This window comes from Martes martes (assembly GCF_963455335.1).
Source record: "Martes martes genome assembly, chromosome: 14".
Classification (NCBI taxonomy): Eukaryota; Metazoa; Chordata; class Mammalia; order Carnivora; family Mustelidae; genus Martes; species Martes martes.
Genome location: NC_137902.1, coordinates 27,618,671 through 27,761,115, shown reverse-complemented (window position 1 = coordinate 27,761,115; position 142,445 = coordinate 27,618,671). Strand labels below are relative to the sequence as shown.

General features: G+C 46.3%; 4 protein-coding genes across 5 annotated transcripts in view; 2 read left to right on the top strand and 2 right to left on the bottom strand.

Annotated features, from left to right (window-relative positions):
- Window positions 1–12,069, top strand: part of WNT8B (Wnt family member 8B) — a gene marked incomplete at both ends in the record, with an annotated part of 23,253 nt that extends 11,184 nt beyond the window's left edge. Inside the window, 5 exons of the mRNA XM_080823256.1 lie at window positions 8,140–8,173; window positions 9,298–9,436; window positions 10,298–10,423; window positions 11,174–11,316; window positions 11,524–12,069. Of these exons, the coding sequence (XP_080679382.1) occupies window positions 8,140–8,173; window positions 9,298–9,436; window positions 10,298–10,423; window positions 11,174–11,316; window positions 11,524–12,069 (988 nt within the window). The remainder of the gene's footprint in view (window positions 1–8,139; window positions 8,174–9,297; window positions 9,437–10,297; window positions 10,424–11,173; window positions 11,317–11,523) is intronic.
- Window positions 12,070–15,946: 3,877 nt separating this feature from the next.
- SEC31B (SEC31 homolog B, COPII coat complex component) lies at window positions 15,947–45,893 on the bottom strand. Its single transcript, XM_080823255.1, has 26 exons — window positions 45,837–45,893; window positions 43,219–43,305; window positions 42,738–42,861; window positions 36,065–36,260; window positions 35,756–35,851; window positions 34,685–34,825; window positions 34,211–34,353; window positions 33,259–33,358; window positions 33,012–33,155; window positions 32,334–32,468; window positions 28,589–28,819; window positions 26,480–26,554; window positions 26,124–26,222; window positions 25,670–25,769; window positions 24,990–25,168; window positions 24,600–24,726; window positions 24,084–24,229; window positions 23,186–23,359; window positions 22,523–22,684; window positions 19,722–19,899; window positions 18,984–19,298; window positions 18,690–18,748; window positions 18,245–18,391; window positions 17,831–17,950; window positions 17,294–17,365; window positions 15,947–17,060 (listed from the first exon to the last, which is right to left on the bottom strand). Exons 2-26 carry the CDS (start codon window positions 43,295–43,297, stop codon window positions 16,881–16,883), a joined length of 3,522 nt encoding a protein of 1,173 aa, XP_080679381.1. The 5' UTR covers window positions 43,298–43,305; window positions 45,837–45,893; the 3' UTR covers window positions 15,947–16,880.
- Window positions 45,894–48,920: 3,027 nt separating this feature from the next.
- NDUFB8 (NADH:ubiquinone oxidoreductase subunit B8) lies at window positions 48,921–53,624 on the bottom strand. Its single transcript, XM_080822321.1, has 5 exons — window positions 53,414–53,624; window positions 53,024–53,150; window positions 51,653–51,752; window positions 51,072–51,227; window positions 48,921–49,107 (listed from the first exon to the last, which is right to left on the bottom strand). The coding sequence occupies exons 1-5, from the start codon at window positions 53,496–53,498 to the stop codon at window positions 49,015–49,017; spliced, it is 561 nt and encodes a 186-aa protein (XP_080678447.1). The 5' UTR covers window positions 53,499–53,624; the 3' UTR covers window positions 48,921–49,014.
- A 2,656-nt stretch (window positions 53,625–56,280) lies between these two features.
- Window positions 56,281–127,271, top strand: HIF1AN (hypoxia inducible factor 1 subunit alpha inhibitor). Of its 2 annotated transcripts, XR_013967939.1 has the most exons (11): window positions 56,281–56,488; window positions 56,772–57,022; window positions 60,201–60,349; window positions 62,262–62,407; window positions 63,225–63,331; window positions 63,753–63,816; window positions 64,052–64,162; window positions 64,991–65,170; window positions 124,063–124,167; window positions 125,744–125,843; window positions 126,624–127,271. XR_013967939.1 is itself a non-coding variant. In XM_080823254.1 (8 exons), exons 1-8 carry the CDS (start codon window positions 56,306–56,308, stop codon window positions 65,033–65,035), a joined length of 1,056 nt encoding a protein of 351 aa, XP_080679380.1. In that variant the 5' UTR covers window positions 56,281–56,305; the 3' UTR covers window positions 65,036–66,855. The 2 variants fall into 2 exon arrangements, 1 of the variants encoding a protein (XP_080679380.1); XM_080823254.1 differs by lacking the exons at window positions 124,063–124,167; window positions 125,744–125,843; window positions 126,624–127,271 and having other exon boundaries at window positions 64,991–66,855.
- The last annotated feature ends 15,174 nt before the right edge of the window (window positions 127,272–142,445 follow it).

Below are 142,445 nucleotides of genomic sequence, written 5' to 3'. Positions count from 1 at the left end.
TTGACAGTAGAGGAGCTAGGCAGAGGGCAGGGAAAATGGGACAAGAGGGCATGATTTAGCTAACCAGCCTAGATGGGGGCAAGTGACAGCAGAGGGTATGGTGAAACATTATTGTGAGAGCTGAGAAGGAATGATGGAAAGAGAGAAAAAGAGAGAGAGAGAAATTACTACTCTCCCAAATTCTTACTGTTGGTAAATTAACTTGGGAGAAGGATGAGATGGCATCAGAAGCTTGTAGGAAAAAGTACAAACCAAAGACTGAGTTAGAGTCACTGATGACAGTGGATTGATGACAAGAATGTGGTCTAAGAACATAAAATCATAGCTATGGCATTGAAGACTTCCATGAATGGAGGTAGTCAGCAAGGTTCCTAGAGGACAGATGACCCTTAGATAAACACTCAGAATCCTTGTGGGCACATTCCAACCTCCCCCCCCAAATAGTTTATTCCTGGTATGACAAAGATAAACATAAACAAGTCAGTTATAATTGCTAGGGGGGAAAAACTACAGTACCAAGAAAAACCACAGGGAAGGAGAGAAATCCCCATGATTTTAATGCTCAGTGCAGCCAGAGACCCCTTAAGGCAGTGACCAGAGAGAGCTGTGAGAGCTACCAAAACCAGAAGGCACTCCATCCAGAAACAAAACAAGACAATGTCCATCAATTTGTGACTGTTACAGTTGGAGCAGCAATTGTCTAGAAGACTGAAGCAATAATTTAAACTTTCCAAGCCCTCAAATTATTACTTAGGTATTAGAGGCCTGTTCTCCCTCTGGACCAGTGTTTCTCGAAGTGGACTCTGAGGATCATCTTAGGAATGTGGTATACACAGATTCCTACCATCTATTCCCCCCATTACCACCACTCAGCAGCAGTCTCGGGAACTGGGACCCAAGAATCTTCATGTTTAATAAACTCCCCAGAGGATTCTTATGGACTCTACCAGCTAATCCGTGTGGATTAATTTTCAAATGCCTACACTGAAGTCTATTCTCCAAATCTCTGGCATTCCAGGTCATGTACGTACGTGCGTATGTATGTACGTAATATTTAATTTTTCTATATTTATATTTTTTATACTTCATATATTTAAATTATAAATGTATTTTTTAAAGATTTATTTACTTATTTGGCAGAGCGGGAAAGAGAGAGCACAAGCAGGGGGAGCGGCAGGCGGACGGGGAGGAAGAAGCAGGCTCCCCACAGAGTAGGGTGCCCGACATGGGGCTCAATCCACGTTAGCTGAAGACAGATGCTTAATTGACTGAGCCACCCAGGCACCCCTATCAACTTATTTTTATATAAATGACATTTTACAGATTTACAGAAGTTTGCAAAGAACTGTACCGGAAAGTCCTATGTACCCTTTCCCCAGCCTTCCCCCAGTGTTAAGATCTTATAACCATAGTATCTCTTGCATAAAGCTTACTCAGACTTCTCAGTTTTACATACAACACTGAAGTTTACACTCCATTACCCTAGACTGGAACCCTTCAAACCAAACAAAACAAAGCAAAAAGCCAAAGCAAGACTAATACCAGCAGCCGGGAGGTAGAAGACTGCAGTCCCCCCTAGGGCTGGCACCATGGCCATCCAACAGTTAAGGGGAATGGGTGGAGTGTGGCTGTTGCTCACACCCTTCACTGCTGGGACTCACAGGAAGGCCAGGAGCAGATCTGGGGGGATGCTCTCACCAAAGCCACCTTCTTTGGGCATCTGGGGAAAGGGGCAGGGCTAGCTTCAGACAGAGTCTCATTGAAGAATTATCCTGCTTATTGGGCAGGAGAGCCCCATCTATTTGCTTTTAAGCCAATGGACACTGCCAGCTCCCAGCATAATAAAGAGTCTCACCTAAATCAGAAACTGCACCGGTGCTTATTCTTGAGGGAGTCGTCCTAGGGATGAAGGAGGTCCAGGGTGGGTGAATCAGTAATAGCCAGTGTGCCAAGGCCAAGGATATGGCTCCTGGGCAGACAAAGGCACTTTGAGCAGGAGGTCACTGAAAGCTGAGCCCAGGAAAGGTCTCAACAGAACACAAGAGAAACTCTAGTTGATACTTCTCTTCAGCGCCCATTTCTTTGTGAGGATGGCACCTTTTGAAGGTGCTCCAGGCTGGGCCCACCACTTGGATTGTGGGTATATGGGCAGGTCAGGAGAATTGGCAGGGCTGATGGCTCCAGAAATTTATCTAAATGAGTGGCTATGGAGTCCTCCCAGGATAGCATGGGATAGGGATAGCAGGACAGGGAATCAGGAAGATCCCAGCTATGAAGCCAGTCACTGGAACATGTTAGCAAGCCCCTCAGCTTCAGTCCAATGAAGAAGGCTGGTGGGTGATGAGGAGGCCATGTTACAGGCCAAACCTTAAGAATTACTTTACTGAAACCCTCTAAGACCGTGTACACAAATGGCAGTTTTGATACCTAAGTGGAAAAGCAAAGCTCTAAAATGGATTAAAAGACATCTGTCCCTGTATTTTAAAAAAAAATTATAGTTCCTCTAAGAGAAGTTTCAGGTTCACAGAGAACTTGAACAGAAAGTACAGAGTTCCTGTAAATACTCCCTTTTCCCCCTGCACAGTTTCCCCCACTATTAACATCCCAAATTAGTGTGGTACATTGCTACTTTTTTTATGTATCGAACTCAGTCGAAGCAAAAACAGACCGCCCTACAATGTGCCCAGGGAATATGGTGGTGCCCAGAAAAAGCAGAGGCCAGGCCTGGCAGATACGGGTGCCTGGCGGACATACACACAGAGGGAGGGTTGGAGCAATGGAAGAATGGAAAAGCAGCAGAGACAATGTGACAGTTAACTGCGCTTGTTTATCAGTGTGTGCAAAACATCACTAAGACCTTCAGGAAGTAGTAATCAAGAACTTTTTGGGGATCAGGAGTCCTGAATTAGCAGGTGGGAATATGAGCAAGAGAAACACAGGTTGCGGAAAAGCATAGCAGCGAAGGAATACACACTCCGGGATCACACTGACTAGGTTCCCATCCTGGCTTTACCACTTACCCAGCTGTGGGATGCTGGCTAACCGCTGCATGCTTCAGTTTCTGGTTCTGTAAAATGGAAGACGTTATAGTTTCTACCTTATACAATGGTTGTGACAATGATACGAGCTGAAAACCTGCAAAGAAAGTATTTTCTGTGCACAGGATAAACATTCAGTATATAGCATAGTACCTACCCCACAGGGTTGCCATGGAAATTAAAAATGATGATACAGGTGAAGCACTGCTTTAGAAGAGACGCACTCCATAAGTGTCAGCTATTATTGTGTGATGGAAGTTAAATTTTAAATGGCATCAGTATGTATACTGGAAGACTGTCAAAAGAAGAAACAATTACAACCTTTTTATTTGGCAACATAAAAACAAACCTAACTGCAGTTATTTATGTAAATCACTTACCACTTATGTCTAATTACTATGAAGCACAATAACAATTATACATAACATCAAGTGTGTCAGATTGACTTTGCTAAAACTTTTGATTATAACATCAACCTCTGTGTACATATGCTTATGTTAACTGTCTGTTGCTCTTATGGTGTGATCATCTGCTAATGTGGCATGGTCGTCTGCTCTCAATGTTAGAAAATTAGTGGGAGCACTGGCTTGCCAGACTTCCTTGTCCATATCCTCCCCCGGATCTTTCCCAGTGATCCTATTATCCTACATTTTTCTGTTCATTCTGATGATCCTTCCATCCTTTTTTCAAAACCCTTTAATTCAATCCATTTTTAAAGAGCACTTACTCTGTTCAAGGTACTATATAGGAGTTGGGGGGGATACAAGGATAACTAAGGCAACCCCTACTTACAGTCAAATATTAGGGAATAAAAGGAAATTTTTTTTAAAGATTTATTTATTTATTTATTTGACACAGAGAGAGATCACAAATAGGCAGAGAGGCAGGCAGAGAGAGAGGGGGAAGCAGGCTCCCCGCTGAGCAGAGAGCCTGATGCGGGGCTTGATCCCAGGACCCTGAGATCATGACCTGAGCCGAAGGCAGAGGCTTTAACCCACTGAGCCACCCAGGCGCCCCAATAAAAGGAAATCTTAATATGAGGCAGAAGAAAGTTGCTATGAATCTTCAGGAAATGCCGGTTGTGGCTTTTGAACTAGATATTAAGAGTAAGTAAAATTTTTATATGGAATTGATTATTCTGGACATTTTGTATAAAGAGAATCATACAATTTATGAAGCAGAGAAGGGTGGGGGAGTTGCAATTTTAAATAGGATGACCAAGAAAAGCTTTAGGGAGAATGACACACAGAATTTAAAGGCTGAATGCAGGTGAAGGAACAAACTATGTGGAGGTCTGAGTAAAAAGCATTCTGGGCAGAAAGAACAGACAATGTGATGGCCCAGAGGCTGGAGACTGCCTGGTGTGCTGGAGGAACACCAAGGAGACCAGTGTGGAGTTAATGGGGGCCAGACTGCACAGGATTTTATAAATCCTGTGCTTTCTGCTCTATGTGAAAGAGGAAATCAGGGCGCCTGGGTGGCTCAGTGGGTTAAGCCTCTGCCTTCGACTCAGGTCATGATCTCAGGGTCCTGGGATCGAGCCCCACATTGGGCTCTCTGCTCTGCAAGGAGCCTGCTTCCCCCCCCACCCCACTCTCTCTGCCTACTTGTGATCTTTGTCTGTCAAATAAATAAATAAAATCTTTTTTTTTTTAAAGAATAGATTAAAAAAAAGAAAGAGGAAATCATTGGAGGACTTTGAAAAGAAAGTAGCAAAATTTGATTTACATTTTATTTTTCTAAAGATTTATTTATTTATTTATTTATTTATTTATTTACTTGAGAGGAGGGTGGAGGGAGGGAGAGAAAGAATCTTCAAGCAGACTCCCCCTGAATGTGGAGCCTGACATGGAGCTCAGTCTCATTCCACATGAGATCATGACCGGAGTCAAAACCAAGAACTGGATGTTCAACTGACTGAGGTACCCAGGTGCCCCTGATCTATATTTTCAAGGGACTGATCTTTAAATAGACCAATCATTTTGAGAATAAAATGTGGGAGAATAAGGGTGGAAACAAGGAGCTCAGTCAGGAGGCTTTAACAATAATCCAGGCAATGGAGCTCCTGGCTGGCTCAACTGATAGAGCATGTGACTCTTGGTCCCAGGGGTTGTGAGTTCAAGCCCCACATTGGGTGTAGAGATTGCTTAAAAGAAAAACCATAAAAACAAAACAATCATCCAGGCAGGAGACAATGATAGCTTGGACCCAGGGACAGCAGTGAAGGTGTTGAGAACTGATTAGAGTCTGGATATAATTTGAACCAGAGTTGGCAGGATTTGATGGCAGAATGAATATGGGAAATGAGAGAAAGAAAGGAGCCAAAGATGATTCCAAGATTTTTGTCTGACAACTAGAGGCGGAAGTGTCCTTTACTCCAGTGGGTAAGACTACAGAAGGAGCAGTTTTGGGATGGTGGCAGCAAAGATCAGGAGTTAAGTTTTGGATGGATTAAGTTTGAGATGCCCATTAAACATTGAAGTGGAATATGCGAGTCTGGAGTTCAAGAAAAGGTCTGAGAATTGTTAGGAGGGTAAGGCACAAACCTTCTGAATGACACTCCATCTGGGTGGTATCTTCAGCAACAGTCCATATGGGGAATGGGAAGCTTGTACTTCGTCTAGGAGCATGGTGATTATACCATGTTCTATAGAGCTGCCTCCACTTGGTAAACAAATTTTGTATCTTCTACTGTTTATTAGCATCTTGCCTCCAATCACATAATTGTCCCTGGGTAATACCCATACAAACACTTAAAATCCTTCCTTTTTCGCTCTCTTTCCACTTTCTAACATCACACACTAACTATGCTATCTGTAATCCATATTGTATTTTACTCCCCAATAAAATAACTTGCCATTGTCTCAATTAAGAACAAGATCCTCCTCCTTTTGTGTTCACAAGGGCACACTATCTTTTTTTAAACTGAGATATAGTCAACACGTAATATTATATTAGTTTCAAGTATACAACAGGATGATTTGCTATATGTACATATTGCAAAATGACCGTTACAGGAAGTCTAGCTAACAATCCCAAGTCTTTTCTTAATACTGGATGGTCTGGATAAGAGGAAGTCAGCCATAATGGTTCACATATGTGTGCAAATAACTCTGGTATTAACAAACATTAATTAATGGAAATGTCCACACAAAGCCTACAGTCTTGTCTCATGGCAGGTGTTCAATTAAATCTAATTGATTAATCATTTTGGCTCAACCAGCTCCTCATACAAATCTTTACATATTGTAGGATCTTGAGGAAAAAATCCTCTACTATCTCCCACCATGGCTCTCTGTGATCCCAATTTAGTATCCTCTCACAACCCAGGCTCATGGTAAAGCTTTCTCTTTCCTCCACGACTTGATTTTTGTTTTGTTGCTGTTTTCTTTCCTGATACTGTCTATCCTCTCAATGGGAACTAGCCTCTGTCTGGCCTTGTAATGTCCAAAAGTCTTTGCAAATTATGACTAACATAAAGATCACCTCTATGAGCCAGAGCAAGACTCTCTGGTGTTACCCCATTATAGCCACACCCATCCCTAATCCCTAACCCCTGACAACCACTAATCTATTCTCCAGCTCTATAACTACCTATTTCATGATTCTTGCATAAACGAAATCATGAAGTATGTAGAAATCATGAAGATAGAGCATGAGTGGAGTAAAGGAAGAGAGAGAATCCTAAGCAGGCTCCATGCCCAGTGGGGAGCCTGACACTGGGCTCTATTGCACGACCTTGAGATCCTGACCTGAGCAGAAATCGAGTCAGATGCTTAACCAACAGAGCCAATCAGATGCCCCAAAGTATGTATCCTTTTGAGATTGGCTTTGATCACTTTGTATAATGTACTTGATGTTCATCCGTGTTATTGAATGTATCAATTAGTTCATTCCTTTTACCACTGAGTAATGCTCTGTGGCATGGATGAACCACAGTTATTTTATCCACTTACTCTGGGAAAGGTATTTGAGTATCTTCCAGTTTTGGAGTATCATCCATATATATCCATGTACAAGTTCCTGAGTAAAGACAAATCTTCATTTCTCTGGGCTAAATACCCAAGAGCAGAACTGCTAAGTTGAATGGCAAGTCCATTTATTTCGGTTTTGAAAGAAATGGCCAAACTATTTTCCAGAGTCAGATTATTTATTTTTGGAATTTCATTGTGACTCAGTTCCTAGAAAGACACTCTACTACTTACTACTTTTTTTTTTTTTAAAGATTTTATTTGACAGAGAGAGAGAGAGAGAGAGAGTGAGAGTGCATGCACAAGCAGGGGGAATGGGAAGCAGAGGGACAGGGAGAAGCAGCCTCCCTGCTTAGCAGGGAGCCCAATGTGGGGCTTGATTCCAGGACGCTGGGATCGTGACCAGAGCTGAAGGCAGTCACTTAAACAACTGAGCCACCCAGGCGCCCCTATTTACCTCTTTCTGATTAGAGAACTATCCTTCTCAGAGTCCTATGGAGTCTGATGGCCTTGGATTCAATCCTGCTTCGATCACTTATTAGCTGGGTGAGATTGAACAAGATGTTTACCTTTTTTGAGTCTCAGATTCCCTATTTAAAAAATAGGAACATTAATGGCCAAGACAGTAAGAATTTAACAAGATCAACATGTAAAATACTCACAGTAGAGTGCTGGTACACAGCAGTAAGTTCATGCTCTCTCTTCCCACTCCATGGCAAAATAATAATCAAATATTACTTGCAACATTTTTGGTATTTGAAATTTTAAAAATCAAAAGAAAGCATAATGTTAGCTCTCTTTCTTTTCTTTTTTTTTTTAAGTAGCTTCCACACCCAGCATGGAGCCTAGTGCAGGGACTGAAACCACAATGCTGCGATCAGAACCTGAGCTGAGATCAAAAGTCAGATGTTTAACTGAGACACCTAGGCACCCTAGGTGTTAGCTCCTTTTGTGCCTATTCTATTAGATAAATTTATCTTTAATAGATCCCTTCTGCAAAATTTTTCCTAGGAAAAACCATTTTCATTTCTTCCTATCAATTATGTTTGCTAAGGTAATCCCTATAATGCTTGGCAACAGAAATGAGTTGGTATATCCCCATTATGCTCTGTGGTTTTTGTCTCTTCTAGGTCAGTGAACAATTTCCTGATGACGGGTCCAAAGGTAAGAAAAAATGGCCTTTGATTTATTTGGATTTCACAGATCTTAGCTTCTTGACTGAAGACTATACATGTCAATTTCTTTTCACGATATCCACATTTTTTGTTAGCTGTGTATATTACAGAAGGAAAGACGTGGCATGAAGAGGGTTAGGGATGCACCCAAAAGAACACAGCAAACTACTGTCAGGACCAAGGCAAGAACTCAGGAGAACTGATTCTGAATTTATGGCCAGAAGTTCCGGAACCACAAAAGTCAATGGCCTTTCCCGGTGTCAGGTTGCAGCCACACATCCTTCTCAGTGCAGTGGTAGGATACAGCTCTCCATCTTTAAAATGCTGACTTTGTACTCCATGATCTCTAAGGACAGTTCCACCTGCCAAATGTTCTTTTCTAAGACAGTAATGGGATGAGAACAGCCGAAAATTCATGAATTATGTAATTTGGACTCATTTTGGAGAGGCAGAATAGTATAGTGAATAAAGGCTAGCGAGGTATAGGGGCACCTGGGTGGCTCAGTTGTTAAGCGTCTGCCTTCGGGTTCAGGTCATGATCCCAGGGTCCTGGGATTGAGTCCCACATAGGCCTCCCTACTCAACAGGAAGCCTGTTTCTCCCTCTGCCCCTCCCCCTGCTTGCGTTTACTCTCCCATTGTCTCTTTGTCAAATAAATAAATAAAATCTTAAAAAAAAAAAAGGCTAGTGAGGTCATTGAATTTCATTCCTACTGTTACCATGCTAGCTGTGGGACCTTGAACAAACTGCTTTACTCCACCTTTCTGAGCCTCGGATTCCTAACCTATAAAAATAGTACTTATTTCACAAGGTTATTTGTGATGTTAAAGTGCTTACTCTGTCATTATTTTATTTTTTAAAAAAGATTTTATTTGTCAGAGAGAGAGAGAGAGCACAAGCAGGGGGAGCAGCAGGCAGAGGGAGAGGGAGAAGCAGGCTCCTCACTGAGCAAGGAGCTGAACAAGGGACTCACTTCCAGGACTGCTATACCGATTGAGCCATCCAGGCGTCCCTGTCATTATTTTAGAAGGAGAGAAGAGTGGGCAGGAAAAGAGATGTATGCCTCCCCAAGTTCAGCTGGGAGTCTGAGTTTTGACGCCTGTGTTTCTGTAGGCCTACCTGATCTATTCCAGCAGTGTTGCAGCTGGTGCCCAGAGTGGTATTGAAGAATGCAAGTATCAGTTTGCCTGGGACCGATGGAACTGCCCTGAGAGAGCCCTGCAGCTGTCTAGCCATGGTGGCCTTCGCAGTGGTAAGGAAAGCCTTGGCCACAGCTCCCTCGACCCCCTGGCCATAGGTTAGAGCCCCGCTCTTCAGGGATGGCCCCCTGCTGTTTCTACATCAGTATCCTAGTTCTCACCTGGTCTCTACTCTCAGGTGATCCTGTCTCTGGGATAGTCTCTGTCCCTTTTCCATCTCCTTCTTACAAAGCTTTTTTTTTTTTTTGCCTCTCTTCCCAACACCCTCACTGCTCAATGCACGGACCTTGCCTCACCCCTAGTCTATAACATCCTTGGCCTCCCAGTTGGCTAAGGGCTTCCTCACACTATAAAGAGCATCAGGAGGTAGTTAGGAGTATTAATTCTTCATGCCTCTTAGCGCCTTCTTTCAGCAGCTCAGCAGAGAGGTATAGGATAAGTGGGGACTAACTTGGACACCAGATTCCCAAGAAGATAAAGAGTGGCCATACCAGTCAATGAAACAGCTGCCAAGCAGAGGTTTTTTTCAGGACTAGCTGGCCCGTGCCTCTTAGACTTCAGTATTTCAGGAAGGAAAGGGCATGAGTTCTTTACAGCCTGGCCTTCAGATTCATCTCCTTCCCCAATTCTTCCTCTGACTCTTTGCCACCTAAATCCTTAAGAATCCTGTAGGTCAACAGTCATCTAGCCACCTAGTCATAATGTGTGACCTGAAAAGATGGGAGGGGAGAAGCGTAGTGCTCAGACGGAGGCTGGAGCAGACCGTGGAAGAGGGTAAGGTACATTGTAAAGGTGGGGAAACAGGTTGGAGCTGGGGACGGAGAGCACAGTGATGGCGCTCAAGGGAGACAGCATGACTGGCACTCTCTGAGTTGTAACCCCTGCTCTGACTCCCCCATTTTTGTTCCTGCCAGCTAATCGGGAGACAGCGTTTGTACACGCCATCAGTTCTGCTGGGGTCATGTACACTCTGACTAGGAACTGCAGCCTCGGCGACTTTGACAACTGCGGCTGTGATGACTCCCGCAACGGGCAGCTGGGTGAGTAGAGGTATGGGTGGTGGCCAGGGCAGGCCAGTGAAGTTCACTATGAAGAAAAGTTCGGTGGGTAGTTTGGTGGGTGAAGGACAGTGGTATTCTTCTAAATCTGGGGAAATCAGGGCCGCCCAGTTTAAGCCAAAACCCTAGAAGTGACAAACCAGGCTCAATGTAGCTTGGGGCCCTCCTTCTCCAAGTGGGGGGTTTCCTTAGTTTAAACACAACGAAGAAACACTCCCTGTGGATTCAATCCTGCTACTCTCTCAGAACAGAAGGAACATCATTCCATGTCCCCCTACTGGGGGACATGCATACCCGTTTCCTTTCTACGCTTTACCTCTGCTGTCCTCCGGAATCCTCTGACTTCCAGTTCAACTTCCAACTTGGTTGGTCCATATTATTTCTATTGTGCCCCCGCCCCCCCAAGCTGGTGCTTTCCTCTCCTTTTTCGGGCCACTGTCAATCGCTCACCAGGCACGAACACACTCTGCCCAAAGACCAGAGTCGGCGTGTAGAGGGCCAAGCCCCAGGCACCTTGTAGAGAATCCACTCCGCGAGGACTTAGGTCATGGAGCCCAGAGCAGGGAACTGGCTGAGGCTGGAAGTGGAAGCGGAAATGTGGCCTAAACAAATCTAGGCTGAAACTGATCTGGAGGGAGGATATTTGTCCAACGCCAAACCCAGTTAGAAACAGTAGCCCAGGAGCCCATGCCCGCCTGCTCAACGACCTTTCCTCCCCTTGTACCCTTCCAGGGGGCCAAGGCTGGCTGTGGGGAGGCTGCAGTGACAACGTGGGCTTCGGAGAGGCAATATCCAAGCAGTTTGTCGATGCCCTAGAGACAGGACAGGATGCTCGGGCAGCCATGAACCTGCACAACAACGAGGCTGGCCGCAAGGTGAGTCCTGCAGCCCCTCGGGTGAGGCAGCTGGCTCCACCCCCAACAGCCCTAGGTGCGCACCCCTCTTCAGTTCATTTAACAGATTGGAAAAGCGAGGGTCCAGGCCCGCCAGCTACATGGACGAGCTAGCCGCCTCGCGATCCCCAGCGGCCAACTCCCCCGCCGCTTACTCCCTGGCCAGCTCACTCCTAGCTCTCTCCCCAGGCGGTGAAGGGCACCATGAAACGCACGTGTAAGTGCCACGGAGTGTCCGGCAGCTGCACCACGCAGACCTGCTGGCTGCAGCTGCCCGAGTTCCGCGAGGTGGGTGCGCACCTGAAGGAGAAGTACCACGCGGCTCTCAAGGTGGACCTGCTGCAGGGGGCCGGCAACAGTGCCGCCGGCCGAGGCGCCATCGCCGACACCTTCCGCTCCATCTCCACGCGGGAGCTGGTGCACTTGGAGGACTCCCCCGACTACTGCCTGGAGAACAAGACTCTGGGGCTGCTGGGGACGGAAGGCCGAGAGTGCCTGCGGCGCGGGCGGGCCCTGGGCCGCTGGGAGCGCCGCAGCTGCCGCCGGCTCTGCGGGGACTGCGGGCTGGCGGTGGAGGAGCGCCGCGCCGAGACCGTGTCCAGCTGCAACTGCAAGTTCCACTGGTGCTGCGCGGTCCGCTGCGAGCAGTGCCGCCGCCGGGTCACCAAGTACTTCTGCAGCCGCGCCGCACGGCCGCGGGGGGGCGCCGCGCACAAAGCCGGGCGAAAACCCTGAGGGGCTCCTCGGCCCCCTCCTTTGCCCATCTGTCCTAGGCTTCTTTTAGAGAGACCCCAGTGATAGAGGAACCTAGGGAATGCCCCCGCCCCAGCATCCCCCTGCCCAGGGATCCCAGGAGGGAGAGACACCACCATCTCTCCAGTTTCCAACCCTTTTCCCACCCTTTCCCCAATTCTTCAGCGCTCTCCTCCAACTCTGTTCCCATCATCCTCACCCGCCGCACTTAGGTGTGAGAACTCCCAGTCCTGAGGTTTTGAGCTCCTGATCTTCCTTGGACTAGGGTGAGAACAGGCGCGTCTCCTCCCCTTCCTAGCTGCCCTAAGGCCTGGCCTGGCCTGGCCGGTGGAGCCTGCGGAAGAGCACTGCCCAGATTCACAGGGCCTGGCCTGGGAAAGCCATGCTTTTCCCTTTCTCCCATTTCCTTGCACCCCTCCCCCTATTCTTCTGCTGCCAGGTCTCCATCACAGCCACATCTTTTCTTTCTTCAGAGCTCCTTCCGTGCTCCTGATTCCCTGCTAACCGCTGGCAGACACCCCAGCAATCTCTAATGCTTTCTCTCTTGTTCCCATTCCCTAAAGAAAAACTGACAAAACTGACACCGGAAAAAGCATGTGTTTGGGGCTTGTTTCCCAAAGGCAGGGCCTGAGGATGAAGAAGTGGGAACCCTAGCAGGGTGACTTGCTGGAAACCAAGGGTGCTACTCATCCATGTGATATGGTGACTCCACCCGTCAGGCTGTGACCTAGTGACCTTCAGACAATCACCCGAGGTGCCCCAGGCATACCCACAATGTCTGGGAACTACATAAGGGCAGGCGACCAGCCACTCCCTGCCCCTGAAACTTCTCCCTGCTCTTAACTTATTCCTTCCTAACAACCGACTTTACCTCTCCTCCTTCCTCAAAGGATCCTTGTTTCTCTGAGCCAAGACTGAATGAAATAAAGCCCATTTCCCATTCAGACCCCACTCTGTACCTCTAAAAGCAGGTCATAAGGAAGGAGAAGCTGGGACCTTTCCTTTTTGCAAACCTGGATCTCAAACAGGCAGGATTCAGGGCATTGGATATTTGCCTTCAATAGGCAAACTTCCTGCGATGAAACTTTCCAGTTGGAAGCTCAGCACCTTGAACTTTAATTTATTGAAGTCCCTGTGATATGTGCCTTCTTTTCTAGGTATTGAACTTATTTGGGGGGACATTGGGGAGGGTGGGTGGAAGATAGAACTTCTAGGCCCTCTCTTCCTTCCCCCCTTGCCAGAACACTATCCTCCCTCAAGCCTCACTTTCCCAATGGCCTACGTAGTTAACGCTGGGCTGACTGAGGCTAGCCTGCCAACAATTAGTGAATCATCCACACAAATCTTCCCTCAGTACATTCACTCAGAAGCTAAGAGCTCACTGCTTGTGAGCTCACTGCTTGAGAGAAAAGCAGTACAGCAGGAACTTGCTTCTGAAAGAGGGCTCTGGAAAGGGAAGAGTCAAACCCTGACAGATTCTCTGTAGCCCACGGAGCTTCCCAGTCATCTCCCTCCTCCTAAGCTGGTCATGGGTCTGGACACGGGACAGCTCTTTAGAACTGGTCAGATGCCAGCCCATCTCATCCTACCTCCCAGAGTAGGAAAGGGCACAGAGATGTGGCTCCAAGTAGGTAACGGGCTAAGGCTTTCGAGGCCAACCCAGGAGAGTGAAAAGGCTCCTTGTGTATTTCAAATTGGGACAGTGGCCAGGTCAGACTCCAAACCCCTAGCCTCATCCCTGTACATCCTCTGGTCAACTAATACTTACTGAGGGGAGAGGCTGCCTGCCCTTCCTCATGGGGGGCACACTTCCCTTCAGGATCTCCTAGGGCTTCATTTCCAGCTCTATCAGCAAAAGCCCTTTTTTGCTCCTTCTCTCAGCTTTGATCTGGGCCTCATGAATCTCCCAACTTGTCCTTCTTCCCTAATCAAGTAGCAGCATATACTAACCTGGCTGTCCCACTTGGCAGAATTACTTGATAGTGTACAGTAAGAAAATCTGGCAAGGCCGCTAGAACATATAAAAGAACTGGGCTGTAAAGGAAAACTGCATTCTCCAAGTCTCTCAGCATAAAAGCAGGACAATCATTGTGCTTCATATTTGATAATCCCAGGCCAGTACTTGAAACCCGTCATTGCTGCCAGAAAGTTCTTTCATAGGTTGTTGTTTTGTATTGCCAAATGGATATGATTGATAAACAGATTCATCTGAGTTCTATAAAGAAAACATTATTGAGCTAACTCAGATCTTTTTGCTTTTTTTCCTCTCTTGCATTATCCACGCATTCATCTGGTCATTCAGCAAACACTGGTGAACAAATACAGTGGTGAACAAACAACACAGCGACCTTCTTGCATTCATGGAGTTTAAGTTCTCTCTTACGCTCAATCACCAGGGTTGTGTTCCCCTTTGCAAAACATGGACAAGTCCAGAACAGCTGCTTGGTAGGACACCTTGGAGGTCAACTAGTCAAACCTTTTGTTTTATAGATTAAAACCGATGCTGAAAAAGATGTCTGTCTTGTTCAGCCAACTAGTAAGTTACTGTGGGGTACATACTGGAACTCTGGTCCCTTCCCTCCTCTTGCATACCCTTTAAGGCCCATGTGTCTCCACCAGAGAGAAGCAGAGGGAGATCCTGAGAAGTGACAAGGACACGGCGTGGGGGGAAGGGGGGGGCGCAAAACACTCTCCTTCCTGTTGCTGGCCTGTGAGCCTACACACAGGCAGGGTTTTCTTTTCTTGAAAAGAATCCCAGCCTCAACTGGCCTTAGCAGCAGGTTAGGGCAAAGACAGAGCCAGGGTCGTGCTCAGCCCTGGTGGTGCTGGCGGTGGTGGGAGGGGAGGGCAGGCCAGGGCACCCGCCTATTGTGGGTCTGGATTGGATGCTTCCACTCATTCATTTCCTTTTAATTAACCCGCATTCCTGGAGGAGAAATATTTATGTTGGCTCCCATAGAGGCAATCCGCAGACTGGAAAGAAGGGGGAAGAAAGCCTGCCTTAGCAAAACAATATCTCTGAAGAGCTCAAGGAGAGAAAATAAGAGAACAAAATGCCATTAAAATAGCCTTCTACCCCCACTGGAGTCAATGAAAACTTCATTTCACATGCTAATCCCCCACTCCGCCCCTTCTCTTCTCACAACACCTTTCCCGAAAGTGTTTGGGAAAAGTCTTCGCAGTCAGTACACAGCTCCCTGCAGCTCAGACTTCTCCTTGTGTTAGTTCAGGGCCCCAAGTGGGGCTCTCGCTCCAGCAGCGGCTTTTTTCTCCCCCCCTTTAATTTAAACAAAGACTTCAGAGTTCATCAACCTCCCACTGAAATTCACAGCTGCTGAACAAACTAATCCCCTCTCCCTGCCTTTCTTCCCTTCAATGGGCTCTTGGCTTCAAAGACACTTTGGGAAAGGACTTTGCTGGGGCTCACACTGCTTCCTCAATAGAAGTTAGTGCAAGTATTATCTGAAGAGCAAGTGGCTTTACAAACAAATACTGCCTAACAATCCCTTCCTTCCAAACACACACATCTAGCCCACAGACATGATGGGATCTACAACAGGATTAGAGATAGTACCCCCGGCTTCACACCCAGCCCCTTTGTGCAGCTGAGCTCAGCCCTGAAGTGGTGTGGGGAAAACCCTAGAGCTGAACGTCAGGCACGGACAGACACACATACACACACACCAGAGTGGCCACAGATGCTGCAAGGCTTCCTCCTCGCACCCCCTCCTTTCTTCAACTCATGTGTCTTCAAGCCTCTCTCCTGCCTTACTGGGGTGCAGGGAGCAAGAACAAAGAGAATAGGAAGAGAGGTAAGGGCAAAATAGGACCCAGAGGAGACAATAATTGGGAGATGACTGAGGAAACCAAATCAAAGCAGCTTTATTACCCAGTAAGTACATCAGTGCTTCAAACGCAAAGTTCAACCATGAAAAGTGCAGCCAGAGAAGGCAGCCCTGAGACATGTGAGGGCTGAGGAGAAGGGCCTCCAACCCTTGAGGAGCAGTGCCAGAAAAGTCTTTTGTTAATATGGCTCCTGTTGCAGAATGGGGTTGATGATCACAGAATGAATGGCCGAGGGCCTTGGGCCAGGGCCCGGGCAGGTCAAATCAGGCCAGGTCCCCGCAGGCAGTGGTCCCTCTGCTCCTGTCTCACAGCTTAGGACAGCTCCCAGCAAAAGGCGGTGCGCCCCTTCTACTTTCCACCTAACCCAGCCCACCCCTATGATACTGGCAGAAGAGAAGGTCTTGTAAAACAGGCCAAAGTTCCTCCTCTTGGTTCTGTCCAGCACCCACCCCTCATGTCCATGACTTGTTCAAAAGATGAACAACAGTCAATTCTAGCCCGGTCTCTGGGGCTCAGAAATAAAAGGACCTGGAAATACGAAGTCAGAGGCAAGGAGAAGGTCAGGTCAGGCTCATAACCCACAGAAGGGGAAAACAAATCCCCACAAGATGCGTACAGCAGAGGTAGACTTGGAGGTAATGATCCCGCTCAGCCCCTCAGAGGCCACACTTCTCCCTGGGGGGAGAAGACGCCCTGCTCCGGGTCCTGTCAGAGTCCTGCATCAGGGAAAGGGAGGCTGAGAGCCTTAGGCAGATTCTAGAAGGCCAGGCACAAAGGGGTGGAAAGCAGGCGGCTAGCTTAGAGGCAAGCCCACTGCATCATATATCCGGCAGCATGGGAAGAGGGTGGGGGAAAACAAACAAAACCCATTCCAAAATTCCCCCTTTTTCTGCAGGGAGGAGTTAAGTCACAGCAGAAGTAGCTCCTGGCAAGGGAGGCTACCTGGTTTACATGTGTAGCTTCTGCGCAATGGTGAGGACGGCCTTCAGGACGAGCATAAAGCTGGAGACCTCGCTGAAACTGCTGCAGGCCACCACCTGGGCGTGCACTGCCAGGCCCTGTTCGAAGTCTCCCGCATCCACACATCGGGCTACCTCATGAAGCCCAGCCAGGACATGGGGCGAGAGCTGTGGGAGGATGGACGCTTAGGTCAGGGAGCCCAACCCAGCCCCTGCCCTGGGAGCGTGGAACAGCAAGAGAGGATTTAAGTTTTGAAGCCCAGGGCCAGGCAAGAGGTCTATGTGTGTATTTTGTGGGGAACCCAGGTCACTGAGACCTATGGAAAAGGACACTGGGGTCCCTCTGGTCGTGGCTGATAGTGGAGGGCAGGGGACAGAGGAGCACCACTAAGTGTACTTACTGTGCCCTGGCAGAGCTTATCATATAGGCATTCTAGACGTTGGGCTGCCTTATCCAGCTTCCGTTTTGTCTTCTGCAGGGAGGGAAATGGATTCTGACTCCAGCCCCTAAGACTAACACTACACAGGACTATAAAGAATCACAGTATGTCAGAGCTGGAAGGACTTCATGCTACTGCTTTCATTCCACAGGAGAGGAAATGGAGGTCCAAAGAGGGTAAGTGACTTGCATAAGCTGACACGGCCAGTGCATGGATGGCAGGTCTCCTTATTCCTAGTTTCACCCTCCCTCCAGTACCCAAGCTGCCTTGCCAAGAGGTAAGCCTCAGTGCTGCTGGGTCCTGCTTCCTAGGTGCTAGACTCAGACGAGACGAGCCCCCACTCTTGCCCCACATGGAGATATCAAGTAAGCACAAGACACAGACAGCGGCTCAGGGACCCTGACAAAAGAGTCACACAAGGAACTGATCTACAGCTCAGGAATGCTGGGAACAAGCCAGTGCTGTGAGGAGGACACTGTGGGGAAGGCTCAGACTTACTAAATCAGTGGCAGACAGGGAGCAGCGTCGTAGAAGCTTCTCAAAGCTGGTCTTCAAGGACTGATGCTCTGGAGGCAGCTCTTTCCTCTCCACCTTCTCAGGGGGCCGCTGCTGAAGTTGCTGAGGAAGGAGCAGGGAGACAGGAGAGACTGGCAAGCTGTCCTTCTCACAGCTTCCCTACAGACTAGTCCTCAGTGACTCAGTGTCACACTGCTCCCACTAATGCAAAGTTGGGGAAAGGGGTACTCCCTCTTCTCTGCAGTAAGGACATTTGGGACCTGCCCACACCGGTTCCCCGGTGCAAAATCTGCCTGCCCCTTGATGCCTGAGACCCATCTCCCATGCTCCCTGCTTTTCTATACCCAGGGAGAGTTGCAGTTTCCAAGAGGAAGGTTAATGCACTGTTCCTCTCACCTGCAGGCTGAATTCTCCTGGAGCTCCTGGGGGAGCATGGCCCATACCAAGGACAGAAGGCTGTGAGGAAAGGACCCCTCGTGGCTCAGGGGTGAGGCTCCTCACTGGAGCAGTAATCGGTGCTGGGGGCATAAATATCTCTGACAACTAGACACAGAGAAAGAAAGGCATAAGAGTCTAAGCTGAGAGACTTCCTAGGCCCTGCTTTGAGAGAGCAACAAAAGTTCTGAGCGAGCAAGGGAACAGAGTAGCAAGTAGGGAACCAGGAGATGGGGAGATTGATACATGCACGCAAGAAGGAAAGAGGAGCTGGCTGAGAGGAGAAGAATGAGTGAGGAAAGGGACAGGACAGTGTGTGTGCTGACAAGCGGATAGGCTGAATTCTGGAAGAAAGTAGAATATGGGTCATTGGTGAATGTATGAGGGGTAGGTGGCACAAACTGACCTTTTTCCTCTGGAGGTTTGCCCTGGGCACTGGGGCATTTTTCAAGGAGTCTTGAGGTCCTGCATAGCACAAAGATAGAGGTATTTAGGGGCACAGTCAGGAACCCTGGAAATTCAGGCTGAAGGCCAGCAGAATTATTTGAGCTGGAGTCGATCACACCTCCCTCTGCAGACCAGATACGCTCAGTTGACATTCTTCAACCCAACGGCCCCCAAATCACTGCTGTAAGGAAAGGTGGTAGTGGAGGGGGAAAGGGAAGGAGCCAATGACAGAAGCCCTGGAAAGAAGACTGACCTGGCTGAGCAGTCGAGGGGCCAGTGATCGGGAGGGCACTAGAGCAGGCAGCACCTGGCCCTCCTGGAGGGTGTGTCATAGAGAAGTTGACAGGAGGGGCTAGGGACCGGAAGCTTGTAGGGCTGACACCTGGGAGTCTCACAGGAAGTGGAGGGAAGAGTCGAGTCATCTCAGCCAGAGAGGTAGAGCTAGGCTGTATGGCGTCTGGGGGTACCACAGGTGGAGGTGGACCAGGAAGAGGCCATGTTCCAGGGAACCCCAAAGGGTTAGGAACTTGGGCTTTTTGCCCACTTAATTGAGGTGGCTCAAATAAAGCTGAAAAGGAACAGAAACAGGTCATTTGCCACCAAACTTCAACTTGGGAGCTTATCAGGGAAGAATAAGGCAGCAATAAAACACAAACAAACATACCTAATAATGATAATGAAAGATTAGTATCTGTGTATGGAGACCAACCATTTACAGAGTACTTTTAACTATTCCTAATTTGACCCTGAAAACAATCCTGTGGGGTTGAAATGACCAATATAATAGCTATTCTCACTTTTCAAAAGAAACAGTGGCTAAGTCTGTTGCCCATAGATACAAAGCCAGTAAATCATAGTACCGGGGATTCAGACTTCAAATTCCAAGCTCCTCTCACTATACAGTAGACATAATGCCCCCCAAACTCATACTGCCCATGCCAACTGTTATCCTCTGTGCTCTGCCCAGATAAATCTTGACTCATTCACTCACCAGGCCTTACACTAGGGGCCAAGGGCAAAGGCTGGGCTGCCTGGGGCTCAGGTGCCCTGTAGTCACTGATATTCTGTGTTTGGGAGCTTTGATAAGGGCCAGGATGGGAAGATATCAAGGGTGTCACTAGTGATGACTGAGGTGTGAAAATCCTTGGCCTTGGAGATGGAGTTGGAACCTGTGAAGAGAAAAAAGGGTCAGTACCTGGAAAAGAAAAGGGTAAGTAACTAAAAATAAAAGAACAATAAAGAATATGAAACAAAAAGCTAGTTCTTAAAATAAAAATCAATAGAAACTATGTCTCTATAAAAAGTGACAAAGAGGCATCTGGGTGGCTCAGTCTGTTAAGCGTCTGCCTTTGGGTCAGGTCATGATCCTGAAGTCCCAGGATCCCTGTGTCTGGCTCCCCGCTCGGTGGGGAGTCTGCTTCTCCTACTCCCTCTGCCCCTCCCCCTGCTTGTTCTCTCTCTCTCTCTCTCATTCACTCTTTATCTCTCAAATAAATAAGATCATAAAAAAAAAAAAAAGAAAAACAGAGTGGGAAGAATTATTCTTCCTCATGTCAAGACTTACTATATAGAGGTAGTATTCAAGACAAAGTGGTATTGTCGGAGGAAAAGACACACAGATCGACACAAAAGAATAGAGATCTGAGAAATAAATCCATACAAATATGCCCAGTTAATTTTTGATAAAGGAGCAAAATCAATTCAATGGAGGACAGACAGCCTTTTCTTTCTTTCTTTTTTTTTTTTTTAAGATTTTATTTATTTATTTGTCAGAGAGAAAGAAAGCGTGCGCACGGGTGCACAAGCAGGGAGAACAGCAGGCAGAGAGAGAAGCAGGCTGCCCTCTGAGCAAGGAGCCAGATGCGGGAACCCATTCCAGGACCCTGGGATCACAGCCTGAGCTGAAGGCTGATGTTTAACTGACTGAGCCACCCAGGCATCCCAAGACAGCTTTTTCTTTTTTCTTTTTTTTAAGATTTTATTTATTTATTTGATACAGAGAGAGACAGAGAGAGAGGGAACACAAGCAGGGGGAGTGGGAGAGGAAGAAGCAGGCTTCCTGCCAAGCAGGGAAGCCCCATGTGGGGCTCGATCCCAGGACCCTGGGATCATGACCTGAGACAAAGGCAGCCGCTTAACGACTAAGCCACCCAAGCGCCCAAGACAGCCTTTTCAATAAATGATTATGGATATCCACTGGCCAAAAAAAAAAAAAAAGGCGCTTGGCCTAAACGTCACACCATATGCAAAAATTAAATCAAAATAGAACACAGCATAACTGTAAAACATAAAACTATAAAACATTTAGAAAGAACACAGGAAAACTTTAGGGGAGTGTAGACTGGCAAAGACATAAAACGTGTGATCCATAGAAAGAAAACTATAAATTGGACCTTATAAAATTAACAATTTTTGCTTTGTGAAGGACCCTGTTTAAAAGATGAGAGGACAAATTCTTACATAGTTACACACACACACAAACATACACTCATGAGATCTGAATCTACAGATTGTACTAATATCAGTTTCTTGGTTTTAACGTTGTACTATGGTTGTGTGGGACACTGGCACGAAATGGGGTGGGGATGTGATGCATGAGACCTCCCAGTACATTTCCTTACAACTTCCTATGAATCTATAATTATTTCAAAACAGAAAGGAGAGAGGGAGAGGTGGAGAGACAGAAAGAGGGAGGGGATAGGAAAAGGAAGAGGAGGGAGGGGTAAGCAGGGGGAAAGAAGAAAAAAAATTAGGGTGAGAATTGAAGGTGGGACAGGATGAACCATCAGAGCTTCTGTCTGATACCTCTATTTACTAACTTGCTGGATTTTGTTCCCCAGTCCCTTCAGCAGGATCCTGGTATCATAAGTCAATAGCACCCTAACCATCTGGGCATTGGTTGGTACCTGGGGGGGGATCAGTCCCCCCACTTGGCAGACTCCTCTAAGCCATCACCAATTTCTGTCCATTCTGCTTATTAAGTATCTTAAATCTAACCTCATTCTCTAGCCTTAGGTCAGTCATTTTATGCCCTCATCATCTCTTGCTATTGCCTCTTAAATGCCTCCAGCCTTGCCCTTCCTAAACACACAGCTAATCATTCCCCTGCAGAAGACCATTCAATTTCAGGGTCAAGTCCAAGGTCTTCAGCACAGCATTCCAGGTCCTTCCTGCTCTATCTCCCACCTCTTACTCCAGCTTCATCTAATCTCACTCCCCTACAACAAACACCTGTTTTGCAGCCCCACTGAAATATCAGTAGTTCCTCAAGTGGGCTTTATTTACACTCCCTTCAGTGCTTTTTTACATGCTGTTCCCACTGCTTGAAACAGCCTTTACCTATTCCTTCCTTTGCCTAAATAACTTAATTTTCAATACTCAGCTCAAACATCATACTCATTCTAAAATACGTCCTAAGCTTCTCCTGCTCCCCCAAAGACTAAGTTGTTTTTTTCTGTGTGATCCCATGGTACCATATCATACCCCAATCATGGCATTTAGGAATTTTACTGTACTTATCTATTACATATCTGTCTTTCCATGAGACTATGAGCTAATGAAGGGCATGAATCATGGTTTGGCCACATTTCTGTTCTAAGAACCTAGCAGTTGTTTGACAAGCAGTTATTAGAAAAATAACTGAATCTACATTCTACAAAGTTGGGAATTTTCATCATTTTTGTTCACTAATCTATTCCAAGTGCCTAGAACGATGTTTGGTACCTGGCAGACATTGAATAAGTATTTTTGAATGAATGAGCAAATGAGTGAACAAACCAAACCAGGCCTTACCTGGTGAGAAGGCTGGAATCCCAATCTGTAAGAGGATGTTTCTTTAGAGCGGGGGGTAGCTCCCACAACAACCCGAGGGAAGGGGAAAGGAGGACACTGTTGGCCCAAGACACCAGAACCCTGGGCGTGAAAAAGACGGTCTCTCAGCTGCTGAACTGGTGGCTACAAAAGTTATAATAATGAAAAACTGTGTTAATTAAAATTAAAATGAGTAAACATCCTTTCTTATAAGCCTGGCCCCATATAGCATTCAAACTTCAGTTGACCCTCTACATTTCAGCCACCTTAGATGACTCAAAGGTCCTAAACCCTGCTGAGCCTCCCTCCTTGCTGTTCCTTCTACCTAGAATGCCCTACATCTGCAGGGAAGCTGCTTCTCTGTGAAGGTCCAGCTCAACTTTTAACCACTGGAAAGCCTTCCTTGATGACTACTCTATGCAAAACCAGCCCCTTTCCTGGAGTCTCACAGCACCTAGTATAAGCTTCTGTTACAACACTGTAAGTTACTGACATCTGATTTCCCCCAAGGGACGGTGAGCTTCCTGAGGGACTAGATCTCATTTATTGTAGAATTTCAGCATCTGCGGAGTGCCTGGAACATGGATGTGCTCAGCCAGTTTACATGACTGAAATGGCTTGCTCTCTCTCCATGGTCCCACTCACCTGAGTACAGCCCCTGGGTAGGTAGCTCATGGCAGTGGCCAGGCTGCCCTGGGCTGCCAGGAGGCTGGCATACTGAGTGACCCTGAAGGTTGTGGCAGGGCCTGAGCTCACCCCATCAGGACCCCGCAGTAGCTCCAAGCTCCTATTAAGGACCATCACCTTCTCCATCAGGTCCTACAGGAACAGGGATAAAGGCAGTCAGGTCTCTTCCAAGCACATCCTGCTCTCTCAGTATAGGCAGTTCACCCAGGGACTTCCCACTATAGGTCTGAGGGTATCTGGCCATGGCCAGGTACAAGCAGAAGGTGATGATTTGTAGAAGATGTGACAGTTAGAGAAGAGCCACTTGGTCTCACCTCCCAAGCTGTTAGCATTGCTCCAACTGAGTCCATCTGGCTCTTTGACTCTCCTACATCTCTGCCTCTTTTTTTTGCTTTCTTTACCCTTTACCCTGCTAGTACATCATCAACTTCAGGTTCTGTTACACTACCGTTTCATCTGCGGCTTTGTCTTCCTGTGAGTTTTCTCTAGTTACCTGTGGAGTATCTTTTACAACTTAAATACACATAACTTTTCATAGCAGCTGATACGCTCAGGCTCACAATTATTCAAACAGAGAATAAACTTGTAAAACCAAACCTAAAGTGGGAAAAAATTGTGAAGGTTAATGCCTAAGCAGCTCTTGCTCAGTCTCCCCTGACTGAGAAGGAGAGAGGAAGGTGCTAGCTCATCCCTGGGAAGAGGTCCCAGACACTGAAGGCCCTTTCCTACTTCCTAATAGACTGGTCACAGCCCGGGGACCCGGAAGCCTCGCCTCTGATGCCCCTGCACATCCCCATCAACAGCCTCTCCAATGAGCCTGGTGTGGAGTGACCAGGGCCCCGCACACAAAGAGTACCTGCAGAGCCAGGGGGTACGAAGCCTGGTGGCACTTTCCCCAACACTCCACCAGCAGCTCCACACTCCCTGAGCACACATAACAGAGTCTGGCTTCAGAAGTTAGTGCTCCACCACCCTCCTGCTCCATGCGAGTGCCCAGCATGTCTGCGGAGAGATGGAAAGTTCTTTAATGGCATAGCTTTCCCGTGCTTCTTCTCATTCTCCTATTTGAAAATAGGCAGAGGACCATGAGCTGTGGGACAAGTAACCACAATGGCTTTGGACAATACTGAGGCCAGTTCTGCTCTAGAGTGAAGGGCAGAGCTCTTGCACAGAGATGTAATGAGAAAAAGTAAAACAGGACAATATGTGATCACCACTGTAGTCCTAGCCTCACAGCTGACCCAGAGCTTGGCCTTGACAACATGGCCTGGCCTCCCAGAGCTCAGGCTGCTCCTCTGCCTCCTCCCTCAATTGTGTCTGTTAACTGCATGCCAGAGTCACACCACTCCGTCTGAAACCTAGGGCTACCTACCACAGAGCTCAGGGAATTTCTCTGGCCCAGAGTATGTCAGTAGTAAGGCCAGTGCCTCTTTCCAGTTCTGCAGGCTACAGGCATGCACCATATCCTCCCAATTCTTCCGTACAACACAGGCTAGCAGCTATAATGGGCAGAGAGGGAAGGAGGTCATCAGCCATCCATCCAGCACAGGCAGTCAGAGTCACACACAGGGACATGCTAAGAAAGGCCACTAGTGAGCAGGCTTCCTGTTAGACCACTGACTAGGGGTTGCAGGTGAGGGAGGGCTGGTTGGAGCGGGGAGAGGGAAAGCCTGGCAGAGCTTCTAAACACCAAGGTGTAGGCATCCACCTGACAAAGTCCAAGTAATCCCCTCCCCTCCTCTCCTGCACAGTGGGCAGTTACCGAAGAGATTCTGGTTTTCTTCTTGGCCCAGTAGCACTCCTGTGTTTGCCTTAGCAGATCTGCGCCTCCAGCCTGGGCCAGGATGATGGCATCAGCAAAGCGCTCTTCCTTCAGACACAGCTCCACAGCAGGGCGCAGTGCTCCAAGCAGGAGAGCCTGGCTCAGGAGTCCATCTGTGTCTGCAAGCGGAGGCATCCCCTCCATGTCAGCCTGCCCTCAGACCCTAGCCTCTGGTCCCCTACAGGACCCACAGTACACCCCTTCTATCTCTGTATCTCCCTTGCCCCAAATAAAACTCCCAAGTTTCATTCCTCAGCAACACAATGTAGCGCACTGTCCCTGAGTACCAGGCCCAGGACTCTAAGGACAGGGCTCGACATGAGGGAGGGCCTCACATGACAATACCAGAGGGACAACGTGTGCTTGCTCAGCAAGAACAGGGTCACAGTCTTTTAAGAAAATAGTAGGAGAGAAAATATCTTGCTAGAAGGCCTTCCACAGCAAAGACGCATACATAAAAATCCAAGGAGGGCTCTAATCAGTAACAAAACCACCCAGCACTTGTGATGGTGGGAGGGAGGCAGGAGGCAGGGGACAAAGAAGGAGATGTTCTCAAGTCCAAGAACTCTGAGCCCACCTACTCCCACACAGAGCGTTTCTCTCCCTCAGGATCAGAGTACCTTCTGTGATGGGGATCTCCCATGGAGTCATATTCTGAGGGACCAGCTCATCAAAGAAGGATGAGGAGGCAGAGGCTTCCTCTGTGATGTGTTTGGAGGTCTGTGCAAGAAAGGATGGAGGTGGCTATTTTGGAAATAAACTGAAAACAGATAGAGAGCTGGCTTAGTAGCTCTCTCTGGGAGCTTCACTATCTGGCCCGTAATGATACGCTAAAGAATAACCAGATAAGGTCTAGGAAGGGCTCTAGTCCATAGTTAAAACAGAGCTCCGCTCCCAGCCCAAAAGTTTATGTACTCTGTGTCTCACTGTGGTTCCAAGAAAAGAGGAGTCTGAAGACATCTACAGAAGCCAAGCACTTTATGAGAGCAAAACAAAGAGCCAGAGAGGGGCAGATGCCCTAAAGGCAGGTCTCCTGTGCTACCCCAGGTCCAGCTTTCTGGGCTCCCACCACACCTGGCTGCAGAAGGCCTGCTGTCTGTTACTGTGGACATCGTCTCCCTTGGATTGAGGGCTCTCACCCAGCCCCACGTCACTCTTCAAACATGTGGCGACCTGCAAGGAGAGACCTGTGAGTACCCTCCTCCCAGCACAAGGTCAAACATCTAATGTTTCCTTCCCACCTTCACACCACACTGACTGGACTCTCTAAGATCCTGATCTATTTACCTGGGAGAAGCCTACCTCCAGGAGGTAAAAAGTTTATACATGCATTAGTGAAGCCCAGAAAGAGGTCACTGAGACAGTTGCCACTGAAGGCCTTCTCTTCTTCTCTGCTTCAAGTATGTGCTTTTGATGTGAAAGCAGCTTACCTTCTTCTGAAGCTCATCTTTACTGTATCCTAATAGTTTCAGAAATTTCATTCTGGAGTCTTCCTCTAAGGTCACCTAAGGAACCACAGAACACAAAAGTCTCCATTAAATCAACGTGAATGACCCTCTCTTGCATAAGTCGAACATCTGTGCCAGTGTTACCTCTAATAGAGTTCTTCGTGCTACCAGAAGGGCCCTACTGAGGCCAACACCATCTCTCCCCTTTTTCTCCCCAGATTTGATCCTGCTGGGCTAGAGGCATGGGTGTTAACAAAACCCTCGCCCACTTCTACATGAGAACTAGATCTTCTGTTGACTTACTAGATCTATTAGCCTGGTTACCTGGTAAGAGTCAAATGTCAGCTATGTTTCCAGGCAACACTGCTTGCAATGGATAAATTGCACCTGAACTGGAACTATACAAGCTTTGCGCAGTGGCAGTATCGTAGCCAATGAGGTTTATCCGAGGCACGATTATTGCTAATTGAACTGGAACTATACAAACAATAAATAGCCTCTGTGGGCACCACGTCCCAGGCTGCCCTCATTGCAAGGACTTTTGTAACTCAACAGATCTCTTGCAGGGACTCTAGAAACATTTTTGAAGTGGGTACAAGAAACATTGGCTCTTGTGGGCATGAGGCTTCTCCGTTGGGGGCCACCTACATGCCTGCCTTGTGTGCATCTCATCTCCTTGCACCTAAGCTGTCTTCTGGGGAGGTGAGGAGGACTCTGAACTGCTGCATGGGCTGCTCCAAGAACCCCCACAGAAGAGCGCCACCTCCCACTGCCCGGCCGACAAGCTGTGGCTCCTGTCCCACATCCTTCTGGGTAGACTGATGCCAAGAGAACCTACAGAGTCTTGTGAGTCTAAAATATCCAGGTGAAAACATAGTTCATGGTGGAAGCTGCCCAGATACAATAAACCAAGTCAGCTTACCCACTCAGTGTCCCAGATACTGGGGGCCAAGCCTTCCTGAAGCCTTACCCTAATCTGGGTTAGGGAGCTGGGCCCTTCATTTGCCCTACACAGAACCATGAATTCTGACTACTCCTTTCTCACAGTCTCTCAGGGCTCCCGCCTTCTCCCATACTCATCCTTTGGAAATGTTCAACCACATTCAGCTTCAGGACCATCATGATGGACAGCTCTTGGGGAGTTTTTCGACCAGACTCCCCTCTGTCCTTAGGTACTGCTGCCTCTTTTGTTCAGAAGGATAAAGGCTCAACTCCTGATGGTGACCTCTATTCTCTTTCTCATTCCACCATTCCTGGAGCAGTAGTGTTCTGCTTACAACAAAAGCATCATTTCTTATTCTTTTCTTCCCACACCTTTTTCTAGCTTCACTCAGCAGTTGATGATCTTTCTCAAATCTTGTCTCCTTCCCAGATTCCTGGTGTCTATGTTCATGAAGTTCTACTATGTCTGAAGCACTGACCCCAAGTCTTTCTTAGATCCCCAGGGACAGGCTCTGTCCTTTTGCATTGTTCACTATGATCCCAAAGCTTTGAATAATCTTCTCACTGTCTGTCCAGTAGGTTCTCTTTCTCCCTTTAGTTCTCTCCTCCCATCTGCTCAATTCTCTTAATAGGTGGAGCACTCCTTCTGATGTCATGCACAACTTGAAATTTCATTAGCACTGGAACTTGATCCATGCCTCCAAAATAAATGGGGACTTAAGCCCTGAGTCCCATCACAATAACTTGCCTTGGGTTACCTGAAACAAGCTCAAAGCCTTCTCATGATGATGTCCCCCTTCCAGCCAATCGTCTTTCCTTCCCTTCCCTTCTCTTCTCTCTTCCCATCACCCTATCTGCCCTTTGGCATGGCATAAAAGCCTTCACCTTGGCTTTGATAAAGTATCTAGGACATCAGCAATAGAAGCAAAAAAGGCAAATATCACTTGTACCTCTCAGCTTCCTTAGCTGCAAAAGGTCTCTGAGCCACTGGTAAAAGGTGAAGAGTCTGTGTCCAGAGGGTGGTGTGGTGTAGGAAAAAGCCTGAGAGGTCAGGGCTTCTGTAATCTAGGTCACAGTGTGGTTGTCCATGTCTTAGAGTTTCCAGCTTTGGGGAAACACTTCAGAGCAGCCAACCTTCACGCTCCTTACCTTCAGGAATTGCCAGAGCATCTTTTCACTTTGCAGCGATGTTTGTTCAATCTTGTCCTCACAATAATTCAGGAGATTTCCTGATTCCAGGGCCTCCTGCAGCTTAGCTGAGCGCCTCAGGAATTCGGATTCTACGATGACTTGACTGACAAAGACTAGGCGGAGGCAAGGCTGTGGCACCTGGTGGGCAGGGGTGCTGGGGAGGCCAAAGGTAACCAGCTTCCCCCCAAACTGGTGAGAAAAAACACGGGTAAAGGTCATATATTCAGGCTAAAAATTAACACCAAGTCTACATTACAGGGAAGGCTATTTAACTGGTTGACCCTAGGATAGAAAACCAACAATAAGAACTCCTGGGGTTTGAACAGGATCAGGAAAGGAGTAGCAAATGCACCCCCATACCAAAACCACCTCTGCATTTTTAGCCCCATCAGCTTCAAACTCCAGCACATAGTTCATCTTCTCAGGTGTGCTAATAGCACTATTCTCCCAGTCACCTGGACTAAACGCCTTGGCATTATCACAATCTTTATATCCACACAGCCACAGCCACGGAACAGCAGTCTTACCTCTTCTTGTGCAGTGTTTCTCACACAGGGCCCTTCTGTCACATTCCCAGGGCTAGCACACCTCGGTTATTAGAATAGGCTGCTAGCCTCTGGGTTTTCCTCCTCCAGTCCAAGCCTCAGACCATCACCCTATACCTACAGCTGCTTAGGAATGTGTTATGGTTTCACAAGGCCACAGAAGAAAGCTTAAACTTCTCTGCCCATGGTATACAAAATCCCCCAAAGTCAGGGCCAGACTCTCTAGCCTCTGTCTCCCTGCTTATTTATGTGATCACTCCACATCCCCAAAGTGCCCAGTCCATTCCTGCTTCTGAGCCTTCACCCACAAAAACAGCCCTATCTGAGGGTCCTTCTCACCAAAACAGGCACCCTACCTAAAGCATCTGTCACCAAGCAGAGCTTAGTAAAGTCCCTTGACTCCAGCAGGTTTCCACCGCAGCCGCACATTAACACAACACCACAGCTATCCCGAGTCATCAGGCTGTACTCTGGACAATAGAGTCCAAATCTGGGAGGTGGGGGCGGGGGAGGGCCCCGGGATTAGGCATCAGTATATCTGAAAGGTCTTCAGGTTGCAGCCATGGTTGACAGCTACTGCTTACTCCCCAACCTTTCACTATTTCCCTTCCGGAGACCTCCTCCTTAATGAACTTGCCGAGTTGGAATTCTTCACTGGATTCCTACAGCACGAACCTACACTACAGATTAGCACTAAACAAAACAAACTTAACTTTTGATCTGTTAATATTTGCTAGTCTTACAAAGTGCTTATGTATATTCTTATTTGAGGTTCATGTCAATTCACTAACATAAGCTGACCAGGTATCACTATGCCTGTTTTACAGATAGTCCTGAGTTAAGCAATCTGCCCAAGGTCACCAGCTGATAAGTGACAGAGCTGTAACAAGAATGCAGGCCTCGGGCGCCTGGGTGGCTCAGTCTGTTGACGGTCTGACTTTGGATTTCAGCTCAGGTGGTGATCTCAGGATCCTGGGATCGAGCTTTGTGTTGCACTCTGCACTTGGCAGGAAGTCTGCCTGAGATTTTCTCTCTCTCCTCTCTCTGCCCGTCTCCCCCAACCCATCCATGGGCATTCTCTCTTTCAAATAAATAAATAAATAAATCTTTAAAAAAAAAAAAAAAAAAAGGAATGCAGACCTCTCTAGACAGACCCATAAATAGAGAACAAACTGGTGGTTGCCAGAGGGGTGGGGAGTAGGAGGATGGGCAAAATGGGTGAGGAAGAGTGGAAGGTAGAGGCTTCTAGTTATGGAATGTATACGCCATAGGAATGAAAGGAACAGCATAGAGAATACAGGCAACAGTACGGTAATAGCGCTGTAGGCTGACAGCTGGTAGCCACATGTGTGGTGAGCACTGCCTAATGTACAGACTTGTCAAATCGCTATGTTGTACACCTGAAACCGAATGTCACATTGTGTGTCAATTACACTTCAACGAAAAAAGGCAGAAAATAACGATTAGGGCTGATGTAGAGAAAATGAAACTCTCAGGCATTGCTGTTGGAAATACTGTGCAGCTTCTGTGGAAAATGGTATGGTGATTCCTCAAAAAATTAAACAGAGAATTACCTCCTGAAACAAACAACAAACAAACAAGAGAATGTACCTCTCTCAACATCAGAATTCTTCACCTCCCTGGCTCCTGAGTATGGCAGCCTTACCTCCACAATAAAACTGGTGGGTCTAAATACAAGAACCACTTCTTTGATACATCTGTTTTCAATTCAAACCTAAATTTATTTATTTATATATATATTTTAAAGATTTTATTTATTTACTTGACAGAGAGAGACAGCGAGAGAGGGAACACAAGCAAGGGGAGTGGTAGACAGAGGGAGAGGGAGAAGGGGGCTTCCTGCTGAGCAGGGAGCCTGATGTGGGGCTTGATCCAAGGACCCTGGGACCAAGACCTGAGCTGAAGGCAGATGCTTAACAACTGAGCCACCCAGGTGCCCTGAAACCTAATATTTAAAGCACTGGATTAAGAACTTTTGGGGCCTGCCACTCCTCAGACCACCGGCAAGGACATCACCCGGGAACTTGTTGGAAAATCAGAATCTTGGGCCCTATCCTAGACTGAAGGAACCAGAATCTGAATTTTAATAAGATCCCCAAGTGATCTGTATGTGCATTAAAGTTTGAGAAGCATTTGCTTTAGGGATAAAAATGAACAAAATGTGGTCCCCACCGTCAAGGAGTCTCTGACTTAGTAGGGTCTCCACACACGTATATAAATAACCTCAGTACAGTTACAATGTATCGTTAGAGGAGTAGAAATCTTTGAAGCGAAGTTTGACAAGGGTTTAAAGACAGGCATTGTGGAGGTGGTGGTATTTAAGCAAGGGACCATAAAAGACCACAGTAGGATTCAGTGGCTCAGGAGGGAAGCTGAAGGGAAGTTACAGGCAGAAGCAGCAAAGTTGAGTTATCTGTAGAACAGAAAGGAGTCATATGGAACTGGAACCTAGGGAACACATAAGAAAAAGTTGGGAATAAAAACTGGAAAGGTGGGGCGCCTGGGTGGCTCAGTGGGTTAAGCCTCTGCCTTCGGCTCAGGTCATAATCTCGGTGTCCTGGGATCGAGCCCCGCATCGGGCTCTCTGCTCAGCGGGGAGCCTGCTTCCCCCTCTCTCTCTGCCTCTCTGCCTACTTGTGATCTCTCTCTATCAAATAAATAAATAAAATCTTAAAAAAAAACCTGGAAAGGTAAGCGGGGCCCTGTGTACATTTGGCCTTGAGTTCATAACGAAATAGAGGTCAAAGGTTTTGAGCAGAGGAGTGACAGGATGGACTTACAATTTTTTTTCTTTCCTGCTTTGTGTTTCTCATCCTTACATGTCTGCACTGAGTATCAGTCCAGACATGTAGGGGTTAGAGAAAAATCAGATGGAACCTCAGGCAGTTCTTTATAACCAAACAGCCTACAGCAACCAATACTTTTTAGACTGCACTGGCACAGTAAGCAAGGTGAAGGGATAGAGGAGAGAGCAATAGTGACTCTGCTTGAGCCCGAAAATGGGCCCTGATTGGAGGCACAGGCCGTGGGAATAAATGTCCCATAGAACACAGTTACATGTTAGGCATACGCGAGGCTTCACAAACATACACGCACATGCACAACCGTGCACCCCCACCCCCATACACTACACTTACAGCAAATGAAACACCTGCTGGCCTTCTCAGCCATTTGGGGGGTTTCTTTAGAGGAGGTATCAACGATGCTTGGGTCACTTGCTCCGGTACCTGCAATGGTGGGAGAGGCTGGCCTTTGCTGAAAGAAGAAGAGATCTGAGGGCAAAAGGACACCTGTATCACCAACCCCACATGGTGCTGCACCTATAAACTCTACTCTGGGAGGAATCCTTGAGATACCCAATCTGGACAAAGGCTGGACTCCCATATTCTAGGGAACTGGTAGTAAGGGTAGGACTCCCATGCAGGAAGCTCTTGGAAAGCCTACTGCATCCATGGGCTATAGTAGAATATAGACACAGAATGGATCTACAGGGGAAAAGGAGATGAGACAGTTCATATTTCCAAAATAATGGTCCCGGCATGGAGATCCAGGGTCCCCAAAATACTACAGGGAACATCCAAGAGCAAGAGTCAACATGAAGGTCTCTTTTGTATCGTAGCAGGAACGACACCCTCCCAGGAAGATGGGCACTACACCAAAAGTGCAGCCCTCCCAACCCAGGGCCCTGGCCTCCCAGTCTCCAATAGTCCCCATTTCCTCCCAGGCCATTTGTCCTTTTCTCTCCCCCCACATAGAGACAGCATTCCATCCAGCATTCTCCACCAAGCCTTTCAAACCTTGTCAGCCTGTCTCACCTGCTGGACCTCCCAGCTCCTACCCATCACGGAGTACAAACTGATCCAGCCGTCGAAGGAGGCAGCAGAGAACACTGGAGGGTCCCGGGGGCACCACTGCACATCAAAGCACCAGCTGCTCTGTGTGGGTAGCTTATATACTACCTGTGAGGGAACCCCACCATTAGGGAAACCCTGACTAAAAGGAAGGTAACCCAGAACATAGCTTATTTCCCCTCCCAGCATGCCCACAGAACGGCCAGCCTACCTCACTGCTCCCCAGGTTCCAGCACAAGATCTGGTTGTCCTTGGCACTACTGAGCAAAAGCTCAGCGTCAGCCTGGCTCCATGACATGGATAAGATCCCCCTAAAAAGGAAAGAGCAGCTAACATTTGTCGAATGCCTACTCTCAGTAGGGTACCTTATATATATCTTGGATAAATTTCACCCTTGTAAAATGAGCAGTCTGATTTCATTTTACAAACGAGGAAAATGAGGCTGTGAAAAATTGAGGAATCTTTGGCAGTAACACAGCCAGAACCCAAGTCAAATCCCACAGCCTGTGCACTACACACTCTATTACTCTGTCTCCCATAGGTCGCTGCAGAAAGGTCCACTTCTTTCCCCTGACTGCAGAGTAGGGACTATGAACAGAATGAATCAGGCACGCACTCAACCCTATGGGTGCTTGTTTTAAAAAGAAGGGTAGTGAGTACTCAACTCTTCAAAGTCCCCAAGAAGGTATAAAGGCAATACAGCCCTTTAATAAGAAAGGACAGTGTGGGGCTGCTTTTTCTGCTATGGGCCCAAGAGCTACAGCTTCAGGGGAAAGCCTGTTCAGAGGATAGACAGGAGTTCTCTTAAGGAGGTCTTGGATGAAGCAACCTCACCACTTAAAGAAAGATCATTATCCTTGAATCAGAGCCTGGGGATTCTCCCAGTGGCACTAAACATTGTCTCCAAATATTTCTCATGATCCCATCTACACTCCCTTTCTGGAAGTTAAATGGAATCTCAGGTTCTTTTCCATGACCTCAGGATCTCAAGGAGCTCCTCTTTATTGGAGTTAGAGCTAGGACTCAGAGACTGTGTGTTCACTGGGAATTACTCTGAGACAGGGAAGATGACTGGTAACTAAAGTGAGCCATTCACTGCCTCCTACCCAGGTCAGTTATGCCCCACCATCCACCAAGGATGTAGACAGAGTCTGAGACTTTACCTGCTGTGGCTCTCCAGCACCTTCAGGGGCGAGGAGGCAAAGCGCAAATCCCACAGCTGAATCACTGGGAAACGATCATCTTCTGAACACAGCACCAACTGGGTGGCTATGTCTGGGTGCCAGGCCAGGCCTGAGCTGTGCATCTGCGAACAAAGCAGACCGCAACAGGTGACGTAACCTGAAACTTCTGGTTATGAACCTTTTCCGCCTAGTTGGAATAGGACCTCTGAGGGTGGGTTTTATGTCTCTTCTAAGTGATAAGTGATGACCATGAGTAAGTAAGGAACATTAGCCTTTGGGTCAGCTCTGTTTAGCTTTCGTAAGCATTCACTCTCAACTGGAAATCTGCTAAGAGTCTGAACCTGCAAGTGCAACAGCTGGGAGCAGAACACTGGCCCGGGGAAGAGCAGCTCTGAAGTGTAGGCACAAGAAAGAAGCCAGAGCCCGAGCCTGTATTCTGCCTTCACGACTCACCCTGCTGCTGTGATCGCTGACTCTGATGATAGGTTCATTCTTCCTGAGATCCCACACAACCGCCTTGCCGCTGGGGTGAGCAGAAGACAGAATGTGTTGAACCTGCCGGTTCCAAGCGAGTGCCTTGATGTCTTCTGGAGGCTGCTGAGGCAGGAAGTGGGAAGGGGGGAGGGGACAACTTGTCATCCCTCGGACAGAGAGCCATTTGCTCTTCCACTGCTCCCAACCCCCCCCGCAGAAAGCCCAAGAGTCGAGATGGGGCTTCCCAAACCCAAACAGTGTCAGGGAGTGGGAGCTGAATTTTCCAGAGAGGATCCTTTAGGGGACTGGTGTAGAAGCTGAGAGAATGGCAGGCAGACTTGGAATTTACTCCTATCCCAAGGTGCTCCTGAGAGGATAGAGTCAAGATTTAAATCAGCCCTCTTATCTATGACAAAGAGAGTGGTAGAGAAGGAGGAAGGGAGGATAATAAAGACATGTAAGACATCCAGGAAGAATGAGGCAGAGAGACAAGCCATTGCTATTTTTAGGGCACAAGGTGCTATCACATTTATACTTAACTTACCTCATGATACTGTAAGCACAAGACAGAGAAGAGCCAGGAAGCAAAAAGACGGGCCCAGTTACAGACTGACAGGTAGGTATACTCAGAGACAGACATACACAAGATGCCCAACCGCATGGGAGAACCAGATATAGAGGCAAAGCTGACCCACCCCACAAAAGGACAAGGATATATCTGGCCCCACTCCAGAACCCAGGGTCTTACTCTACTCTGCCTAAGTTCTACTCTGATAAATAGTATTCTCACTCCTTTTCTCAATGTCTTTTACTGCCTTTCTTCATCTTTGTTCCAGAAAGCCTAGGACAGTTAATGACCACAAACCACCACACAGCCCTCCCCCTCCAACCCTGCTATGGGTTGGCTGGTAACAGGTTAGTCTGTGGCGCTTTACTGCCCTCCAGTGGTGAAGTCCAAAGTCTCCTGGGCTCTGGGTGCCTCAAGAATTCAAGACTTTCCTGGGCAAATCAGAGGCACACTCTAATCAGCAGCCCTGGGAGCCTCCTTACCTGTGACTTGGATCCTGGGGTCATTGGCACATTGAGGTTATTCAAATCCCAAATAAAGATTTCAGAATCACTGGCCCCCGAGGCCAGGAGGTTGGCCTGTATGAAGAAAAGGCCTTTGGAGATATACCATCCCAGGAAAAGGTAAAAACAGGAAAGGGGAAAAAAACCCCACATTTGGGGCTTCCAAAACCTCCCCCATAACAGTGTGAGAAGGGCTCAGAATTACAGACTAAAGGTCACAAGTGAATGCTTCCACTCAGATCTGTGGCTCCATGGCTTGGCCATGTCGGACCAAATGAAATGCAGTACCTGGAAAGGATTAAAGTCAAGGGCTCTGACAGGTCCCGTGTGCTTCTGTCTCTGGGCAATCACAGGCTCCTTCCCCGAAGAAAGGATGTGGGTCACATTGTATAGAGTAAGCAGGCCATTGTCCCCGCCGCCTGCAATGATCCCGGAGCCTTCCGGAAGCTCATTGCCAAAGCTCCCCCAGATCAGCTTGTAAAACCTACAAAGAGGAGGAACCAGCATCAGCACCAACTCAGATTCATGTCAGTAGGCAGAGAGGAAGCATTTCTGTCAGCCTCTGTCAATATGCAGGCATCCCCACCAAGATGGAGTCTGCCTGTCTCCCTCACTTACCAGACACACAACACAGGTTTGCTTGCTTGGTCCTGCCCTTTCTTTGAAAAAAGATTCCATCTTTGTTATACCAGAAGGCAGGAGAACACTGCCTCAGAGTTGTGTGCCATGCTTTTTTTTTTTCCCTCCTTAATTAACATTACTGGGGTTACATAGACCCAGGGATACATATTTCAAATAGATTACTTAATCCTTACCACTCAAACGACAACAACAACTAACACTTATTGGATACTTCCTATATGCCAGGCACTGTTTTAAGTGCTTCACATGTATTAGCTGATTTAGTATTCAACAACCCTATGAAGTATTATTATGGACTCCATTTTTAATTGAGGAAACTGAGGCAGAGAGAATTTATGAAACTTCTGTATACACAGCTGGTAACTGTATCCCTATTTGACAGCTAGGAAGTGGCAGAATCAAGGTTTAAAGGCTGGCCCATCCTATTTTATTTATTTATTTTTGTAGAGCGAGAGTGAGAGAGAGAATCTTAAGCAGACTCCACACTCAGCATGGAGCCCGACGTGGGGCTTGATCTCATGACCCTGAGATCATGACCTTAGCCAGAATCAAGAGTCGGATGTTCAACTGACTAAGCCACCCAGGCGCCCTGGCCCATCTTATTTTAGAGCCCAAGCTCTTAACTATCATAAAATAGTGTATTCTGCTTAGAGGAAGATCCAAACTCTTTTATACCTGACTATGAAGCAGTTTCCCTACACAAACAGTTGCTGTCCCCTCTTCCCTCTCAAACTGGAGGTAAGAAAAGACCCACAGACCTCTCCACCCTGTGTGTCTTCCATGTGACTAGCCCATCAGATCTGCTATATGGCTGCGCTGGGCCAGCCCTACCAACAGAGAAGCGTAAAGAATAAACATACCTCTTGGGAAACACTTTTGGCATTCTAATGATGCTTCTAATGAGACACTGCCAGTGTCTTGCACAAAAGAAAAAGACGGACCCTGGGCTCCTGCAGACAAAGATGGTTCCTCTGCAAAGCCCCCAGGGAAAGCATGTGAAATCCTCAAAGCCTCCCTTCATTCACAGTTGTCAGCCAAGGCTATTTCCACAGCCCTTCAGAGAAGCTAGATTTCACATCAAATGATACCATAAGATCCCTACCTGGAAATGAAATGTGCCCACACCCTGGGAACTGAGTGGGGTGACCATGCAGGAACCTGTTTGGCCAGTCATGAGAGCAGCAACCGCCTGTTAGAAGTAAAGAGCTGAACACTGGTTGAGAACAGGTCAGCAACTGAGATAAAACAGCAGAGCTGACACAAACGGTGGCTCCAGAGCTACTGTCCAAATGGCTATGTGTTCTAAGGTTGCCTTGATCTTAACAGGACAGAAGAATGTGTGTCACACTGGTTCGAGAGGCTGCCATGTCCCCTGGGGCTAGAGGTCAGTGTGGGCAGAGGACAACTCAACAGAGCAGCTACGGAAGCCCAGAATAGGTCTCACAGAAACCAGAGAGTGTGGCCAGAGAAAAACTCACACACAGATGGTGGAGGATGCTACAGTATGGGCACAGCTCGTGACCTCCAAGACCGAAGACAAAGGCACCTGACACCTCAAGGGGGAGTCACCAAAGGGCTGGAAAATAAAGCCCTGTTAGTTTTGAGAGACCAAAATGCAGAACGCAGCGTGTGACAAAATGACTTCCTTTCTCTAAGCCTGCAGAAAGTATAGTCCTATGGTTAACCATTTCACTGGCGAGGGTGAAGCAGGAGCCCAAACAGTACATGATCCTTCAGTGGGCTCAAGGACTGTCAATCATCTCTGCTCTGCAAATGGACAGGGAATAGCATGTTGGTGGGGGGGTGGCGGGTGTACGCATGTGTGTGGATGCAGAGAGAGAGCTCAGAAGCACGCAGGCAAATGCAACCAAAAATGAACAACTGACAAATCTAAGGAAAGGCATACGACTACTCATTGTACTAGTCTACAACTTTTCTATGTTTGAATGGTTTAAAAATAAAAATTAAAAAACAAAAACAAAAACAAGATGACCTTTGGCTTAAAAATAGGATTTTTCAGACATTAGAAGAAAAGAGATTTAAGGAGAAGGTATAGAAAGAGTTTGTTTAGAAAAATGGGAACTTTCAAAACATGAGAATACCGGTAGAATTCTCTGCTGAAGAGGTTCCCATGCAGATGGCAACAATGGGCACCACAGAACATCAGGAATGATGGGTGGCACCTAAAGAAAATGCAGATTCTTTACATACATACATAATTCACATTTTTAACATGAGCCCCCAGGTGATTCTAGCAGGCAACTAGGGTTGAGAACCCCGTACTAGATACATCGGACCGATACCAGCTTAGACCAATAAGGGAAGATGTTGAAATCTGTATTGATTCTGATGCATTTACGCACGCACTCCCAGTCTACTTATAGCCTGAGGCAGCTCCTTGTCTGCACTTGTACCAGTGTTTCAGAGCAGTTCTCTTTCAGTCAGGTATTTCTAAATATGTAACATTTCTCTGATGCATCATGGATTAAGGATAAAGAGGTCTTCAGGATTCAAATGTGGTTGAGCCATAAAAAGGGCAGGCAAAGGAAGGGGAAAGGTTTTGAAAAGTGTATGTTTAGGTAACAATGAAGAGACACAAGGAAGGTTTCTTTTTTAAAAAAGTGGGGAGTAACTGTGTGGCTCAGTTGGTTAAACATTCAACTCTTGATTTTGGCTCAGGTTATGATCTTAGGGTCCTGAGATTGGGCCCTGAGTCATGCTCCACGCTCAATGGGGAGTCTGCTTCTCTCCTCCCGTTGCTCCCTCCGCTCTTTCTCTCTTTCAAATAAATAAATAAATGAATAAATCTTTAGGGGGAAAAAGGAAAAGAAAAAAGCAAATACATGACTTGTGTGTTGACTTGTGAACTGAGTACTTAGCTGCTGCTTTTTTTGCTATAAAAAAAGAAAGGGAAGGAAAGACGGAACATTAGACCCGAATCTAGAGCCCAGTAGGTTCTTAGCAGCCATCTTGCACAACCTCTTCTTTATACACAAGTGAGGAAACTGAAGGCCACTGTCAGAATACCACCTGCGCAGTCATGTACCTTTAGCCAAGGATGCAATACAATTGTACTTTCTACTAAACCAGGCCAAAGATGACACAGAAAAGAAAGAGGAAAGCATAAAGCGAAGAATGGGCAGCTCTCTACCTACCTGATCATCTTGGTCAATAGTTTGAAATGTGGGTTTCTGAGTGAGTGACTGAACCCAGGCTGAGCCAAAAGTGGGTGTCTTAGACTCTGGAGTGTCTAAGATAATTTCTTCAACAAAACTCTAATAGATTGGGGCGCCTGGGTGACTCAGTCGGTTAAGTAGCTGCCTTCTGCTAAGGTCATGGTCCCAGGGTCCTGGGATTGAGCCCCGCATCAGGCTCCCTGCTCAGTGGAGAGCCTGCTTCTTCCTCTCCCTGCCGCTCTGCCTACTTGTGCTCTTTATCTCTCTGTTGAATAAATAATAAAAATCTTTAAAATAAAACAAACAAAAAAACCCACAAAAAACCACAACTCTAATAGATCCAGGTCAAAGGTAATTCTTCAGTTCTTTGAAATGCGAATCAATATTTGGATACAATTATGGAGGTGGAGAAGAAAGTAGAGATGAAATACTATCAATAGGGTTAACTGTATTATTTATTTTGGTTATAGCCCCCAATCCTTGCAGGATGGAACAGGGTATGAAGTGAAGTTTATGATTCCTTTATTGGGTACCTACATTTCAAAAAGGGTCCCTTCGATCTAGTTGGCTGCAAAACCTACCACTCATCACCCCTGAAAAGCTCTCCAGGCACTAAGATTAACTGAAGAATAACTATAACGAACTGAAATTGCAGATACCAATGCTCACTTTGGTAATCCAGACATTTCTAATGTCACTTGTTCATTTAACAGATTTTATTAAGCATCTAACGACGTGCAGGCACTGTTTTAGGAGCCAGAGATACAGTAGTGACTAAAACAGACAAAAATCTCTGCCCACAGGAATCTCAGGATTCAATTTCAAGATTTATTTTTTTACGAAAAGTTCTTTTTTTTAAAAGATTTTACTTATTCATTTGACAGAGAGAGAGAGAGAGAGCACAAGCAAGGGGAGCTGCAGGCAGAGGGAGAGGGAGAAGCAGGCTCCCCCTGAGCAGGGAGTCCAATGAGAGGCTTGATCCCAGACCCCTGGGATCATGACCTGAGCTGAAGGCAGATGCTTAACTGAATGAGCCACCCAGGCACCTTCTTTTTAAAGAGAAGAATTTTTAGGGGCGCCTGGGTGGCTCAGTGTGTTAGAGCCTCTGCTTTCGGCTCAGGTCATGATCCCAGGGTCCTGGGATCGAGCCCCGCATCGGGTTCTCTGCTCAGTGGGGAGCCCGCTTCCTCCCCTCTCTCTCTCTGCCTGCTTCTCTGCCTACTTGTGATCTCCCTCTGTCAAATAAATAAATAAAATCTTTAAAAAAAAAAAATAAATAAAATAAAAAAATAAAGAGAAGAATTTTTAAAAAGATTTTATATACTTATATATAAAATAAATAATTTTATAAATACTAAATAATAAATAAATAATTTATTATATATAAATATATTATATATATTATATATAAATAATTTTATATATAAATAATTTATATATTTATATATAAATAATTTATTTACTTTATATATAAATATACAATATAATATATAAATATGTAAAATATACAAATAAATTATTTTATATATATATTATATATATATTTATTGTGTATGCACGCACATACACAAGCATGATACAAGATTTCTTAAGCAATTATATTGCCTCTATTAGGAACTCTTTGCCCTAAGGAGCCACTGCTATGCTGAGGCTGCTACTTTGCTGGCTGAGGAGAAGGGTCCTTGCCCACTGCCCCTCTTCTTAACTCCAGGAGTACGAATGTTATTGCATTAGTTCACCCCTTTCAGGGGCCCTTTCTGAGTGCTTGCTTAGATGCTAAGAATATTTCATGATTATTGGTAAACCCTCCAGTGGCTGCTCTTCAAAAGGAAAGGTACTGGAAATACAAAGAGATGTAAAAAAACTATAAAATAAGGGATGTCACAAAGTGACAGAGGGGCTCCAGAAAGGGAGAACAATAACTAACCTTTATTAGGTTAAACCATGAAAAGAAAAAAAAAGGGTACTTCTGTTTAAATAACTTAATTAATCTCTCAGATGAACCAAAAAATGCACAAGAGAATGCAAAGTTGCATTTTGATCAGTAATCTCTAAAGTGGGATGAGCAAGATAATTTTCTGAGCTGTAGGAAAAAGACTTACTTTTTAATGTATAAAATTATAGAAACTGCATTCTTAATAGTAGAGTAATATAAGTATATTACTTATATTCCCCATATAAGTATATAAGTATGTGTGTGTGTGTGTGTGGATATATATATATATATATATATATATATGCATAAATCGAGTATAGTGAATATTCACATTTTCCCTGGTGATATGAAAATCTGGAGACCACTGCTGTAAGCCACATCTTTACAAAACCTATAAAAGAAAATTTGAATAATAGAATAATAGAAAGAAGGCAGATTTTGGAGTTAGGCCTAGATGTAAATCCTAGCTTCCCAGAGTTTCAGTGTCCTCCTATGTAAAATGGGAATAATGGTATTTATGGCTTAGGCCCATTTTGAGGGATGAATAAATATACAGAGCTAGTGTCTGGTCTGTATACATACCCTCTGTGAATGCTAGTACTCAGCCCTGAAAGCCCACCAGAGCCATGAAATCCATGCCTAACCACGATGAGGAGAGGCTCACTCATTCTCCTTCCACTGGCAGAAAAGGAGATACTGTGTAAGGTTATCTTCTCAAGGAGCCAACATCTCTGGGCTCAGAGAGAGATCAGGTACTTATGGGTCCAGCTCTGCGTGAGGCGTCTCTATCACCTGATTCTTTTTTTTTTTTTTTTTTTTTAAGAAAAAAAAGAGAGAGAGAAGTGAAAGAGCACAAGCAGGGGGAGCAGTAGAGGGAGAGGGAGAAGCAGGCTCCCCGCCGAGCAGGAAGCCCAACACAGGATTCGATCCCAGGACCCTGGGATCATGACCTGAGCTGAAGGCAGACACTCAACCATCTAAGCCAGGTGCCCTCTATCACCTGATTCTGCCCGACGCTGCCGCTGCTGACCAAAAAGGTGCAAGTGGGTGTTTTAAAAAATCCTCTTGCAAAATAAACCCAGGGTTAACTTCTCCCCTCACGTATCTCCTCATGAGCTCTGAGAAGTACACATTACTACCAAGATTCCTCAACAGGGTCTATATCAGGATCTGTTCCACACACCCATCAACAATTAAGACATAGTACCTGCTTGAGGCAGAAAGGACTCCCTTGTGTTTCAAGTCCAAAGAGGGGTCCCTGAAATCAACCTCAAAGATTTCCAATGTGCCATTTGTGCTAAAGGAGGCATCTAGCTGCTGGGCAGATGTTCCTAGGCACAAGAAAAGTTAGGAAGAGGCAGCATATAAGCAAAAATACATGCATGGATTTGGGGTATAAATGGCTGGGGAGTGGAGAGGCAGAAGAACAGGAGAGGACTGCGAATACCCTTTTCCAAATGGTAATTCCAAGGAAAGGAAGAAAACAGGAGGTGCCCAGGCTTGAGCCAAAGTTCAAGGCTGCCCCGAGGTACTCCAAACACTTAATGTCCTTTTGCTTATGCTGCGAGCAAACCCCACCTTTCCATGACTCTAAAGCTTTCTCTGAAGCTCAGTAAGGAATTCTGGATATTAAGTCTTCCCTTGACTTATGTACTTTCAGCAGATCATAGTGCACAATATAATCATACCTGTGGCCAGATACACAGGGTACTGGCTGGCTGGGCTCCACGCTTGGACAGCTGGCCGTTCAAGTTCCTTTAGCTTCATGGTCGGTCCTGTGTGGGGCAGAAAACTGACATGGCTCTCAGTCCACTGAAAATAGAAACCTGCAAACTTAAGGGTCAGATCCAAGGAGTACCTGCAGACACGAGATCTTGTTTCTCTCTCCCCACCATGGAAAGGGGATTTCAGGGCAATAGGGGGTAACACACACATAATCATCTGTAGCTCTGCAAGGACAGTTCACTTACCCAATTACGGAAATCTAATGCATTTACCCCAAAAAGATATCCAAACACAGTGGCTGCCACAAGCCCAATGGTGATAATTATCAGATCAGATAATATCTCAGTGACCTCATCTATTCCCTTGGCTTTATATATCATCCATATGCTGATGACCCCCAAATTCATACCACCAACACAAATTTCTCTTCTGAGCTCCAAGTTCTTATATATAAGTTGTTAATCAAACATTTCCATTTGGATATAGCAATGATACCTAAGTTAGTCTGTCTAAAACAGATTTCTCTATTCCAACATCTCCTCTCCCCAAATCTGTCCTTCCTCCAGTTTTCTTCATCTCAGTAACTAGTACCACTATCCACCCAATTGCTCAACCAGAAAACCTGAAAATCCCCAATTCCTCCTTCTCCCTTATTCCCTTCTAATTCATCATTAAGTCTTTTTGATTTCACTTCCAAAATTATATCTTAATCTGTTTACTTCTCTCCATCTCCATCACCACCACACTCTTTGAATATACCATCATCTTCCACCTGGATTACTGCAATAATCCTCCAACCGGTCATCTTCACTCTACCATCACCCAATTAACTCTCTACATAGCAGTGGAAGTGAACTTTTAAAATAAAAAAGGGGGGCGCCTGGGTGCCTCAGTCATTAAGCATCTGCCTTCCACTCAGGCGGTGATCCCAGAGTCCTGGGATTGAGCCCCACATCAGGTTCCCTGCTCCACAGGGAGTCTGCTGCTCCCTCTCCCTCTCATGCTGCTTGTGTTCCCTCTCTTGCTGTCTCTCTCTGTCAAATAAAATAAAATCTTTAAAATCAAAGAGGATTTTGGCATTCCATGCTTAAAATCTTTCAATGACTTCTACTGCACTCAGAATAAAATTGCACTCAAACCCCTTATGACCCTGCTCAAAGGCTCCAGCCTACCACTTCAACCTCATCTCTTGCTACTTTCCCCTCTTATTCATTGTGCTGCAGCCACATTAGCCTTTTTTCCTTTCCTAGCTTTATACTAACTCAGAGCTTTTTTTTTTAAAAGATATTATTTATTTATTTGACAGAGATCACAAGGAGGCAGAGAGGCAGGCACAGAGGAGGAAGCAGGCTCCCTGCTGAGCAGAGAGCCTGATGCGGGGCTCAATCCCAGGACCCTGGGATCATGACCTGAGCTGAAGGCAGAAGCTGGACCCACTGAGCCCAGGCGCCCCCCTCAGAACTTTTGTAAATTGTTTTCCATACTTTGAACGTTCTTCCTTTCATTCTCTGCATACTGGCTCCTTATCACACCTTTCTGGGCTCATCTTCTCACCCCCTTGGAGAGGTGAGCCATCCAATGAAAATCAGACTCAATCTTTTTCCCCTTGGTAACCTTATCTGTTGAATGAAGGTAGACATCCATTTTAATTCTGTGGTTTCCAATCCAACTCTAACGCATATTCAAGGTGCCATCCCAACAGGCTGGCAAAGTGGCAGGCAAGTGTTTTGTTTGTAATGTAACACTGAACTTGAGGGAGGAGACTTGGGACCTGCTGTGACCTGCTTAAGGAAGCCACCGTCAGGTTAGTCTCAACCTAGAAAAATAGCAGGTAGTACTACTCAATCTGTAATGTACTTTCCAGCCTGAAGAAAGTTTGAGGCTGCCAATTCAGCCAAGATTCTCAGGGGACCTCTAAACACTTGAGGCAACACAGTTACGTACGGACTTGCGGCACAACACATCATATAGTCACCATCGCCACCTGCTGGTCAAAGCCATTTTCACGGTTCCGGGGAAAGCCCTTGACAAAAGTAGAAGCTGTATTTAGCACTACTCTTTTAACGTGCAAATCTCAAGTCTCCCAATGGCTCTCCGTGGCAAGTACTATATGATCCCCATTTTTACGGGGAAGAAAACTGGCTGGGCCGAGACGAGAACCCACATCAGCCCCCATAGCCCAGTGCTTTTAACCATTATACTAGTTCAAACTAAACTCAATCGCACATGAGGTGTTAAATCCCCGACGGTCTGGAAACTGGGAAGATGGGCTTTTAAACTACTTTCAACCAAGAGCCGAACGGACTCCTGCAGTGATGGAGGGCGGGCGGCAGCGACCCGGCCAGGCCCAGGCCCGGGGCGCACGGGAAGGCGCGAGGGCTGCCCTCAAGGGAGACCCTCGTCGGGCCGCAGCACCGCCACGAGGGAGCCGAGCCGGGTCCAGTCCGAGGGCGGGCGCCGTGGGGCCCTGAGCGGCGCGGGCCGGGGTCTCCGCTGGGGGCAGGCTCCCCCGCGACTCTCTCCCGAAGGACGGGCGGCACTCCTGGGCGCCCCCACCCCCAAAGAGGTGGGCAAGACCCACCTGCACGGGGAGCCCCGGTCAGGGTAGCGCGGCGCAGCCAGAGCCGGTCTCCTCCGAGGGCCTATGGGCTCAAGTGGGCGCTGCGGACGGCGGCTGCCGAAGGCCAAAAGTAGTCCAGTCAGGGCACGGCGCGCGCAAAGCGCGGGGTCGAGGAGCTGGCTGGCCCGCGTAGGAGGTCATAGGATTCTCGCTTTTGCTCCGGGCTCCCTCACCTGTCCTGTGGTTGCGCAGTTCTGCAGCAGTGGGTCAGATCCTGCGATGACCGATTCTGACCTACTCGATTTGAGTCAGGTTCCGGGAACAGCACCCCCCCCCCACCCCCGGCGAAAAGGGAAAATACTAATTCATTATTTGTTGAAGTGGAGAAGACCTGGTACTAGTTCCAGAAGCTCTCAGTGGAATCCTAATTGAAAAGGTAAATAGCAATCGAGGCCATAAATAACAGCAACGCACTACAGCCCAGCACCAACTGGTGGCCAAAAGCTGTTGGCTTTGTGAATTGTTTTTTGACTAATGAAAAGGTACAGGCATGCAAGGGGCTTGGCATTGTAGACCAGGGGCTTCCTGGAGGGCTTCAGGAACATGAGACAGGTGGTCATACAGCAAGATAGGTGATATCTCAGAGAGAAGGAAGGACCCAACGAGCTAGTGGGCCCCTTGGCATTTCCCTTACCATGAACTAAAGAGGCCGGATACAGCTTGGGAATACGAGTTCAACTCTGTGGGTAATCGGTAGTTACTGAGAATTATGAGTGGGGATGCAATAAGATGAGTATTGTATTTTGAGACAAGTAATATGGATTCCCTTGGAGAGAAACCAGAGCTGGAGGGACTCCAATTAGGTGACTAACAATCCAGGTCCCAGGTGATGACAGCCTGGATTAATATAGCGGCAGTGACAATAAAGGAAAACTGGACAGGCTCTTGTGACTGATGAAGGTTAACAGTTGAAGAGGGAGGTGAAAAAAATCAGATGGATTTTTTTATGTTGACTGAGGGAATTACGGCATTCTCAAATAAAAATAAAAATGTTCTGCCAGCAGCTTAAGAACTTAGACCTGTTATCTGCGATTCAAAACTTTGGTTTAATGCGGAAGTTCCACCATGTTTTTGCCGGCTACACCTCCAAAGATGGTGAATTGGTTGTTATTTTATGACTGAGCCCCAAATCACTGTGACACAAGCCTAGATTTCCTTTTTGGGTGGACTAGAAGGTTTTGAAGTCAGGACAGAAGACCATTCACACTCTTCCTGTGTATTAAGTACTTACCGAGGATTCCTGGAGCATCTTAGCACCACAACAGTGGATTAGATCTGAGGGCAAGTAAACAGGGTGGAAAATGGAACCTTAGAATATACCTCAAATTAGGGAATGAGGCAGAAATGTCAATGATGGGAGTGCTCTGGAAGAAATCTGGACCAAAAGCATAAGGTCAGTTCCAAGCAGGACAGAATTTAAAAAATGAAAAGTACAGGGGTGCCTGGGTGGCTCAGTTAAGACTCTTGATTTTGGCTCAGGTCATGATCTCAGGATGTGAGATCCTGAGATCTTGGGGCGCCTAGGTGGCCCAGTGGCTTAAAGCTTCTGTCTTCGGCTTAGGCCATGATCCCAGGGTCCTGGGATCGAGCCCCATATTGCAGTCTCTGCTGCGCAGGGAGACTGCTTCCTCCTCTCTCTGTCTACCTCTCTGCCTACTTGTGATCTCTGTCTGATAAATAAATAATCTAAAAAAAAAAAAAAGAAAGAAAAAGATTCTCTCTCCCTCTCCCTCTGCTCCCCCAAAAAATAAATTTAAAAAAATTTTTAAAAATTAAAATTAGGGACGCCTGGGTGGCTTAGTTGGTTAAGTGTCTTCTTTGGCTCAGGTCATGATCCCAGGGTCCTGGGATCGAGTCCCACATCGGTCTCCTTGCTTAGCGGGTAGCCTGCTTCTCCCTCTGTCTTCCGCTCCCCCTGCCTGTGCTGTCTCTGACAAAAAAAAAAAAAGTACACTCTTCTGTTTACACATCTCTTAATTCTTTCACTTTATTTTGTAACTGCCAGTTTCAGCTTCTATGTAAGTACTTAAAGGCAATTATTTTGTCCTGTCCAATTTTATATCCCCAGGACCTATCAGTGTCTGATTTTATACACACACACACACACACACATATATATATATAATCACACAATTATTATATATATTATATACACAGATGTTTGTTTGTTAAATATATTATCAAATGTGACTGAGGACAGAAAATGAAGACAGATAAAAAGCAAGTGGAGACACTGAAGTAGAGGCATTTTGGTATTAGTACCCACCCCCTGATCTCATAAAAGTCCCTTTAAGTGTCTGGACAAAAACAAACTTGGATGGACCTGCTTTCATAGGTCATACTGAATGTGTGCTTTTTTTATGGGACAGGTTTTCAGGCAGCATGACTGTTACTTTAAGAAAATGTCACCAAAGGGACAAAGGACAAAAAGAAAATGAGTTGGTTCACTTAGCATTAAGATAAATCCTCAAAAACAGGAGCAAAAGCCATGCACAGGTTCAGAATAACTCACTGAACTGTCCTCTAATTCATAAATGTAGGATTCAGGATACATAAATGTAGGATTCAGAAGTGGATTCAAGGAATCCACACTCTTACAACAGAAAACACATTAGAGACTGTCACAGCCCCAGGTGAGTACAAAAACAACTATTTATCCTGGAATATACTTGAAACATGTTGAAGTACAATTTTTTAAAAAACTAGCCACTATAAAAAGGTTTTTTTTTAATTGGAAATACTTTTTGTTCCAATTTGGGAACTGAGGAACATATCTTCCTTCTTCTTAACCCTGTAAATGGGAAAAGGAGCTACCCTTACCACCTGCCGCATAACCTGAACTCTCAAATATCCTCGTGGTCCCAGAAAAATTAACAAATTACCATTTTCTTGTGCGTAACTCCCCCCACCTGCCATCTTTCTAATCTCAGAGAGGGTAGGGGTTGGGAATGGGCTACAGACAAAAAAAAAAAAAAAGAAAAAGAAAAAAAAGGAAAAGGATGAGGTCCTCACGGTAGTGCTATTCCTGCGGAAATGAGGCACAGATACCACAGCACTAAGTTTTATTAGGGATTTCATTAAGGTTAAACCTCTAGAAATGAGAGAGTCAGTTCAGGGGCACAAAGCTGATGAAGACACCTCAGATCTCATAATGAACCACTGGCTCAGGCTCTTTGGTGGGATCGCCGCCTCGTTCCAGGTACAGATTATTATAAGGATACTGCTTTGGCCCCTAAGGAAAAAACACAGGTCAGCAAGATAGCATACATCGCAGCCAATATCTGGCTATACCCCACTCTGAGTTAAAAATCACACATGGTAAATGGGTACAAGGTAGCCTTTGGTCAGACCCAGCTGGGCTGGAACAGCAGGAACTGCACTCCTCTTCCCTAATCAGCCCAAGGCAGAGAGAAAGCCTAGATTGTAAGAGAAGTGGTTCCTACACTGTGTGCGCGTGCGTGAGAGTGTGTGTGTGTGAGAGAGAGATAGAAAAGGAGAGAGAAAAGGAGGGAGGGAGGGAGGGTAAGTGCTTTCTAAATGAGACGATGCATCCATCCATCCCACTCTCTCCTGGGGTCGAGACAGACTCAATCTCCTTTAAGTCACTCAGCCTCTAATGGTTCCACCACTAAAGTGGCCCAGCAAATGAGGCGTGCAGGAGCAGCGGTGGGGGAAAGCACAGAGGAGACATGGCTGGGACGTGCTTTAGGGGCTGCTGGCTTTACCAACAAACAGCTGTCAGAGAACACAGCTCAAGGGGAGGAGAAAAGGGTGATGTGCTTACAGAACTGAAAAACGGAAGAGCCACACTGTGTTTCTTGCTCTCCTGAAGTGAAGTTAGTGCTCACACCAGCCCTATGTGCACTCTCCAGCCTGGAGCCCCTGGGGCTTGGTAGGAAGGCTCGTGTCAGTGCACACTGACATGCCAGCTACCATCAGGACACTGATTAGCTCTGCAGAGGTAGCACTGAGCAGCCAACTGAAAACACGACAGTCTTCCTGCTTTCAGTTCCTTCCTGTACCATCTACCCTGTAGACGACTCCCAGATTAATCATCCTAAAATCCTAACCTTCATCATGTCATTTCTGTTCAAAAACTCAACATAGTTCCCTTCTGCCTAGAGGCAGACCCAGTCATCACTGGATCCCCAACCCCCAGCACAATCTGTATCTGGTATATAGTTGGTCTTCATAAATATTTGAATGAATGTCTTACTATAACACTGAGTCCAAATCCCTAACTTCACAGTCAAAGCATCCCAACCTAAATGACCAACTCACCTCAAGATATTTTTTTTTAACATGGCAATTTCAACACCTAATTTCCCAGAACATGAAAATTACCTGGGAACTTGTTAATACTGATGCTAGAACCCCACCATGGAGCTACTGAACCAGGAGTCTGAATTTTTAGCAGCTCTCTAGGTAATCAATATAGCTAGTTATCTAGGAATATTGTATGCCCCTATTCCATTCCAGCTAACTAACTCTCCTTCTCCTTCCTTCATTCTATTTTCTCTTGCTCCAAATGTTCCCTCCAGCTTCTGCCCACTATCCAAAGTCTATATATATTTTTAGTATCTAGCATGATCCTTCTTTTCAACAGGACCACATACCCCTTAATACACAGATTCACTACATACATAAAACTGCCACCACGTTCTTGTATCTCCATTCAAATGTTGCTCATTGTGTCATTTATCTGTATCTTCTTCTTATACAAATCAAACTTCCTTAAAGCTAGACAATATATTTTCCACGTCTTTTACACTCTCCAGGAAAAACTGTGCTCGTAGTAAACCAACTGCTTCCATACCCTGTAGGACCTAGTGTCCTTCACACCTCCAGCAAAGAATAAGATTTCACCTCCAGATTCCTTGACTCTACCTTGAAAGATCTCTTGCCAAAATATAATTGGTAAGTAAAGTCCCCAAATGGCAACTCTAGAACACTAGTTGACTTACACACTCTCATTTCTCATCTAGTCCCAAACTGTTTCTTCTCATTCAGACTGACCCAAAAAGTAGGCATAGAGCAGTGCTCTGAGACTTGTGCCAGGTCAACGGGTGAGGACTTATACAGGTTTTAACAGGAAGCCAAGCGTGGTATTGGCTGGATCCCTACTCCAGAGACTTCATTCCCTCAGGAAACAGCACTAAGTGAATGTACCTACCAGAGCACTTCTCAGATACTCACCACAGGCTGGTAGGTGGGGTAAGTCTCCCCAACCCAAAACATGAACACCATGAAGGCCACGAAGCTGAAGAGGTGCTTACACATGACATTCCAGGAAACAGGTGTGGGGGATGTGTCCACACGGTTCCTGATATACATGTCAAGGTCCCAGTGTATCTGAGGCAGAAAAACAGTTCAATGTCAAATTCTGCTCTTCCTGCAAAAAGGTGATCAGAGCCTGATACAAGGTTTGATAAAGGCACTCTACTGCCCCAGGGCAATATTCTGCAAATCAAATGTGAGCTACTCTACTACAGAGGTCTGAGTTAACAATCACACATAGTAAATGGGTAAGCCTAGGTTCTGCTGACCAAAGACTGCATAGCAGTTCATAATTTTCAAAGTACAGAGCTCTGATTATTTACAGAAGTCTCATCCCATGAACCACACATGGAACCTCAGACCTCAGATCACTGGATCTTGCTTTCTTAGGCATAAAACCATAAACTTAGATGGCAAAATGCCATTTAAGCTAAAGAAAGAATCCTCACGAAGATATTAGGGAGAAGGAAGAAAGGTCAAATGAGATATGCATCTCTTACCGGTTCACCCCAGTTCAACCTCAGTTCTGAGTGGTCCCAGTTATACCACGGATCCCTCTCCTGCTGTGAGCGGTCAGGGAGCTTTGGGTAGTCGCCATACCTGAGAGACAGAAAAACTTCTGGAAGGGGCTTTGAGCAGCATCAGTCAGGCAATTCAAAGTACCCTCATGTTAAGAGATGAGCAACCAAGTGTCAGATAACTGCCTCACCTAAGGACAGAGAAACCCACTTTCAAATTAAGATCTCAATTTATAGTCACTAAGTACAGAACTAATCACAGAAGTCCAAAGTGTAAGTAAAAGATCATGTCAAACTCTCAAACGTTATAACATACATGCTTTTCTTACCTTCTTTCAACAACAGTCATGCAATGTTATAATGTTAGAGCTGGAAGGGAATTTAACAATCAATCACTTAGATTCCCTCATTAGACAGAAAATGAAACTGAAGTTTAGTTTGAACCCAAGGTCACCCAGCTAATTGGTATACAAACAAAAGGGGTTCAGTTTAGGAAAGCATTCTCTTCATAGCAAATGTGCTCCCCAACCACCGAGTTAATATACATCTCCATGTTTCAAACACCTCATGGGACTTCCTGATAAGCTGAGTTTCCCCCCCAACAAATCCAGTTTCAACTTTTATAGACTGCTACCAAGGCTACTATTGTCCACAACAAAGAGACATAGGAAATGATGACAACTAGTCATGTGTCACAGAAAATGATTGGAAAACAAGAAGAATAGGAGCTGCTAAAACCACTACTGAAAGAGTGATGCTAGGAAAGAAAACGAGGGTGACCGTAATCACTTCAGATAATTAACCGCAGGGATGTTATGTAAGGGGGGGGAGTGGATAACATCAACTGGAGTAGGGAAGCTGGCTGTTTAATCTGCTTGACAATTACTTCAACTCCACAGCCCTAACAGCAAAGAAATTTTTTAAAAGAGACATATACACACGAACACAGAGTATCCTATCTACAAATAAGGCTCTCAAGACCGGAGTCCAGCTCCAGCGTGATCACGTGCCTGGATGACAGCACCTGAGCCCAGCAGATGCTCAATCTAAATGAAACCTCGCACTCCGGTTGAAGCCAAGGAAAGTTCCTGCTATTCAGGGGTCCTCAAGGGAGCTATTAAAATCTCGGCTTCCTCATTTGAGGAAACAGCCTGAGCCAAGGAGAAAATTGAAGTCCTCTAGGCTGCAGCTGCTCACCCATCACCTCCCACCTCCCTCCACCGAGAAAGGCATCCACACCATTGACTCTGAGGGGTCACGAGAAGGTTCAGGGAAAATGGTCGGAGTCGAGCCACCCAACCCAGCTGGCCATCTCGCATCACTACCCAGCTGCGAGCAAATTCTGCATCTCACCCCATGCCATCATCCGGGTATGGTTCGTAGTCTTCTACCCGCATATTATATTTCTTGGCGGCAGCGGCCCGTTCTTCCGGGGTTTTGGGATAGGGTCCCGGGAGCATGTCCTTCGTAATGTGCGAAGCTAGAGAGCAGAAAAGGGCGGGTCAGGAAAGACCCTCTCCTTCCTGCCGCCCGGAAGGCTTTAAGCTGCGGTGGCTGCGGCGGCCCGGGCTTCAAAGGACCAACAAGATTCTTAACCCCTCTTTTCTGGGTATACTAACTCCATCCACCTCCGCCCCCTCGCCGGACACGGCCACCGCAGTACCCGCGATACCCGCCCCCACAACTCTCGACACACCAAACCTCAGGCACCCCCACAATCAAGCCTCGCCCGTTCTCACGGACCTGTCCGTGCACCCAAGGGCACCACGGTCCGGGTTGCCCTTTGCAGCCATCGGACTCCCAGGACCCGCGCCCTGGCCGCCGCCATCTTCACCTTCCTCTCAGTTGACCCTGCACATGCGCAAAGGCCTTAGCACGGCGGCTGAGCCGGGCCAAACGCGACGAGGGAAGCCGGTAGCGAAGGAAAGTCTTTGGGCTCCCATAAGGGCGGGGCTTAAATCGTTTTGGGAAGCCGCAGGGAAGATGAGAGGCTGGATAGAGGCAGAGAGGGAAAGTGGAAAGGAGAGAAAATCAAACAGGTCGCTACTTTGGCATTTCATATTGTTGTATCCCTTTCTCCGTCAGCTGACTTAGACACTTCCAAGGATAATGGGGACACAGAACGGGAGCATCTCAGGTGGACAGCTAACTTACCTCCCACAGGGGCAGTACAAATCAAACAAGCCTGTCTTACTTTCTTTGACTGCTTGTCTGTTTCCTCTCCTTCAGTTGGGGATGAAAAGAGGCAGTTCCTCTTTTCATCCCCAAACGTGATCATTCTTCAAATTCAGCCCCTAGTCATTCTTCAAATTCAGCCCCTGGTCTTTCTTGCTCTTGTTTTGCAAATTGGTTGATCTCCTTCACATAGAGGAATGATGCAACACACAAATCGCCCCAAATTCTCTTCTCAGTTTTACTCCATATTTATCTCTGAATGTCCCAGTCACCTCAACCCAACAAATGTAAAACCAATCCTAGCACCTAAAGCAGCTCTTCCCAGACTGGCTAAAGCCTCAGATTGGCTAGGACTTGTAAAGATTTCAAGCTGGACCACAGTTAACAAAACTAGCTTAAAGAAGAATGGGGGATATTATCAGGTTTACATATGAATATATTTTCATTTTTACATAAAGAGCGTTTGCATAATTTACACAATATAAATGTACACATATTTCCAGTGACTTTTAGGGTGATGACTGTTTTGGTGCAGAATCCATTATTACAGACATTCTCAAATATATATTAGACCAATAAAAATTATACATACTACTTGGCATATAAATTTGGAGAAAGGGACGCCTGGGTGGCTCAGTCAGTTAAGCCACTGCCTTCAGCTCGAGTCATGATCCCAGGATCCTGGGATCAAGTCCCACATTGGGCTCCTTGCTCAGTGGGGAGTCTGCTTCTCTCTCTGCCTCTCCCTGCCCCTCTGCCTGCATTTGCTCTTGCTCTCTCTCTCTCTCTCTGACAAATAAATAAATAAGTAAAATCTTAAAAAACAAGCAAACAAAAAAACCCCAAGTTATCTCCAAGATCTTTAAAAAAAATAAATAAATTTGGAGGAAGACTACCTCACAACAACTTGCCCTCTTGTAAATAAGCATCACTAGTTCATGTTCAAAATAATTGTACAATAGCTGCATTCAATCAATAGCAAGCCCTGATCTAATTTGGATTAAGAAACAGTGTTGGCCTAATTTACTTACTATTATCAAGATATAATTCACATACCATAAAAATCATCACTTTAAAGTGTACGATAAGATGATTTTTAGCATATTTACAAAGTTGTGTAATTATCTCCACTAATTCCAAATAGTTTTCACTACCCCTGAAAGAACCCCCATCCCTATTAGTGTATTTCCCTTACCCTTAGACCCTGGCAATCACTAATCTACTGTCTGTATGGATTTGCCTCTTCTGGACATTTCATATAAACAGTTTCATGCAATATGTAACATTTTGTGCCCAACTTACTTCTCTTAGCATAATATTTTTAAGGTTTGTCTGTGTTGTAGCATGTGTCAGTTTTCATTCCTTTGTATGACTAAATAATATTCTATTATATTTCTGTTCATACACTCATCAGTTGATAGACATTAGTTATTTCCACTTTGGGGCTATCATAAATAATGTTGCTGTGAACATTCTTATACACCTTTTTGTGTGGATGTCTGTTTTCAATTCTCTTCAGTGTATTGCTAGCAGGAAAATAGCTGGATCAAGAAAGAAAGAAAGAGAGAAGGAAAGAAAAGAGAGGGAGGAAGGGAGGAAGAAAAAAAGAGAAAGGAAAGGAAAGATAGAGAAAGAAAGAAAAGATAAAAGGAAGAAGAGAAAGAATCATAGGATAACTCTGTGTTTAACTTTCTGCAGAACTATAAAACTTTTTCAAAGAAGCTGCACCATTTTACATTCCCACCAGCAGCATACGAGCTTCCCAATTTTTCTGCATTCTAGGGGCTGTGAGTGGTATCTCATAGTGGTTTTGATTTGCATTACCCTGATGACTAAAGATGTTGAGGCTCTTTTCATGTGCTTATTGACCATGATATCTTCTTTGGGGAATTGTGTAGTCAAGTCTTTCATCTGAATTGGTTTGACTTTCTATTGCTTAGTTGTAAGAATTCTTTATATAGTCTAGATACAAGTCACTTATCAGCTATATACTTTGTAAATATTTTCTCCCATTCTATGGATTATATCTTTTGTCTAGGCCTTCAGAGCAACCTTTCCCCAACATCTATCAATCTGACAATTGCTTTTCCTTCTGATTTCTTAGGTAGGTCAAGAGTTTGCTTCTCTCCCCATCCACGACTGTACAGTTTAATGCCCCGCTAAACTGGGCTCCTTCTCTGCTCTTGTGTAGGCCTGGGCACACTGACGCAGCAATAATACTTGGTGTATTGGTTAACCAGGTGATCAGTGGGTCTAACCTCTGCGCTCCAAGATTTCAGGGGCACAGCTTAGGGTGTAAAGCTGTAGGTCACCATTAGGAGGCGCTCCCCCACGCCCCGGTTCCGCGTTCTTTGTGTCTCTGGACCGCTCTCGCGCGCGTCCATCTCTATGGTTTCCGTTGTGTTTTGTCCGGAATGGGCGGAGCTTCCGGTTCCGGTGGGGCCGGCTGTAGCGACGGAGATGGCGGCGGCGGCGACGGCGACGGAGGCTGTGGCCTCCGGCTCTGGAGAACCCCGAGAAGAGGCCGAAGCTCCGGGGCTCGCCTGGGATGAGTCCCAGCTGCGTAGTTATAGCTTTCCGACCCGGCCCATCCCCCGTCTGAGTCAGAGCGACCCCCGGGCGGAGGAGCTTATCGAGAATGAGGTAGGAGGCGGGGCTCGGTCTGAAGGGGAGGGGGGGGAAGGGACCAGGTTGAGAGGAGAGGTCAAAGGCGAATGATGATACAAGTGGGGGACTGTCAGGGCTGTGGATAGGGCCTAAGGGAGGGTGGAGAGGGAGACGAGGAGAAATGGAACTTAAAGGAGTTTGTGCTTGTTAACAGGAGAAAGTATTCAGAAGTAGGGAAGTGATTGGAGTCATGGGACAAGAATCCACCAGCTTCTTGGGATGACTTCATTTGTTTTTTTCACTTGTTGATTTCACTTAGGAGCCTGTGGTGCTGACAGACACAAATCTTGTGTATCCTGCTCTGAAATGGGACCTGGAATACCTGCAGGAGAACATTGGCAACGGAGACTTCTCTGTGTACAGTGCCAGCACCCACAAGTTTTTGTACTATGATGAGAAGAAGATGGCCAATTTCCAAAACTTTAAGCCCAGGTCCAACAGGGAGGAAATGAAATTTCATGAGTTTGTTGAGAAACTGCAGGATATACAGCAGCAAGGAGGGGAAGAGAGGTAAGTTCCCAGATTGTGGCTTCCCATTGAATCTAGGGCATCCTTTTTCCTGTCTTGTAATTGTTTGAGCATATGGAGGAGTTGGGTGAGTTCCCTAGTTTGAGAGATGAGAGAATGATTAGACTTGAATTGTCACTCTGTCATTCTTTGTTGTCTTCACAAAGTGACAGTCACAGTTGCCTAGAAGGGTTAAGTAGGTGAGTAAAACGAGAGATGTCTGGGTGAAAACGACAATGAAGCTGAAAGCATGTGCCATGTTCAGAGTGAGAAGTCATTACTTGACTCTTGTTTCCAGTTAGGAGTGCAGTCCCTGGGTTGCCAGATACTCTCATTTTCAAGAGAAGCCAGAAATTAGGATTTTTTTTTAAAAGATTTTATTTATTTATTTGACAGAGATCACAAGTAAGCAGGGAGACAGAGAGAGAGGAGGAAGCAGACTCTCCGCGGAGCAGAGAGCCTGATTCAGGGCTCGATCCCAGGACCCTGGGATCATGACCTGAGCCGAAGGCAGAGGCTTTAACCCACTGAGCCACCCAGGTGCCCCAGAAATTAGGATTTTTATTTAACATTTTTTGACCTCGGCAGCTAACTCAAATTTTTAAAAAAGCTGCGGGGTGCCAAACAAAACCAGCTGTCATTGGATTTAGCCCAAGATTGCCAGTTTTCACCCTGTGTCCTAAAATATTGGGCTGGCTGGGTACAATTAAAGCTAAAAAATTTTTATAGGTTGTTGTAATTCTTGGCTGAAGGGTGTCAGGGTCCCCTAGATTAGGGGAGATCAGATTCGGTTGATACGGAGTTGCACATTATACTAGAGATGGCAAACACAAGACGCACTCAGAAGTGACTCTTCTTCTGTGCTTTCATCTTTATATGCGAGGCCAGCCTCCTCGGTAGGTCCCAGACAGCATTCAGTTCCACACTGTAACATCGCTTCTGGGGAATTGCTTTCACTGAGTACTTCATGGTGAATGACAATCTCCATCTCACACTTGATGTCCAGCCCTGGGCTTCCTTTAATCTCCTGCCTCAGTTCTTTTCCTGACACTGTTAGCAGCCTATGGCTGCATGAATGGATTTGAAATATCTTTTTTGTGTTTGTATGTCTTCCTAACACTTAGCAGTTATCATAGTGCTAGAACTTTGACCAAGAAGAGTCTCTAGGGTTACAGCTGTGATTGATCAGTTCTTTATGTCTTACAAAGGCTAGTGTAAGTCATCTTCTGCTTAAGTTTCCTCAAATTTAACATAGCATGTACATGTGTATGTGCACACATCCACACATCCCCAGGGTTGCGAGAGAGGGGTCGGTTTAAATGGTGCTGGTGGAGTGTAATTCCATTGCATGAGCATTTGTGCTGGAAGGAGCATGAGATGAGACACCTGAGTCCTGGTTCCTCAATCACTTCAAGTTTCTTACCTCCTATAGGGAGAGTAGTTTGCCTTACTAAGTACAAGTTATGAGTGTAGTTTTTATGAGTGATTCAAGAAAAATTTTTTCCCATGCATGAGTTTTGCCTGACCAGCTTACTTTACCACCGACCAATTCCACTTTGGAATTGTACGGGTTGTTACGATTCAAAGAATTCTATAGTTTCTCTTTGAGCTCTTTTGACTATTTACTGTTCTGATGTAATAGGAGTTGTTTGGATTCATGTTTGGTGAGTGTTCTGCCTCTCAAAGTTTTTATATGGTATATTTTATATATCATATATGTAATTTATATATATATAAATAATATATATAATTATAAATATATATAAATATATATAAATATATATAATTATAAATATATAAATATTTATATATAAATAATAATTATAAATATATAAATCATATATATAATTTATATATCATATATAATTATATATGATATATATCATATATAATTATATATGATATATTTTTATATGATATATTTTATAATTTCTGAGGAAAGGTTGCATTTGAGTCTTGAGGGTTCTTTGTCCCCCAAAAGGTAGCTAGTGTTTACAACTTACCAAGATTTCTAGTTAATATTGCCTTAAACATCCTGATTCTAGGCACTGAGATACTTTTGAGCCATTTGAAGTAACATTCTTGGGACTAGAACAGGGCTGCTTTTGTGTTTTGTCTTCATGTTTGCCCTTTTATTGATGTCCCTTGTGGGACTTGAGCACGTGTCTGGGTTTTCACATCGCTTAAGTGATTTCTGATATTCCTCCGTGATTGGGTCTACAGAAAGCCTGGTGAGTCTTTCAGCTGTAGAAGGCTGCTACAGAGAGGTGGCTGAATTAGTTAAGATAAACTAGGTTTCAAGAAAGAGGCAGTGACTCAAAACAACAAAGGTTTATAACAACAGTCCTGCTACATGTCCATCCATGTCCATCGTAGGTCACATGGAGGCTCTGCTCTTATGTCATCTTCCTTATTTTGGGACCCAGGAGCTACTATCTGAAACCTTGCAGTTGATTAGCAGAGGGAGAGAGATGTGGTGATAGTGAGTACTGCTTCTTCAAATTACAGTTTGGAAGCAACATAAGTCATATTTGTGGACATATCATTGGTTAAAGCAAGTTGAATAAGCAAGCTTCGCTTCAAGGGGATATAGGAGAATTAACTCTCCCACAGGGAGGGAACTAGATCTTGGTGAACTGTAATACGATCTATCATAAAGGCCATCGAGGGCCAAAGAGGATGTCTGAGGCTCTGAGAGTTTCTAGAGAAAGGCTGAATAATCATTTTAGACTCTGAATAGGTGTTGAGGAATCTGAAATTGTATGAAAGTTTCGTGTGTATGTGCATTTTTATGGAAACATTCCTTGGATTCTTAGATTTATGCTGTGACCCAGAAAAGGTTAAGTATAATTTCTTTTAGGGGTACCTGCCTGGCTCAGTTGGTAGAGCATGCAACTCTTGATCTTGGTCTAAATCTTGATCAAGATCTTGATCTAGATCTTCAGACCTCACATTTGGTATAGAGTTTATGTTCTTTTAAAATAGCAAGTTTGGTGTTGAACAGAGCTCAGAGGACAGGCAAGGATTCAGTTCTGTGAGAATCTCTCTTGGTTGACACTTGCATGGCTGCAGCTGGTCTCTGTGGGAGGTGCTGGTGTGGATTTGGATTTCCATATGTGGGGAGGCCATGCCAAGGGACTGTGTATGTGCACTAATGGGATTTTATTCTTGGGAAACATAGGTTGTATCTGCAGCAAACACTCAATGACACTGTGGGCAGGAAGATCGTCATGGACTTCTTGGGTTTTAACTGGAACTGGATTAATAAGCAACAGGGAAAGCGTGGCTGGGGACAACTGACATCCAACCTACTGCTCATTGGCATGGAAGGTAAGAAATCTTTCAGAAAGCAGCATAGCTTGGAGTCATACAAATCTGATTTCCAGGCTTGTCTTCACTCATTTGCTTTATGACTCTGAACAAGTCATCTAACTTTTTAAAATCTCAGTCTCCTCTCCTGTGACAGGAATAGCTTATAAATCACTATGAAGATTAAAGAGATAACATATGTAAAATGATTAAGCTGGTTTCCCGCACTTTAAAAAGAAAATTAGTTCTCTTTTCCCTTCCTCAGTTGCTGCATGAGCATGTATACTCAGGTATGAGGGGTCTTCCTGAAATACTGTTCTTATCTATTGGATCTGCTTGTATTCAGAAGATTTTTTATTGCAGTAGAAGAGGAAAGCTTACTTTTTCAGTATAAATTGAACCTTATCTTTTGAATGTTAATATATTTATGGAGTTAAATTCAAAAGGTATAAGTAGGTGTGTAATGATAAATCTCTCTTCCACTCCTATTTCCCAGCCTCCCGATAACCCTTCCTGGAGGTACCAAATGTTAGTTGCTTGTGTATACTGTTAGAGGATTTTATGTATACACAAGCAAATATGTGAGTATGTTCATTCTTTTTTCAATAGAATGAGAAGAGAGGCCTTTGAACTCCAGTTCAAAAGAACAAGAGGCTTCCAGTACAAAAGAAGGAGAGCTGCTTACTGGCCAGGGTCATTGTCTCGTTCTTGTTTTTATTTCTGGCACTAGCCCAGGGCCAGGCCCATAATAGGTACCTAGTAAATGGTGAATAAATTGGATTAAACAAGGAAGCAGAGTAGTTATTTGTTGTCATTCACCACTGGGTTCTGAAGTCTCTCCTTTGTTCTTTCTTCAGTTTTGGATCCTTTGCTACCAGTATTAATAAAGATTTCTAGCAGTGCAGCTTATGGATTGCACCTCTCACCTGTCCCTTTGAAACCAGCTCTTGATTAACCTGCCAGGAGCTAGTTCTGACCTACTTAGCTATAAGTTTTTCTTTTGCCTTCCTGTCCTTTGGTAGCGTGCACTGAAGCGGATCCCTCAGGTAGAGGTGAGAGAGCAGATCTCCTCTGAGGATGCGCATGGACTCTTAGCATTTACGAAAGCGGCTGTCTTGGCCCACTCAGGTGGACCAGGGAATGTTTTCTGAACTCTGTGCCCTGCACAGGGCCCTCAGCTCTCAGGGATTGTGCAAAGGATAAACAACAGATAAGTTGCCAGTTACAAAGAGTAGATGGAGCAAACATACACTAGTGCAGAACTAATTCAGGTTGGCATTTAGAATAATTCGCCTTACTCAAATTATACAGCATTTCAGGAATCTGATATGCTCCTCATGCCCCCACGACAATTAACAGCCTCCGTGTTGCTCTAAGAAGTATTGCATCCCACAGATGTGTTGAAGTGAGAACAAATGTTGAGAATCTTTGAGCTCCAGAAGAGCTACTCAAAGCAAGTACATATTCATATAACTTCAAGTGACTGATTAACCTCATCAAAGATGGTTACTCATGCATTGTTGATACCAGTCACTTCAGTTGTTTGTTACTCCTGTTTTGTTACCCTTTGATTCTTGCCATAGTCAAGACGCGAACAAGTATGCACGGTGTATTACTTTGCCAGACTTGTGAATATCATCTCGATGTGCTGCTGCTTCCAGTAAGGGCAGAAGCATCATTTATAAAAGTCTGCTTTGCTCCGATTGATGGTGAACCCTTAGCTAGCGATGGTTTCTGAACAACTTATTGCCCACTGAAAGTGTAACAATTTGCTGAGAGTTGTAATTGCAGTCTCCCCGATTGTGCTTGAAGTTTTGATTAGGAACCCTTAGCTGAGAGGGCAGGCTGGGTTTCTCTCCAGCACTGGGCTGTGTGTTCTAGCCTCTGCAGTCAAGCCACCGCTCTGAATAAGAAAATGTCTTTCCTCTTACAGGAAATGTGACACCTGCTCACTATGATGAGCAGCAGAACTTCTTTGCTCAGATAAAAGGCTACAAGCGATGCATTTTATTCCCTCCGGATCAGTTTGAGTGCCTGTACCCATATCCTGTTCATCACCCATGTGACAGACAGAGCCAGGTGAGCTTATGTGGTCTGAGGAGGGTGTAGCACTCCTTTGGGATCCAAGGTTGGCATGTCTTTCCCCTTCCTTGTGGATAAACTCAGGATAATTTCACATGTAGCTCACATATTCCAGGCCCTTGTGGTGGTCCTCCTTAGATGTTCATAAGGATAAACAGTTCTGTTGAGGTAATTCTGGAGGGCAGACCCCATCACTGATGCTGGTGGACTCTGGTCACCCTGTTTGAACGTGTATGTCTCCATTGGGTTTAATAATTGCTTTCTGTTGTCATGGATGCTGCTACTTTTTGATAAGGAGAAGGGTGAACAGAATTGTCATATGTCATTTATTGTCTTTTCCTGGATCTAAAAGAAGTATGTGGTTGACTTTATGGCCAACCAGGGAGGGCCTCTCCTTTCTTGAGAGAACTGCCTAGCCACTTCATGTAGGAGTTTTTGCTGACAGGAATGTGTGTGTGGGAGAAAGTTTTAGAAGATTCGGTTGAAGGGTGCATCCTCATTTCTCATGTCTGCAGGCCATGACTAGGTTTTCTGACCTGTGAGCTGTGATGATTGGCTTCTGACCTCAGGAGTACTGAGGCCCAGTATTCTTTATCACTTAATCCTCAAGCCTGGCTTGTCTTATACCGTTCTCTGAGATAGAGTGTATATGTTTAACATGTGTGTGGTGTCTTCTGCCGGATATAAATTCTAAACACATCTTTTATTCTTAAAGCCATCTTTTTATCACTACCAAACTAGCACATCACAGTTTATATTAATAAAGATTTGGCGATTGACTGATTTTTTTTTTTCTTTCTCTTGAACCTCTCAGGTGGACTTTGACAATCCTGACTACGAGAGGTTCCCCAATTTCCAGAACGTGGTTGGTTATGAAACAGTGGTTGGCCCTGGTGATGTTCTTTACATCCCAATGTACTGGTGAGGAGGGGGTTAGGACTGGGGGCTTTTTGGGAGCTTTCTTTCCCATTCCCCGGAAAGCTGTATTTGTGTCCCTTCCAAGTTGTGGCAGGATTGGTTTTATGTGATCTACAGAAAGGTTGGCATATCCAGATGTGACCATACTGAACATGGGAGAAATGACAACACAGTCTGTAGGACAAGATGACAATTCCTCAGGTCCAAAGAGATCACAGAGGCTTGAGGCTGAAGAAACGGTTCTTGGCTCTTCTGTATTTGGAGACTGAGCTGAACACCCACTGCCTCTGGTCCCGGGGTGTGTTTGGCAGGATGAATGTAAAGATAATGTCCTTGTCATTTGCTGTAGCCGGACTTTACCTAGTTTTCTATCTCTCTCTAAGGAATATTGGTGGCAAACAGGAGCATGTTTATTTTCTTGCAGGTGGCATCACATAGAGTCATTACTAAATGGGGGGATTACCATCACTGTGAACTTCTGGTATAAGGTGAATATGGGTTTTCTTTTTTCCTCCCTAGATGGGATTGGGGTGAGGTAGGTGTAATAATTTGGGGGCAGGGTGGGGAGGTTGGCTCTCTCTGAAAGTGATTCCCAGGTCTTTGGAGAGATGAAGAGGGGTGGGATTGAACTGAGTTTCTTAGAAGGGGTAAAGGCGCTAGAATGGTGGGTTACATTGAAGCCTGCTGCTAAAGGCATTTCCTGAGCTGCTGCTTCCTTTGCAGGGGGCCCCCACCCCTAAGAGAATTGAATATCCTCTCAAAGCCCATCAGAAAGTGGCCATAATGAGAAACATTGAGAAGATGCTTGGAGAGGCCTTGGGGAACCCACAAGAGGTATGTGGCTGCCCCAAGGTGGCACTCCTGTGGCCCAGTGGGCAGAGTGACCAGGGAAAGTCAGGATTGATGTCACATTCTCCATAGCTCTGTTTCAGTATCCAGTGTCCTTTCTCTCCATAGAGGTTATGGGCGTGTTCAGAAAATCTTTGTTTTCTGGTGAGAGCTGGGCTTGACTGGTGGATCAATTATAATCTGTTCCATGCTAGTGGTAATGTTCCCCATGGGGCTTGTATGCCAGCTGGGGACCCCTGGGGGGATTCTTCTGGAATGGGAAGCGAGCGGTAAAGCATCTCCTCACGCTCTCCCAGCTGTGCCAAGGCTGCTCTAGGTAATGTTGAGACCTGCTTCCCACACAGGTGTGCCAGTGGCCCACTGGGGACCCAAGGGAGGTATTTGTAATGCTCTTGCCTTCTTCCCGTGGATAGCCTCAGCATCCAGAGGACCTGTGGGATTGGAAAGTGGCACCAGCCCCAAATGTAGGTGACCATTTCAGGATACAGAGGCATTTAACCTTCTTAAAGCTCATTTAAGAAACATGCAGGCACTCTTGGGTTTTGGGGGATTATTGGATCCTCTGACCTTATGTCAGTTTGGTGCTATTTAGAGGGTATTGTGAGAGAGAAGGTAATATACAAGAGGGACCCAGATGAGAGGGCCATGTCCTGGAATATTTTCTAGGAAGAGAGTAGGTTAGTGTGTTTACAAGATTGAACAAAAGCCTTGTCCCTGCCCTTGGTTGGACATAGAATGCCTCCAGACACACCACGTCTGGCTCCAGGGCCAGGGGACAGGCAGTTCTGACTGGCTCCTCATGTCTCTTCACAGGTGGGGCCCTTGTTGAACACAATGATCAAGGGTCGATACAACTAGCCTGCCAGGAGTCGAGGCCTCCTGCCAGGTGACTGCTAGCCCGTCCACACCGCTTCATTGATGAGGACAGGAGACTCCAAGCGCTAGTATTGCACGCTGCACTTAATGGACTGGACTCCTGCCATGGCCCTGGAGGCAGGTGTTTGGGGCAAGGCAGGGTGGTTGGCGCTCCACTCCCATTTGGAGGGACTTCTTGCCCTTGCCTCTGTGCCCCAGCATCTTCCCTCTCTGCCCCCACTAAGGCCTGCATTCAGTGTGTGGAGTCCCAGCTTCTGGTTGTCATCACGTCTGTGTGCGTCAGTCTGTCACCCTCGGGATGTGTGTGCGTGTGTGTGCATGCACACGCGCGTGTGTACCTGTTCCTTGCTTTCTCCTTCTGAGTCAGGATGCCACTGCTGGCTCTTGGGCCTGTCTCCTGCAGCCTCAGTGCCTCAGCCTGAGAGAGAGGAGATGGTCTCGGATGCCCACTGTATCTGGGCTGCGGGGCCAGAGCACTCCTGACCACCAGGTCAATCTGCCTCCTTCTGGTTTTCACAGTCAGGCTCTAGGCTGGGTGGGAATGGTTACTGGGACTCTTCATGGGAAGAGTGAGAGGGGGACTTGCCTCTGAGAGCCTAGATAGCCTTCCTATGAGAGAATCAGAGTTCCAACTTGGACCTTTCAGCTCAAGCCATACATAGAAAAAACCCTCGGGACATGAGAGCCAAGGATTATGCCTAAGTTCCAAATTGCAGACACATACAGCTTCTCTCTTACAGCACCAGCTCCGGCTCCCTGTGCTGAGTACCAGGGGAGTTCTCTTAGTAGTGGCTTCTCTAGGTTCTAGGGGTATGAGCCTCTCTGCGGATGTGTGTGTGATATGTGTGCACACACGCACGTGCATCTGTGTCTGCATCCACACTGGCCTGCCTCTTGGCTTACTGAGTTTCTCCACTGCTTAACCTTGTCCAGTGGGACACACAGTGTAAGCCCCAGGGAAGTACTGCCTGGCCTAGCCTAAAGCTTTTAAACTCAGTTTTAGCCATTGGACGCTGGTCAGGTCTCACTGCAACCTACCTGAGGCTGAGTGGTGAGAGCCTCCAGGTCCTGTGACCCTCCCTGCCCAGGCCACATCCTCCACTCCTGCGGAGCTTCCTGGCCAAGTAAATGAAATGGGGTCAAGCTTAGGCAGCCAGCTTGCCACCTGTCATCCACCTCAGGGCAAGGACAAAAATACAGCCTTGCCTCTTAAAGCCAGCGCCTCTGCCAGACCCCTCTGTAGTGTTCCACAAACACCCTTGAAAATCAGGGCAGCTGATGATGGAGCACAGAAGTGGAATTTCTTTTCCTGTTCATTGTTACTTGTGGGAACCCCTCTCAGGGCTGCAGCTTGGAGCTGGGTACTGCAGAACCCAGAGGGCCATCGGTCACATGATTCAGTGGAACTGGGGCCGCTGGAATTGGGCAGTATGGTGGCCCTGTAGTCCTGTGTCTTCTCACCTCCACTCCCATCTCCATGCCCCTTCTCTCTGGAAGGAAAGAGGAGTTGGAAAACTCTGGGGTTTTTTTGTTTGTTTTGTTTTATTTTTTGCCAAAGGTTTACTGTCAGCTTCTGAGCTGTGGCTCTAACCCCCAAAGCTCAGTTTACAGTTACAGTTCACAGCGCACTGATGGACTGAGAGGATGTATGTGTGTGCATGTGTGCACCTGTTTGGGTATTGGGGTAGGGGTGTTTATTTTTAGTACCCCATTCTGGGGTTCTCTGATGCAGCGTGGGTGTGCAAACACGGTACCTTCTCAAGTGTAGTTCTTTCAAATATAGCCAATGCTGGAAAATGTGATTGCAGTGATCTCCATCCCTCCATCTCTTGGGAAAGAGGAGTACAGCAAAGAAAACAAGGCAGACAGAGGATAAACTTCAGCCCAAGCAAACTTTGAAAGATAGCAGATTATTTTTGTTCTCCTTAGGAGGTCTCCTGCACCCCTGGCTCAGCCCTCAGGGATGTGGGCGATGTGCAGCAGGGAGGCATGTGGCCCTCCACTGCTCCTGGCTGGGCACTGTGCTGGCACAGATCTGACCTAAGGCGACTGGGGGTGGGGGGAGGGTCCTCTACAGGATTGGTGCTGACCCTTGGGTAATACAGTAGTGACCCTGATTATTAGACAGTTTCTGCCTAGTGCTCTCATTTTTGTTCCTCACTATCCTGCAAGGTAGGTATTTCCATTTTACAGCTAAAGAAATGGGCTCAGAGGGGTGTCAGTGATGAGTGGCAATCAGGATTTGAACCTAGTGTTAATTTGACTGCAGAGCCCCTGCTGCTCCCTTTCCACCATACACTTGTTTCTCCTGCCTTGCTGCCTGCCTTGTCCTACAGGCTGTCCTCAGATCTCACCACACTGGGCAGTGCCCAAGAGGGTGCACAGGCTACAGCTCAGGGTAAAAGCTCTTTTGGGCTCCAGCTTAAGACCTCTTGTGAAAACTGTCGGGAAGCCTTGTTCTGAGTTAAGACTGCTAGGAGTTGTGGGGAAACTGAGTTCTAGATCCCAGTGCATTATTTGTCCTTTAATAGGTACCATAACTTCTCCCAGCTTGCTTTTGCACCTTTAAGATTGAAGATCCAGTTCTAGATAATAACTAAGAACATTGATTCATGTTCTGCTGCCTTCCTTTCCTCCAAGGAAGAGAGCTAGTCTTCTCCCTGCCCTTAGGGCTAAGTTAGGGCTTTTAAGGCTCAGATTCTACTTGCGGCTAAGGAAACATGCCTGCTCTGTTGCTTACTCCTCTGCTGACCAGCAGTGTGCAGGCGACACTCCAAGGGAAGGTGGGGCTTTGGACCTGAATGGAGGTCAGCCATATTACAGGCTCCCGTTTTTACATCAGCAGGTATATGGGAAACTGTTCTTTTGTGAAGTCAAATATTTGTTGGGGAGTTGGAGTTCAGGGGAGGAAGGAAGGGCTGTTCTGGGCATCAGTTGAGCAGATGCCCAGGATGCCTGGGGGAGACCAGCTTCCCCTACAAATCAGAGCTCTAAATTACAAGGTTTTTACCAACGCGAACAGTTGGGGGAAGTCGTCTGCTCTCATTTGCGTAATGGTTTCTGTCACTGGTGATTAGACACAGGATGAAGGAAAAGAAATTTGACAATTAGGAATGAGCGATCATTAATCTGAATCTGTTAGGAGACAGAGAAGGGAAGGATCCTTATCAGTGGGCCAGCCTGGTGTGGGGAGACCCTCCTTCTGCCCCCACCAGAGACTCTCGGGCCACACATCCTTCCATTGTTCCCACATGCGGGCTGAGCTGATGTTTCTTTACAAAGCTTAGGTAGGCCCATTCCCCAACCTGAGGTGGATATGGTAGGGTGGGTATAGGAATGGGACATCAGAGAGCGATAGATGGGTGTGAAATGCAAGTGACAGGGCAAAGAATACCAGTGGAAAAGTTTTGATGCATTTGCTGTTTGTGGAAAAATTCTTTTAATCAACACTCCAGGTACCTGACCTGTGACAAGTGTCTGTTACATTCCAACACTGCAGGATGTGGAGAAAACCTGGTTTTTATCCTCTAGGACCCTCTACTTAGTTGAAGAGGGAACCACACAAAACAGGTTGTGAAGCCATGAATCTTGAACCTTGTGAGGACAGGATGAGACATTGTTGAGAGGAGGAAGATCAGTAGAGAGCAAGTTCTGCCCCCAGGATCCTCTGAGTTCCTGGGCTCTCCTGGGAGGGACTCTTCCAGGCCTCCCAGCAGTGCTGGTTTTTCCCAGTCATTGCAGCCGCAGTGCAGGAGCTACTATGGGGCACTGAGGACCCCATCTGGGCATGTGAACACGTGATGAGAAAACTTCAAGTGGGCTGAGTCCTAAGGTGTGGAGAGTCCCAACTTGGATTTTCCCGGGTCTCTGTGGCACATCATTATGCATTCTTCCTGTCTTCACACTTCAAGGACTATATTAACTCGCACTAGTTGGTGGTATTTGTTCCTCAGTTTTGTAACTTGTGTGTGGTAGGTTCCTTAGAGTATTAGAACGTGAACTTCCCAGAGATAGGACTGTCTCTCTCCCATGGTAAACTCCCTACCTCTGAGGCTTCTACCCTTCCAGATTGGGTGCGGAGTTTAGTAGGGTGACAGAGAATAGCTCTCAGTGACTAGTTTTACCCAAACAGGTTGGATGCTGGAATGCATCTGAAGTGGCTTCTTGGGGTTCCAGAAGCTCTGACCTTTCAGTCCTGTTCTCATCGTCCTCTGGAACCTGCAGTGCTTGTCCTCTGGTCCATGCCGACTACTGGTGTCCTCTCAAGCTTCCTGCATTGAAGAGCTATTCCAGCTTCCTTTTTCAGGGCTCCCCCAGTTTCTTGCTCTCCCACTCAACTTCCCTCTGTCCAGTCTCTCTCAGGCAAGTGCCTTTTCGCTAAACAGTTGCGCTTTCTTCAGAAGCCCCATGGCTGCAGGTGTTGGATACACTTTCTCTAGGATCTCTCCCCTAGAGCATCTTTGCGTTATCGTCCTTTTTCAACCTGTGGTTAGTCCATTTATTCTGTGTCCGCTCTGCCCTCTTAGTGTTCCTTTGTTAATTCTGTGCAGCCTGCTTCGCTTTTCTAACTCTGGTGGCCCTTCTGCGAGTCTTCAGCCATCTCTGTTTAATCATCATTGGTCTTAGGGTTCTCAGTGGAGCCAAGCTGAGTGCTTTTGGCACGCTTCTGGGGGATGAGGCCTTAGACACTGGCAGCCTTGAGGCCCAGGGACCAGTGGTCCTTGGGGCCTCCAGAGGTGGGTGAGGGGAGGCTACCTAAAGTCTTGGACAGTGGAGAGCCAGTGAGGAGGGACTGGGTAGGAGAATCCCAGGATGGGGCCAGGCCCGGCAAGCCAGGATGGAACAAGCAGTTTTGTGCTTCCACCTGAATGTATCCTGTGTGCCTTACGGCCCAGCAAGCAGTTCAGGGATGGTGGGCATCTTGTGAATGTCTCCTAGCTTCTCTCGGGTGTCTTTGGCCATGCCTCAAGTCACCAAGTTTGGTGACCTCTGCATTCCAGCGTTTGCTGGGAGGGAAACAGCATATTGGTAGTTTTATGTAAGGATCGGAGGTCTTAGATGAGAAAAGCCATGGAAGCTGGGGTAGTAGGCGAGAGGGACTCATTGGTCAGCTTACCTGGGCTGTCTTCATTCCTCCAAGTGTTGAAGTACAAAAGCTGATTAAAGAAGTGAAAAAATGAGTCCTTGCCTTTTTCCCCACCTGAAGTCTGGGTTTCACGTAGTGTTTGGGGAAGGACTATATGTCCTTTAACTTCCAGTGAGAAGCAATCTAGCATAGTGTTTTAAAGCATGGATTTTGGAGTCCGATGTCTTTGGTTCACTTTTGTAGCTTTGCTGCTTACCAGCTGGTTTGACCTTGTTGATTGATTTCTCTTTTCTGAGCCTGTTTCCTCAACTCTAATGGTATGTATTGGGGTGAGGGGTAGTGTTGAAAATACCTACCTCAGTGTTGTCAGATATCTGAAACAATGTAAAGCTTGAGCAAGGTGCTTGGCAAGCACTTACTAAATGGCTGTGGTGGTGGTGGTTTATGAGGTGGCTTTTTCAGAAACTTGATTTCAGTGATTTGTGAGCAGATGTCCAGTGATTTCTTTTCTCTAAAGAAAACCATAGGGAAAAACAAGGAAAATGCCCTGGAGATGCCCATATTGAGTTGGGGGCAGACAAAAGGGCCCTGGTACCCAAACCTGTCCTAGAGGGAGGGAAACAGGGAATTGTCTGATACCTTTTGCCTGGTTAGGCAGACATGACCACTCTCCACGCCAGTCCCACGGTGAGGGTGAGAAGCCATCAGGCGTAAGCTCTCCTTACACCATTGGAGAGGTGAGGGCAGCTGAATGGGTTCCCATCATCCCTGGAGAAGCTATGCCAACTTCACATCATTAGACACCAACGCAGTCAAGTGGGGCCCTGTTCGTTCAGTTTTATTCTGTGAGCTTCAGTGTATTCAAATTGTATGTGTGTTAAGAGGTTCTAGGGCAGAAGGGTATTGAGATACTGAGAAGAGAATCCAGAAAAACATCGGACTGGAGTCTTAATAGCTACCATTTGCAGAGTGCCCTGGAGCATTTCTGTTCCGGACCCTGTGCTAGTTTGTACGCATGTGCTCTCAGGTTGATGGCAACACCAAGCAGGCCATTAGCATTACGGATGCGCAGAGAAGCTGGGTGTTCACAGTAGGCTTCCTCCAGGGAGTAAGATAGTCTAAGCTGATATCTGGAAGATAACTGGGGACTGGGGAGTAGTGAAGAGCATACATTTCTCCTCTGGCTTATTTCCCAGTTCCCAAACACTGTGCTCCTCTGTGTTTAAGGGTTCTGTTAATAACTCCTAGGAAGGAACTGGGTGATGGACCCCAAAGGAAGAAAACCCTTTGGTTAGCCATAAAAATCTTTGGAAATCATTTTGGTTTGGTTGCTGGGCCAGGTTTGTCCTGGAGTGCAGAAGGATTGGATTTGCTCCTTTATAGCCTTTCTGCTGTCCTCTTTCTCAGAGGTCTGTCTGCATTCTGGCCTCTGGAGCCACTCTGCCACCCTACTTGGAAGAGATTTCTGAATACAGTTACTCAGACATCACCCTGAGGTATATTCTGGCTGCCTGGAATTCTCAGCCTCTTCTACACCCCCACCAACTCCCCTTCTCCCCACGGTGAGCCGAGCCAAGCCCCTCTGTAGCCATGTACAGCCTCTTTCCTCCAACCTTGGTCCCCAGCCTCATGGGTGAAGAAGACCCCTCTCTAGCTTGTGCCAAGTCATTTCTGGACTATAGGCCATCCTGCAGTCACCTTGTATTCATTCACCTCGTTGCTTCTAGATTTCTTTGGCTGTGGGCCTTGGAAGCCTTCTCCTTGGCCCCAGAAAATGTTGCTGTGTTGTATTCAGTTTGCTTAAAACCTGCTCGGTCATTGAGGTCAGTTTTGCCCTTAAGGGAAGCTCTGCTCCTTAACCCAAAATCTAAGCTATATTTGGGCTAGGTTTTTATTATCTTTCCAGTATATATAGTGTACAGTGCAACATAGGGTAGTGGTTGAGAATGAGGGCTTTGCATACCTGGCTTTGAATCCTAGATCTGTTATTCTGTATGCCCTAGGGCAAATGACAGACTGCTTGTAACTCCTTCATATGTATGGGGACAACATTGCCTACCATGTCAGGGCTGTGTGAAATAAGGTTTGTAAAGAAAGTCTTAGCAGAGAGAGAGTTCCATAGCATGGCCCAGCCCTTCTGTCTTTCAAAGCTCACCTCTCTTCCCCATCTGACTTTCCAGTGAAGGTCCTGCTTCTAGTCTCAGGGCAAGTCTAGTCATTGACTTGTGAGCAGGGCAGAGGTATGAGCATAAACTCTCCTCATTCCTGTCCCTATCCCTTCTCAGTGAGTGACCTGATTCACAAGGACACTCTCACACTACTATCACTGGGGAATGATCTTCCAAAATCTCTTTTCTGTAATATTAAAAATACCCAAAACACAATGTCAGTGACAGTAGAAAAGCTCAGAACTGCTACTAAGGGAGTGGGAGTCACTGAAGGTGTATGCAGGCTAGCAGCAAAACAGATAGGAACGTGGGAGAGATGGCGCTTGTTGCAGAGGCTGCCATGCTAGTCCAGAGGCAGCAGGACCTTGGGCTTAAGAAGGTTCCCTGCGAGTTTTCAAATAGTGAATTTTTTACTACGTTCTTCGAGCAAAATCCTACACACTTTACTGTCACTGTGGTCATTGTTTTCACAAGAGTTTGTGTGATGTCTTGATAGGAGTAGAGGCATTCGATTTGCCTCTTGGGTTTGAAATCCCTATTTGCTGCTTCCTGACTCTATCCTTAGGTGAGTTTAAGAGCTCTTGGGGGCAGGTGGGAGAGCTCTTGGTCTTGGCCACTTCACCTGTGGGAAATAGGTGGGAAATAGCACATGGCTTGCATTGTTGTTTTCAGTGTATGTGGAAATGTTCCAAAAATACTCAGTTCAGTGCGGGTACTTAGGAGATGGTTTATTATGAAGTCCCGAGTGTCTGTGAACAGTGTTCAGTTAGTGCTCGGAGAGAAGGATTAGTGCTTGGAGAGAAGGAAACTGTGACAGCAGGGCTTTTTGGATCCTGCTTTCTCAGGATACAGTGCTCGAGTAGAATCTCAGGAGACGTGGTGGGGTAGCAAAATGGAAAAGGTCATAAGGCTTTGTAAGAACATGAATGTCTGTGAAAGGCGGAGCTGGGGACAAAGATGGTTTTGCCAGGATGGGGTCTTGAGGAACAAGCAAAGAGCTAGACTCTAGTTCACCACCTAATCCCCAGAGGAATAAAGGAAATGGAGCAGGAGAGTATCTGTGGAGGCCACTGGCTGAGTAGAAAGAACACAAGTTTCAGGGATAGTGAACCAATGTGTGAATCTTAGGTGTACTTTTCAGAGGTTGGGTGACTTGGAACTTGATTGTCTCTAAGCTTCAGTCCCCTCACCTTTAAAACCGGCTAGTAACTGCTACCTACCGAGCTGCTACCTCGCTTACAGAATAGATGGGATGATACATGTGAAAGTGCTATCTAAACCAAGCACTGTGTGTGTGTTGTGGTTCAGGAGAGCTTCTCCAGAGTGGATGGGTTACAGAATTGTAAGAGTTCCCAGATTCACCCCCACCCCCCCTCCACCCCCACCGCAGCAGAAATGGTAAAACGGCGTTCTTTTAGTCTGCCACCATTTGACTAGGAAGGATTTTGACTGAAGAAGGAAGAGCAGTGTGGTGAGAAAGGGCAAGTTTAGGAGTTGCATGGACTGCGTTTAAATCTTATTTTCACCGTTCCCAGAATTGAGTTGGTCAGATCACGTATGGTATCTCAGCTTTATTTTCTTAATAGGCCCCTTCTTGTGGTCATTGGGAATAAATGAGACACCTCAAGTGAAACAGCTCACTGCCCAGTGCCTACCAACGCCAGGTAGTGTTCATTCCCTTTCTTTCTTTGATTTCTTTTCCCCTTAGGAAGCATCTATTTACCCAGCATAAAAGGTCTCGGTTATCCATGCCTTAGTATGAACAAGTAATATCTGATCTTCTTCTTTTCTAGGGTGAGATTGGTTGCCTTAAAGAATTGTGAGTGCGAATGGGGGAGAATTGAGGAGAAGGAGCCAGGACTCCACAATATTGGGGATGGAGTAGGGATACTCTGGTTATCTGGTCAGCATAGGGGCAGGTGAATGAACAAAGGGTGATATTGAGAGGTGAGAATTTCAAGAAAGATGGTGGGTGCTCAGTGCTAGAGGGAAAGCCAGTTGAGCAAGGGATTTGGAGTAGAGTATGGAGTGGAGGACAGACAGTGAACTAAGGGCCAGAAGACCAGAGTTCTGCCAGGAGAACCTTGGGGATTGTGATTAAAGTCAAAGTTGTGAAGAAGTCTTGTATTTTGCCAGCTATCATTTTAATACGTGTAAGGGTTGCGATCTTCCCAGAAAGAAAGAATATAAAAAGAAAGCAGGAATCCTCAAGATGGAAAGACTTTTTTTTTTTTTTTAAGTAATCTTTATGCCCAACATGGGCTCAAACTCACGACCTTGAAAACAAGAGTCACATGCTCTACCAGCTGAGCCAGCCAGATACGCCAAAATGGAAAGACTTTCCAAGTGTTTTCAGAGCCAAGGATTTGCATCACCCAATGAGGGCATATGGTAGTCCTGTTGGGGTTCTAGACTTCTATGAGAAAATGTAGTTAGGTCCTGAAGAGCATAGACTCCTGGGATCTGAGCTGGGTAACCACCTCTGTAAGTAATGGAGGTCCTTCAGGCTTTCAGAGGCTGCAAGTAGGACTTTCTGTGTCCCTTAGAATCCAGTCACTGGTCCAACCAGTGTTGCCAGTTGTTTGACACCTTCAGCCATCTGAGAAGGCAACCTTGAAACTATTCAGGGCAGCATCCGTTGCTTCCTTGATAGGTCTGTATCTTTTCATGCTGGAGGACTTAGAATGAAGAACAGACATATTTAAGAACATGAGAGCCACAGCATTACTACATTTGCTGTAAGGAACCTATGCCATTTGTATTTTCAGTCCTTGACACGTGGAAGAGAGTTTGCCTCGGTTTAATAGGTTTACTTTGTAATACCAACTAAAGAGTGTTGAGTAATTTATTTAGACTTGAATTTTACATTGAAATCTTCCTGAGTGTACAGTTTTGGAGCATTTTAAATGATTTAAGATTTGCTGTATTTATAAACTTAATTTATTGGTGATATAATAAGTACTTCGGAAGGTTTACTTCAGTCAGATAAATGAAGTACTTGAAATCAAATTCGTAACCTTCCATGAAATCATACCCCTTTGTTTTATAAGCAAAATAATAAGGTTTGTAAGCTGAACTTAAAAGCTTAGACAAGAATTGGGATTTTGAGTATGTAACTTTGAAAACTGAATATAGCTTTTTAAAGTAATTTCTGGTTAATTATTTCTGTACACAAAAGTCACCCTTGTGGATATCAAAAAACTCAGGGACTGTAGTATTACCACAAAACCAACTCTTTAGTTTCTCCAAGTACCAGGCAACTGGCAGCAGTTAAGATGGCCAGCATGGGTCAAATCAGAGCTACAGACATGTTTTTTGAAAGCTTTTTAAATTCTTTGGCAGCATTTAAGATAAATTCCGATCTAAAAAGCCAGATTTTGGCTTCTCTGGAAAATCAAAAGATCGGACAATAAAATTACATTTTCTATATGACAGCAGTTGGCTAGAGCTGAGTAGCTGCCACCCATTGTGGGATGGGGGGGTGTTCTTCCAGTTTGCTATAGTCACTGCTTCTCATTTTGGTACCTTATTCCTGGTTTGTTTAATTTCTGTGCCCTCTCTGGCCCACATAGATTTTGGAGTTGTGTGACCCCTGACCTAGAGGTTCTGAGGTTCCTAACAGCTAATGGATAGTCTGGGGTAAGGGCTCAGGAAAAATGTAGGCCCCACCCTTCTCTCTGTCCTCAGTGTCTGCACTCCAACTCCACTGTCTGCCCATCTGACTTGGCCCCAGGACTGGGTTTTCGACCCCTATAGGGAGTATGTAAGAACTTCCCGGGTTCAGACTTCCCTGTGTTTGCTGCTTTTTTCTGTGACCAGGCCAGCTCCAGGTCTTTTCTTGCCCTGACAGTTTGCCCAGGCTCTCCCCTCGTGTCTCAGTTCCTATGCACTTCTGATGGTTACTTTTGTAATTTGACCACGGCCTCACTCTGTTGCATGAGGACCACCAGGCTCTCTGCTTTAGCTTATACTACCTGATCTCTCTGGCCTGGTTGTGGATCTTCTGACTCAGACTCCCAAACCCTGACCCCATCTCCACCACCACTGCTCACTGGGCAATGTGGTTACACAGCTGAGGGGTGGAAGATGGCTGAGGGTTCAGGAAACATGGGAGTGAGGTTGGAAGTGTTTGGATTTTCCAGAGAAGGAGGCAGAGGCCAACCACAGTTTAGAGAGGCAGCTAATAGAAGGCTCTTTAGGGGAGGGAAATCACTGCACATACTTGAAGGCAGAGGAAAAGACAGTAGGAGAGAATTTAAATGAGAGAATAAGGTCTCAGAGAAGACAAAGGGTGATAAGCTAGGAAATGGCAGTAGTTGCTTACACTCGGGGGTTCTAAAGCTCAGAAATATCCACAGAGGCAAGACATGCAGGAGGGAGCACCACAGGGAGTCTGTAATCCCCGACCGTTCTAGTTAAATAAATGACACTATATACTTTGGAAAGAGGGGCCTGGTCACGATGTTGGGGTTACGGCCTGGGGCGAGACGCTCACAGTATCTGTAGATGTAGTAGAAACATCTGAACCAAATGGTCATGTTGTTTGGTGAAGAGCCAGACCCAGCGAGGGTTGATTTATGGATCCGTGTCATCCTAGACCAGAGGGAGGTCTCCAGCAGAATGCCGTAGGGTTCATTCTGGGCCTGTGTCCTGTCTGACATTTTTATTGACAACTGACCAAGGCAGCAGGCTCATCAAGTTTGTAGGTGATAGAGCTAGGAGGGGCAGCTAATACTTTGCATGAAAGAGTCAGGATTCAAAATGATTTCAACAGGCTGGAACACTGGGCTGGAACCAACAAGATTAAATTTAACAGGGATAAATGTAGAGCCCTGCACTTAGGTTAAAACAAAATCAATGACATAAGTACCGGGCGGGGGTGGGCCCAGCTTGACAGCAGTTCATGAAGAAAAGACCTGGGGGGTTTAGTTGACTGCAAGCTCAATATGAGTCAACCATGTGATGTGACTGCTGAAACCTCTAATACAATCACGAATTGCATTAACCAAAAAGGAGCAGCCAGATCAAGGGAGGCCATTACCCTGCTGCTTTCTCAGATTGTCAGGCTACCTCCGGAATACTCTGTCCAACTCTAAGGTTCTTTTTTTAAAGGAGGTCAGTGACAAATAGGAACATTTTGACAAGCAGCCAGAGTGGCAGTGGGCCTGAGTACTGCCAGAAACTTGGTAGAAACTATGGTGCCGTGGTTCTGGGATGAAGGGCAGGGATGTATGATCTGACCTCAGCAAACAGTTGAATCTGGAGTACTTTTGGAGGTGAGGAGAAAAGTGGGGGGTGGGGTCAGTTTTTTTCTACTTCCTTGGGATGCCTGGAAGCATTGGCCTGTGAGTCTCATCCCAGGCCTTTCTGAAGTCAAATGACTAAGGGTTAGTTAGGAGGAGTCCAGAATGGGGATCAGTGGGAAAGTAAAGAGAACGGGTTAGTAAAGTGTGAAGTAACCTGCAAATCTGTACCTCCGAACACCACCTTTCCATCACCTTTCCATCCTTCTCCACCCTCCCCCGAGATCTGCAGTCCCCACTTTGGTCACACCGTGGCGCCCTCGCTCCACACGGATGCTGAGCCAATGGTGGGTGCCGAGTGGGCAGCCGGGCTGCTGCTGCACTTCCCGCACTCCCCGCTATGGGGAGCCCGTGGGGGCCGCTCCACTTAGTCGCTCTTGACCAGGGACTTCCGTGTGGCAAGAAAACAACTGAGGTAAAAAAAAAAAAAGAAAAAAGAAAACAACTGAGGTGTGGAAAAGCTCGCCCACAGCACAGGTACACGTGGATCCAGATGTGACTCCGCTAGGACCATGTATTCCGACCTGAGCCACTTTACACGTGCCTCTTGTCTGCCCTAGCGTGGAGCCGGCGGTGCAGAGGGCTACTCCTATGGCAGGAGGGTTTCTGGGGCATCAAGAGCTCTATCGCTGTGGGGTGAGAGATGAGCCTGAATCCCCTTACAGTGACTGGCTATATTACTGCCACCAACTTACCTAAGTTCTGTGTCTTGGGTTCCTTAACTGAAGTAGAATAACATTGCCAAGTTCATGGAGTTGTTAGGATTGAATGAGTCAGGCATCTAGGGGAGTGATTCCAAACTGGTGTAAGAATCACCAGAGAAGCTTGTTGTAAACATGATTTCTGGCCCCACCACCAGTCATTTAATAGTTCTGGATGGAGCCCAGGAACATGTCTGTCTAACCAGCTCCCCAGGTGATTCTGATGCCCATGGTTCTCTGACCACATTTTGAGAAACTGACCTAGGACATGCAAGGTGACCTAGTTTAGTATGCATTAGTTCTTTCTCAGAGCCTGTGGGAGGGACAGCAGGATCATGGGGCTGGGCTGACAACTATATCAGCTTACTCTCCAGGTGACTATAGCCTTGATGAAGAAGGAAGGTAGTTCTGGAAATGGGGACATGATACTAAAGCTCGGAATGGATGTTTGAGACCTGACAAGATTGGATATACTGAGGGCCATTGAGGACTTGGTAGTGCTGGCACCAGGGCTGGGGGACACTCGGTGGGGTGTCAGGGTGTGTTGGTGTATTGGAGTGTTGGGTATATCATATTGTTGAAGGGAATGGGGTCAGAGTGCACCTGGAGGGGAGGGAGCTAAGAGGATGCGGTAGGGAACATTTGCATTTTCTTAGGGGACCAGAGATGGAGGTTTGTTATATCATCACTGGGCCAAGAAGACAGCGATGGAGACTGCGATGCTCATTGAAGCCCCGTGGGGGCAGCCGTGATTTGTGATTTGTGATTTGGCATTGAACCCAGGCTTCTATTCTTTTCTTTTCTTTTTTTTTTTTTTTTAATAAGAGGGGAGGAGGATGCTCCTTAAGAGCTTCTGGGGGAACTTTCCTGCCCCAAGAGGGCATAGGGGTGTGTGTGTGTGTGCGCGTGTGTGCGTGCATGCTCATGTGTGTATAGGAGGTTAGCTTATGCAATGAGGTTTTCTAAAAGACCCTTTCTGGATTTCATGACTGGCTTGAGAGGAGTCAGTCTCCAGGACACACGTCTCTACCTCCACACACAGAGTAACATTTGACCTGCCAATTTCTCATGGGGCTCAGTTCCCCAAAAGGGGGCACTCTTGTCAGCTGCTCATGAGCATGTGGATGTCTGCCAACTGAAAACACCTTCCGGAAACTCTGAAGACCTTCTCACCAGAACGTTCTAGAGAGAATCCTCAAATTTCAAAGCCTTGAACACTGGAACTGGAAGAGCTTAAATACCATCTCGTGCAGTCTCCCTCAGCTTGGTCCTGGGGGATAGACACCTTGTGTGGACACTTACTTTAAAGGCTTTTGGGGACCCTAGAACCTGATGTGGGAAACAAGTCTTACCCATTACCTAGCAAACAGGGACACTCAGTAGAGTAGGGTTGCGGGTTCGGCTGGGTGAATGAATACCTATAAAGAAGGCTCCCTCAAATGGGACAGCTAGACCTGTACCTTCAAATGGATAGGGTTTGTTTTTAGTTGTTTTTCTTCAATGATTTTATGAAAAATGAAATAAAAAGTACTGGATGAGAGGGTGGGGCATGTTGGTCTGCTACAGGGGAGCAGAGCCACAGAGGCCTGGATCAATCTGAGGTTTGGAGGACAAAGGTTTGATTATAGGGGGTGGGTGGGGACCTCTGTTGGCAGAGAGAGAGAGGAGGGCAGAAAGGTGTGGCTGCAGTAGGAGGTATTATGAGGCTGGAGGCCAGCTTGGGCTCATAGTGGGGACACTTGAGGATTGAGGCTAGAAAAGCAAATGAGAGCAGCCACGGAGACAGTGTGAGAAGAGAAGAGAGGGAAAGGGGTGGTTGTGAACACACCAAAGAAGCACTTCCTAGGGCATCAGGAATAGAGCCAAAAGAGGGGGTCATTAAGGTGGGGGGAGGACACAAAAGGGGTGGTCACAAGCTTGAACTCAAGAGTTTGGTGTTGGAGGTGGGGGTGAGGAAGGAAGGTCATTAGATTCTGTGATTAAGAAATCAGAATGGTGAGGATTAAAGAATGAGTTGGAGAAGAGATTGGAGCAGCAAGTATAGACAACTATAGGTTATTTGGGAAATAAATGGAGGGCTGGACAAAGGCCCCTATTTTGAAAAGCTGCAGCAAAGCTTTGTTAGCCAGAGGTAGAGAAGCAAATTTGTGGACAGAGGACAGAGGAGAAGGAGCCATTAGAGGGTGATGTCACCAGAAGGACTAGACACTGGGAAGAAACAAGTTCTAGAAGAGAAAAGGAAGAACAATGGAAACAGCCTAGAAAACGTCAGAGTCTCAGAAGGGGGAGAAAAGGGTGAAGTGAGAGACTCCAGTTGGACCCAGGCTTTGATCTAAAAACAGGAATCATGATTGAGGTCAGGTTCTTCAAGTAAAGGTGGCTGGGGTGGGGCTGGTCTGTAGGAACATAGAGGAAGGCCACAATGGAATCAAAGGAACAATTGAATGTCTGACGTGTTCCCCGGTGGGGCCAGGTCTGATGCTCTGCCTCTGGGAGCAGGATGCAGCAAGCAAGCCACAGTGTGACCAGGTTACAACAGCGTCAGGAGCCTAAAGGCCAGGACATAATGAGGGCAGTGAGGGGCCTTGCTGGGGGGAAAGGCACAACTCTCAGAGCCCAACTTGTGAGTGCTTGATGGAACAGTGTGGGCAGCCATGCAGTTTGGGGGTCGAGTCAAGATTCAAATGTGAGGAACTACTGTTGTTACCATTTTTAGGTATCTTGAGGTGGGCTCTGAGTGGAGAGAACATGAGGAGATGCATAGAGGGAGCATTGCTTTGTGCTAGACAGTGTTCGATATTAACAAATTTAATCCTCACAAGAGCCACCCCCTCCTTCCTGCCATGAATCAGGCACTATTTACTATTTCACAAATGCGGAAATTGAAGTTCAGAGAGGGAAAGTACCTTGGGCAAGGTCACATAGCAAGTTGGTGGCAGAATTTGTATTTGGAAGGTTTTTCTGACTCCAAAGTTTGTGTTTTCTGCTGTTGCTTTTTATTAGCTACTTAACAGGTGGGTGACCTTGAGTGAATTACTTAATTTCCCCCTCACTTTCTTCATCTGAAAAATGGAATAAGTTTGTGAAGTTTAAACAAATGAATATATGTAAAGGCCTTAAAACAGTGTCTAGTACATAGTGCTACTTAAGGGGATGTCATTAATTGTTGCCATTATTTTATTACTATTTCTATTTCTTCTAGCCTCTTACCAGAAGCTGAGGACTTTGAGGAAAGTGAAAGAAGGTCCTGGGGCATATTGGTCATTTAAAGAGGGTCAGATAGTGGGAAAGGGGAGAGGAGATTGCAGCCAGTGGTTCTCAGCTGGGGACATGTTTATCACTGTGGCCTGGGTTTTGGTAGTCAGGAGCCAGGAGTATTAACAGTGGGCAGTCACAACCCAGTTGAGAATGTGCAGGAGAAATAGTGGGAAGGATACTTGAAATTTAACTCCTCAGAAGAGTAGCAGTTCTGGACCTTGGAGCAGCTTGAGCAAGTGCTGGGCATTTGGAATGAACTTACAGGTCTGTAGGGACCTGGGAAGAATCAGACCCTGATGGAGACAAGGCTCCTTGGAGGGAAGGGTAGGGAATGGCCACAAAGTAGACTGAGACCAAGCCCCAGAAGGCCAGGCTGAGGGGTCTGGACACTGAACTGGAGAGCTGTGGGATTCTGGATGAGGGCATGTTGTATTTAGGAAGATATTTGTGCAGTCAGAAAAGAGGCTGGGTGAGAGGAGGAGAATGTGGAGACTCATCAGGGATGTGGGGCCAAGCCCTGCAGGAAAGGCACATGAGCTGGGCTGAGTTTGGAGTTGGAGTGAGCAGATAAGTGGAAGCACGAAAGAAACTCCCAGTGGAAAGATGTATGAATGGATGGTGGGCTGGCCTGGATCTGGCAGGCACTGACCTGGGAAGGAATTCTGGGAGAAGTGGACTGGGTTGGGACCCACATCTGGTGTTTGGGACATGGTAATCATGGTGAATTTAAGGGACTTTAATAGGGAGTCAGAAAGTTTAAGGGAATTTAATAAGGAGTCAGAAAACAGATGTTGGTGAGGAGCCAGAGATGCTAGTCAAAGTCAGAACTGAAGTACAGATTTGGGAGTAATCCACATCTGTTGAGTGCCCATACACATATGAAATAGGGCCCCTTTGAGGGCCGTACCTGTGGGATTGCTGGTTGAGTTTGAAGTCCCGCTTGCAGATACAGTGGTCATGAGAGAGTGTGTGGAAGGGAAGCACTGAAACCTTCAGATAGCCTGGGCCTCTGCACGTAAGGGAGAGTCAGGCCATGATACTAGGAGGAGGCCAAGAGCTTCCTAGAGGGCCTCACCAGCATCAGACACCACAGAGAAAATGCCCAGGGGCTGACTGCTTCTGCAGAAAGTAACTTCAGGACAGTGGCAGTGGAGCCACTGAAGGAAGGAGGCAGTGAGTGAGGATGGCTGGTGAGCTGGAGGTTTTGGAATTCAAGGAGAGAGGGACAGAGCTAGGGTTCTGCAGGCAGGCTGAGGAAGGTGTACATGTGAGGAAGCAGTGAGGCTGGTGGAGGGGAAGAAGCGAGAGAGGAGGTTCTTCTCTGACCTAAGGGTTCCCAAGGAGCTGTCCTCACCTTAGGTACAATGGATTTTTCCAGACTCAATTCTGTGGCCTTTCTCTGCACCCCTTAACCCCCAGTTTAGGCTATTTCCTCTGCTCTTCCAGAAAAGAACAGATAGCCTGTGTCCTGTAACTATTCTGATTTATCTGGCTTTCCTACCCTGCCCTCCAGACTGATTCCTGCGCCTCATCCTTCCCTTCCCCAGGATAAAGTTCACTCCCGTGAGGTGATCTGACCATAGAGTTTCTTCCTGTTTGACATCCTCAGTGCACGTGAGCTTCTTCAGGAAGCTTGTGGACCACCCTGTGACCTTCTCTCCCTCCCCCCATAGTCTTCTGCTACTCCCATTCAGGCCAGACTTGCCCTTTTTTGGCCAACACTTTGATCACCATTCCTCCTGGGAAGTGATGCCCCAATCCCTTCCCCATCAGCTCCCTGATCTCTTCGAGTCTGTCACCAGAGTTAGGAATCAGCCCAAGATGTTGAAAAGTCTCTTCTCCTCTAGGACTCCTCCTCCAGTTGGGCTCAGTCACTTCTTACTGCTCCTTTCCTCTGTTGATTCTGCATATTGGGGCGGGGTGTGTCCGCTTAGAGAGCTTGGCAGATAAAAAGCAGTACGTGCTCTGTTATCTTACTGGTTTGGAACCATTTTGCTTCTGTTGCATTGTAATATTCTGGAAGGGAAGTAGAGATCACCTAGTCCAGAGATTTCAAGGAATATTTTAAACTTTAGAATCTTCTGTTCAATTCTGAAAACACACGCATGCGCGCACACACAGAGAGAGAGAGAGAGAGAGAGAGCTAAAAGTAGAAGTGGCTTTTATCAGCAAGCTTCCTTACCCTTGCTCCAGTCTTTGCCCATAGCAGCCTTGGATGCTTCTGAGGACACTTCGAGCCCCATGGAGCACATTTTGAAAGTCTGATGCCTTCATTTATAGGTGAAAAAACTGAGATGAAGGGACTTGCCCAAGGTCACACAGCAAAAGCAAAAACTCAGGATTTCCTAGGATCACTCCCAGTCCTAGCATTCTAGGAATTAATAACTTCTAGCTGAGCTATCCCTCTAGTGTTCTTTCATGTGCTTTGTGTTTGTCATTCATTTACTTAGCGGCTGTTACTGAGCACCTGCTATGCATTGAGTACACAGTAGGCACCCAGCACTATTAGGTACCAATGCTGGGAGTTAATGGAAGCAAAAACAGTCACTGTCTGCCCTCATGGGGCTTTCAGTCTAGTGATGGGGGCAGAAAAACTACATCTGTGGCCAGTACCATGAAGGGGAGCATGATGTGGTAAGGACTTGTAAGTGGATATCAGGCCAGTTGCGCTGCTGGAACAGAAATACCATAGACTAGGTGACTTAGAAACAACAGAAATTTATTTCTCACAGTTCTGGAGGCTAGCAAATCTAAGATCAAGGCACTGACAAACATGGTGTATGATGAGGACACACTTCCTGGGTTACAAAAGACCATCCTCTCGGTGTCCTCACTGGGTGGAAGGAGTGAGGGAGCTCTCTGAAGTCCCTTTTATAAGGGTATGAATCCCATTCAGGAGGGCTCTACCCTCATGACCTAATCACTTCCCAAAGGCCCCAGCCCAAGCACTACCATCACACTGGGGATTAGGTTTCTATGTATAAATTTGAGGGAGACACAAACACTCAGTCTGTAGCATGAGGGATTTAACCTAGTTAGGAAGTGACCTAGAGCCCAGACCTAAAGGTCAATAGAGGAGGAGAGAGGACAGAAGTGTTGTAGGGAAGGAGCTGCATATGCAAAGCCCCATGGCAGTCACGAGCAAGCAAGGTGGATGGAACATGCCAGGCTAGAGAGGCTGGAAAGCAGGAAGCCGGAGCACAGCCAGGCGGGGGCTGCGGCCGTGCACCCCACAGGGCCGCACAGGCTGTTAAAGAGTGCTGGGGCTCCATCCAAGGTTTAGATTTGTGTTTTGAAGAGATGTCTCCAGTTGTAGAAGGTACCTGAATGCCCTGTCCCCAACCCTGTCTCAGCTGAGTTCCTTTCATTTCATCTGCCGTCTGCTTTTCTGACTTCTGTCACACGCTGCTTGGGGTGCTCTCGGCAGGTCTGGTTGCCACTCTTTGTGGCATACGCTTTTCGACTCTGAGATATATGTGTGTGTTTGGTGTGTGTGTTGTGACCGTATCATTCATTCAATAAATATGAAGTTATTAAGTGCTGCAGTGAGCGGGCTACTGTTCAGTTACCATGATGTGCAAGTCACCATGATGGGTGATAGTGTGTGTGATGTTGGTGCATTGTGTCATAGGCGAGTGCTTGTGTGTAAATGTGTTTACCGTGTGCTCTGAATGGTGGCCACCGTGGGTAACTGTGTCAGGCTCCTCTAGGTGTCATTATGTATGCCTGTCATTGTGGGTGTTCTGTCTAACTTCATGTAAAAACAACAGCAGGTGTGGCCAAGGTGGGCTGTGTATGTTGTCAAGTCATGTGAATGTAGGGCTGTGGTGTCTGTGTGTCCCTGCAGGGGAAGGAGACCTTATCTCCTGCAGTAAATCTAGCAGAGAAAGAGCTTCCTGGGACTGTTGGAGGCGCTCTCCGCAGCCCCTGGAGGGATCAGTGCAAGGAGTGGAGCCTCCCCCACGGGCGCTGGAGGCAAAGGGGAGGTGAGGGCCTGTGGGCAGGCCTGGCTGGCCAGACGGGGCCGGATTAATAAAGTGGGACCTGGGAGAGGGCAGGGCAGGCGGCTTTGGCAGGAGGCGGCTGAGATGAAAGTGGCCCAACTGGCAGGCAGGCAGGTGGCCTCTCCCCTGCCCTGTCAGCACTTTTTAATGTCCCCTTGGTTAGAATGTGTGGGAGGAGTGGGGTGAGGGAAGCTGGAGCTCACCTTTCCCAGGCCCTGGAGGAGGGGCTGGGGCAACCAGGAGCCTGAGTGGGAGGAATGTGGTTCTAGGGGTAACTGAGAGCAAGAGTTCCAGCCTCCTCCATCCTGTCTGCCGCCTTAGCTCCAGCTCTCCAGGGAGGCAGGATGGGAAGTAACTGGAGAAACAGAAAACCGAAAGGGAGCAGAAGGGGGTGGCTGAAACTGTGCGCCCGCACGCAGGTGACTGTCAGGGTGTGACTGTGAATCTGCGTCAACAGATGAGCGTGAGGCTGGGGTCATGAGAGTGTGAGCAGGACCGTGTGTGCACGCATGTGTATGTGTGTGTTCAGCTTGCTGCGTGTGGGAATTCAAATCTTAAAATAGGAGGCTTGCTTCCTGGTGTTGGCCTGTGGCCGGTGCGTGGCTCTGGGCAGCTCATTCACCCTCCCTGAGCTTGGCTGCTTCAGCTCCGAAGTGAGGATGAGGGGACCTGTTCCACAGGATGATCGTGGGGGCTTAAATAGACTGAAATAAATGGTCAACTGTAAATCTCCTTATAAACGTGCAGTATCATTGTTAATAACTGCATGTGGGGCGTGTTGGGTGACTGTGTGTGATGGTGTGGGTGTGTCTGGGGCCCTGGATGTCTGTGCCTATCAGTCACAGCAGGTGTCTGGGTGAGAGAACAGAATGTTAGTGAGCATGAACTCTGTTTGTGATGAGTTTGTTGCAGGAGTGAGTATACAGGTATTAGATGTGTACTTGGTCGTTGTAGTGAAATGTATGAAAACAACTGTACGATCCAAGAGCAGCGAGGGTGGGTGTCTTTGTGTGACTCTGAGGTGTGTGTGTCTGTGGGTGTCTGTGTCATTGTGTAGGTCTGTTTGCCACAGCTGATTTTGTGTCTTGGGTACATCTGAGTTGCCCTGGCCCCTGAGATAGACATGGAGAGCATGCTGGCTGGGGGGGGATGTGTGGGGTGGCTTTAGTGTGTCCATGTGCCCTGTGTGTGTCTCTGGGTGTGTGTCCCAGTGCGAATGTGCTTAAATGTGCCTTTGTCTCGGTCGTGTGAGTGTGATGGCAGGATGTGGTGCCTTGGTGTGTGTGTGTGTGTGTGTGTGTATCTGCGCGTGCGAGTGTGTGTTTGGTGAGCGGCTCTGCTGCCTTAAGCACCTTTCGAATACATTGGCCACAGCTCATTGAATCCTTTAACAATCTGACTCTGCTCTTCCTTCCCCGTTTTTTCTAATTCAGTTCCTCTTATTACAAAAATAAAAAATAAAGCGCTGCCCCTTTCCAGTGGCTGGCCCCGCGGAGCCCCCGCCTCGGGACCAGCCTCGTTTCACTCCATTTCGGAGAAAACGGGAAGTCGGTAATTTTAAAAAATATTTTCTACTTTATTTGGGATTTAATGTTCTTACAGAATCCTGCTGCCTCCCTCTGTCCCCCTCCTCCCCAGCCACCCCCAGCCCCACATGCAAGAGGCGTAATGGTCCGTTCAGCATATTAGGAGAGCCAAGTGCACGCCTGTGTATATGTGTGTGTGTGTGTGTGTGTGTGTGTGTGTTTGTATGTGTATGCGTGTTTGCGAGTGTGTACACATATACACACTTTGATAAAAACACACAGAGACCCACAGCAGACACACATAGGAATATACAACAGCTCAAATGTATACTCAGACATGAACTCAAACACTGTCCTATGCAAATACCACACAAAGACAGAGACCCAACCCCAGACACTGTCTCATTCTAAACCGAAACACAAAAGCAGGAGCATTGTCAGGAGGACCCTCTGTAGACAGGAAGCCAGACAGGCTGAGAGGGGATGAAGGACAGAGACATGTTTCCAGTGAGAGATTGCAAGCAACTTTTCCACCACAGAGGAGCGTGAGTAGAGTAGTTCAGAGAATGAGAAGGGGGGGGAACATCCCTGGGCCAGACATTGCCCCTTTCGTACAAGGGGATACCATGTGGTCAAAACTGATGAGTCAAGGTCATGCAGGGAGTCCAAACTGGACATGGGATCAGAAATAAGATCCCTTTGCCTCTTGCCTGTGCCCTGCTTTTGGGGTTCCAGGGTAGTAAACTCTGTAAGTATGTGGATGTGTGTGCTTTTGAAAGAAAGATAAGCTTTTGGATAGCACTAATTTAAGCGCCATACATGTATTAGGCTCAACAAATGTTTGCAGAGACTGGTAGAGCCTGAGTGTGGCTGTGTATGTCTGTAAATATGTATTTGAGAACTTGTATGTGCACACATGGGAGCTTCTCTCATGGTGTATAAATGTGGCTGTGTGGACATGTCTATGGATAGATCATAAGCCCTGCAGGGGCAGGAATTATGTATCCCCCTTGTATCCCGTCACTAAAGAGAGGGCTTGGCAAATAGTAGGTACTCAGTAAATACTCATTCAAGAACGTTGAATGAACAAAATTGCTCTGGGAACTCAGGTAGCTTAGGGCCTGTCTACCACTGGTAGAGATCATGAACAGTCCAACCTCTGGGAAGGACCTGGAAAGAGGGGAGATGGTGTACCACGGGGTGGTAGGATGAGAATTGTGGTGATCTTACCCTGCTGCCATCTCTGTTGCTAGGAGATGTGGGCCCTGAGGTCTGCGCTTTGTCCAGAGTGATGAGTTTCAAGAGTTTTAGACTATTCCGTGGTGAAAAAAGGAAACGAGCTATCCACTTGTTAAATATGAGACAGGTGAGGGATAGAAGAGCAGTAGTGGACAGAAACTCAAGATGGATGGATGGACAGAGATAGATAGACATACTGACTAAACATACAAACTGATTAATAGATTTATTTATAGACAAACCAAAAGACGAATGGAGACACAGATAAATAGATGTTCAGGTAGGCACACAGACTGATGTGAATAGCCAGGTGGGCCGACAGTCTCTAGGAGTGACTGACAGACCAACAGACAGGCAGGCCAATCAATAGACAGATGGATAGCTGATTGCACAGAGAAGATGGATATATATAGCTCAGCAGCTAGAATGGGCCTATAGCCATGCCTCATATTCCATCTTCCTTCCTTACTAATAGAACCAATGCTTTTGTTTGGTATTTAGAGACCAAGTGCTTTGTGGGGGAGGGGTTGAACCCCCTCCCTTATCCCAGAGGTGAATCCTAATTGGTCCAGGAAAGTCATGGTAATTCATCCAACTTGCTGGGGGTTGATTTAGGAATGACGTGTTATAATTCTTAACACTGAAATATGGGAAGAATTCTGTTAAGGAGACTTTGGAGAAATTTTATCTCATACTCAAAAAAGGGCCCAGGGAAGAGCTATGTCCCTTTTCTCTTTCTAGATTTTGGACTTCACTATATAAAAATGTAATATGCTGAGCTGTTGCAGCCTTTTATAAAACCTTGAGGTTCCTCCTGAGTCAAAAGCTGACATGAGAAGAATGGCAGAGGAGAGATGTGAAAAGAATTTGGGTGTTAAATGATGCCACTGGGCCACATTAATCAATTTAGGAATCTCCCTGCCCCCAAACTTCTTGTTATATGAGATAATATTTTTCTTACCATCTAAGCCACTTTTGGTAGGGCCCTCTGTTACTTGCAGCCAAATGTATCCTGATTGCTACACAAATCAACTGACAAATCAGCAGACAAATAATGGAGAACTGAAGAAATTACATGAGTGGAGAGACCAACCAATAGACAGCAAGACGCACACAGATAGATGACCAATAGATCAGCAGTCAGACAATAAACAGATTCTTCAAACTGACAAAGAGATAGGCAGATGATTTGTTGATGAATATGAGGCAAACAGACAAATGGACAGAGGTGAATTAGACAAATGGAAATAGGAACTGGACCATGGAGGGATAAATGGGAGGACTGGCAGATGGAGACATACATAGACAAACAGACTACTGACGCCTCCAGGAAACCCTCTCTGACCCCAGTCTGATTTGAATTTTTCTTCTGAGTGTTCCCATGGCCACCTATATACAATACCATATCAGCCCTCACCCACTTTGTGGTAAAATTGGTTTCCTCATCACTCTCCATGGTAAGTTCCAGGTCACAAGTTCCTTACCCACCTTTAATATCCCCAGACTGGCACAGAGCTAAGCACACAGTAGGTATTCAAGAAATATTTATTTATCAAATGAATGACTGAATGAACAGCTATAGATGGGGGGGTGATGGGTGGATCAAAGGAAGGACAGAAGAGGAAGGAGGGAGAGAAGGAGAGAGGGAGAATAAGAAGTTGGACAAAAAGTTGTACAAATAGATAAATGGAAATAAATAGACAATTTGGCAAGCAGGTTGGATAGACCATCAAAGAGGCAGATAGTATGTTCATGTAAAAACCAATAGACAGATGAACAGAGAAACATAATGACCAGATAAATACACCAACAGACATGTATGTGAGAGAGGGAGGAAAGGAGGGAGAGAGTCTGAAAATTAGAATATGGATGAATAGATCTCTAATAGGCAGGCAGGTATATGATGGATGGATAGTCAGTCAGATGGTTAGATCAAAAACAAGTAGAAAGGGGTGCCTGGGTGGCTCAGTCGTTAAGTGTCTGCCTTTAGCCCTGGTCATGATCCCAAGGTCCTGGGATCGAGCCCCGTGTAGGGATCCCTGCTCAGTGGGAGCCTGCTTCTTCCTCTCCCTCTCCCCCTGCTTGTGTTCCCTCCCTCTCTCTCTCTCTCTCAATAAATAAATTAAAATCTTTTAAAAAAGAAACAGGTAGAAACACAAATATGCAGGTAGACAAAGACAGGTTGTCAAATGTAGGACATATAGATATCTGGCTAGACAAAAAGCAAAAAGAAATGGATGCATGGATGGATAAATGGTTGGATGGATGGAGAGATAGAGATATCCAGATAAACTGGAGAGCTGGCAGCTGGAAATACAAACTCCATGACCCTAATGTTTATGTTTATCACTTGTCTATTAGGTAATTTTCTTACTTGGGAAAAATTCTCTCTGTCCCTGTCTCCATCCCTACCCTCCCTCCCTCCCTCTCTTCCTCTCACACTGTATCTCACCTCCTCTTCCTCCTCTTCTCTTCCTCTTCTTTTCCTTTTTTCTTCTTTTCCTTCTTCCATGTCCTCCCTCTCTGCCTTCTTCCTAACTCCTTACCTGCTTCTGTCTTTAAGAGTCCCCATACCCACAGATGACCCTCTGCCTCTCATAATAAGGCATGTATTTGTGTGACAGAGGCTGCCTCTGAGCAAGACCTGGATTTAGGATGGTGAAGAAACCTGAGAACCATGGGAGGATGGAGAACATCTCTCACCCCCATCCCCACCCTTGGCAACCACAGCACAGTCTTTCCCCCAAATCCAGCAACTACGTCCTGGCCTAGGATTCTTCCTGACTACCCCTCCCCTCATCCTCCATGCCAGAGATTCCAAGAAGCTGAGATTGGGCCTTTGAAGTTTTTCTCTGAGATCTAATCACTTTCTAGGCTTGAGGGAGGGGAGCAGGCTCAGGACTTGCTTTTTTGTTAAGGGGCATGGAAATGGTAGCAAATACAGATGGCAGCAAGGGAAGAGAGGTCCACCAGGCTCAACCCCAAACCTTGGTTCTCTCCATCTTTTATGTCCATCTCAGTTATTGGTCACTTTCTGAATCTCCACTGAGTCTCTCAATTCAACAAGTGATTCCTGAGGTCCCGTGGTATACCAGGTACTTCCTAGAGCTACGGGGACAAACAGGAAGTAAGACAAGTCCCTCTCCTGGAGGCTTCTCATTTTCTTCTTCCCGTTATGTATATCTCTCTTTGGGTATCTCTGTCTTTCTCTTAGTCAATGGGTCAAAAATCAATCATAAAGTAGCCACTAACTGCCATTCCCACCCACCCTCTGTCTCCAGTTCCCACTTAGGCTGTAGCAGGTGCAGCAGGCACTTTACAAGTACAGAAGACCCAGGAGATTGATGACTCTGTCGCTGTCCCCTCCTCCTTTCCCCAGAGGTAGCCAGCCTGTCAGGGGACCAGGGGAGTGGTTGAGGTGACTTTGCACAGATGCAGGCAGTGGGTGGCCCCTGGGATGTTCCTGCTGGCTGTCAGTGCCCCCTTCCTCATCGTTGCCCTTCATCCCTTGCTGCCTAGTTATTCTTTCTGCAGCATTACTCTGAGCAGGTGCCACTGTTGAAGATGACTCAGAGCTCTCCACTACAGGCCCAGCTTACCTCTTCCAATCACCCCCACAAGCTCTTCAGGACTGGTCACCTTCCTTGACAGGCCTGTGGTTGCCTTCTTCTCCACCAAGCACATTCCATATCTTTTAAAGCCACACTCTGATGTCACCTGTTCCAGGAAACCTTTCCCTATTGCCCCTACAAGAGGGTCCAATTCAGACCCACATGTACCAAATATGCCCTTATATATTGTACACACTGACCTCCAACTACAAATGTTGACACCAACACCAAGAAGTTCCACTGCCATGTCTTGTACTTCCTGCCTGGCTTTGGTCAGAGTCCAGGTTTTTCCAGGCCTATGGACAGCTCATCCCCAAGACCTTTCATATTCTTGGTTCCACTCTCACCTGGCAGGCCCTTGTATGTTCTTTGGGTTACCTGTTCCCCCACCCTTCCTCATTACTTGCCCAGAAGGTGATTCTTTCTTCCTCCCTTCACTGTCTCCGCCCCCCCCTTCCTCCTTAACATCAATAAGCTTCCTTGAGAGCCTGCTGTGTGCTGAGTATTCTCTTCCCACCCCCGTCCCCGGGGCACAGATCTGTAGCCAGACTACCTGGGTTCTAATTCTACCTCCACCTCTTCCTAGCTGTGTGATCTCAGGCAAGTTACTTAACTTCTCTGTGTCCCATTTCCTTATGTGCAAAATGAGGTTAATAATGATATCTACCTCACAGAATTGTTGAAAGAATTGAGTTGGTAGAAGTAGCGTGCTTAGAACAGACCCTGGCACATAGTCAATACTATAGATGTGAGACTTACTCTATTATGTTTTGGCTCTGAGGATACAGATTTTCAAGTTTAGAGGAAGAGAACTGTCAGGTACCAAGTGGTCCCTGTGTGTGAAGGGTCTTACATGTGGTGTCTTATTTATTTATTTATTTGAGAGAGAGTGAGCAACCACAAGCAGGGAGAGCAGCAGGCAGAGAGAGAGGGAGAAGCAGGCTCCCCACTGAGCAGGGAGCCAGATGTGGGGCTCGATCCCAGGACCCTGAGATCATGACTCGAGCCGAAGGCAGGTGCTTAACCAACTGAGCCACCCAAGTGCCCTGTGGTGTCTCAATTAAAAAAATAAAAAAGCAAAATACTTGTTAGAAAGGATTATCACCACATCTGTTCCATGGACAGGGAAATGAAGCTTTAGGTAGCTGAAGTGACTCGCCCAAGGTCTCACTGCCAACACAGAGAAGATTTAGGAGTTGAATTCAGATTTACTTGACTCCAAAGCTGTGCATTTTCCAAAACACCATGCTGTTTGTTTGCTTGGAGGATCAGCAAATTAGGAATTGCTGATGTGAGGATGTGAGATCTGAGAGTGCTGGTGCTTTGGAGGTCCATATTATCTTGGCCAAGAGCAGTTTAAGTACAAGTAACCCATTTTCAGAGTGGTCACAGTATCTGACGGAGGACTGCAACCTCCTTGCATACATCCCCACTTTCTCCCTTCTGAAATCAATGCTCTGCCTTCAGAGTATGGCTTGGGGGATTTCAGGGGATGGTGGTCAGGTGAGTGCTGGAGGACAGTAAGAGTCACCAAATTAACGACCCACCTGGGGTCAGGAAGTCCAGGGCTACCTGAAAATAAATTATCTAGTTAAGAAGCCATGACCAGGTAGATCAATAGAGACAGAGGGTTTGTCACTTATTGTCCCCACATTTATTTATTTATTTATTTATTTATTTCTTTATTTTTAAAGATTTTATTTATTTATTTGTCAGAGAGAGAGAGGGAGAGAGAGTGAGCGAGCACAGGCAGAGGCAGAGGGAGAAGCAGACTCCCTGCCAAGCAAGGAGCCCGATGTGGGACTCGATCCCAGGACACTGGGATCATGACCTGAGCCGAAGGCAGCTGCTTAACCAACTGAGCCACCTAGGCGTCCCTGTCCCCACATTTAAAGAGCTGCACCACTGGGGCTGACATTCGTGGGGACTGTGGTTCTTTCTCCTATAGTGCCCCAGCCCTGGATCACTGAATTCTTAGGGAGCTCGGAGCCTAGTTGAAGAGTCAGAAGCACTGAGGGCTTCCCCAGGAAGCAGATTCTGAGATGGAGGTTAATGTGCAAGGGGTTGTCAGGAAGCTATTGGGATCAAAATCTGTGGGAGGCAAGAAAGGAATCAGTATTGGGCAGGGCCAACCTTTTGGGGCATTCTGGAGCTAGAATGGCCCTTCAACTTTTTCCCAAGTTGGGGCCAGAGGGCTCACCTCTTATGCACTCCACTCCTGCATTGATGAGTCATAGGGTGGGTAATCCCAGAAAGCAGGCGTGACCTTGGGCTAGGTAGCTGTCTTTAGCTGAAGCCATTCTCCAGCAGGAACTGACAGGACTGTCTGGTAGCACTCCCAGCCACTGGGCTAAGGCCCTCATCAAAAGGGGTCTGGGTGGTACATAACAGTGTCCACCATGGGTGCCTGCCCAACTAGGGAGGGCGGGGGATTCAAGGAAGGCTTCCTGTATGGGGCAATGCATGAGCTTTTTAGAAGAATAAGAAAAAAAAAAAAAGCCAAGAGGAGGGTGTGTAGGGAAAAGAGGGGTTTCTGGTAGCAAGAAAAGCATTACTAAAACCCAGAGGCAAAGCGGATGCAGAGGTAGGCAGAGCTAAGATCTGAAGATCTGCACTGCTATGATAAAGAATTTGAGGTTTTGTATTAAGGGGCTGGGGAGTCCTTAAGGATTTTAGGGCAATGAGTGATATAATTAAGATTTATTTGCATTTTAGAATAATCTTAGCACTGCCATCTACTAGCTGTGTTACTAACAAGTGATTTAATGTCTCTGAGCCTCAATTCCCTTGTCTGTAAGATGATGATAAGGATAGTCCCTGCCTGTTAGGGTGGTTGTAAGAATGAATGAGATAGTATGGGTAAAGCTGGCATGTGGCAAGCCTCAGTGAAGGCAGGCTATTGTTATTAGCTATTACAGGCTGGCCTGGCCTGGGAGAGCAGTGGAAGGTGTCGCGTGACAGTGTCTGCAGGTAGTCAAGAAACCTACGGTAAGGGCATAGCTAAGACAGAGGCAGCAGAGGTGGGAAGGAAGAGTCCAATTTAAAGGCTTATAAGAGGTCAAATTCACAGGACTTAGTGATGGCTTGGATGAAAGACGTGATGAAAAAGATGGCATTCACAACGACTCCCAGGTTTCTGGTTTAAGTGACTACTGGGAACACACACATGGATTCGGGGCACAGGAGGTGACAAGTTCATTGTGGATGCATCGAAATGGAGATTCTTGAGGAATCCAGCTGGAGGCTCTAGTCAGCTGTTCAGAGCTGAGCTCTGAGAAAGGCTGGATGGGAAGCAGACGTGTGGGGATCATCTGTGTAAAGGTCAGTGGAGCCATGGACCTGGGTGAGGCCACCGAGTAAGCACATAAAGGGAAGAGCTGTGGACTGCAGATGGAACTGTGGTGAACACCACCCACAGAAGGAGTGTAAAAGGAATAAAAAGAGATCCCAGAGAAATGAAGCATGTGGGGGGGAACAAGGAGATGCTGCTGTCACAAAAGCCAGGGAGGGAGGAGACCCAAAAGGGCCCCAGCCAAGAAAGCTCAGTGTCAGAGAGACAGCAGCATCTGCTGAAGAGGGCAGGGGGTTCCTGGTGGTTGACCTTGAGGACAGCATTTCCTCAAAGTGGTGGGTGGGAGGAGGTTGTAATGGCTTGAAGAATAAAGATGAAGCTGAGGGTTGTACATCTCTGAATGGACAAACATGCAGATGGAGAGATTGCTGGGGTCAGTGCTGGGCCAGTCCAAATGCCATCTCTCCAGACCTTTATTTGTGCCCCTTCTCCCACGTTTCCCATCATACACTGTGTGAATCGTAGTTATCTCCATCTGTGCCTGCCTCCCCTACCAGACCATGAGCTCCTTCATGGTGGGATCTTCATCCATGCTTGGGTCCTTCCTGGAACCAGAGATGGTGCTATTGGACCTGCAAGTGATGAGCAGCTGCTTATGAAGTGAATAAATGATCTGAGATGGGACCGTGAAGCAAGTTTCCTGGTTTGCCGACTAATCAGTCAGCAAGGAAGTAGTGAAACTATGTTCTGGAAGAAGATGTGTGATGGGAAAAAGGATGGCTGAGGATTATGAGGTGTGAATCAAGGCACTAGAGAAAAATTAATACAACTGATTATTTTTTTAATTTAAGTAAATTCTGCCTCCAATGTGGGGCTGGAACTCACAACCCCAAGATCAAGAGTCACGTGCTCAGTAACTAACTGAGCCAGCCAGGCGCCCCTAAATACAACTGACCTTTGAGGAGAAGTTCTTAACCATTTTCAATTCTGGATCCCATGGAGAAATGCCACTGTAAATAATGAATACTTGCTCCAGGAAAAACACATCTCACACACTCATGTCCAGTCTGCATGTGACTTCAGCAGTTTCATAGACTCCTGAGGCCTATCGATGGACATGCTTAGTGGTCCATGGATTCCAAGTCAAGAATGCGTATTTACCAGTCCTGTGACATGTGGTACATCATGTGCCCACCCTGGTCCTCAGTTTCTTTATCTGTAGGATGAGGAATCATAAGACGAAGGTGGAACGTGTAAGAAACAACTTTATGAGTCATCCGGTGCAGGTGTTTTACATACCACCAGTCTTCTACCTTCTTAGTGGGTAGAATGATCCCCATTTGGAAAACAGGAAAACAAGAAATTTGACCAGACATGCACACGAGTAGGTGAAGGAGCTAGATTCCACCCAGTTCTGCCCAGGTCCAAATCCTGGGCTCTCCTGTAGATGGTGCCACCGACCAGGCATAAAGTGACCAATATCTGTTTGGCCACCCCTGGCATGGTAAATGCACCAGCATGCATGAAAAAGATTTGAAAACTGGACAGCATCTATTCAAATACGACGTTGGTATCAGCATTGTTGATCACCTCATATCTTAAAATCTCTTCATTTGGCATCTGTCTTTCCTTCCCCGAACCTCAGACCCCTTCTTCCTTGCTTCTGGCAACTGCTCCTCTTTTTCTTTGTCTCCTGAGGGTGGGTTTTTCTCTAGTCCCACCTCTTGCTTTCTGTTCTTTTCTCTCTAACTCCCCTTATGCTATAACCTCAGCTATAACCTCTAAGCAGATGACTCTCAAATCTGTACTCCAGTCTAGAGCCTTATTTCAAGCATCTGCTGGGAGTCTGTCACCTAAATCAGTGGTCTCAGACTTTATTGTGCATCAGAATCACCTGGAGTGTTTGTTTGGTAACGGGTTGCTGGGCCCCATTCCTATAGTTTCAGATTCAGTAGGCCTGGAGTGGAGCCAAAGAATATTTTTTACAGCATTATATGAGGCATAATTGACACATAATAAACTGCACGTATTTAAAGTGAATAATTTGATAAGTTTTGACATGAATACACTCATGAAAGCAGCACCACAATCAAGATAATGAACATCCTACCCCCCAAAGTCTCCTTGTTTCTTTTATAATCCTTCTTCCCCTCCCCTCAATGCCTTCCCCATCCCCAGATAAACTTTAACTTGTTTGTGTCACTATAGATTAGTTTGCATTTCCTGGAATTTTATGTAAATGGAATCAAGAAAAGGTACTTTTTATTATTTCTAACTTGTTTCACTTACATAATTATTTTTAGATTCATCCATGTTGTTGCATGTATCAATAGTTCATTCCTTTGTATTACTGAGTAGTAGTCCATCGTATGAAGATACAGTAGTTTGTTTCTCCATTCACTAGTTGAGTGACATTTGGGTTTCCAGTTTGGAGCTGTTATGAATAAAGTTACTGAGAACATTTGTGTAAAATTCTTTGAGCTCTTATTTCTCTTGGAAGTAGAATGGATAGGTCATATAGTAAATGTGTGTTTAACTTTTTAAGGAACTGCCAGATTGTTTTTCAGATTGGTTGTGCTATTTTATACAGCTGCCAGCAGTGTCTGAGAATTCCAACTGCTCCACATCATTGCCAGTATCTGGTATGATCAGTCTTTTTAATCTTAGCCATTCCATTGGGTATGGGGGTGGGGGTATGTAATGTAGTGGTGGTGGTATGTAGTGCTTTTAACTTGTATTTCCTTAGTAATGATGACGTTGAGCAGCTTTTCAGGTGTTTATTTGCTATCCATATATCTTCTTGGGTTTAGTGTCTGTTTAAATCTTTTGCTTATTTTAAAAATTGTATTGTCTTTTTACTATTGCGCTGTATTTTTTTAATGTATTCTAGGACAGATTTGCTTTGCAAATAATTTCTCCTAGTATATTGCTTACTTTTTTTTTATTGCTTACTTTTTAAACAATATCTTTTGAAGAGCAAACATTTTAACATGATGAAGTCAAATTTATTGATTATTTATTTGTTTCTTTATTTAAAGTAATCTCTGTACCCCATGTGGGGCTTGAACTCATAACCCCAAGATCAAGAGTTGCATGCTCTTCCAACTCAGCCAGCTAGGCGCCCCTTGATTTTTTTTTAATAGCTTGCATTTTGGGGGTCATATTTAAGAAAAATTTTTAAAGATTTTATTAATTTATTTGACAGAGAGAGATACAGTGAGAGAGGGAACACAAGCAGGGGGAGTGGGAGAGGGAGAAGCAGGCTCCCTGCTTGGCGGGGAGCCTGATGTGGGGCTCAATCCCAGGACCCTGGGATCATGACCCAAACTGAAGGCAGATGCTTAATGACTGAGGCACCCAGGCACCCCATATTTAAGAAATCGTTACCAAACTCAAGGTCACTAAGATTTTCTCCTATGTTTTCTTGTAGAAGTTTTGTGGTTTTGGTTCTCATGTTAGGTCTGTGATCCTTTTCAAGTTAATTTTTTGTATATGGTGTGAGATAGGGATTAAGTTTCCTTTTTTTCTGCATATGACTATTCAGTTATTACAGCATCATTTGTTGAAAAGATTTTCCTTTCCCCACTTAATTGCTGTGGTACTTTTGTCAAAAATCAATTGATCATTTATGCATGGGTTTATTTCTGGACTCTGTATTCTGCTCCACTGATTTGTTTGTCTATATTTATGTCAGTGTCACACTGTATTACTGTATCTTTGTAAGTCTTAAAATCAGATAGCGTAAGCCTTCCAACTTTGTTCTTTTTCAAAATTGTTTTGGCTATTTTATTGTATTTCCATATGCATTTTCGAATCCCTTGTCAGTGTCTAAAAATAAACAGCCTGCTGGAATTTTGAGATTGCATTTAATCTAGAGATCAATTTGGGGAGTATTGACATCTTAACAATATTAAATTTTACAATGCATGGGCATAATATTTCTTCTTTTATTTGGGTTTTCTTTAATTTCTCTCAGCAATGCTTTTTAGTTTTCAGGTTAGAAGTTTTATATATCTTGGGTCAAACAAATCTGAAAGTGTTTAATATATTTTGATGCTATTGCATATGGAATGTTTTTAAAATTTGTATTTCCTATTGTTTATTGCTAGTATATAAAAATACAGTATATGTTTGTTAAAACAGATAGTTAGGCCCCAACCCTACAGTTTCTGATTCAGTAGGTCTGGTATGTGGTCCCAGCATTTTCATTTCTAATAAGTTCCTAGGTGATACTGATGCTGTTTGGGGCACACACTTTAAGAATCATTAGCGTAAGTGTCCTGCCTGAATCTCCTGTTTCAAACCAAACTCATCATGTGGCCTAATACATCTTCTTCAGACTTCCCTCTTTCCAGAAATGGCCCCATCATTCAGTTTATGTTCATTAGTCAACTATCTGAATTTCCCATTGCAAAATCAATCTTTGGTTTATTTTAACACCCTCACATCCAATCAACTCCCATCCTGATAATATACTACTAAAATATGTCTTCCCTCTGTCCCCTTGACTTTCCATCTCATTCTTCATCACTTTCCTCCTTGACCAGTGAAATCACCTACTAATTAATCTCTCTTCCTTTAGTTTCTATCTCCTAAAACCTGGTCTTCACAGTCCCAGACAAATCTTTCTAGTTGGCAACTTGGATTGTGCCAGTCTCTTGCTAAATAATCCCCCACAGGGCTCTCACTGCTAGATTAATTAAGTCTAAACCCTATACTCTGGTGATACACAGACTTCTAGTTGCCTGCTTAGTATCCTTTCATCTTTAGTAATATAACTTGTATCGTATCCAGGAGCGCGATATGCCCAGATTTTTAAAAGTTTATTTCTCTCAGCAAATAAATATATTTTTCTCTTGCAGATAAATGGCCATGTGACTAAGTTCTGGCTAGTAATTTTTTTTCCCCAATAAGATGTTAACGCAACTTGTTGTGTGCTGCTTCCTGAAGGCTCCATAATGATTCTATAAAGAGGGCAGATAGCTGGACAGATTGCCTGTCTTCCTTTCCTTTCCATGTCAGGAATGCTGGAGTTCCAGCAGCTATCTTGGACTACAGCACAACTTTAAAGATGGAGGCACTTGCTAAGGATACAAGGAGCCTGGGTGTCTGGTGATGTAGAGCTGCCATACCAATCTCAGATCACCAAAGTCTGAAGTTAATTTTACTTAGAGAAAAATAAACCCTTATGTGTTTAAGCTACTGTAACTTGGATGGTTACAGTCAATCCTAGCCCTGACTGATACACCTGATATTTAAAGCTCTCCAAATATTAGCCCCATACTGTCCAGTCTCTTCTCACTCTACCCTACCCTCACACACAAATACCTGTGTTCTAGCCAAACCATACTATTTTCTGTTTTCTACGGACAGTTTGTACCTTCTTTTCTCTTTTTCTTTGCTCATCTCTTGCACTTCCTCCATGTTTACCTATTGAGGTCAAGTTCAGGTGTGCCCATCTAACGAATTCTTCCCTGATTCTTTTATATAAATGTGATCTCTCTCTCTCTCTCTCTCTGAGCTCTCAGAGTATTCTGATCATATCCCTCTTGGCACATAGCATCTGCCTCAGATTATCATTACTTAGATGCCTATCCTGCTTGATTGTAAGCTCCCTTCATGTTGCCAAGCACAGGTCATTGTTCAACACATATTTGCTGAAGGAATTATGAATAAAGAAGGGAATGAATGATTGAAAACAAATAGTAAACATCGTTCCCACTCATCCCATGCATCATCCACCCCAAAACCTTCAAAGAGACTGTGTGAAGTTAAAAAGGTTCCCACAACTGATAAGAAGAGAGAGGCAAGGGCACCTGGGTGGCTCAGTCAGTTAAGCATCTGCCTTTGGCTCAGGTCCTGATCCCAGGGTCCTGGGATCGAGCCCCACAGTAGGCTCCCCACTCAGCAGGGAGTCTGCTTCCTCTCCCTCTGCCTCTGCCCCTACCCCTGGTCTGCTTTCTCGTTCATTCTCTCTCATATAAATAAATAAGGCCTTAAAAAAAAAGAGAGAGAGAGAAAGAGGTAGTGGGCACAGAGTAGTCAAAAGAGCTGCTCTGACTGGAGAGAACAAGGCTAAGGGAGAATTACTCTACCTGGCCCAGCCTGCCTTGTAACAACAACAACAGCAACTAATGTTTACTAAGCACTTGCTATGTGATGACATCATGCAAACTGATTTACATGCACTATTTTGTTTAATCCATCTAAAGCCCGTGATATTGGTACTTATCTTTCCCCTGTTTTACAAGTGAGGAGACTGAGAATCAGAGAGGTTAACTCACTTATCCAGGGTCACAAAGGTTGGCAGTGGCAGAGCTGGAGCTGGGACTCAGTTGATTCTAAGCCATGTTCTTAACAATGAACCAGACTATAGGAGGCATAACTGTCTGTTCCACCTAATGGTGAGGTACTGGCATATAGGAGCTATAATCTATATATTATGCTCACCCTGAAGTGCCTACACAGTGTCTGCTATGCCCTGAAGGCCTAGCAAATGGGTTGGTATCAAAATCCTCAAGAAGTTTCTATCCTAGAAAGAAATCCTAGAAAGGATAGGTAGACTAGACATACTTTCCCCATTCCTTCCATTAAGTACAACTAAAATTCCTGGACATTATACATCAGCAAGCATAAGAGACTCTGAAAGGTGGAGAGAAGAAGGCAGATCAGTTAGGGACTTTGGAATTCAAGGAATGACATACTGAATTCCCTGGGTTTTCTTTTGTCTCACCTCATTTTTCTCAGACCTGGAGCTGAAGAAGCTGACAACCCAGAAATACCAATCAATACAGACAAAAAAAAAAAAAAATCCAATGAAAGCTGCTCTCTCTAGTCAAACGAACAGGAAAGGGACAACCTAGAAAGACAGTTTTTAGGCAATAACTGATCTACTTCAGCCAAATTCCACAGAATTGCACTCCAACCCATGCAAGCAAGGGTGAAGGCTAAGCCTAAACTTCTGTTCTCAGTAGGCTTTAATGAGACATCCCAACCACTTGCAGGATGGTGTTAGAGAAGGCCAAGTAGGGATTCTGGAAACTTGTACTTTCCAGAGGTAACAAGCTCCCTATATCACCCCATAGTGTCAGTGGAGACCACACGGGGATCCTGGACTTAGACATCCACCCAGCTGTTATGAGGTGATCCTTCTCCTCCACATTGGGATGGTGTTGGAGGAGGCCTAGTACAGCTTAAGGACTTTTATTCCTTCCATGATGTTAATGAAAGCTACACGGGTAGCAGTAACAAAGCTCTCCTAACCCCTCTCAGCCAGGGAAGTATCAGAGAAGGCCTATTGGAGAGCTAGAACTTTCACCTCCACCCAGCTGTAGTAAGGAGAGGGCCAAGTGGGGAACCTAGACCTCTACCCCACCTTACAATAACAAAGAAATTCTCTTCCCATTCCTCTGCTAGTGGGGTGTCAGAGGAAGCCAGATAAAATAGAAGGTTGAAATAAAACAAGAGTCTTGTAATACCCCACATTCCAATTTTCAATAAAAAGTCACTTATCATACCTGGAACAAAGAAGATCTCAAACTGAATGGAAAAAAAAGAAAGAAAGAAAGAAATAGATGCCAAAACCGAGTTGTCAAAAGTGTTAGAATTATCTAACAAAGATTTTAAAGCAACCATCACAAAACATGCTTTAATGAACAAATATGAACATACTTGAAACAAATGAAAAAAAAAAGTCTCAGCAAAGTTATACAAAGTCTTAGCAAAGAAATAGAAATATAAAGAATCAAATGAATTTTAGAATTCAAAAATACCATAATGAAATTAAAGACCTCAGTGCTTGGGCTTGAAAGCAGAATGGAGAAAACAGAGAAAAGAATGAGTACACTGTAAGATAAAACAGTACAAATTACCCAGTCTGAACAACAAAGAGGAAAAAGATACTGAAAATAGACTGCAGGACTATAACACAAGATCTAACATTTTTATCATGGGAGTCCCAGAGGGAGACTATAGAATAGGGCTGAACAGTATTCAAAAACAGCAGAATTTGGCAAAATATGTAGACCTACAGATTCAAGCAGTTGAGTGAATTCCAAATAGGATAAACCTAAAGAAGTCCACACCATGATACATCATAGTCAAAATTCTAAACACTGAAGACAAAACTCTTGAAAGTAATGAAAAATGACACCTTACATAGAGGGAATACCAATTCAAATGCAGTGGATTTTTCATCAAAAACCATAAAGACAAGAAAGAAGTGACACAACTTTTTTGAGAAAAAAGAAAACTGTCAACCCAGAATATCTAGTGAAAATATCCTTTAGAAATGAAAGGAAGATCAAGACATTGTCAGATAAAGGAAAACTAAGAGAATGTGTCACTAACAGACCTACTCGAAAAGAATGGCTGAAGAAAGTTCTCCAAACACAAAGAAATTGATAAAAGAAGATACCTTGAAACACCAAAAAGGAAGAAAAAACATGGTAAGCAACAGTAGATTTTCCTTCCCTTCTTGAGTTTTCTAAAATATGTTTGGCTGTTGAAAAAAAATTACAACACTGATGCGTACAAAGGAAATATTTTAGATACTATAAATGGGGGAAGGTAAAGGGATGTAAAATGAGGTAAAATGTCTACACTTCACCTGAACTAGTAAAATGATGACACTAGTAGACAGTGGTAAGTTTTGCATATATAATGTAATACCTAAAGAAACCATTTTAAAAAAGAGATGCACTCAAAAATACCATAGAGAAATAAAAGAATTCTAAAAAATGTTTTAGTAGTCCACAAAAAGGGGAAAAAAATGGAAATGAAGTAAGGAACAAAGAGAAAACATAAAAGGTCAGACTTAGGCTCTAATAGATCAATAATTACATTTAATGTAAATGCCATAAATATACAAATTAAAAGACAGATTGGCAGAATAAGTAAAAATCATGACCTAACTACGTGTGTGTGTGTGTGTGTGTGTGTGTGTGTGTAGAGAGAGAGAGAGAGAGAGATGGAGAGAGAAGGAAAGCAAAAGGATGAAAAAAGATATATCATGAAAACATTATCAAAACAAAGCAGAAGTCCATATGTATATCAGTCCTTATATGATATTAGTATGAGATAAAGTAGACTTCAGAGTAAATAAAATTACCAGAGACAGAGAGGGATATGATATAATGGCTAAAACGTCAACTCATCAAGAAGATATACAATTCTAATTGTGTATGATTAAGCAACAGAACTGCAGAATATGTGAAAAAAAAACTGATAGAACTAAAAGGAGAAACAGACAAATACACAATTATAGTTGAAAACTTCAAAAACCCCCCTCTCAATAACTGACAGGAAAACTAGACAGAACTCAAACCACCATCAACCAACAGAATCTGATTGACATTTTCAGAACTCTCCAACAACAGTAGAATGCATATTATTTTCAAGTTTATATGGGACATAAACCAACCTAGACCATATCCTGGACCATAAAACAAACCTCAACAAATTTAAAAGAATTAAAATCATATGTGGTATGTTCATTCACCACAAATTTTTTTTAAAGAATTTATAACATAAAGATAACAAACTCTTTGGGCATGTGGAACAAAACAAGACCCTTGCAAATAATCCATGAGTAAAAGTGGAAATCTCAAGGGAAATTTTTAAAAATTTGTTGAACTCAATGAAAATGAAAATACAACATATCAAAATTTGTGGGCCACAATTAAAGCAGTGTTGATAGGAAATATATATATACTAAAGTCAGGGCACCTAGGTCAGCTAAGTGCCCAACTCTTGATTTCAGCTCAGATCATGATCTCATCATCATGAGATTGAGCCCCGTGTCAGGCTCTGCACTTAAGTGTGGAGTCTGCTTGAGATTCTCTCTTCCTCTCCCTCTCCCCCTCCCCCAATAAATAAATAAATCTTTTTTAAAAAGGAAAAAAAGAAAAGAGGAAGAGTCTTGAGCTCCTGGCTGGCTCAGTTGGTAGAGCATGTGTCTCTTGATATCAAGGTTGTGAGTTCAAGCCCCATATTGGGTGTGGAGACTACTTAATTTAAAGAATAAAAAATACAATTGATAAGGCTTGAGCAAGAATGACAAAAAAAAAGAAGACAGTTTACCACCTTCAGGAGTGAAACAGGAAATATCGCTACAGACCCTGCAAACATCAACTGGATAAGGGAATAGTATGAACAACTCTACACACGCTGAAAAACACAAACTATCACAACTCACCCAATGTGAAATAGATCATTTTAATAATTTTCTATTTAAAAAGTTGAATTAATCATTTTTAAATTCTTATAAGGAAAATCTCCAGACCCAGACAGTTTTACTGGAGAATGCTAATTCTACCAAATATTTAAAGAGAGAAGAACAGAAAAGGTACACAATCTCTTCCAGAAAATAGAAGAGGAGGTAACACTTTGTAATTAATTTTATGAAGTTAATTTTATCTGAATATCACCAGACAAAGACAGTACCAAAAAGAGAGAGAAAATTACACACCAATATTCCTCATGAATCTAGGTGCACAAGTCCATAACAAAATACTAGCAAACCAGGGCTTAGTTGGTTAAGTGTCCAACTCTTGATTTTGGCTCAGGTCATGATCTCAGGGTCATGAGATCCAGCCCTGTGTGAGGCTCCACACTGGGCATGGAGCCTGCTTAAGATTTTCTCTCTCCCTTCTCCTTTTAGCCCTCCCCCGCACTCTCTTTCCCTCTCTAAAACAAAAACAAAAACAAAAACAAAACAAAACAAAACAAAAAAACTAGCAGACCAGAAATCCTGCAATATGTGAAAAGAATTATACACCATGACCAAATGGAGTTTATTCCAGTCATGAAAAGCTTGTTCAATATTTAAAAATCAATTCCTTCTACCCTATGCACAAACTAAAGAACAGTTGCGTGAATGTCTTAGTTAATGCAGAAAAAGCATTTGACAGGATTCAACACCCAATTCATGATAAAAACTGAAAAACAGAAGGAGGGAGGGAGGGAAACAATAACAATAAAAACTCTGAAAAATAGGAATATAAGAGAACTTCCTCAATTTGATAAAGAGCATGCATAAAAATCCTAAAGGTAACATTATGCTTAGTGGTGAAAGACTGAATGTTTTCCCCCAAGACCAGGAGAAAGATGAGGACGTTCCCTCTCACCACTCCAGTTTGACGTGGAGTTTGAGGTTCTAGACAGGGCAATAAGATAAGAAAAGGAAACAAAAGCTATACATATCAGAAAGGAAGACATTACTGTCTACTTAGGAAATCCCAAGGAATCTTAAAAAAAAATAAAACTTTCAGAACTAATACATGAAATTAGCAAAGTTGAAGGATATAAATAAATATACAAAAATCAGTTGTATTTATTTATATATATTAGCAATGCATATATGGCCACTGAAATTAAAAGTAAAACATCATTTATAATTGCTCAAAAATAAAATGAAATACTCAGGTATCAATCTAACAAATTATGGGCAGGAATGGTATGCTGAGAACTATAAAATGCTGATGAAAGAAATGGAGAGACAAATCATATTCACAAATTGGAAGACAATGTAGTAAAGACGTCAGTTCTCCTCAAATTGATATACAGGTTTAATACAGTTCTTAGGAAGATACCAGCAAGATAAGAATAAAGTGGGAGGAATGCATCTATGCAGTTTCAAGTCTTGTTATATATATATATATATAGCCACAATAACCCAAATTATATGGTATTGATAGAGGTATAGACACATAGATCAATTGAACAGAGGGTTGCCTGGGTGGCTCAGTCGGTTAAGTGTCTGACTCTTGGTTTCAGCTCTGGTCATGATCTCATGTGCTGTGAGATCAAGCCCCACACTGGGGAGTCGGCTTCCCTCTCAGAGGGAAGATTCTCTCCCTCTGCCCCTCCAGCCACTCATGCACATGCACACTCACTCTCTCTCTCTTTCAAATAAAAAAGTCTTTAAAACAAATGGAACAGAATGGAGAATCCAGAAGTAGACCACACAAATATGCCCAACTGAGTTTTGACACTGGCAATTCAATGGAGGAAAGATAGTCTTTTCAACAAATGGTGCTAGACCAAGTGAGTGTCCATTCGTTAAAGATTAATTCAAAATGAATTACAGATTCAAATGTAAAATATAAAATTACAAAACATATAGAAAATGAGGAAATAGGGACGCCTGGGTGGCTCAGTTGGTTGAGCCACTGCCTTCGGCTCGGGTCATGATCCCAGGGTGCTGGGATCGAGTCCCGCATCGGGCTCCTTGCTCAGTGCAGAGGCTGCTTCTCCTCCACCTCTGCCTGCCACTCTGCCTGCTTGTGCGCGCTCTCTCTCTCTCTGATGAATAAATAAATAAATAAAATCTTAAAAAAAAAAAAAAGAAAATGAGGAAGTAAGTTCTGGTACATTCACACTATAGAATACTACTCAGCAATAAAAAGGAATGAGCTACTGATAGACACCACAACCTGAAAGACTCCCCAGAGAATTCTGTTGAGCTTTAAAAAACCAGTGCCCAAAGATTATATACTGTATGATTCCATTTGTATAATATTCTTGAAATAATGAAATTATTTAATTGGGGAAAAGATTGGTGGTTGCCAGGGGTTAGGGAAGGAGTAAGGGCTGAAGGGAAGTAGGTGTGGCTATGAAAGGGCAACATGAGAGAGCCTTGTGGTAATTAGAGACATCCTGTACCTTCCCTGTATCACTGTCAATATCCTGGTTGTGATACTGTGCTATAGTTTTGTAAGATACTATCATTGGCCAAAACTGGGTAAAGAGTATTCTATTATTTCTTACAACTGCATCTGAATTATCTCATAAAGGTTAATTTTTAAGAATGATCAAAAAATCATTTAAAAATGATCAATTGTGGGGCACCTGGGTGGCTCAGTGGGTTAAGCCTCTGCCTTCGACTCAGGTCATGATCTCAGGGTCCTGGGATTGAGCCCACATCGGGCTCTCTGCTCAGCATGGAGCCTGCTTCCCTCTCTTTCTCTCTGCCTGCCTCTCTTCCTACTTGTGATCGCTGTCTGTCAAATAAATAAAATCTCTTTAAAAATATTTTTAATGATCAAATGAAAGTTGCTTTGCATAAGCTCTTCATAGACCTCATCCTGGGAGAGGGAGCATAGCTGAAAATATATGTAGAATCACAGAAGGCCTAAATAAATGCATGTATGGTATGTCTGGGTGGCTCAGTTGGTTGGGCATCTGCCTTCGGCTCAGGTTGTCATCCCAGGATCCTGGGATTGAGTCCTGTATCGGGCTCCCTGATCATCTGGGAGCCTGCTTCTCCCTCTGCCTGTGCTCCCCCTGCTTGTGCTCTCACTTGTGCTCTCTCTCTCTCTCTCTCTGTGACAAATAAGTGAAATCTTAATACATAGATATCTAGATACATAGATGGATACATAGATAGATAGATAGATAGATAGATAAATGTAGGATGAGACCTTAATACATTCTATGATCTATGGGGCTCTTATTGTCAGGGCAGACATGTCCCCTCTAAAATTCTTTGGGATTTTGTCAATACTGGGACCTAAAAATAAGGGAACCATTGGGCAAAGCTGGAGGGCGAGTCCCAGGTTTATATTGCAAGAAAATTTTAGAGAGTCAAGGGACAGATGTGAGGGAGGACAGAACAAGCTCAGGAACCACCTCCTGCAGGAATCCTCTGCACTGTTGCCCAAATTAGGAATCCTCTTCCCTCTGTTCTATTACCCTTCATTATAATCTACTATGGTCAACAACTTACTTTTCTGTCTCCCTCCTATACCATACATTTCTTGAGGTCTTGGATCATGTCACAGCTTGCCTGTCCATACCTTAAATGTTTTATTTTTAGGTTAAAACAAATAAAAGACTATATACTCTCATTTTTTTTAGACATAGGGCCAAGAACTTTCTCTGTGTATGGGTGTACTGATTGGCATTTCACCAACATTTTTCTTGCATGAGCTATACCCAGAATGCTTTGATTGGCATTTTCAGTTTTGATTTCTTTAACATGGATTAGAAACTGAAAAGTATTTGGGAAACTATCTGAGTGGAGAATCCTAGATTTTTTAAAATGATTTTCCCCCTCCTTTTTCAGTTATCTCACTAATACATAATTGCATTAAATTTTTAAGCAACTTGCTGTTACAGAATCTTTCCAAACAGCAACATTAGTTTAGTACTCATATTTTATTGGTTTATGTAACATTTAGTTAAATTATATAATAAGAATAATATGCACAGCTGGCATAAACAGGCTGAGTTAAAAACAAATGACTCTTGGTAAGCAGGCAATTCAACCAAATGGGGGAGCGCAAGTGCACGGCATCCTAGCCATGAAGGTTTGATGAGCCATGAGTGTAAGTCAGTATGTTTTACAAAAGAATTGATGGTGTCACTTAAGCCAGTGAGCCAGGTAAGTACAGGTTGTTTAAAGTTCTATTTTAATAGTATCAGTAATAATAACTTACTGAGTGCCTAATAAGTGCCAGGCATCATGCTAAATGCTTCTATACATATCTCAATTAATCATTACCTGAAGAAAGTATTATCATCCCCATTTTATAGATAAGGAAACAGAAGCTCAACTCTCCCAAGTTCTCCCAGCTGTTGGGTGGTAGAGCTGAGTTTCTGTTCAACTCCATAGTCCGTGCTTTTTTGCACCACACTACATTATTATTTGTCTTGTGGATGAATGAAGGACTGCAGGCAAGTATGCAGAGGACAGGAAGAGGCTGGGAGTGGGGAGACCTTTTCCCACAGTTGGGAAAGTGTCCCTTGAAGAGCAACTGGCTCATTCTTGGCAGTTTCCTGAGGTGAGAGGGATTCCTAAGGAGAGGGTTGGATGTTCTTAGAGAGGTTGGAAGTGGGGAGGAGGCCCACCGAGAGTGATGGAAGAAGCCTAGACCCGATCCTGGGACAGGTTGGTCCCATCTCCTGTATCTATTCCAGACTTCTGACCACCAACAGCAGCGGCCTCCATTTAGTTCTGTCCTGCCTTCTTTTCTTTCAGTTGAATCTGGCTGGAATCTTTAAACTGAATTACAGAATGGAAGGGAAACAACAAAGCTACACTCTCGGTGCCTGGACTCATGACCCCAAACATTCTAGCTGCTCAAGCACAGGGCAGCTTGGGTGCCAAGGCTCATGGGCCGATCACCTCCCCATTTCACTGTCTCATCTCAGCCCTGGGTTGATCAAGCATGATAAATTCAGGCTGGCAAAAAAAAAAAAAAAAATTCAGGCTGGCACCATAGCTGGACCTGGGTGGGGGGTTCAGGTCTTCCCCAGACCTCCTTCTTAGCGGCCCTCTCTGAGCATCTGTCCTCTAACCAGCTGCACACATCTGTACCTCAGAGCTGCCTCAGCCTAGGGGTCCTGGTCTCCGGTGAGGAACAACAGTCAAGATCTGGCTCCTCCTATGTTGGATTTCAAGCCCTCCTCACCCTTATCCATCCCTACATCTCCTGCTTCCTCGGTGACTCTTACCCTTAGAAGAGGAGGCCCTGCTCCCACTCTCAGGCCCATTTTTCCCTGCCCTGTGAAATCCTGTTACCGAAGCACACAGACTGGCTGAGATTTAGGCTACTTTTCTTCCCCACTCAGGTTCCCAGCTGGTACTGGGGTCTAGTCTCTCCTTTGCCTTGTGCCTTGGAGAAGGCATTATACTCCCTAGCATTTCGCTGTCTCCTGCTGGATCCTTCCCATGGCCTGGAGCAGATTCCACACTTTCTGCAAATTGTTCTTTTTTTCAGAATGCCCTTCTGTCCTTTCTTACTTGGCTACTTTTTAGTTATCCTCTGGATCACAGCTTAGATGTCACCTCCTCTAAGAAGCTCCTTCAATCCCACATGTGTGTTGGGTGCCTTTTTGGCTCTTAAAGCACTATACTGAAATGGACTCTTTACTTGTATGTCTCCCACTGTGGGCTCTGAGCCCTGTATCTTGTTCACCAGTGTGTCCCAGCACCTAACATGTTTGTCATGTGGTAGGTGCTCAACGAATGTTGGTTTTTTAGCTTATTAATATTAAACCGAATATTAAACCCCTTCTGGTGTAAAACCTTAGCTACTACCCATCAACTTTCATCTGCTATATAAGGCTAGTTCTGTCTCCCTGGTCATGTGTGGAGGCAGAATGACTCTAGTGAACGAGTACACCCAGTCACCCACCTCCTTGGTGGACCCATCCAGGTTCCCAGAAACACTCTGACCTTCTATCTATAGATTTTCCAGTATCAAAAATACTATATATGGACAATGTATTATTAGTCAATGTCAACTGGGTTTGTAGCTGTAACAACCCCCCTCAGAGGATTAAGATAAGGAAGGTTTATTTCTCCTTCACACTGCATGTTTATCATGGTTGGGTTGGGGGCTCTGCTTTCCACTGACAGTTCTCAAGAACCCAAGCCTGGCTCTAAGAAGTCTCATGGTTAGGGGCACCTGGGTGGCTCAGTTGCTTAAGCATCTGACTCTCGATCTCACCTCAGGTCTTGATCTCAGGGTTGTGAGTTCAAGGGCCATATCATGCAGCCCAGCATGGAGCCTACTTAAAAAAATAAATAAATAAAAGTCTTGAGGTTAAAAAAAAAGTTTAAATCCTGTTTACATGTGTTTAATCTTCCGTTTCTCAAATTATTTGACCTTAAAACTCTTTCTCTCATATAACACCGATTTCTAGTCTACGGGCCTCATGCTCAGAAATGCCAGTCTAAAGATGTTGAAGCCTAACAGATTTCTGTGGCACTTCTGATAGGTGATAAAATATGAGTAAAGCAGCCTCTGTTCAGATTTATTGATGTTGAAAATGTGTTCAAATATCTGTGGAGTCCTTACTTTGTGCCAAGTGGAGCACTCTGCCAGGTGCTGGGCATATAGGACTTGCAAAATGTATATGATCCTTGCTCTCATCAAGCTGCCCTTCCAATGGGGAAGACACATACTAAACCACTAACAGCCACCGTCACTCTGCACACAAAGTAAATATGTTCCAAAGTGCTATGGAAGAAAGGTACAGGGTATGCTATGAGAGTGTGTAATAGTGACCTTACCTAGTCACTTAAGGCTGCCTCAAGGAAATTAATCTTCTATTTAGTCAGGTAACTTGAGGGTGGAGAGTAGAGGTTGTGGGTAGAGGTGGGAAATGTATCAGGCAGAGAAAAACAGCATGTTTAAAGGCCCTGAGATAGGAACACAGAGGTCAGTAAATTTGGAACATGTTGAGAAAGGGAGTTGAATAAAGGGCCATATCACGCAGGGCTTGCTGGCCAAGTGGGCATTTTGAGTTTTATTCCGAGAGCAGTGGGAGCCAATGGAAGTGCTCCCAATCCAACAGGAAAAAAGCAGACACACTCAGCTAATTATTTGTATGGCTTTTTGGAGTATTTCATTGGCATAACACATTATACTATACAAAATACTTTCACGTTATTATCTTATGCCTTCCTTTCCTCTGAAGGAAATAGTCCAAGTATTAGTATGGATGGGAGTGTGAGGCTCAGAGATGTAAGCAATGTGTCCAGTGACCAAGGCAGGGAGAAGACATCCACATCCTGGTCATTTTACTTCTTAGGCCAGACATGCAGAGGAAGGACTGGCTCTACATGAATCGGTCTTGGAATCTGTGTCCTTACTGGCAGGGAGGCCTTTCACTGAGGGCTATATAATGAGCATCATGGTTAAGTGCTCAGGCCAAATGTCTGCCAGACTGAAGTTCAAATTCCAGCTCAGCAGCCCCTTACTAGCTAGGTATCCTCTAGCAAGTTCATTAACCGCTGTGACCCTCACACTCTTTATTTGTAAATTGGGGGTAATCATACTGACCTCCAATTTATAGGATTGCTATAAAGATTAAATGAAACAATGAAAAGGATAAAAATGTCTGACACTTAGTAGGAGCTCAATAGATATCAGTTTGACTTTTTTAAAAGATATTTTAAAATTTATTTATTTGAGGGGCAGCTGGGTGGCTCAGTGGGTTAAAGCCTCTGCCTTTGGCTCAGGTCATGATCCTGAGGTCCTGGGATCGAGCCCTGCATCGGGCTCTCTGCTCAGCGGGAGCCTGCTTCCCCCTCTCTCTCTCTGCCTGCCTCTCTGCCTACTTGTGATCTCTGTTTGTCAAATAAATAAATAAAATCTTTTAAAAAATTTATTTCTTTGAGAGAGAGAGAGTTGAGAGAGAGAGAGAGAGCATGCGAGGAGAGAGGTCAGCGGGAGAAGCAGACTCCCTGCTGAGCAGGGAGCCCAATGTGGGACTCCATTCCAGGACTCCAGGATCACAACCTGAGCTGAAGGCAATTGCCTAACCAACTGAGCCACCCAGGTGCCCCAATATCAGTTTGACTTTTTAGAGAACTAACTGACTCTTTATTTTGGAACCTTGGGATATACTGAATGTGGAACTTAAATGACGCTAAAGTCCCTTCATACTGGGGTTCATTGTATATGAAATGGGTTGAATCCCTGTGTGATATGCAGACATTCAAGATAGTACAGAAGAGGAAGAAGTTCTGGGGCTCTTCTCAAGAACAATGTTGATGCTCAAAGTGACATCTTTGCAGCTGGCGCATCTACCTTCTATACTGTGTAGGAGAATTCTGCAGATGATAATTTCCCTGGGAGCTAAGTGCAGGGGAGTAATTGCCCGGGTGTTCTCCCAGGTGGATATTTAGTGATGGCCTTGAGAACCACATTCAAGGAGCTGTCTAGGGGCCAAGACCCTGGAGAAACAGGTCTTAACAGTCTCAGAGTCCTGCTAAACATCAGCTGAAAGGCCTTTCCAGAGAGTTGGCAGGTGTATTAGGGTGAAGTACAAAGGCCTGGGGCACAGGGAATATCTGTGAGTTACTGAGTATCCTTGACCATTTGTGGGGCTTCTCATTTAGGACAGCATAGACCTTTATGGAAGCTGCCCTCCTTCCTGGGGTATGATGAACTCTAAGAATTTTATAAGGAAAAAGATAGGCCTTGAGTTTTCCTAGCTTTATAATTAATCTTTGCTCTTGAAGATGGGCCTGCCAGAAATGCGTGGAAGTTTGAATAGGGTCTCAGAGAAAAGTCTAATCAGTGACTCTCAAACATTTTTACCCTAACTCACAGCCTGAAATACATTTTGCATGGTGACCCAGCATTCTCTCTCTCTCATACACACACATACACACACACATACACAGCTCTGAAACAAAATTTCAGTAAGCAGTACCTATACTTACATATGTGATGCACCTTGGTCTTTTATTTTCTATTTTATTCTATTTCATTAAATTGATTTCATGACCCTGCTAATGACCCTGCACTTTGAGAAACATTGGTCTTATAGATGATGACTTGTCCTTGAAGGTGATTGAGGAAGATGTTATCCATGAATAATGAAATTCAGATGAGCCAAAGGCTGAACAGACTGCCTGTATACTTTAAATGCTCATAGCAGATCCAGAATCTGGCTTTCTGTCCCTTCTGAACATTGAGATTAGCGATGGTAAAAATAACAAGAGAAATAACAGCACTTACTAAGGACCTACTCAGTACAGAAAACTGGGCTAGGTACTTGAGTGGGATAAAAATATAAATGGTAAATACTCTCTCTACTTAAATGTGTTCATAACCTGGTGGAAAAGATGAACTGGACCATAAACACAAGAATATGAGGAGATTTCAGACCAACATATCAGACTGAGTTCATATAGGAAGATGTTTGTCACTAGAAATTTAAACTTTAGGGGTGCCTAAGTATAAATATATAAGATATATAAAAATATAAGAAATATAGGGGTGCCTGGGTGGCTCAGTGGGTTAAAGCCTCTGCCTTCGGCTCGGGTCATGATCCCGGGGTCCTGGGATGGAGCCCCACGTCGGGCTCTCTGCTCAGCGGGAGCCTGCTTCCCCCTCTCTCTCTCTGCCTGCCTAATTGTGATCTCTCTCTGTCAAATTAAAAAAATAAATAAATATATATATAAGAAATATAAACTTTAGGGTGGCTCAGTTGGTTAGGCGTCTGCCTTCAGCTCAGGTCATGATCCCAGGGTCCTGGGATTGAGCCCTGAATCAGGCTCTCTGCTCAGCAGGGAGCTTGCTTCTTCCTCTCTCTTTGCCTGCCACTCCCTCTGCTTGTGCTCTCTCTCTCCCTGCCAAATAAATAAATAAAATCTTTAAAAAAAAAGAAATATAAACTTATTAATTGCTTTTGATAAATTTAAAAACATATAAAATATAACAACTGAAAAGTATATAACCACACTTTAAAACAGTAAATGGAAGTTTCTAAGTGCCAGGAATGAAAAGAAAACTCAGAAGCAAAGTGGCCATGGGGAACTCACAGAGGCCTTGGGTCCAGTACTATGGCAGAAAAGCGAAAGTTTAACAGTGATGAGGATAGTAGAATGAGTTTCAGGGCACCTGGGTGGTTCAGCCATTAAGCATCTGCCTCTGGCTCAGGTCATAATCTCAGGGTCCTGGGATTGAGCCCTGCATCGGGCTCCCTGCTCAGTGAGAAGCATGCTTCTCCCTCTCACACTCCCTCTTCTTGTGTTCCCTCTTTTGCTGTGTCCATCTCTGTCAAATAAATAAATAAAATCTTAAAAAAAAAAAAAAAAGGTGGGGGCACCTGGGTGGCTCAGTGGGTTAAGGCCTCTGCCTTCGGCTCAGGTCATGGTCCCAGGGTCCTGGGATCGAGCCCCACATCGGGCTCTCTGCTCAGCAGGGAGCCTGCTTCCTCCTCTCTCTCTGCCTGCCTCTCTGCCTACTTGTGATCTCTGTCTGTCAAATAAATAAATAAAATCTTAAAAAAAAAAAAAAAGGCGATCCCCAGGCCACTGCATTTTGGGAGACCGGAGCTGAGCTTCCTTCATAAACTTAGGAGCCATGAAGTATTACTTATCCATGAAACAGGAACCAGAAAACTCCACTCAGGATGAGGACTCATTAGAGAAGCTTGTCATCTTTCTGTGGCTGAGAGTGGAATAAAAATTATTCTGTGAGAAATTAGAAACCCAAGCCTGTGCTGAACATAGATGTGCAGTGTAAATTTGCACTACTTGCAAGGTGTAGGAAACTCAAGAAAATAACAAATAAAATGGTCCAAAAATAGTGACACCCATAGAGTCCCAGCAGAGGCAAAACTACCTGACACGATGACTCCTCTAGGGCCAAGGGCATGTAAGCGTCTTACAGAAACCAAGTTCTGCTGGAAGTGAGTTTGCAATAAAGAACTTTGAACCACAAGAAGAAATGAATCACTACAGGGTTGCCTGGGTGGCTCAGTCAGTTAAGTATCTGCCTTCAGCTCAGGTCATGATCCCAGGGTCCTGGAATTGAGCCCTGCACCAGACTTCCTACCCAGCAGAGAGCCTGCTTCTCCCTCTCCCTCTGCTGCTCCCCCTACTTGTGCTCTCTAGTTCTCTCTGTCAAATAAAAACATAAAAAAAAAAAAAAAAAAAGAACCACTACCAAAAAGAGAACCAGCAAATACAATACACTGGCAAATTCAAATAACTATATAGGTAACAAAATAATATAGAAAATACTTTTAAATAAATATATTTAAAATATTCCCCCTAAAAAGGAAAGAATAAAATCCAAAAGACAAGAATAAGGCATAATGGAAAAGAAAAGTAAAATTTAAAAAGAATGAAATAAAGTTTGTGGAAATAAAATATTGAAATAAAAACAACTCAATGGAGTGGTTGAACAGTTGATAACACTGCTGAAGAGAGAATTAGTGAATTGGAAGGCAAACTGGAAAGTACCCTCACAAAGTTAAAGTAATGGAAAATATGAAGGAGAAGTTAAGAAACATGAGAAATAAAATGAGAAGGCCCAATGGAGATACTAGACATTCCAGAAGAAGAGAACAGAGAGAAAAAGAAGAACAGCAATATATAAAGATTCAATGGTGGCAAATTGACCAGTATTGAATGCAAAAAAAAAAAAAAAAAAAAAAAAACCAATAAGAAGGAACACGACTGGATTTCCAGCAAAATAAATGAAAATTTACACCTAAAAACATTAGTGATTCTGCAGAACATCAAAGATAAAAAATCTTAAAAGCTACCAGCATAATGACGATCAGACAGGCAGCAGGCTTCTCATTAGGAGTGATAGGAACCAGAAGAGAAATAATTACGGCCTCAGAATGCTAAAGGAAATAACTGTCAATTTAGAAAACTATACCCCAGGTAATTATCATTCAACACAGAGAGGGTGAAATAAAGACAATTTCAGATAAAAATGAAAGAGGTTACTATCCTTGCTAGAAGAATTTCTAAAAGACTTCAGTGAGAAAGAAATTGAACCCAAAAGGAAGAATTAGGCTAACAGAAACCATTGCAAGCAAAGAAATTGGTAAATATGTAGGTAAATCTTAACAACAGTAATTCATAATAATAACTTTTTGAAAGAGTATAAAAATATGGTGGAACTAAAATGCTAATCAATAAATTACATGAAAAATGGAAGAGATTGATTTAACATTCTAAGATCCTTTTGTTGTTTAACAAGAGAACAGAAATACATATTAACATTAGTCTTTAAGTAACATATGCATGTTTTAAAAATTAAGAATAACTCTATTTGTCCGGAAATAGAATGCTTAACTTCCAAACCAGTAAAAAAGAAAATTAAAAAAAAAAACAACAGAATAAAGAAAACTCATCAACATTATAGAAGGTATAGAAGAGGGAATGCAAAAAAAAAAAAAAAATCAAAACAGAAAACACAGAGATGGTAGAAGTCCAAATGCATTAATCATAATAAAGGTAGACATATCAAGTTTTCCCATTAAAAGAGACTTTCAGTTTGGGTTTTTAAAAAATTCCAGGCATAGGCTGTTCACAAAAGACTTGCCTAAAATATAAGGTCACAGAAAAAGATTGAAAATGAAGATATAAAACAAGATATGCTAGGCAAATATTAACCAGAAGGAATGTGGGCTAGCAACATTGATATCAAACAAGAGTGTAAGAGCAAAAGCACTAATAAGGATAAAGCGGGATATTACTTATTGATAAAAGGAAAAATCCAACAAGGAGATTTGCTTATCAGCTGGCTGGGGTGGTCCTGCCTGATCCTGTCCAGGCGGGTCCAGCCAAGAGAGGCTCCTCAGTTGTGAGGAGTGGAGGGGCAGCTCCCTGGTCTGGCTGCATTGCTTTGTCTTGCACCTGCCTGGGCTGGGGACGGTAGAACAACACAGGGCACTGCTAGGAAAAGATGTTTTTCTCAGGTACAGCTTATAATTATTGCATGATTTAGATACTTGTTTATCATAAACTTTTAGTATTTGGATTTTGTAAGTTTCGGGGGTGAGAAGAAACTGTTAACCAGAATTCCCCAAAACCAGGCAGGGGTAACAACACCAGTTTGGAAAAGAGCTAAGTCCTCCACAAGATTCAAAAATACCAAATACCACTGATACGCCCTTGGGATTTCTCTCCAACTCATTCTGTAACTGGGAGGGACCCAAGGGGATCTAGGATTTGAGGCCAAAGTGGAGGGTTTGGTATATATCCTTTAGTGGATCAGATGACAGGAAGCCTGGGGTGAGGGAGGGGCAGTTATAAAGAGCATGATTGAGACAATTGAAGGGTTTTGCATATGAACTCATAAATGAGGCAAAATTTAAAAGTACCTGAAAGTGATTGTCACACTGTTCAGTACAGACGAATATCCCTGGTCTTGAAGATAACTGCAGAAGTCTTTCGGGATGAAGTGTCATTCAGGTCAGCCACTAACACACAAGGGTTTCAGAAAGAGAAAGGGAGAGATGGTTTAACCCAGTGTGGAAACAGTTACCAATTGCTCTTCTGGGTCAGAGTATATGAGCATTCATTGCAACAGTGAACTTGGCTGGACAGTTTAAAGTACCTCAAAATAAAAAGCTGGAAGAAAAGAAACAGTTTCAAAACAAATACAGAGGCACCTAAGGAAATAATGAATCTAGTCAATGATAGTAAACGGCTGTTAAAACCATTAAGTGAAAAGCTGATGGAGGGAAAAAAGCTGAAGGAGAACTTCATAATGGACAGATCCAGCCGACAGCAACCGAGCCTGCTGATTAATCTTAATATTATAAAAAGAAAAGCGATGAGAAATTATGTGGTCCTGATGTGATGCAATAGGAATTTCATGTCACCCCTGAAATAGTCTTGCCAAAAAATCAAATCTGAAACCAAGTGATTCTGGAATCTACCAATTTCAAAGGACAGAGAAACATGTTAAATGATACCACAAGGGTGCCCTCAGCAAAATCCTGGAATGAGGAGGGCAGTTCCGTAGGACATAAGGCCCACAATTTCTTCAATAAATTGCAAGAAAGGGGAAGAAAGTGTAGCCTCTGGAATAAAAGAAGACTAAAAGCCACATTGACCACATGCAGTGTGTGGGCCTGGATTAGAAACCAATTCAGGGAAATTTGAATAAGGAATTATTCCTTATTCAATTATTCCTTACTCTGATGAGAGGAAGGAATTATAGTTCATTTTTTTATTTAAGTGAGACGATGCTATTGGGGTAATGTTAAAAGAGTCCTTAGCTTTTAGAAATGCATATTAAAATATTTGCGGGTGAGCTGATTTGATGTCTGTGTCCCAACAGTCCTGGTGGACGGAAGAAATAGGATTGGCTCTATGTTGATAGTTGTTGAAACCAGCTAATAGGTATATGGATTTAAAAATATGTGTATTTGAAACTCTTTCAGAATAAACTCTTGACACATAAGTAAACCCAAGCCATTCCAATATTTTCCCAATACATTGTCCCAAAGAAGGCTCTTTAGTGTTAGAAAGACCGGCTTTTCCCTCACAAGTAAAACACAGATAAGGTCTGAGAGAGAATTCCAAGTGGAGGGTAAAACCCAGGCCCTTCGTGGGGGTCCACATCCTCTTTCAAGTGGAGTGCCACTCACTTGGGGGTAGGGACTCAGTCCTTTGTGTTTCAAATCAAACTGTTCCCTGTGGGGTGGAAGCAAAAAATTGCATCTGGGCCACTGCCTGGTCCAACCTGGGCTAAGGAATGGGGTTTGCAAAGGCTGGTGGGTTGGAATCAGGGTAGAGGGAGGAGGTGTAATTAGATGTGTCCTTTTTGTGAGGCCTGGATGCACTGGAGGTCCGAGATCAGAGATCAGGATGGGGCTGGCGGGACAGGTGTGTCACTAAGGTGGGCGGGCTCTGTGGAGACACAAGACACGCACAGATGCTTCAAGAGCTTGCCTTCCTGGCCCGACCTTCCTGGCCTTCATGCCTTTATCGTTGGTGCCAGTTCTCTGGGACACAGACAGAGGTCCCGCCCATCTCTCCCCACTGGCCCTTGCGCAGCCCCATCTGGAGGCCCATCTCCTTCCCACTCTGTTCCCCTCTTTTCTCTGTCCAGTTCTCTGACCCACTTACATTCTCTCCCTCCTCGAGCTCCCTCCTTGTCTCCATTCGCCATTCCCTGTCCTCCGCCCTACCAGACACCCCAGTTCAGGGTCCAGGAGAAGGACAGCTTTTATGTGGCTTGTAAAATTCTATTATATCTGTATTCAAAACCTAGCAGCTGAGAAACACTGGTAATAAGCGTGTTATTAAGCGTGTAAATACACTTCCACTCCAAGGCCTCCAAGGTGCAGGGGACGGTTTCCCAACCTGGGCATCTCCCCTGCTTGTAAGTCTCTCCCCACCTGGCCTCCATCCCAGACTTAGACCTTGCGCCCAGGCCCAGGCCTCCTCCAGTCTCCAACCTCCACCGTCCCACACAACCCAGACTCTTGGAGAAAGGGGGCGGGGGAGAGGGCCGAAGAAAAAAAACATTAGGAAAAAAACTCCCACCCAGAGAGCATTCTTTCTGCAGCACTCAGGAAAAAGGATGTCTCACAGGGGACGGGAAGGCGAAATTTTTTCACATCCAAATGGATTGCAATTTCCCTCCATTTAGCACCTGAAGGTAATTAGCTCGAAGAGACTGCCGAGTGCGAAACACGTTCACGGAACATTAACTCTCACACATTCTCCAGTTGCAGGGAATTAATAGGAAAGATTAAAGTTTAAAGAGAGCAAAATGCCATTACCTCGCCAGCCACCTCTCTCCGCGGCAGTATCCAGCCCCCGAAAACCTTCGGCCAGTGCTTAGGCCGGGGTTCGGGTCTCAGCCGCCAGCCTGCCTGGCTGGGGCATCTGGGTGTGTCCCATGAAGAGGGCTAGCATGTGCTGATGGGCATGCACATGTGCAAAAAAGGGCAGTTCTGACCCTTCATGAGGCCCGTGTAACCCCCTTCCCATCACCAAGAAGTCTGGAGTGGACAGGGCAGGTGTGTTCTCATAGGCGGACTCCTGGCATTGGTGTGTATGGTGGCCCCAGGTGGGGGCGATGCTAGGAAGGGTTAGTAGCGTGGGTGTGCCCTGTGATTTTGGTGCAGGGGGTGAGATCTGGCAGCTTGGCTGGCGAGAGAGAAATGGAGGGTGTCAGCCCCACCTTGGGTGTGTACAGGGGCCCTGGGTGTGGTGATGGAGAGTTGCTTCCACCCTTGTGGGGCAGGTGGGAGCCACAAACATAGGTGTGCACACACATGCGGGCTCCCCCTGCCCCACACAGACGGCCTCTGTCACTCTGCTTTTTTCAAAGTTTATGTAGGCTTCAAATTTGAAGCGTTTCTGTGTTGCTTTAGTATTTTAGGAAAAGATGAAAGACAGAGAGAGGGAGACAGAGAGAGAGTGGGGGAGAGAGAGAGAGAGAGTGAGGGAGAGAGAGGGGCAGAGGCAGGCAGGAGAGAGAGCGCGCGAGATGAAATTGAGACATGGAAGAATTTATTGCCCAGAAAATTCCATTCTGCTATCTGATTCAAAAAGTCCAGTCCCCCCAGCTTCGGAAAATCTATTTTCCACATTTTAATACCCTGCAGAACAGTCCTCATAACTCATCCGAGTGTGTTAAGCACAGTTTTATTAGATCTGAAACAAATTTTGGTGGGGAGATACTATAGGTCATTAACCATGGAGTAATTTTATCCTTGTTTCCCTAATGATGCCATAATGGCGAGCGAATTTCTTAACTAAAGACCAAAGAACATTTTGAAGGTCAGTTTCATCTGTGAGCTCCTTCAAGCGCTTCTCAGAGAAGATTGGAAAACTCGCCGATTTTTTGAAGAGTCATTAATAATGTGAAAGCTGAAAGCACCCTCCATTTGCGTTCCTGCTTTTTACCTTTTAATTTTATATCGTCCCCGCTCAGAGCCCCGCTCCCACTCCCTCACCCTCCTCTGGACCTCCCGCCTGCCTACCCACCCCACGCAGGGAACAAGGCTGCCTGGTACTACCAGGTACCAGGCTAGCTGTGAGGGGCACACAGGGGCGGCAGCAGGGGAGGCAAAAGAGCCAGAGAGACCAGGGCCCCGCCGAGATGGGGCGCCTCAGCTGTATTCCCAGCACAGGGGGTACTGTGTGAGGGGATTGTTATAGGCGTGGTACACACGTGTGTGTGTGCATGTGTGCAAATGTGCAGTACAGAGGACTGGAGTCTCTGGATTGGGTGCTGGCCATGCACACACACGTTGGGGATGGATGGGGACCTACTGGTCTTTCTAGGTGAGTGCCCCCTGTTGGAAGCAGGCAGGGAAAGGGAACTGAAAACCAGCCCTGGGTCTGGTGGCCTGGGCAGTGGGGCAGTGGGGGGACTTGTGGTGTCTCCCAAGAGAGATGGACACTACATGGAGGGCATGAAACAATTTACAGCGGGTTGTAAGCCCTGATTACATGTGTGTGCCGATGAGTGTGTATGTCCCGGGGGTGGGGAGGTCATCAAGGCAAGAGCCCCGAGGACCCACCCCACTGACAAATATTTAGACACTAGAGACAGTGGCCATTGTCTGCCCATCCCTCACTCCTTAGACCACACACCCCTTGCTCCCCAGGCCTGGAGCCCCTCATCTGCCCACTTTACTTGCCTCCTGATCTCCAATCCCTGGTTCCTCGGACCTCCCGCCCCCCACCAGTCCTATCCCTCCCCCTGAACCCTCATCCCCCTACCTCTTCACCCATCTGCTGGCAGTCAGTGCAGGGTGCCCAGCCAGGAGCTGGGGTGGGACAGCATTTCTCTGTGTGTGCAGGTTTGGGGAGGAGGGGGCGGTGTGGTGACACTCCATGCTCCCAGATGTGGTGGCAGCGATAATTCCAATTTTATGCCTTTGTTATGGCTTTAATCACTTTCTTTATGCGTTTTGTTCCAGCGATCAGGGAGAGACACCTGATAGGCAAAGAGGATACCAGGGGAACCATTTTTATTTGGAATGTGGTGAGAAGTCTAATTAGAATCTGAATTCTGCTGAGCCTTGAAATGGCCAGCACTTTATCCTGATCGCCTTAGATATTGTTTCGAGTCAATCATCTGTCATGGTGCAGCAGGAGAGCCTCTCCCTTCACACCGCACCCCTCCCGCCACAGGGCCAGCCAGGGCACAATGGGGGAGGGGGGAGGCTTCTGCCCTTGTAGGGGTGTGTGCCTCCTTCTTAGGGGGAGGCCTGTTTGGTGTGGCTAACCCTCCCCTGGTGAGGGCTGTCTTTGCTGGGTGCTGAGTTTGAGCTCTTGGGGGGCAGAAGGGGAAGAGGGGCTGCAGGAAGAGGGTGCTGAGGGGCTTGTATTAGAAATAGGAGATATTGGGGTGAGGCCAAGCTAGTCTGGGCTACCTCCTAAGTGTTCCCGGCGCACTGATCACCCCACCTCTTCTCTATCAATGGCCCACAGAGACTCTCATCTCTTTACTGTCCCCGGACATATTGTCTCTCTGCCACCTGCTCACTGTTCCTCAAACTCACCACTTTCATTGCCAACCACTCCCTGACCCGATGTTTCCTACATGTTCAGCTCCTTTTCTTTGACTTTCCTCACTCCAGTCCCGCCACTGAAATACCGCTCCGGTTTGTTCTGCCGTCTGTCAAGTCCCTGGAATGGATCCGCCTCCTCCAGAAAGCCTTCCCTGACTACCTGAACCCATACAGGTGAGCCCCTTGAGAGGTGGACAATTACAGGCTGGGCCCTCATTCTGTGATGGCCATGCTGACTGCAGACACTCCCCTGACCAGAGCCTTCATCCATTTATTTTTCTCCTGCCTTTAAATGGTTTCTGATTGTCCTTTCTTTCTGTAAACTGTTTTGATCCCTGCGTGTGTGTGTGTGTGTGCGTCCTAAATCTGCTCAAAGCCCTTTTGACCATTGCACAGTGTGAAGTAGAAATAAATATTACTCTTAATGACAGTTTCACCTCCCCAATCACATCTTGAGCTCCCCAAATCCGACCATTTCTTCCCTGTCTCCTGCCTTGTCTCACTAACTATGAGCACATAGGACCAGGCACAGAGTGGGGATCTGTGGCATCACCTCCAAAAGTCACAGATTCACTGAGACTTTATGCTTCCTGCTTTCCCTCACACCCCACCCCCCATACATACCTACTGTGTGGCAGATGTGGGCATTGTTGGGGGAGGAGTAGGAGCCAAAGGAAGTGTACCCTTTCTGGCAGGGACGAGTGGCATGTGCTCTATGAATAATGTCTCCTTGGGAGACATCCAGATGACTCCTTGGAGGTGCAGGGATCCACATATGGTCAGTTTGGGTCCTTTTCAGATGATTGGGGCACTCAGTGGCCCTCGAGCCAATTAGTGTGCCCCATAAAGCAGAATGTCCTCATCGATGTCAGTATCACTGAGCCTCCTGAATGGTCACTGCCCTCTCGAGATTATCTATGTAGCAGGGGTACCTTATATATGGTCCAAAGGGCAGTGTGACCAGATGCCACTATAGAAAAATACAGACTCAGAGGGTCCCCAGAACCCTTCTCAACCTGCTCACCTCCCCATCCCTATTTGGACCCATTCTCCAATGCAGTTCTGAGTCATTTTGTTCCAGGATGCTCGCTTTCCCTGCATGCACCCCAATTCCTCCTGGTCCCTGAGCTCTGGGCGAGAAGTGGGGATGGCACTACCCATAGTCTAGAAAATCATGGGGCTTCTGGCCAGGAGCCAGGGGTGGTTCTCTGGAGTGCACTGGCAGAACGCTAGTCTTTTCTCCCTCCCAGCAGCCCCTGTCCAGAAGCTGATGATATTGATACCACACTGATGGATGGAGAGTGAAGAGATACAGGGAGATGGAGAGGGCATCTGTAACTGGGAGTCCTCATTTATGGGGGAGGGCAGGACAGTGGCTGGAGGGACTTAGGAGCTAGCTTCCTAGTGGGAAATTGCAATCTGCCATTAACATTTAGGTACAAGTTACTATATCAGAAGGGATGTGTGTGTGTGTGTGTGTGTGTGAGAGAGAGAGAGAGAGAGATGAGCATCTGTAGGTGAGGGGCTCAGTCCCACGTAGGAAAGAAGCGGGACCCTGGCATACATGGTCTGCCCATATGCAAGGGTGGGAGTTTCAGGGTGGCTTATTCTCCAAGTGCTGAATCCCCATCTACACGGATGGTGGGGAGATGGAGCTCCCAGCCCAGGGAGCACATGTGCTGGGTGGGGGTGGCGGATGGGAGGACAGAGATGCCAAAGGTGCCAAAGGCCTCGTTTCTTCCCACCTCAGACACTCTCAAGGCACTGTCCTTTCTACATCCAGTGGCTGCAGTGGGGGGAGATGAAAAGGAGGAGAAACTGTTGGATAAAAAGAAATTCAAAAAAAAAAAGTAAGTGAAATATTCAAACTGGAAAGTGATATTATAGAAACTGCAGCCCACGGCTCAGTGCATTCAAATTTATTCAAACTCGGCGCCTGACAGTGATGGATGCAGCAGCTTTTCCCACAATATGGAGAAGGCGCGGGGGCATTTAGGACTGCGGGTCCCCTCCGGGAGGGTGGGGGCCCGCACCACCTCCCACGCCTTGCTCCTCCTCAATGGGAAATGAGGTTCTGGGTCCTATCCCCTCTACTTCCTAAACCCCACAGTTCTGGGGATGCTGGGGGACCTGGGCGTCAGCAGCCCAGGGGCTGGGCTGGAGCAGGGCCCAAGACAGAGGGAGCCGGCTGCGGACCAGGGTGATCTCCAGTGCCGAGGAAGAGGATGGTCAAACCTGTCCAGGGGATGACAAGACAAGGGTGCCACCTACCTCAGAAAGAGGAGCACGGCCGGGTGGTTCGTAGCCAAATCATCAGCATGAACCTAATAGCCCCTGGGTGTGCTGAGATCTGAGGGTCTCAGGAATCCCAAGTCAGAGAGCAGTTGTTCTCATCGGCTCCCGCTTTCCCCTGCATCAATTCCCACTTCTGTTTGCTCCATCTGGAAGAGGGACAAGAGGGCCTCCAGGGAAACCTCAAGTCTGGGGCCTTGGTTTGAGCAGTGGGCTGGTGAGGGAAACTCCCACCTCTCTTGGCTGCCTTGCCCACTGCACCCCCCCACCCACACCCACAGTGTCTCTAACTCTCCTTCTCTGTCTCTTTTGTCCCCTACGCTCTCCCCTAAACGTAGCCACAGCACAAAGCTCCGACTCCAGCTCTCCCCTGTTCTCTCCAGTCTCTCAGGAGTCCTCTACCACTTGGAAACTTTCAGCCGTCACCTCCCTGCAGGCAACGGAAGCACTGATCTCCAATTCCAAGCTTCTCTGGAGATCCAAGCCCACAACCCCAGCAGCGCAAGCCTGACACTTGGACAAGCAGACTCGAGTGTCTTTCCTGAAGCCGGCAACAACCTGTGAGTCCCTGCTTCGCTGACTGCCATGTCACCCACCCATTCAACCTCGCAGAGACCTTGGAGCCTCCAGCCCTTCCCCTGTGTTCATCTTTACCTTCAGTTAGTGTGCCAGTTCACAGACGTTTCCTGATTTCTTTGGCACCCATCTTTGCCTCACCATCACTGCTGTCCCCAGGAAGGCCCTTATCACAGCTCCCCCAGGCCTCTCCAATTCACCCAACAAGCCCCACGCCGCGCCAGTCACCAGGTGCGGCATCTGCCTCCTCCCTGCACAGCTCTCTTAAGTTCCACGTCTCTGGTTGTTCTACACACGGCTGCCAGATTCATTTTCCTAAAGTACAGCTCTAATCATGTCGCTCCCCTGCTCAAAAAACCTCAATGGCTCCCCACTGCCTACTAAATAAAATACAAACTCCTGACTCTGATATTCATGGCCCATTGTGATCTGGCCCCTTCCTACCCCTCTCGCCAAGACTTCGCAGTCCTCTCCTTCATGCCCATACTTACCAGCCAGATTGGCCTCTGGGTGCTTCCCCTGCACACTCCCCACCAAGCAACTCCCCACCTCCGTGCCCTGGTTCATGCTCTTCTTCTGTCTGCGATGCTGTCCTTCTGAAATGGCAGCACTGCCCAACACCCAGCTCATCTCTGCCCATCAATGCTTTAATCTTCTGTAAGACCCGATCCAAGTAAAGTCATCTTCTGAATGCTTCCTGTAAAATGCTTAGCAAGGTGCCTGCTAGATTCTGTTCTTCTTAATATTATTATCATTGTTATTTACCACCAACAGCAGTGATTTCTCTTCCCTGGGAAACTTCCAGTCCCCTCTACAGCTTTCCTGGCTCTTGGCATAATTTTCTTGATACTGTCATTTCTAGTATGTTTGCCCTACAGCTGTCCTGACCTATAAACCTCTTGAGAGCCAGGACTAAGTCACGTTCATTCGAGTCGTCCTCAGCCCATGGCCCAGGAGACTCTCTCTTTACCACTTGTTGAATAAATGAATGAACCAGTGAATGAATGAACCAATACGGAAGAAGCAGCTTGGGCATGGCTATATGACACAGATCTGGCTCCTCTGAGCCTCTGGTCCTGGGCAGTGACCACCTACGAATTCCCTGCCATTACTCCTGGCCCTCCTGACATGTGTCCCGGTGAGCTGGGACATGTGTGTGCAGGCTGCATGACAGGTGTGTCATCCCTCCAAAGCGAGAGGGGAGTGTGGCAGAGTTCAGCCTCCCCAACTCATCAATCAAAGGGCACTTAACTGACAGAACGCTCCTTAAAGCTGGCTCCAGGCTCCGCTGGGGTTAGGGGGCTGGGATGAGTGGGGTATGAGGCCTGCCCTCTGGGGAGTCACAGTCTAGTTGCTCCTTCACTCCTTTAACTCAGACCCCAGGAAGTCAAAGTGCTCCCCTGGGGACTGCTGACTGTGGACAGGGATGTCATGCTGATGGGTGGGGTAAGGCCTGTCCTGCAAAACTGAGCTGAAATGTTACTTAATCCAGAAGTGGTTCTTTTACCCTCTTGGTTTAGATCTTAGCGCCCCCTCCGGACTGGAGCTCCCCTGGGAGGTCAGTTGCCTGCTGCAGAATTCCTCACTGCAGAACTGAGAACCACACAGCTTAAAGCTGCTGAATGGTTGAGTGGATGGATGCCGGGAATAGTTGACAAAATAAACGAGTAAATGAGCAACTAACGAAACACATGGGTGAACAAAGTGCTAGGCAGATTGGCACAGAGTCAGCCCGCGCTGAGCATCTCCTGTGTACCAGGCACTGTGCTCAATCCTTCACCGGCACTCATTGATTTACTCCTCCCTCAACCCTTGGAGTAGGAACTGTTATGATCCCACCAGGGAGAGGCCCCTGCAGCTCCGGGGAGTGAAGTAACTTGTGTGAGAGCCCCCAGCCCCGCTGGGAGGAACCTTGGGTCCCTACCCTAAACTCGTGGGGGGGGGGCGCACCTGCTCCCTCCGGAGACCACCAGCGCTTGGGGACTTGCGAGGGGGAAGGTTCACACGTGGGGAGTACTGTAAGGTCTCTGTCTCTGCGCACGGATGGGAGCCCCCTGGGCTCTAGGTTTTCACTCCTTTTCTTTCGGTCCCCCTTGGGGATTAGGCGAAGTTCAGAAGAGACGCAGCCGAGGTGCTCTGTTCCTAAAAGGCGTCTTCCCAGCCCCCCTCACCCCACGTCCATTTCAGGAGGGAGTGACCGCCGCTGTTGAGGGGTCCCCGGCCGGGGCGGGGGCCGGCGGGGCGCCCCGTCCCGCCGGCCCCCGCCCTCGCTGCCGGTCCCTCCCCTCCCGGATCCAAACAAGCGCGCTAAACTCCGGGAGATTTACAGCGGGCGGCTGGGCGGCGCGGGCCCCCGGCCGCCGGTGAGATATCTCCAAACAGCGCACTAACCACTTTCCATTTTATACCTCACCAGCTTTATAGCATCTTAAGGATTTCTGTGCACGGCTGGCTTCCCGCCCAGGGAAAAAACCCAGCCTTGTAAATAAATACTAAATATATATGAACAGAGACGACAGCGAGAGCCGCGCAGGAGGGGGAGGGGCGGGGCGCCTCAGGGTGGGGGGGGGGCAGGGCCCGGCGAGCGGCGGGGAGGAGGGGGCAGGGATATGTTGGGGTGTCCGAGACAAAGGCGACAGGGAGAAAGCAACTAACAGGCGAAATGAGGGAAACTGAGACAGCACCAGAGGGGGAGGCGGAGAGAAACCGAAAGTCGGAGGCTGGCTGGAAGTGCTGTGGTGTGTGGTGTGTGTGTGGTGTGGTGTGGGGTGTGTGTGTGTGTGTGTGTGTAGTGTATGTAGGGAGGACTCCTTGAAAGCCTAGGGAGAAAGAGAAGGCTCTTCCAAACCTGCCTCCTTTCCTTCCCCCAATTTCCGAGGGGACTGAGGCCCAGGGATGGGACTACCATCCGTGTGTGCCTGTGAGAGAGAGAGATGTGTGTGTGACAGGGGTGTGTCACGATGTGCTCCAAGAAAAAGAGTCTGTGTTTGTGTGTGTGAACCCATGTGTGTGCAGGTGTATGTTTGGGGTGTTTGGCGTGGGTAGGACTGTGCCGGGTGAATACTGGGGTGTTGGCAGGAAGAATGTCTGTGGTGTGGTCAGGGTGTGGGGGGGGTTAGGACATATTGGGGGGAGAATGTGTGCAGCTTTGGGGTCGAGTTCAGGGCTGAGCAAGGCATATGTGATCAAATGTATCTGGGTATCTTGGGGTGGGTGGGGGTTCGGGGTCGGGGAGAGGGATAGTGGGCTCACATAAGCCAGGATAAGCCTTCGGAGGGGCATGTGTTGGATCTGGAAGCAAGTACCCACGTGTGTGCTGGGGCCTGTCAGGGGTGAGTTCTGAGACGCTGCCAGGCGGTTATACCTCCTCCTCTTCATCCTCCATCTCTCTGAGTCTTTCTAGAGGCTCTGGGACCTTCTCTGTGATGGCCACTAGAGAGAGGATCTCCTGTGCTGACTGAAGCCCCCCATACTCCCACAGCCCCCAGCTCTGAGGTGTCTGGACAGGAGCCAGAGTTGAAATGGGGAGCAGGAGGGAACATCTTCTCCCTTCTCAGGGGACCCAGCGATCCCTTTTTGTTCCCCCCCTTGTCTTCGATATTAAGTATTCAAACCTCATTTACATCCTTATTTTTCAATTTGCTGCCACAGTAGTTTAATTTATTCGATATAATTTCTTTTTCTGAGGGGACATTAATCATTGCCCTGTGCTTTTGGGCGCCTGTGGGATCTCTGCGTGTGTATGTGTGTGTGCGTACGCATCTGTGTGTGAGTGTGCATCTGCGTCCGTGTGTGTCTGTGCCTCCGCACGCTCATATCTGCGTGTGAGGTGCAAGTTTGTCTGGCATGTGGGGGCGTGTGTGAGAGAGAGTGTGTGTCTTTGTGAGAGGGTTTTGAGTGTGAGAGAGCCCGGGGTGAGGGAGGAGCTGGGGAGGGTGGTGCGTGTATGCTAAATTGATCCAGTCCCCTTCTCCCTGGTCCTTCCTTAGGATGTCAGCAAGAAGGGGAAGTGGGACATCCTTAAGGTGGGGTCCTTCCAGGACCCCCTGCCAGTTTTCCTTTAAGAGTGTGCCCTGGACAGTTATAGCTGGAAATGTTCTAGAATCCCTGGTCTCTCAAGAAAGAGAGCCGAGACAGGTGGAAGCACACACAGATAGGGAGAGACAGACGGACCAGAGCAAGGCAGGTCACGGCAAGGGAGGAAAAAAAGAGGGGGAAAGAAACATGGAGAATGATGGAGAGAGGCACGGGAGAGAGGAGAAGTGAGCGAGCTAGCGGCGTCTCAGCCCATAAAGTCCCTGGAATGGGAGGAAGGGGCGCGAGACTCCCGCATCAGCTCAGGCCCAGTCATGGCTCAGTGCAGAGTGATGGGGGGTGGGGCGTGGGGTGGGGGGGAGAGCTGGTTGCTCCCAGGAGCTGAGATGAGTGAAGTAGCTTGGGGGAGGCTTGTTTGGAGAGAGGAGGCAAGAGGAAGGGGTAAGGGAGCGGGAGGAAGAGAGAAAACCCCTCCTGGCGATATAACTCAGAGGAAGGAGGCCAAGGAAAATTTCCAGGGATGTTCAAAGAGTAAGAGGGAGGAAGCTCTCTGATGCTAGCTCCCCTCCCCACCCACGGTGCATCTGGGCAAATCCATGGCTTCCTGAGACCCTCTTTTGATCCTGAGCACCAGAAGCCCTCAGTTTTCCTTCTCTGGCACATTCTTGGAACTGCCAGGAACTGATGGGAAGGACCCTGTGACATCCCACTTAATTTTCGTAACAGCTCGAGCTGAGAGTTGGTCTACCCACTTCAGAGAGGAGAAAAGGAGAGGTCAGAGCTTGCCCAAAGTCAAGCGGAAGTCCAGAGCCCGGAATGAAATCACAACTGCCTGAGGGCACACACTGAGAGTCCCCACTCCCCTCTGCTGCCTCCTAGGGTAGTGGCCGCCCCAACCCTCCTGTCCTCACCACTACACAGGTACCACACACACACACAAAACAAGATCTGGGACCCAAGGGTAAAGGGGGGACGGCTTTGGGAGGCAGGAGTCAAGAGGCTGGGGGTGGCCTACAGCAGCCTTCTCTGAGCTACCCTCAGCTGGGAGGACTTTGAGGCCCAGGACCTGAGGGTCCCCAGGGCTCAAATAGACCCTGTCTTCCCTCTCATCCAGGGGTCGGAGACCCATCAAGGACGTCTTCTGAAAAGCAGAGGCCAAAATCCACTGAGGCTCAGACTGGCTGAGAGCTTGGGGTCGGTTTCTGCTCCCGGGATCCGTTTCAAACAGCTCTGACGGCTCAACTTAGCCTTACTGAGATAGCGGTCCAAGGCTCGGGAGGAGCTTCTTTCTCTGAAATTCTGAAAAATGAAATTTTGAAAACTGGTCTGAAACTGGACTTCATGGGACCTCAGCATTTGAACCCCCAGATACCTGACTCTCTTGAGGTCTACAGATTTAAATATGCTAATACCAAATACCTAGGAGCTGAATGTCCCCAAGAGCCAAGGTGACTTACTTAGAACATGGAGGGCTGATGACTGTTCTAGGTTGGAAATCTGAGATGGAAGGGAGTCTGCACCAGTCCAGCTCTTCAGCCCTTCCCCTGCCTTCCTTCGTTCCTTCGACCTCTCTTCCTTCGAGAGAGGTCCTCCTTCGTTCCTGACCCTCCAGGAGCCCGGTGCAGGCATCACGCCCAGGCCCCTGGCACAGACATGTCACACAGAAACCGTCACCCACTCGGGTCAGTGATAACTGGGTGACGAGACAGGGGGTCCCCGGGCATGCGGGGCGGGGGCAAGGGGACAGGCCTGGGGCCGAGGAGAAGGTAGCGCGTTCATTTGAATAATGGGCAAAATCAAATTAATTCTACATTAAATAGTTGTGAATAAAGGGTTGAAGTCAGCAGTTTCAAACTTGTTTTCCTTAATTACTTTCCGTGTTTAATGTCATTAAGAAGATTAAAAATTCATTAACAAGAGTACTAAAGTGGCAAATCAGGAAAGCGATCACTCCAGGTTAGAAACTCCGCTGAGGCCGCACAGAGAGCCTTCTGCAGGGGGCATGGGTGGGGGTGGGGGACGAGAGGGTTGGGGACAGACACGCACTCACAGACTTACACACTGATACACAGCAGCACCATAAACACACATCCATAATATCGGCGGGCATCCACACATCCACGCACACACACACACACTCAGATGTTTTCCACTCATCCATATCCAGGACTTCTGTGATAGTGGGGAGATGGTGTATGGGGTCTGGAGTTCATCAGGTCCCGGCTTCATAATCCCCTCTCCTAAAAAGGAGGATTAAAAATCAAACCTCGCTGACAGGCAATACATGATCATAAAAATCAGTGTCAGCTCGGTGGTGTCCGCGATCACTTTCTTGTCTCCTGGTCATATCTGTCCAGGTCTCCCCTCCCTTCACCATCCCTCCCTCTCTTACTAAAGGGCTTTCTCAGGGCAAACCTGATCAGTTTCCTGGGAGGAGCTGCTGACTTTGAACCTTAATTATCCTGGAAAAGGATCCCTTTTGTCTCCTAAGCTTGTTGGGGAGGGGGAGGAGTCATGTTTCCTCCAGGGAGTAGGAGCAGGGAGACAAAGGGTAGACTGGGTGGGGAAAAGAAAAGGCAGAAACAGCGGGAGGAGTGGGACCCAAGTGTCCTGGTGTTCAGACCGGACCCTGACTCAACCACCCATCGCTAACCTCACCCTCTCACTCTGCCTTTTCACCCATCTTGTTGGCTGACCCCTGGCCTCTCCAGTGCCAGACTTCACCCCCTTGGCCGTGAAAGGACCCTCCCGGAGTCAGGATGACATTCCCTGTAGCTATCACAGTCTCTCTGACTTCATTTCTTTTTTTTTTTTTCTCCAGGCCCCAAACTCAGGACCGGCTCCCTGAGGGGGTTGAGGCTGCCTTAGAGACCTGTGCCAGTGTGGCTATGTCATGTGTCTGGTGGCTGTGTTGGTAATTGTGTGTGTGAGTGTGGGGGGGCCAGTTGCGTGAGGAGAACACCATGTTCATCATCAATGAATACAACTGGACAGGCCTGTGAGATCCTGTTGAAATGAACTCCTTCTCGTTTCACAGGTGGGAGAACCAAACTCTGTCAAGGTGAAGTTCTACTCAAGAGAAATGCAAACATGAGCCCCCCACAGAAACTTGTGCAACAATGCTCATGGTGGCATTTTTCATAATGGTCAAAAAGTGGGAATAACCCAAATGTGCATCAACTGGTGAATACATAAATAGAACGTAGTCTATGCAGACAGTGAGGTATTATTTGACCATGAAAAGTAAGGAAGTAGTGATTCATGTTACAACACGGATAGATATTGAAGACTCCGTGTTGAGTGAAAGAAACCAATCGCAATAAAACATGCATTCGTTCAGTCCCTTTTTATGAAACATCCAGAATCAGCAAATATACAGAAAAAGAAAAGTGATTAAGAGTTGCCTGGTGGGTTGGGGGGGGGTGCTGCCTAGGTGCCTCAGTTGCTCAGGTCATGATCCCAGGGTCCTGGGATGGAGCCCCCGCATCGGGCTCCCTGCTCAGCGGGGAGCCTGCTTCTCCCTCTCCTACTTCCCCTGTTTGTGTTCCCTCTCTTGCTCTCTCCCTCTCTCTCTGTCAAATAAATAAAATCTTTTAAAAAAGGGGGGGCTGCTTAGGGCTGGGGGTGGGGTATTTGGGGGAAAGGAGAGACTGCTAATGAGAATGGGGGTGGGGGTAGGCAGATGGTTCAAATGTTCTAAAATGCCTCATGGTGATGGTTGCACAACCCTGGAGATCTACTAAAAATGATTGACTTGTGGGGCACCTGGGTGGCTCAGTCGGGTGAGCGTCTGACTCTTGATTTCTGCTCAGGTCATGATCTCAGGGTTGTGGGATCGAGCCCTGTGGTGGGCTCCACGCTGTGTGGAATCTGCTTAGGGTTCTCTCTCTCCCTCTGCCCCTTCACATACCTGGCGCTGGCTCAGGCTCTTTCCAAAAACAAAACAAAACAAAACGAAAAACCACTGGCTTGTACACTTTATAAATAGATGAATTGCATGGTATGTAAATTACATCTCAATAAAGCTGTTATGTTTAAAAAGCGACGTGACTTACATAGGGTCTTCCAGGAAGTGGGAGGTGGCACTGGAGCTTGTGGTCTCTTGACCCTAAGATCAGGGCTCCTTTCCACAGGCCCAACAATGCTTCAGAAATCTTGCTGGGGAGAGTCAAAGGTCAAATCCTACATGTGTGGGGGTGTCCGCATAACATCTTGGCTTTTCTGTAGGGCCATCACATTTCTGTGTGTGAGTGTGTCTTGTTACATGTATGCACATGAAGAGTTGCGGTCTCACAGCTCTGTGTATCTCTGTGAGTCCTGACTCTGCACATCTGTCTCTAGGTCTATGGGTCTGTCAATGGTGAGTGTTGTCTGTGCCCGTGAACTTCTGCTCCCTGGCTGGCTCCCTGGGTGTTTGTGTTTATAGGCATATCAGGTTGTGCCCAGGTCTCTGGATGTCAGTGCATCTGTCTGGACCTGCGAGGCCACGGGACTTCCTGGGAGTCTGTGTTCACGTGTTCTCGCATGATGGTGTGTCTGCCGGTGTAATGTATCTCAGTGGGTACCCATGGATTTCTTAATGTGTCAGCTTGTGAGTCTGGGCTCCTATGCCTTCACCTCTGGGTCTCTGCCTGGGAGAGGTGTTGGTGCATTTCTACGAACGTCCGTCTACATGTTGTTATTCTGGTGTCCACAAAGGTCCATCGGTGGGAGCTTGCATCTCTGTGCCAGGGGCCCATGGTCCTGTCCATCTGAGTCTGTATGTCTGAGCCCCTCCTGCAGGCACCAGCCCCCTGAAAGGCGCCTGCCTCCCCACCCCCGCCTCTGACAGCCCTGGAGAGAGCTACACAGTAAATTCATGGCCGCCCGGCTGGGAAACAGGCGGCTGCAATGGAAAGGAAGCATGGATTTGCATATTGAATTAAAATTAAGAGCTAATTATGCAAATAAATTATGACATTTGGCAGGAGAATTTGCTTCAAGATCATTTATTACGTTCTTTTTATAACAGTGTGAGCATTTAACGGTCAAAGACAATATTTTAAGGGAAAATTAACGCAAGATTATTAACCTAAAAACAATTCCACATTAATGAGATGGTGAGCTGGTCCCCCCCACACACCTGGGCAGGTCTACACCTAGACTAGGAAGGCCTTTTTCTCCTCCTCTCCTTCATCCTCTCAGTCTGCAGGGGCGCAGGTGGGTGGGGGCCAGGAAAGGGAGAAGGAGCCTAGGTTTGTGTCTTCTAGATGGGGAGGTCCTGCTGAACTGAAGCTCGCACCTCAGATCAGAGCCCTGGGCTGAGGTTAGGCGGCCACACAGTGGATGAGCTAAGCCCCACTGGCAAACCTGCCTAGTCCAATGAAAAAACATGATCCTAACCTTGGGAAGCCCCCATTTTAAGGAGGAAGACAGAGCCCCATGCTGGAAATGGCTCTGTAAATACCGGTTGGGATGGGACCTGAAGCGTAGAGGTTAAACAGTGTGGTTGTGCCCCAAGCCACCAGCTCCAGTCCCTCCTTGTCTCGGGTGGCAGAACCCTAGATTCCCCGGGGCGTGCTCCCAGCTCTCAGTGCTCCAGAGCTCAGAGCTCTAGCTACACCCTTCTGGGGCCCCTTGTCTCCATTTCCCTACAAACTTAATCTGTCAGCCTACTTCTGCTTTTTGGGAAGGAGGGCTCTAATCTAAGTTTCCCTGGGATCCCCTAACATATCTTGTATCAAGTGGAGTCAGCCCCAAAAGAGGTGGTGGTCGATGTCCTGTTTGGGCCCCGATTTTCTCTTTTCCTGTGCGTGTGTGTGCATGTTTGACATCTACTCTACCTGATCTCTATGCTAACTCCGTGGTGTGCAGCCTGTTAGGACAGATCTTTGTCTGTAGTGTGGGCCCATGGAAGGGAGCCCAAGGTCTTCCCGTGGGCTACTCTGCTGGGTGAACGCGTTGGGTTTCCAGAAGACCCCTGCTCTGATGCAAACATGCTCCCTGAGAGGCGAGATGCTAATTCCCTGTCATCGCTTGATGCCAGTGTTTGGTTCTTCCTTGAGTGGCCATAGGGAGAGACAGCCATTCCTTATGCCAGGTTAAACCTCCAGGCCCAGCCATTTCATTTGGGTTATGCAAAACCTTCTGAGACGGGGGCCAGGTACCGCGGGGGCAGAGCACATGGCAGGAAAGACTGTGGCTTTGGGCTTAGGAGACCTGAGGCCATCTCCTCTGCCATTTACTGCCAGTGCCCTCTCCTGCCCTCATGCTGCGTGTCCACACATCTCCACCCTGTTGTGTACTTGGGAGGCTGGCCTAGGGTCCACAATGGCTGACTCCTGGAGTTTGACTAAAAGTTATCGCTAGGAGAGTTGAGAGGGAGCAGTGTCCTTGGTTCCCTTCCTTCCTGGCTGCTGCTGCCGGGGGCTTCCTCCTGGCTCTCCACACAGCTCCCTCCTCGTTCTGGTCACTTTCTTGCATCCATCCTTGTCCCTTTGACACCTGGGTTGGTCATGGCTTCCCACTGTTACTGGCCCCGGGATACTCCACCATTACCTGCACATTTTCTAATCCATGCACATACCTTTGTAAACAGTTGTCTTATTAAACTCTCTTCAGCTGACCCAACAGAGTGTGTCTTATGTTTCTGCTCAGAGCCCCTCAATCTCCTCAACTCTAAAACATGGATGGTCCTATACAGCTGACAAATTACCAGTACATACCTAGTGAGATCATGTGTTTCAAGGGCTTTGTAATTTATAGATCCCAAATCCCAACGCTGGTTTCCAGGGAGAAACTAGACCAGGAATGAGGCTGATGTCAAAACCATCTCTGCTATGAAGATTTTGTATGACCTTAGATAACTCGCTTCGCCTCTTCTGGCCTGGTTTCTCATTGCTAACATGCCAGGGCTCTACTCCTACCTTTAAGGGTCAGTTATAGAAAGTAGTGACTGATGTTCAGTTTGCTGTTGAGAAAAAAGAGGTCAGGTGACATGCCCAAGGTCACACTGCAGGTTCATGGCCACCTGCCTGAGAATCTCTCTGGGGCATAGGAACCTGGGTGGGGCCCGCTGGTGGACCTTAGAGACCCTGATAGAGCAGACAGTCCTGGCCAGAGGAGCCCAGGGCTGGGGATCTGTCCCCACATCCAAGGGGCTCGCTCTGCCTCCCCAGGGCAGGGTAGACCATCCCCTGGAGAGAGAAGGGGGGATTATTAATAACAATGCTAATCAGAGAGAAAAAACAAAGCCAGCAGGGCCTGAGCATTTTTTAAATAAAGAAATTTCCCTCATCTCGTGGTTAATTTAAAAGGTTTATTTCTTGAAATGAATCCTCTTCATCAAACCCCCGATCCTTGAAGATCGGAGGCGACTGCGAGTGCCGGTAATGAATTGATTTGTAACGTGAGCGACACGGCGCCCTCCCGCCCGTGCCCACTGTGGGGCCTTAATCTGCGGTGTTTAAGGGGAAATGAGCTTCTCCATCTTTCGGCCTGAAACCCAGCACCAGGCAGTGGAGCCAGCGGGCAAGGCCCAGGCACAGTAGATGCCCCTGCCCAGAAGGGTCTGGCTAGCAGGCCACCTGCTCCGTGTTCCTAGCACCTCTCACCCTTCCTTTTAGGGAGGTCTTAAGAGAACCCCTCAAACCAACACCATTGAAGCCACACAGAGCCCCAGTCATCTGAGCAGACGGATCGCCATTCCCTCAGATATAGTCTTCCTTCAGGTATAAGATGCAGAAATAGAGTCATACAAACACCCTATACTTACAGTCCCAGCAGCCAGAGAACGGCGGCCAGGCTCAGATGTCCAGTCACACAGGAATGCACAACCTGGACGTGAGACCCACGCCACTATAGGCATGACAAGTACTTTGGGGATATTTGGCAATGTGGGCGTAGCGGCATGGCATGGTAGAAATCGAATGAGCTCTGAGCCACAGAGCTGGATTTGAATCTAAGTCCCATTATTTCCAATCTGCTAGAACTTTCTCAGTCTCGATTTCCTCATCTGTGGAATTGGAGCAACATCTCCCTCACGGGGTTCTTGTGAGGATTATATTAGATAATACACATAAAGTTCCTTTTTTTTTTTAAGATTTATTTGTTTATTTTGGAGAGAGAGAGAGAGTGGGGGAGGAGCAGGGGAAGAGGGAGAGAGAATATCTAGAATAGACTCCACGCTTAGCATGGAGCCCAACATGGGGTTCGACCTCATGACCCTGAGATTACGACCTGAGCCGAAATCAATTGCCAGGACACTTAACTGACTGTGCCACCCAGATGCCCTTAAAATTCATCCCAAGTTATTAGTTTCAAGGGGGTGCCTGGTTGGCTCAGTCAGAAGAGGGTGTGACTCTTAATCTCGGGGTCATGAGTTCAACCCCCACACTGGGTGTAGAGATCACTTAAATAAATTTTAAAAACTTAAAAAATTTTTTAAATTGTTAGCTTCGAGAAGGCAAGAACATTTGTGAGTGAGGTAAGGCATGTTGAGAGTTAGGTGAACTTTGGCACTTGGTTTGGTACTTAATAAAGGCTAGCTAGCAGCTTCCTTGTCATCCACTACCCTCTCCTCAACACCTGCCCTAGGGCTTGATATACATTTTAAAGGAAACTTACGCCAAATTATGCCCAGCACATCGCTGGTATGAAGGGAACGGTAATTATGAGGCAAGAGGTGGAGAGACAATGATCCCTTAGTGTTTGCAGTGTGGCAAGCTCTCTGGTAAAAAGAGACACTAGGTTATGTCCCTGAGATTGTTCTAATACATTCCCATTTGCAAATGAAGAAGCTGGGCCCAGAGAGATGAAGTGGCTTGCCCAAGATCCCACAGCTGAGAAGTGGAGGAGAAGGGATTTGAACCCAGGTTGTCAGACTCCAGAGCCTGCTTGGGTTGTGGGTAACACGGGGGGCGGGGAGGAAGGCAGGAACAGCCTTGCTCTTTCAAGGGGACCCATGTGTCCATGAGGCAGAGCCAGACCTCGTGAGACTGCCTCCTTGAAAGTCACTCTGAAGGTCCCACTAATGCCCTCCAAGTCACAGGCCAGAGGCTTGGAGACATCTCAGGTCTGTGCCAGACAAGTGAGCAGTGCGAGCCCTGGGTGGGTCTCAGACCTGTCACCTGCCGGGCTGTTGGTGAAGCCTCCAAATCCGGCTACAGCTTTCCTGGGTTTCGAGCTTCACCACCTCCCCCGCCTCTAACTGACCCTTGGTGCCCATCTGGACTGCTCTATTTTGAAACAACTTTATATTGGGTGAACACAAACCCAAAAGGCCCTGGGCACGTGCACGTGGCCAGATCCTGCCTCCTTCCTTCCGCCTTCCTGCTTGGGCCACTGCTGTTTCTGCCACCCCCACTTGAAGGCCAGGAGAACCACAGCCCTTCTGCTTGTCCTCAGGGTTCCCTTCTTGCCCAGGGAGTGAGACAGCTGAGATAGTGGCTTGGTCACAGGCTGGATTCAGGATGGAGGAGCCACAAATCATTCCCGTTTTTTGTTTGTTTGTTTTTTTAAATCCGGGTCCGACTCTCCCAGGCTTCTGAAGGGCTTCTCTCCCCTTCCTCAATCCATGATCCCCTCCCAATCACAGTCTTAAGGACAGCGAGGGCTCTCGGCCCTTCCTGAATGGCCATCCAGGCATCACTTCAACCGAAGAGTCCCAAGGCAGCCCCGAGAAGTGAGACCCCTCAGGACCAACCCAGTTAGACGGGGTCGGGGGGCACCCTAGGGCCTCCGCCCATGCCGCTCTGTCCTTCCATGGCTCTCCTCACTCAGCACTATGGGGCCAAGTGGGCACAGGGCGGGGGCGAGGGGTACGTGCTCCCCTCCTGTGACTTCCTAGAAGAAAATCATTTTTTGTAACTGTTGGAATCCTGATTGAGCTGTCAAAAGTACATGAAACCAGCCACATGAATGGTAAACTATCCATCAGTCATGGGCCTATTTGTTCTGAGACAGTATAAACATCACACATTTTTCTTCAAAATAGAAAATAATACTTTACCCCCATCACATCCATGTAATTCGGCCCCCACCCCAAAAAGAAACTTATTAGTCACACCGGTCTGTTCCCTGCTTGTCTCCCAAATCTCTTTATTCTTTTGTCTACCAATCCCACTTTCCTCAAAGCATTAACTCGGGTTCTGCCTTTCAGCTTTCTGTTTAAAACCAGATTTAGCAGCAGCAGCAGCACCCCCCCCCCCCCCCAGTTAATAAGTGTTAAGGAGAAGCATGAAGAAAATCGCTCTTGAAGAGACACACTAGTTGGACCCAGTATAGAGACTCTGGTCCCTGGATGAGCGCTGACACAGACGGATGTATGATCAGTGCTGATTTGCCTTCAGAGAGCGTGATGAGGCCCCTCTGTGCCCACCTAATGCCTGCCCACCAGCCTGGGATGATGGGAATAAGAAAAGAGAGTGCACCCACCCCTTTAGGTATAGACCTGCCTCCCCCACCCTCATCGCTGCACACCTTATCAGGGCTTTGTCCCTTACAGGCGCTCTAGACTCCAGGGAACACGTGATAGGAATTCGATGATTTTTTGAGCCAGCTGAAAGAGACCGAAGCTCCCTCTTGTACCTCTCCTCCAGGCTCCCACAGCTTGCTTTCCAGAAAACTCGACCCAGGGCCATGACCCCAGGTGCTAATAATAGATCATTAGGAATGGATGGACAGATGGACAACAAAAGAAGGGGACAAAGGATAGACAGATAAATAAAAAGACAGACAGATACTTACATGCAAACACATGCTGACACACATAGCCCCACACTGGTCACAGAGACACCTTCAATGAAGCATGGGAGGTAGGAGTGAGGTCTCTGACAGTGTCTGCGTAAACCTACGGGCTCTGCTCCTCTCTAGCCGTATGACCTTGGATACGTTAGTGGCCCCCACTCAGCATTCCTTAACAGAAAATGAGAGTAATAATATGCCCCCTCTTGTGGGGCGTGGAGAGCTCGAGGACAATGGCCCTTAGCACCACGCCTGGCAGAGAGCAAATACACTGTAACTGGGTACCGTGACTTTTGTCATTTCATCGTATACGCTTTGCACATGCTTGTAACCACCTGTGGGACTCAGAACCTCTTCTAAACACATATGCAAGCCAGCCCAGGCTGACAGCAGCGCAGGCCGACGCACAGAGGTGGCCTGGAGTGCCGTGAGCAGCACACGTAGGAACCAGGCCATGCAGAGATGAGCTCAGCCACCGGCTGGCTGTGTGAACCCCAGCAAGTTCCTAGTCTCAGTTTTCCCACCTGAAAGACGGGAATCATCATCGTCGTCATTGTCGTTATCAGTTCCTCCTTTCTAGGATTGCTGCAAAGGTTCAATGAGTTAACATATGCAAAGCACTTCAAACACGGTGTGACACATAGTAAACACTGTGTGTCTGGTCAACACAGTAAATCTCCCAACCTAAGTTAATACCTGTCTAGCTCCTAGAGTTTACAGAGTGCTTTCACATGCGTAATCTCATTAGAACCTCCAGTAAACTCGCAGTCAGGATTTCACCATCCTTCTTTCCAGAGGAGGAACCCGAGGCTAAGAAAAATCATGGC

Coding starts and splice junctions, on each gene's coding strand:
- NDUFB8 (XM_080822321.1), bottom strand. CDS start 53,498: ATGGCGGCGGCCAGGGCGCGGGTCCTGGGAGTCCGATGGCTGCAAAGG. Junction 51,753..53,023: donor TACCCGGATGATGGCATGGG/GTGAGATGCAGA, acceptor TCTGTCTCTCAG/GTATGGCGACTACCCAAAGC. Junction 51,228..51,652: donor GGTTGAACTGGGGTGAACCG/GTAAGAGATGCA, acceptor TTTCTGCCTCAG/ATACACTGGGACCTTGACAT.
- HIF1AN (XM_080823254.1), top strand. CDS start 56,306: ATGGCGGCGGCGGCGACGGCGACGGAGGCTGTGGCCTCCGGCTCTGGA. Junction 57,023..60,200: donor CAGCAAGGAGGGGAAGAGAG/GTAAGTTCCCAG, acceptor TGGGAAACATAG/GTTGTATCTGCAGCAAACAC. Junction 64,163..64,990: donor CCTTGGGGAACCCACAAGAG/GTATGTGGCTGC, acceptor GTCTCTTCACAG/GTGGGGCCCTTGTTGAACAC.
- SEC31B (XM_080823255.1), bottom strand. CDS start 43,297: ATGAAGCTAAAGGAACTTGAACGGCCAGCTGTCCAAGCGTGGAGCCCA. Junction 19,299..19,721: donor GGCCCCTAGTGTAAGGCCTG/GTGAGTGAATGA, acceptor GTTCCTTTTCAG/CTTTATTTGAGCCACCTCAA. Junction 18,749..18,983: donor CCCCTCGACTGCTCAGCCAG/GTCAGTCTTCTT, acceptor TGTGCTATGCAG/GACCTCAAGACTCCTTGAAA.